Genomic DNA, 144179 nt, shown 5'->3' on the forward strand with positions numbered 1-144179 from the left:
GCCACAGTCTCACAAGTCTCTACAGTGGGTGGTCTGCCCACTGTGCCATCCTGGGGAGTGCAGAGACACAGGCCATCAGGTGGATTACAGACTCCACAGGTAATGGAGGAGGCAGGGTGCCCCGAGTGCAGCGTGAACACTAGCTCGACACAGAACCGGCACTGTCAATGGGCTTGACAGGAAGGGCCCAGCGGAGCGGTGCTTAAGACGGCGGGGCCCAGCGGAGCGGTGCTTGATACGGCGGGGCCCAGCGGAGCGGTGCTTGAGACGGCGGGGCCCAGCGGAGCGGTGCTTGACAGGAAGGGCCCAGCGGAGCGGTGCTTGAGACGGCGGGGCCCAGCGGAGCGGTGCTTCAGACGGCGGGGCCCAGCGGAGCGGTGCTTGACAGGAAGGGCCCAGCGGAGCGGTGCTTGAGACGGCGGGGCCCAGCGGAGCAGTGCTTGACAGGAAGGGCCCAGCGGAACGCTGCTTGAGACGGCGGGGCCCAGCGGAGCGGTGCTTGACAGGAAGGGCCCAGCGGAGCGGTGCTTGACAGGAAGGGCCCAGCGGAGCGGTGCTTGAGACGGCGGGGCCCAGCGGAGCCGTGCTTGGGACGGCGGGGCCCAGCGGAGCGGTGCTTGACAGGAAGGGCCCAGCAGAGCGGTGCTTGAGACGGCGGGGCCCAGCGGAGCGGTGCTTGACAGGAAGGGCCCAGCAGAGCGGTGCTTGAGACGGCGGGGCCCAACGGAGCGGTGCTTGAGACGGCGGGGCCCAGCGGAGCGGTGCCTTTCTGCACGGCGGGGCCCTCTTCAGCGGTGTCTTTCTGCACGGCGGGGCCCTCTTCAGCGGTGCCTTTCTGCACGGTGGGGCCCTCTTCAGCGGTGCCTTTCTGCACGGCGGGGCCCTCTTCAGCGGTGCCTTACTGAACGGCGGGGCCCTCTTCAGCGGTGCCTTTCTGCACGGCGGGGCCCTATTCAGCGGTGCCTTTCTGCATGGCGGGCCCTATTCAGCGGTGCCTTTCTGCACGGCGGGGCCCTATTCAGCGGTGCCTTTCTTCACGGTGGGGCCCTCTTCAGCGGTGCCTTTCTGCACGGCGGGGCCCTCTTCAGCGGTGCTTGTCCAGTCATTCAAGGGAGCCAGACCTGGCCAGGACTCCCTGCTTAGTCGCCCTCCGACCGTGCAGTTGCTGGACCCTTCTGTGACGGAGTCCTGGGCCCGTGGGTGTCCTCCCTCACACCCGGGATGGGGCTTGTGGGGCCCTCCTGGTCCGCGCCCCTGCTGGCTGACTTCTCCGCCCTGCTGCCCTTGCCCTCCTTCGATGAGGCTCTCTGGCCTTTGCCTCCCCTGGATGTTGTGGCAGGTGACGGCCCAGGACTTTGCTCCTTGGGGGCAGCCGTGTCAGTCTTCTCGCGGCGGCCCTTGATTTTACGGGTCCTCTTTCCAGGGGGGGGGGGCTGGCTGTCCCCTTGCTGCTGGCCGATATATCAGTGCTGGGAAAGGGTGGGACTCTTAGCAGATGGAGGGGGTGGGTCAGGTGGGGCAAAGAGGTTAAGTTTGGAGAGGTAAAGTTTTTTAGGACCAATGTAAAGGGTAGGTGTAGTGGGTATGGGAGTGGAGGAAGAGGATGTGGTTGTAGGAGAGTCAGGTGTGCTGTCTTTGGGTGCAGGTGCTTGTGACGTAGGCTGTCGTGAGGTGGTTGGCTGTTGGGTGGGTGGCTGCCTGCGTTTGTGTGTCTTGGAAGAGGGGGTGACAGACACAGTGGGAGAGGACACAGGGGACGTGTAAATGGCAGTGGGGGTGGTGACTGCACGTGTGCGGACTGTACTGGAGGGTGTGCTGGTGATGGAAGTACTGGCTGATGGTGGTGTGCATGCAGGTGTGAGTGGAGACGTCACAGGGAGGGAGGAGGGAGACGAGGAGGAGGGGGACACAGAGGTGGTAGTGACTGTTGGCATGTCTGCATCTGGGTGTTGCTTGGGTGAATGCTTGTGTGATCTGTGGTGCTTATGTCTGGATGAGCTGCCCTTGGGTGTTGAGGTGTGTGCAGGCTGGTCTGATGGTGTGGATGGGATAGGCTGAGGAACAGGAGACAGGGACAGGGTGGAGGCAGTTAGAAGAGGGAGGCTGGAAACAGGGACAATGGCTGCCGTCAGTGCTGAGGCCAGAGCATTGAACGATCGTTGATGGGCAGCCTGACCCGAATGAATGCCCTCCAGGTATGCATTGCTCCGATGCACCTCCCTCTCTACACCCTGGATGGCATTCAAAAGGGTAGACTGCCCAACAATGATGGTCTGTAGGAGGTCAATGACCTCCTCACTGAGGGCAGCAGGGGTAACAGGGGCAGGGCCTGAGGTGCCTGGGGCGAAGGAGATGCCCGCCTTCTTGGGCGAGCGGGAACGGAGCGAAGGCTGAGGGGCTGCTGGGAGGGCGGAGCTGGTGCGCTGGGTGGCGGCTGTACCTGTAGAGGCGGGGGGCCCGGATGTTGCCGCCACCGCTAGGGAGCTCCCTTCCGAGGACGTGTCGGTGTCGCTGGTGTCACCACGGGTCCCCGTTGTGGTGCTCCCCTCGCCCTCCGTATCACTGGTGACCTCGGTGTCTGTACCATGGCCCACCGGGGCCTTGTGAGTTGCAGCTCCCTCGTGCTCCGATGCCAATTCTCCTCTGCCTGATGATGCTAATGCATACATGCACAAGAAGATAAAGAAAAAGGGTGGGGGGAGAAATAAAAACAGGTTGAGTGCATGCATTGTCAACACCGTTGGCGGAGAGGACAGACACAGGAGCCTCATGCACTACGCCGCGCAATCGGGGTACACTACTCAGTACTTGTGACTAGGCCAACAGGTCTATGGACAACAAATGCGCACATGGGTGATGCTGGACCATCGATTGCTGTACTTGGCACCCTACAGAGGTGGGGGCGGGGGCACAGGGCCATGCCTAAAGGAGGGGACTACACTACAGAAATCGCCCTGGCCTAATGTCACCCACAGCCCTCCTCCCCCACCCAGACGCCTCCACTGCGTGTAAAGATAGCAGAATGTGCTGGTACTCACCCCCTTGTGTCTGCTGTGATGTCCTCACGCGCCCATCCAAATCGGGGTAGGCCACCGCCAGGATTCGGGACATCAGGGGGGTCAAGGTACGACTGGCACCCCTCCTACGTTGGGAGGCCATCCCCAGCAGTGACTCGGCGGTCTTCCTGGTCCTGCGGCGGATGTCCTCCCACCTCTTTCGGCAGTGGGTGCCCCATCTGTTGTGGACCCCCAGGGCCCGGACTTCCTTGGCGATGGCACGCCAAATGTCGACTTTCTGATGGGCGCTGACCTATTTGAGATGTACAGGGTGGGAAAGGAATTTTCATCATTTTTCTGCATGTTAGATGTGATTGCCCCCCCCTCCCCATCCCTGCCATGTGGCACATGCTCTCATCTGTCGTGCCTTGAACTCCTCATTCGCTCCCCACCCCACCATCTTACATCCACCATACACAACCCAGGCATAGCCCATTCAACGTGCACCCAGTGTACTTACCTGTTGGTCTGGAGGACCGTAGAGTAGCGCATACTGGGGCAGGACCCCATCCACAAGTTTCTCCAACTCTTCTGAAGTGAAGGCAGGGGCCCTTTCCCCAGTCGCAGCAGCTATTGTCTCTTCCAGACCGAGGTCACAGCAGCACTTGCAGTATAGGTCCTCTCCTGTGGATGGTCAGGTCTCGAGTGGTTAAGCAGATAGAAAATGGCGGTCACGCCCGCGGCGGTGCGTACCACCGCGGTCCGTACCGCGACCGCCGGCGCACATCGTCATTGGCTCCTGAGACCCATAGGGTTCAATGTTAACCAATGTGCCTTCGCACTGCGGTCTTTGACCGCCTACCGCCACGGTGTGCCACGCCAGCACGTTGACCTCATATCCCACTGTCACACTTCTCAGGTCAGGCAGCCGCCATTACAAGGGCCCACATGGCTTAATTGCTACTGCGTCACACAGGCCTATGCCTTGCATTGCCACTCATACATGCCTTTCAATGCATAGCGATTCGTGTACTGTGCAAGCTGGGTGAACGTACCTGTGGGTTGCTTGACTCTGTGCTCCATGTTGTCCTTCCTAGGCACCGTCCGCTGGGACTTGCGAGGAGAAGGATGAATCCTCCCGTGTACCGACCGCTGGTGGACCTGTCGACAATGGAAGAACTACATATTATACTTCGATACCGACTTGACCGAGCCACTATACATGAACTGTGTGCCCAGCTGGAGCCTGACCTGATGTCCCCCATCCACCAACCCACAGGGATTCCCCCTCTGGTGCAGGTTCTGTCAGTACTCCATTTTTTGGCAAGTGGGTCTTTTCAGACAACAGTGGCCATGTCATCAGGGATGTCTCAGCCTATGTTTTCTAAGGTTTTGTCCAGAGTGTTGTCTGCCCTGATGAAATACATGCGGAGATACATTGATTTCCCTGAGGAGGGTGATTTGGCCACTGTGAAGGGTGATTTCTATGCCCTTGGACATATCCCCAACATCATTGGTGCCATTGATGGGACCCATGTGGCTTTAGTACCCCCAAAAGACAATGAGCAGGTGTACAGAAATAGAAAAAATTACCATTCGATGAATGTCCAGGTGGTCTGTTTGGCTGACCAGTACATCTCCCATCTAAATGCCAAGTTCCCTGGGTCAGTGCATGACGCGTATGTCATGCGAAATAGCAGCATCCCTTATGTGATGGAACAGCTACAGAGACACCGTGTGTGGCTAATAGGTGACTCTGGTTACCCCAACCTGCCTTGGCTATTGACCCCAGTGAGGAATCCCCGGACCAGGGCAGAGGAACGCTACAATGAGGCACATGGGCGAACTAGGAGGATTATAGAACGGACCTTCGGGGTCCTGAAGGCCAGGTTTAGGTGCCTGCATATGACAGGTGGATCCCTAATGTACTCACCAAAGAAGGTGTGTCATATCATCGTGGCCTGCTGTATGCTTCACAATCTTGCATTGCGACGCCAGGTGCCTTTCCTGCAGGAGGATGGTCCAGATGGTGGTGTTGTAGCAGCTGTGGAGCCTGTGGAGAGTGAAGAGGAGGAAGACGACGGAGACGACACGGACAACAGGGACACAGTTATACAACAGTATTTTCAGTAGACACAGGTAGGAATCACCCACGCCATTTTACATTTACTTCTGCCCTCCTGCATCTCTACTTTCTGTGTTTCCCCCCAGTTCCTTTTAACTGATTTTTGACTTTCCCTTCCCTTTTCAGAGCTGTATGACCCACAGCGTGACTGCTGCTTTGTTTGCCCATGGACTAATGCTTATAGACATTGGTATGTTGTCATCACAATGTGACTGAACATTATTGCACCGTTATGTGTAATACATTTGTAAAGAATACAAGCAGACTCCTGATTTTTGAAGTGCAATTGGTGATTTATTTTAAGTGCTGCATATGGGTCCATGATAGTAAAACGGTGATGGGTGAGGGTGGAGTAATGTCCATGGCAGAGTCCAGTTCTCAGTCGCACAGGTGCATTGTCCATATGCCTGTGGAAGGATGGAGCAGGGGCAGTTCAAGGTTGGACAGGGTGACAATGTGGGACAGTGGGATGACATCAGGGGGTATCTTATGCTGGCGGGGGTCTTGGCATTCTACTCTGTCTTCTTGTGTGATCTCAGGTTCCGCTTGCGGGGTGGTTGATCTTCAGCAGGAGGTGGGGTTCTGGTGGCCTGTCGTTGTGTGGGGGCCTCCTGTCCACTAGCGCCGGCGGAGGTGGTAGGCTGTTCGTGGTCCGGGCTAGTGACAGGGGCCCTTTGGGGTGCCACATGGTCCCGCAATGTGGTGACTATCTGGTTGAGGGCCAGGACGATGGTCCCCATTGCGGAACCTATGTTCCTGAGTTCGTCTCTGAACCCCATGTACCGTTCCTCCTGCTGTGCCTGGATCTCCTGGAACCTGGCCAGTACCGTCGCCATCGTCTCCTGGGAGTGGTGGTATGCTCCCATGATGGTGGTGAGGGCCTCTTGGAGAGTGGGTTCCCTGGGCCGGTCCACCCCCTCTCGCACGGCAGCCCTCCCAGTTCCCCTGTTTCCCCGGGCCTCTGTCCCCTGGACGGTGTGCCCACTACCACTGCCCCCAGGTCCCTGTTGTTGTTGGGGTGGTGGGTCAGCCTGGGTGCCCTGTAGTGGCGGACACACCGCTGATTGACGCGTCCTGGAGACAGAGGCATGGGCCCGCTGGGTGGGAGCTGTGCTGGTATTCCCAGAGGGAGTTGGGTCTGCTGTGGCCTGTGTCTGTGTGTGGGGAACCGACTGTCCAGAGGTCCCCGATGGTCCGGGCTGGTCATCAGGTTCTAGGTCGACAGAGCTGCTGTCATCACTGGGGGCCTGTTCTGGGGGCAGGATGGACAAATCTGGACCCTCCTGGCCGGTGTGTTGGCGTTCGGGCCCTGCAGGGGTAAAAGAGTATGGTTATTGCTTCTGTGTGTGCCATGGCGTGCGATTTGGGGGTGCCCTTGTCCCCCAGTGCTGGCATTCCCTTGTGGGAGGAGTTGTGAGGGTGGTTTGTGGGGGGGGATGGGTATGTCCAGTGGTCATGCTTAGGTGATGGGTGTCCATGGTTGGTGTTGGCATTCAGGGATTGGTGTTGTGTTGGGTGGGTTGTGCTGGTGAGACATTGGCAGGGAGGATGTGTGCTGGGGGATTGGGGGTGAGGGTGGGGGTGTGGGTTGGCATGCTGGTGGTTGGGGGGGGGTAAGGTAGTTGAGATTAGACTTACCAGAGTCCATTCCTCCGCCTTCTCCAGTGAGGCCCTCAGGATGCAGGATGTTCAAGACCTCTTGCTCCCATGCTGTGAATTCGGGTGGAGTGGGTGGGGGTCCGCCGCCAGTCTTCTGCACAGCGATGTTGTGTCTTGACACCATCGACCGCACCTTCCCCCGTAGGTCGTTCCAGCGCTTTCGGATGTCTTCCCGGTTTCTGGGTTGCTGTCCCACAGCGTTGACCCTGTTGACGATCCTTTGCCATAGCTCCGCCTTCCTGGCTATTGTGGTGTGCTGCACCTGTGTGCCGAATAGCTGGGGCTCTACCCTAATTATTTCCTTCACCATGACCCTGAGTTCTTGGTCCGAGAACCTGGGGTGTCTTTGGGGTGCCATGGGGTGGTGTGGGGTGGTGTTTGTGGTGATGAGTGTGGTGTGTGTGGTGGTGTGTGGTGTTTTGTGCGTGGATGTAGTGTGGGTGATGATGTTGTGTTCCTGTGTGTGTTGGGGTTTTCGATAGCTGTGCTCTCTCTCTCTCTCTCGCCTTCTCTCTGAATTTCTAGTAGTGGGGGTTTGTGGGTGATGTGGGTGTGTGTTTTATACTTGATTGGATATGTGGGAGTGGTGTTTGTATGTGTATCAGGTGTGTGTATTTCAAATTGTCCAATGTGGCTGTGTTTTGGAGCTGGGTGTGTATTTTGACCGCGGCGGTGTGTACCGCCAATGGAATACCGCGGTTAAAAGACCGCCGCGTGGATTCGTGGGTCGTAATGGCATGGGCGTGTTTGTGTTGGCGTGATGGTGGAGGTTTGGTCATCTCCAGTTTATCGCTGACCGCTGATGAGGCGGCCTTCCGTGGATGTCGGGTTTTTGGCGGCTTGGCAGTTGTGGGTCAGAATGACCGTGGCGGTTTACCGCGGCCGCGGCGGTAGAATGGCGGTCTTCTGACCGGCAGTAAGAGCCTTTTACCGCCGAGGTCAGAATGACCGCCTTTGTGATTAATGGAGGTGTATAATGATACTACTTCTATTGTTATCAGGATATATCCTTCTTTCCAATTGGTATCAGTTAGTATCCTTAAGCAACCTCCAGTGTCTTTTATATATGAGCTTAATGTCGATAGCAATGGGGCCAAGTAATGATCAACTTATTTAGATACCTTTTCCTAAAGTGAGCCACACCTAGATATGATCGGTCTTCGTGAGCATCTTATGAATCTTTGAAAGGAAATATTTTGTTAGAATGACTGGATCTTCCACTTTAAGATATTGCAACTCATCATCATTCAACAGAGAATCACGATACCATTTTCTGAGGCAATCATTCAATTGCGTAATTCAATAATTCATTGAGTTGCTACATCATTTCTTATAGTTGGTTTCATCATTTAGTTGGAGGTAAGCTTCCTTCATATATTCCTCTTTATTTAGAATTACTGTATTACCGGTTTAACTCACTGGTTTAATCTTCACATCGTCATTTTGCATTACACGCTTCAATGCCATTCTTTCCTCTTTTGTTAAGTTTTCCGTAATTCCCTTATTTTTCCTCTCATTCACCTTCTCTATATCAGCACTTACTAACTCAAAGAAGGTGTCAATTTTGTTGCCAGGGCTCAAGGACAGACAAAACTTAGACTTAGGCCTAAAGTTGCTATGTTTATGGCCATCGGTACGTATATCTAGTTCCTCCAATACATGCTTTGTTGTCATTGTCTCATCATCCAAATTGCACATTACATCAAATGCCTTTTTATATCTTTCGATTGTGCAATAGTAAGAGTGGTATCCTCACTTTCTACATATATTTGATATGTTTTTTAGCTGGCATTTTAGCAAAGTACTTGGCTAGCTTCACATTGTGTACAAAGTTATAGGTCTCTTTTTTTGTTTGTGCAAAATGAAAGTGTTGTTCCGGACAAAAGGTTAAGCCCTTGTTCAATATTTTCATCCCTTCCATGTCCAGTTAATAGTTTGTGAGGTTTACCACTAAATTCCATCTGTTTCCTCCACCTGTTGGTTCTTTAATTCATCTTTTGACTTTGTACTGAGTATTTTCTTCTTCCTCCCTCATCTTGTTTTTCTCCTTTGTTTGGACTGTTTTTTGGATTCTCTCTTCCATATTCTCAGCCTCTTCCTCTTGGCATTCTCTGATCTATTTACATGAGTCTCATTTCTTTTAAAAAAGGTGTCCTGCTGGATGTGGTTGACAAGCCCTCCCCTTCACTCAGTTCTGCATCTGATTCACTCATAGTGCCATCCAATATATATATATGAATTGAAAACAACATACTCATTGTACATCGTATAGTCTTTCTTCGCATGATTTCTCTCCCATGCTTATTAATATATTGAAAACATAAATATAATGCTTCAAATTGAAAACCCTCCATGAGGATCGCCATTAAATAAAGACACATTGAAAAAGGCTTTAAACAAATGATGCTATTTCTTCTACCTTTGTGTAGCATGCTTGTTTCATCAAATGCCAATAAGGCCATAGTGGTTTTATACTTCATACTGATACAATAAAATTGGTGATTGTACAAAAGATATATAACATACCCATTCCTCAATCTTAGAGCATTGCATGTTGTTTACAATAAAGAAACAAACTGCTTAAATACAGCCACCAACACCCTCACCCTGTTGTAGATCATTGCAGCTCAAAAGAGCTGTCATCTCATATTCTTGCTTCATGAGCCCTGTCTAGGTATTCTACAAATAAACATCATCTTCTGGATGTATTATGTTTCCTATTGACATGTGATACTCCAAATAATTTCTCACATCTCACCCGCATCCCATCAAGCCCAAGTGGGCTATGCCTCTTTACCGTATGTTGGTTTGATGAACTCTCCACATTGTTTGTGTGGGAAAATTCTTAAGTATTATGTCAATGATGCTATCTAGTAGACGATTGTTAGCAAAGAAAGAACTAGGGTTGAAATAAACTGATTTTTGTGCAGTAACAAATAATGAGAATAAAAAATAAATGGGTGAGGAAATAAACAAAAAATGCAAATGAAACAATTAAAATTGCAAGACTGGAGACTTCAAATAGCGTTCAAATCTAAAGCATTAGAGAGGAGGAAGGACAGAGCAGAAATTAGTATTTCTATTACAAACTGATATGTATAAGCGTACAGCTACATTCTTGCTCATATTAAGCCCATTCGGTTCTATTGTTTCTAGGTTGATGATATCTATGGACTCCAACCTACATTGTTCCAAACAGCGGTCTCCTCCTCTTTGTTGTTTCCTGATTCTATCCAGCCCAAAGGAAGACATCAGTTTCCAGTCACTCCCATGAAAAGTCTGGAAGTGGCGGGGAAAATAGTGCTCCCCACGTATCTGAGGGGGCATTGACATTTAATACAATACACTACAAATTCTGCCTTACAGTTGATGTAGTGTTGTATTTCATAAGTCTTTTCTTGGAAGGGAACCTTATTTGTTGTTCGTGGAGTACTGTATCTGCAGGCATTGAAGGTCTTTCAAGTGAGGAAACGAGTACATAGTCATTATCAAAGAGCAAGCACAGAAATATGGCTGGGTACAGAGCCCCTGGGTTTCTTCCCTTGTAAGACCTGCAAGGCCTTTACTTCAAGCACTATTTTCCCCCATAACAAAGATGTGTCTTGGAATATGCGAGGGCAATTACCAACTACCACTCAAAATACGCAGAGGCATGCTGTTAGACCTGACACTAAAGGCCCTCAAAAACTTCTTCAGGGAGTAGTGGTAACCTGTCCCAGCCTGATCCAAAAAAGAAAGTGTTCTTTGACCATAGGACCGAGAGGTTTGTACCCCAATCTACAGAGCGCTCCAAGTATAGTCGCTCTATGGGCGACTCCAAATGTCCCAAGAGAGCACAGCCCCTACTGGTGGGCAGGCAACCGGGTTGGCCAGTGTAGCGCTCAGGGAGGAGATAGTCCCAGTTAGTTTTTGGGAACAGACAGAGGTAACCCTAGTGTCCGTGGGGGATAAAGCTATGGTGCCAAAAGCCCACATGCCAGCCAATACTTCCAAGCATAGGCAATGGGTCACCATTAATGGGCAACAGGTGGAGGCTCTGAGTGACACAGTAACCAGTATGCCAACTGTCAAGTGTCAGCTGGTGTCAGCAGAGCACGTCCTACCAAACACAGTCCACCAAGCCATAGTCGCCGACAATCATGAGAGCCAGTGGCTCTGCTTCGCTTTGAGTCGTGAGCAGTTTCTGGTACTCTGAAAGTTGCTGTGAGCCCTGCCATGCCTGTAGATTGTCTGTTAGGCAATGACCTGGAGCACACTACCTGGAGGGAGGTAAAGCTCAGGTCTCACTTGGAGATGATGGGATTGCCTGAATTGATCTTTATGACCACATGGTCCATGGCTGCCCAGGAAGGGAGTCAAGGGCATCTGCAGCCTGGAACAATGGCAAAGATAGCTGCCAAGGAGAAGGGCATGAAGCGCAGGAAACTGGTTGCTGAAGCTCCTGATGTGAAGGTTGACGAGGTACCTGAGGGAGAGGCTCCTGAGCCAACCGAGGAGGAGATTGCCGCCCTACCTGAGCATGCTGGCTGGCAAGTTGAGGGTGGGCCCACCACGGAGGAATTCTGCAAAGAGAGTATCCCGCTCTTAAGCGCTTGAGGGGACAGGCCTCAGCCCGTGCAACAGGTGGAGCCTCTGGGGATCATCTCATTTTCTGGGGGAGTGATCTCCTCTACAGCGAGCCTAAGGCTTTGGGTACTAGGGCAGCATGTGTGCTGGTGGTCCCCCAGTGTTACCAGGCCTTTCTACTGGGTTTGGATCATGACATATCCCTGGCAGGACATTTTGGGCAAGACAAGACCTTCGCCAGGCTTGCAGCCCACTTTTCTTGGCCCAGAATGAAGACAACCTCAGATACATTCTGCAGGTCCTGTCTCACCTGCAAGGCAAGTGGGAAGACAGGGAAAAAGCTGAAATCTCCCCTGATCCCACTTCCCATCATTGGAAACCCATTTGAAAGGGTGGGCATCAATGTAATTGGTCCATTAGACCCCTAGACAGCCCTAGGCAACAGGTTCATCGTGGTCTTGGAGGACCATGCAATACGCTTACCAAAGGCAGTCCCTCTGAGGACGGTGACTGCACCTGTGGATATCGAGGACTCTGATGGGGATCTTTACCCGAATGGGTTCTCCAAAGTGATAATGTCTGATCTAGACTCTAACTTCATGTCTGCATACATGAAGTCCATGTGGGATGCGTGTAGTGTAACTTATAAGTTCACCACACACTATCACCCCCAAACCTACAGTCTAGTTGAGAGGTTCAACAAGACTTTGAAGGGCATGATTGCAGGCCTACCTGAAGCCATAAGGCAGAAGTGGAACACCCTCTTGCCATGCCTTTTCTTTGCCTACAGGGAGGTGCCACAGAAAGAGTAGGGTTCAGTCCCTGCAAACTTCTCTATGGCCATCCTGTACATTGTCAAGGAGGGGTGGGAGAAAACTCCCAGGAAACCCTCCCCCCAGGATGTGGTCAGTTACATGTGGGCTCTCCGGAAACAGATGCACTGCTTGTGGAGAAAGGCCAAGGGCAACCGTGAGGCCAGCCAGGAGGTAAGGAAATACTGGTATGACCAGAAGACCACTCGGTAGAGTATCAGCCTGGCCAGAAAGTATGGGTCATGGAGCCAGTAGAGCCCAGAGTTCTCCATCCAGGACCGCTGTACTGGCCCATACGAAACCAAGGAGCATAAAGGGGAGGCCACTTACTCAACACCTCAACAGCCTCAAGCCTCACGTTGAGAGGTCTGAAGTGAGCATGCTTCTTGGGACACGGAAAGGAGTGGAGGAGGAAAGTGAACCTCTCCCTGAACGCCTCTCTGCACAGGAACATGATGGGTCAGTGGAGGGAGTCAACGTCTCTGCCACCCTGACCCCAGAGCAGCAAGGTGACTATTACTAGTGGCTGGGACAGTTTGGCTCACTGTTCTCCCTGACCCCGGGAGTCACACGTCTGTATATCCATGACATTGACACAGAAGACAATCCCCCTGTAAAGAACAACATTTACAGGTTGTCAGACAGGGTGAGAGCTAGCATCTAGGAAGAAGTCTCCAAGATGCTAGCTTTGTGGGTGATTGAACCCTCTAGCAGTCCATGGTCCAGCCTCATGGTGTTGGTACCAAAGGCCGCCCCATCTGGCACCAGACCAGAACTTCGGCTCTGCGTAGGCTAAAGAGGCCTCAATTGCATCACCAAGACTGATGCCCACCAGATTCCCAGAGCCGATGAGCTCATTGACAGGCTAGGTGCTGCCAATTCCTCAGTACTTTTGATTTAACATCCTGGACCTGGCAGATCACCTTGACTGAGGGAGCAAAAGAAAGGTCAGCATTCTCAACCCCCGAGGGCCATTACCAATTCTGGGTGATGCCCTTTGGCTTGAAGAATGCCACTGCTGCATTTCAATGGTTGGTTCACAATGTCCTGGCTGGCAAGGAAGCATTATGTGCTACCTAATTAGATGGCATTTCAGTCTACAGTGCTAGCTGGGAGAAACACCTGCATCACCTCCAAGAGGTGCTTCAGGACCTGCATCAGGCAGGCCTGACAATCAAGGCCAGCAAGTTCCAGATTGGGCAGGGTTCTGTGGTGCACTTAGGGTATGTGGTAGGTGGGTGTAAGGTACAGCCCCTCCAAGCCAAGATTGAAACCATCATGGCCTGGCAACCACCTAAACCCCAAACCGAAATGAGAGCCTTCCAAGGTCTCATGGGCTACTACAGAAGATTCATTAAGGACTATGGCACCACTGTTGCCCCCTTAACCGAGCTGACTCATAAGAAGCAGCCCAGGTTGGGGATCTGGACAGAGTTTGTCAGAAAGCCTTTGATTTCTCAAGGAAACCATATGCACAGCTCCTGTGCTTAGGGCCCCTGATTACTCCGAAGAATTAATCGTGCAGGTGGACGCTTCAGAGCATGGCATAAGGGCAGTCTTAGTAAAGCTTAATGATGAAGGCCTAGACCAGCTTGTAGCCTTCATTAGCAGGAAGTTACTTCCACATGAACAGAGGTGGAGTGCCATTGAAAGAGAACATTTGATGTGGTCTGGGCACTGAAGAAGCTGAGACCATACCTATTGGAGACTCACTTCTGGGTTCAGACAGACCACAGGCCCCTCAGATGACTCATGCAAATCCTAAACTCTTGAGGTGATCAATCTCCCTACAGGGCATGGACTTTGTGGTAGAGCCCCCAGAGAGTGACCAGGTCAATGCTGATGGTGTCTCCAGATTCTTTCGCCTTAGTGAAGAGAGCTCCCAAGGGGTTGGGTAGATCTCCCCACTTTCAGCTGGAGGTGTGGGGGGGGGGGTGATAACACATGTTAGATCTGACAGCCTAAGGGTGGTCTTCCCCCAACTTTTTTCCTGCCTCCCTCCATTTTTCTGATCTTGTTTCTTCTGTTTTTAGGACAACTGTTTTTTGCAAAGTGCCTTGCTGTGGATTTTGGGATATAGCTCAGCCGGCACCTAGGGAAACCTAGCAAACCTATATATGCACACAATACCACTGCTGACCAGTGCTAAAATGCTTGTGCTCTCTCCTCTAAACATGGTAACATTGGCTCCTACCCAATTGGCATATTTAATTTACCTATAAGTCCCTAGTAAATTGTACTATATGTGCCCAGGGCCTGTAAATTAAATGCTATTAGTAGGAACGCAGCACTGATTGTGCCACCCACATAAGTAGCCCCTTAACCATGCTGCAGACCAGCCTTTGCAAGGCCTGTGTATGCAGTTTCACTGCCACTTCGACTTGGCATTTGAAACTACTTTCCAAGCCTTAAACTCCCCTTTGATTACATATCCACCACTCCTAAGGTAGGCCCTAGGTAGCCCACAGGGCAGGCTGCTATGTATGTGAAAGGCAGAACATGTACTTGTAAGTTTTATTTGTCCTGGTAGGGGAAAACTCCCCAAATCATTTTTCACTATTTTGAAGCCTGCTGCTCTGTTAGGCCAGTATCGGAAATTCCCTCATATACTTTTAAGTGTTAATTTCTGATCCGAAAGGGGTGGCATTGTCATGTTTGGTATGGTTGGACTAGTAGTGAGAAATCCTGCTACCTGATGAAGTTTGATTTAGCATTACTATTTTGAAATTTCACTTTTAGAAAGTAGGAATTTATCTGCACTTACTGCTCTCTGTGCTTACAGCCTATCTCAAATCCATCTCTGTTATGTGCTGGTTGACATACCCTCTTGTCCATTCCACCCAGATAGCCATAAACACAGGACACTCCGCTGCATCTGCATCCATCTGCATACTGAAGGGTCTTCCTGAGCAGGAAGGGTAAAGGGGCTCTCACTTACACTTCAAAGGCTAGTGTCCCAACCCCACACAAAGGACTGATAACCCCCGACAGATCTCCTGGCAGACAGGGCTGGGATGAAAGGGGAACAGGTGCACTTCAAAAGCACTCTTTGAAGTCTCCTCCACTTCAAAGGCACATTTGGGGGTATATATTCTGGGTCTGTGACCCCCTACAATCAGGCACTTCTGGACTTACAACTGAACTCTGTAAGGAGGACTCGTCTGTACTGTTGTTCTGAAAGGACTGCTCTACTGCTTGTTGTGCTCCTGCCTGCTGCTCCCTGACTCTGCTGGAAGGACTCTGCCTTCCCACTACAAGTGATCGCCTAGGGCTTGTCAACTTGCCTCCTGTTAAGAAGTCTTGGGGCCATCAAAGACTTCACTTAAAGGAGAAAATCCTTGCTTCAAAGTGTTGCTGCTGAAAAATCAACGCAATGCCAATCCTGTGGCTGAAAAAATGACGCAGCACCTGCAGAATCGATGCAGCACCTGTTTCACTTTGGTTCCATCATTACAGCGAGTCTTAATTTTCCACACATTGTCCCTGGGCATCAATTTGTCATCAAACCCTGCACTGCAGTAAGGAACTACGGCTACATGTCTGTAAATCAACGCATTGGCCTTTCTGCAATAAAAGAATCGGCTCATCACCTCTACCACGCTGGAAAATCCATGATCCACAAACCACATAAACTGTGTGGCGATAAAGCTGTGCTGGGGCTCACCTGAGAAGCCAGATACTGAGAGGCCTCTTCCCTTTCAACACCCAACATTCAGGTCAAAGTATCCTATACTACTGCACTCTGGTTGAGGCCCAAACGACAACGCTGATGTGCAGTGTAACTTGCTACAAGTAGGGAGGAGGTGAAGTGTCGGTCTGTCACAAGTGCCCTAGGAACTGTTTGGCGGGACTACCTTTGCTTAACCTCTTTGGATAGTGGAAGGTGCCATGCTGCTGCTGGGGAAGTTGGGGTGCTGCCACAGGAGACATGGGACACCAGCAAAGACCCAGAGATACTCCAAAGAAGGAAATAACCATGGCCTCTAGTCCACTAGCCCTGTGAATGTCTGGCCCTGAAAGGTGCAAGCTGCCTACAAAGAAAGGGCTGGAATGTAGTGACTGTGCCAGGGACCTCCTGCCCTTGCTTGCCTGCAGGGAAGGAGGGGGAACTCCCGCTCCCTTGGCTACTCTAGGAGGAGGCTTAGATGATTGGATTGAAGTCACGGGGACATCCATTGGTCTCAGTCTCCATCACCTCCTAGGTGCCTCTCCTCCTAGTTACCAATTGGTGACACCAACTTGATAACAGAGAGCTGGTCACCTCTGCAACATGGGTAAAGACAAGGGCCCTAAGATGACACAGACTAATGAAATTGACCATAACATGATGCCTATCCATGGTCTGCTGGACTCCATCCAAGAGGTGAATTCCAGCCCAAATTATATGGTGCAGTCACTTCACAGGCGACCTCTGAAATACTCACGGGTATACAGAGCACACAAGAGGCCTTGGTATATAAAATGGACATTATAGCCATGGATGTAAATCATCTCATGGTGGATCTCTGCAAAGAAGCTTACAGAGTGAGCGAGGTCAAGGACAATATCTCTACTATTCAATGCAAGATCAAAACACTCCAGGCCACAGTGACTGGTCTTAAGTACAGTGCTTCCCATATTGAGGATGCTGAGGAACGTTTATGTCACAATAATATCTGTCTTGTAGGATTTCCAGAATGAGCCGAAGGCCCTTCCGCTGAATTATTTTTGGAAGGCTGGATTGTAAATACCTTGAAACCAAAGCACCTTTCCAATTTCTTCTCAATTGAAAGTGCACACCAATGCGCTGCTAGCAGAGCCATGCCCTGGTGCTCCTCCTAGGCTCTTATAGCTCAGCTATTTAATTACAGGGACCGAGATGTGATAATTCAGCATGTGTGCTCTTAGAGTCCCCAATGATTATAAGACAAACCAATCCTCATTTTTCCAGACTACACTAGGCGTGTTCAAACTCTGCAAACTAACTTCCTTCCAATTAAACAACATCTACGGTCAATCCCAGAGTGGCAGGAACAAAAGTGATGGGCTTTGCGTTGTTCTGCATGGAACAAGACAAACCTTTGGAACTTCTCAGACTTCTTGAGTGGGGGGCATAAAGGACCCCCATCCTGGTCTGGCCTGATGGAACACTACAAACTGAAGAGGTCACAGTGCAGACCCAAACTCCTTTTCTCAATTTCGAGAAGTACCGGACACACTGAGTGACAGCACAAGGGTGAGTGACTGCCTTCGTGGAGCACATGGCCACAGAATCTGTAAGTGGTATCCAGTAAAGGGCGACCTGATGAAAGTCTGGGCCTAAGTGAGACTGCCACACTCCTAATTTGCATGGAACTGCAGGTTTTGTGGGGAGCTACTAATACCATTATTGCTGTTTACTGTTGACAGTTTTTTCCTTTTCTATTTTGACTCAACTACTAGATGAGTGCATTTGCCTGTTCTTGAATGCTAGTTCACAGTGTGGAATGCCTGAGGCCCTACTCCCTGAGGACTACTGCGTCCCCTTTGTGGGCTGTGTGACTTGAGGAGACCCGGGTGACTAGGCCAGAACTATCACTTAATGAGTACTGGTTTTGAAGTTTTGTTTCAAGGGAATACTCTGTGGGAGGGTGTTTGAGTCTGGAGGCGTGGCCCTAAGGGATGAGGGTTGTGGCGTGGGACTTCATCTGATCTGCTTGAGGGAGGGTTTAGGGGAGGGACTGTGGTGGGCAAAGTTTGTTTATGGTTTGTTATTGAATGGGAAGGCTTCTGTGTTAATTTGGCATTATGAGGAGGACTTTGGCGACACAATAGTTATGTGGTACTCACAATACAATACTCACATATAAGATGAACACTAAGATCACTTCCATCAAATTCCTAACTTGGAACATTAGGGGCTTGAATAAGTCCATGAAGAGGAATAGGGTTTATGCTTATATCAAGCAGTATGGGGTGCAAGAGGCGTTCCTACAGGAAATGCATATTTGGGGTGATTACATTCCAGCATCATGCCGCAAATGGCACAGACAGCTTTAAGCTACATCATATTCGGGATATGCCAGAGAGATGCTTATTTGGGTGGCTCCAGGTACCCCATTCCAGATGGTCAGGATACAGGTTGACACAGAAGGACGGTTTGTTGTTGTAGAGGCAACTCTAGATGGGCATGCCTTCTGTCTTATTAATCTTTATGCTCCCAATGTTGATGACGAGGCCTTTTTGGTAGGGTGTTGACTGCCGCTGGGTTATCTGTTGGGATCAAAATGCTGCTGTCAGGGGACTCCAGTTGCCCCCCAGACAGGGAACTCGACAGAACCCCCGTGACCTTTAACTAAGTAAAATATGTCAGCAGCACTGGCCCAATTAAAACATGGGGATGGACCTTCTATACACAGGCATCTACTACACACAGCAGATTGGATCTCTTTTTGGTCCAATCCTCGGTCACACAACGCCAACATGACACATCTTTTTAGGGCATTACATCTCAGACTATTCCCCACTCTTGATGCAGTACTCCACCAGGCGAACCTGGCCTAGACTGCCACAATGGCACCTTCGGGTGGAGGCAGTGACTGATCCAGTGTTCCTTACCAATTTAAGGGATGCTCTGACCAATATATTGCAACTAACTAGAAACACCCCAAGTAGTAGAGCAATTGAGTGGGAGGCGCTCAAGGTGGTCCAGAGGAAGGTCTGTATGCTTACTTACCTAGGCCTTAGACAGACTTTGAAAAAGGATGTCATGAGAGAGGAAACAGAGCTTACTCAACTGGAAAAAATACTGTGACTCACATGAGAACAAGGTGCAGTGGGACAGAAAACGGCATGATGTCTGCAAACTGTGGGACAAGCTCGAGAAACAGATACAGACTGTTAGTTGCCAAAGCCTATATGTAAAGGGAGACAAGGCTGTGTGCCTACTGGTGAGCCTACTATGCTCCAAGACTTTGACACAACTGCTCATGGTATTAACCACTAGAGAAGGGTGGGTCATCACCACTCAACAAGAGATCAATAGTGCCTTTGAAGACTGCTGGAAGACTTGCAGCAGATTTACAACATGCCCCTATCCACGGAAACCTGGGTACACTCTGAATACTTAGCCGGGTTGTCAATGCCGACCCTGTTGGATGCAGCAATGGAGACGTTCAAGATCCCCATCATCTGGCAGGAGATTAAAGGAGTGATTGACTCCATGAAGACGGCTAAGGCACCGGGCAGAGATGGACTCCCGGTGCAGTTCTATATGGCCTTCCCAGACATCTTGGTTGATAGGTTTTTGTCAATGTATCAGGGGGACTTTGCTAGAGGAATACTCCCAGACACGATGCGAGAGGCCATGATAGTTCTAATTAAGAAGGCAGACAAAGATTAAATGTCGATAAGTTCATATCACCACATATCCCTGCCAAATGATGACCAGAAAATATTAAGTCAAGTGTTGGCAGCACAACCCCTCCTATTTCTCTCACGCCTGGTCCATCCTGAATAGCTGGGCTTCATTTCCTGTTCAAATAGACTGTGTGACATATGCTACACTCCCCATTACTGATGGATGATCAGGCCTTTGACTGAGTCAGTTGAGACTATATATGGCAGGTATTAGAGGTGGTAGACTAAGTCAGATGTACATAAAATGGGTGAGGTTGCTATCTGAACAGCCGACTGCACAAGTCCGTGCCGGACGATACGTGTCCGCGGCAATCTCCCTCCAGAATGGTACGCGGTAAGGCTGCCCATTGTCCCCCATCCTATTTGCTTTGGTGAAGGAGCCCCTGGCCTGTCATCTTCGTCAGGTCTTAGTTGGTTGGGGGTCGCCAGTGGTGCGATCGGTGCGTGTAGTCTTGCTATATGCAGATGATGCACTGGTATTCCTGAGACATCCTGACCTATCTGTCCCACTCTTCCTCAACTTGACACAGGAGTTTGGGGTATTCTCCAGCCTGCGAGTTAGCACATCTAAATCTACATTGTCCCCCATAGGATTATTGAGTGCGGTAACATTGGAACAACTTCCGGGGGCGGGTATCTCTTGTGAATGTGATAGGGTACGTTATCCTGGTATCTACCGCACGCACTCAAGATGAACAACTTGGGCCGTGTGATGAATGCACTACATCCCTTCATAGAATTTTGGAATACATTACGCCTGTCCTTAATGGGGAAGATCAGTCTACCGAAGATTGTTGTCTTGTCAAATGTCTATATGCACTTCAGGGAGCCATGTACAAAATCCCCCAGCAGGTGTTTAAGGATCTGGAAAGCTCATACTACAGTTCTTATGGGCTGGCAAGTGCTCTAAGATCACACTTGCCATGTTCAATAAGGGAGTGGACAAGGGGAGGCCTAGAGGTCCAGACCTCAACTATTTGGCTGCTCATCTCCAGCATGCTGTTCATTGGCTGGATGGAGAGGATAACTGATAGAGATCACACTTAGCTGGCTCCTGTGATGGTTACCAACTGGGGGAACTCCCCATTAGGGGTAGGGATGTCATGGACACATTGCCCCATGTGATTAATCTAACCTGTCATCTATGGGGACCGTGTGGTCTGACAGGTGATACAATGAATTTCACCCTGAATTGGAGATATGGATTGTTCATCCATTTGCCCTAATAGTTCAAATGATGTCCACTGAAAAATGTTAGGAAAGTGGCTGCATTATGTTTTCCGATCTGTATCCTGACAACCGCTTTATAACTTATGCAGAATGCCTTTGACATGTTCGGACTAGGCTGAGGGCAATTTTTACAGTATGCAAAACTAGCTACCACCGCCTGTGGGTTTGGCCCTCATTTCCCAAGGCTCCCAAACCTTTACAGGCACTGGTCATGTTTCTGTTGTTTGCTAGAGACCAGAGACTGATCACACATCTCTATCAGGTGCTTTGTGTCAACAGCATCTCTATCGGACCATTCGCACAGACAGATGTCTAGGACAACTCCGGGTGGAGGAACACTGGCAGAAGACGAGTGAGGAGGCCATCACCCCAAAGGAATAAGGGAAAATACACACTTAGTTAGTTCAATACAACTATCTTCATATGGTATACCTTTCACTGAAAAAACTCTATATGATATACCTACAAAGAAGCTCCTGTTGTGTCCGTTGTGACATGGATGACACAGATTTTCTACATGCAGTCTGGCGCTGCCCAGTGGGAATGACTTTCTGGGATGAGGTGGTAATGCTCCTTAGAACGGTTACCGGCTGGGCGGTTGCTAGACAAATCAAAACATGTTTACTGGGCCTGCTCCCGGACTGTAGTGGTTCCTGTTTAGTTGTAATAGGACTCAGAAGTTTAGCTTAGCCTTCTGGCTTGCAGGGCTGTACCCCCGTCACCTTGTGACTTTTAACCTACTTAGCTTGCTGTGTCTTAGCCTATTTATTTAATTATTTCTTTCAAAATGGCTGGCATGTTTATAGTTAGTGACATGTTCTGATTTTACTTTATCAGTGCCACTCTGTGAAGGCGTCACTATCAGCGTCAAAGTTAAGTGAGATACATAGGTATTCACATCATGTCCCTTTTCCACTTACATGTGACAGGAACATAATGTACTTTTGGAGGGAATTATTTATATAATTACCACCTCAAGCATGCCTCCTTCTCTATTTTTTGGGAGCATACATGCATCAGGGGTCCTACAAGATCTGTATAAATACCTTTTACGCAGACAAGGTTATCAGAGGGATTCCTACCAGATGCCATCAACGCTATCTATGCAACACATCGCCTTGATGCAGATCCAGCCTTCGGGTCCCCACGGAGTCTGATCCAGAGACCTCATTCCAAGATAAGGAGGGATGGAAGGCTCTTCACATGGACATGGTACTGGCAGATTAGGGTTAACACACCTAGCTCTCGTTAGGTTAGAGATTAGGTTCTCCATGCTGGGGTTTTAGGGATCTTTTACATTTCATGTCTATTGCAAGTGGGGGGCTTTGTATTCTCCTCTTACGCTCATCTTTACAATCCTGCTTCTTGCATTGTTCATTATCCTAATCATTGCATCTCATGCATTTTGCAGTAGATTGCAGTCTTGTTAGTAAAACCTATTGAAAACTTCACTACATCTCCTTCCTTACCTGTGTGTGACTAAGACTTATTGCTCATATGAGAAAAGGGTAATCTCTGTTTAACCACGACTCCCCCAAGATGTCGCACTCTAGAGTCCATCCGTAAAGACTGCCAGAAATCACCTTTTACTGTTTGGGTTTTGGTGAGGTCCTGATTGTGAGCTGGGAAGATTGGCCGACAGTTGCGACTTGTTGTAGCATTGGCTTAGCCGCCTACAAACGTAAAGTGTTGTCATTCCTAAACCAGCAGTCTTGCCTGAAGCAAGAGTCCAACTACAACAGAACAACCCCAAAAACAACCTAGCAGGAGATACACACTTCTGGGACTCATAGTTGCCACACAGCATATTGCAATTCACTGGATAAGTGCTCACCCACACTGCTGAGCAGATGGCGAGATGACCTTGTGGAATGAGCAGGCTATGAGGAGTCCCACTTACAGGGACAAATTGCTGGATGCTCTGCTCACCTCGGAAGGGATGCCCCACACTCTAACAACAGTATTAGATGACCCAGTGAGCCCTCTGAGCAGTGGCCCGCCACATGGACTGTCCCTCCGATTGATCACTTAGTTGTCCCACATGTTGTTAGATGCATCCCGATACACACAGTCTAGTATTGTACCCCTAGGGTCCTAATGCTGTGTCCTTTCTGTGAAGTTTTGGGGTGGTGGGGTGGGACGGGTGGAAGGAGTTGCAGCACGTTGGAGGACTGCATTGCACTCACCTAAGGATCCTTTGTTTATATGTAGTCTGGCTCTCCTTATGCAGCACTATTATTGCAGATGGGACAGCCTGATATTATGTGGGTTGGGACAGCGTTCGATGAATATATAACAGAGCTATAATAATTGTTACTTTTTGACTGTACTCCTGGTTATGCATATGGCTCATGTCCATTTGGGTGAGGTATTGCTGAAATGCTAATAAAAACAAATGTAAAAAAAATCAGACACTCATTTTTTTGGAGCTCAGATTTCACTAGCAGGACAAGGATGCAAGCTGTAGCTGGACCGGACTCCACGAGGCGGATAGAATCTTTGCAATATCCTACTGAAATAAATTTGCTGCTGTGGAAATGCTCCATCCTAACTCGTTGGCTCTTTATTGGATTGATTTAGTAGGTTTGCACCAGTCTTCATGAGGTCTTTGCAGCCAAAACATTATTAAGTCCCGGGAATTTTAGGATGTTAGGCGGAGTACACTTTGTCACAGTCAAGGGTCCCAGGACCTCAGGAACAACACTTGGGGGTCAAAAACTCACTCCATTGGAAGCCTCCAGCAGGGCCCGGGGCAGGTCAAGTTGGAAGTGATCAGATGGGCTGGAAAATGGGCATCTTGCAGCTTGTTGTGTCAGATTAATAGGAGCTCAGTCAACTGACTCTTGGAGTCAACTTCTTTGTCCTGGATACAGGCAGAGTGGATCAAGCCTTTCAGATCTCCTCACAGGTCTCAACAGCAGATGCAGTCTGTTGAACCTGGCTCTCTCAGCAGGATCACCCTCAAACTTTTTGCCTTCACCCCTCCTACTTTTTAGGCCCGGGCAGAGCACATGGAGTTCTACTCTGTGAATTCATCCAAGTTGGTTAAAAACTCCTTGGAATTCCGTGGAGTTCCACGTGCGTCGGAGTGCCGCCTGGTAGGGGCTAGCTACCACCCTGGCATATGTGCCCGATCTCAGAATCGCTAAGCAGGTGTGGGCAGCCCGATCCTGCTTAGCGTTTCTGAGATCGGGTGCAAGTCACCACATTTCCTTTGACCAACTGTCCTCCTTCACAAACTTGCTACAGAGGACCAAACACATCTCCTGTCTTGCACCAGCCTGGCAATCACTTACTCTGCGCTTGAACACAGACTCAAACCGCCCTTTCTTGAGGGCCCAGCACTAGTCAGCAGCAAACCAGCTCACCACCAGCTGCCAAGTATTTTCACAAAGTGCCTAGCCTTGCCTGCCACTGGGCTCTAAGGCACTATCTCAAGCCACACACATCTCTATTTGACAGGGGCTGCCGGACTACCACTTATCAGCTGTTGCTCCCCCTGCTGGCCTCAGCACAGTACCCCATAACACCACTTCCTTTCCCAGGGACGCTGAGGAGAGAGGTTCTCTTCAAGTGGAACTCTAACTGCAGGTTTCTTTTTTTACAAGCACAGACGCCTTATATGCAAATCCTGTCACACCCAGTGCCGGACCCCGTGTGCACATAGAAAGTGAAACAAGGGTCTTACCTGCTGGGTCCAGGGTTTTCGTTACCATCGGCCTGGCTCTCTGCCCTACTCTGTGCCCAGGCTGGGGAGAAAGGAGGGAGGGCATGGATCTGGAGCTGGCACCGGTGCAGCCCATCAGCAGCAGTTCCACACCGACTGACAGAATACCCCCTGCCCGTGGGCTGCTGAGGACAGTGAAAGGAGGAAGGCCCAGAGACAGAGCTTCTCAGCAACAGCTCCATGCCGACCAGCAGAATAAGTCATGTAGCCCAGTTATGGGGCCACACAATGCACATGCTTAACAACTAGTGCGGTGATCTCTGCTCCGGTGCTAGTGGAAGTTTTGGTCAACCTCCATGATCCAAACAGAGCATGGAGTGCCAAAAACTCAGTTAGCTCTGTCAGCTGAGCGGAGCTCACCAACCACCATTACCATTTTTCTGAATTTGTTTTGGTTTGCCTTTGGACTTTACCACTGGCTACCAGTGGTAAAATGCACAAAGCGCTTTTACTCACTCCCTAAAGCATGGTAAAATTAGCTTACACCTGATTGGCAAATTTAATTTACCCAATAGTCCCTAGTAAAGTGGCATACCGTAGACCCAGTGCTGGTAAGTGAAATGCTACTAGTGGCCCTGCAGGACTTGTAGTGCCATCTACTTAAGGAGCCATTTCAACCATGTCAGGCCTGCTATTAAAGCCAGTTGGCAGTTTTAAACTGCCAATTCAACTTTGCAAAAAAACACCCTTGCAAAGCCTTAAACCCCCTTTTTATCACAAATAAGTCACCACTAAGGTAGGCCATGAACAGCCTAAATGCAGGATACATTGTATATAAAACGTTGGGTACATACTTTCAAGTTTTACATGTCCTGGGAGTGGAAAACTCACACATTCTTTTTCACTATTGTAAAGCCTACCTCTACAATTGGATAACATTGGATTACCTTACTACATGCAATAAGTGATAACTTTTTATAGGGAGTAGGTAGGAGTGTAGGTAAGAGTGTCATAGTAGTCTCAAAATAATTGTAATTTTAAACCCTCTTTAATGATAAAGTTGGATTTTAAATCGCAATTTTGAAAATGCCACTTTTAGAGAGTTGGCATTTTCTTGTCCTAACCATTTGGTGTTTGCAGTCAGTCTCCCGGGTCACATGACTAGGTATAGTTGGTAGTTGGCCTTTTGTATTCCTCCCAGACAGTATCTTAAAGGGGGACTAGTTGTGGGTAGAATGGGCCATCTCTAGCAGGGTGAGGAGCGGAGCTGTCTCCAACTGCAGTTAAGCATCAAAGGGACTGCTTCAGCACACTTACAAAGGATTTCACACTAGTCTATTCTGACCCTGGACAATCTGGGGACAGGGCAGGGAAGAAGGACATTCCAGATTCATCTGTAGGGGGGTTCAGCTTCAAAATGAGCACCAGGTAAAAATATTGGACCCTCAGACTCAACTCTTCAGAATACTTCTGGATCTGTGGGAGACTCAAAAGAAGGACTGCTCTGCTGCCCTTCTGCTCTGCTGTAAGGACTGTTCTACAGCAAGAAAGGGCTGCTCTGTTGCCCTGCTGCCTAAGAAAGAAGGAGTGGACTTGCACCTCGAACCCAGGACCACCAGAGTGAATCCAAGGGGTAGCTGGCTGGCCTCCCGTTCTGAGCAAAAGAGACATAACAAGCTCCTGCACCATTGAATCCTGCACCTGGACTCCCTGCTGTGAATCCTGTCCTTCCTAAGTGGTCAGTCTTGGACCCTTGAAAGTGGGGCTAAAGGTGCTCTGCCAACCCAGCTGTCGTCCCCATCTGAACTAATGTAGTACCACAGAACTCGTTGGAGGACCCTGCATTGTTCTTCTGAACCGATAATGCATGATGCATCACGATGCAAGACCCTGTATCGCTCCTCAAAACCGCTGCTAAATGTTAGCTGACACAGCATAGGTTTTTCAAGTTTATCAAGTTTCTATCCAGAGCTCAGATGGCCATTCTGCCAATGGAACAGAAATGCCTCCCCACAAACCAACGTCTTTATCCTGCTCTGGGAGTAGAGCCTTATCAAAAGGGCTATTTAGCTGCCAGGTGACAGGTAGAATTCATGACAAACTGCCTCCAGAGGCTTTAGGCAGAAAAAGGCAACTTTCCAAAAGTATATTGTCCTCAGAAATTATCACAAGTTCAATTTTAGCATTAAATTGGATTTGAAATAACTATTAAAATAGCCTTTGAATTACTTTCCAGCTGTTTCCTAAGCAAAATTAGCATTATCTGTAATATTGTAATTCAGTATACTTCCTGTTGATCAGTCAGCCTTGCTATGTAAGAATATTGTAATACTGTAAGACATTTGTAACAATACATTTTAACATGGCCTACTTTCAAATACTACACAGTCTGCTTTAGGGCTTACAGGGTCTATGTAGGGTTGACATTCATATTTAAATGGAAGGTTTTAGTGAGTCAAAGGGTTTTAAATTGACAGGCTGAAATGTAGTCTAAAAACTGCCACAGCCAGGCCTCAATGGTAGGCCTGTAGTTATGTCTACATTGTCACTGTAGTTCAGAGGTTTTGAAACTTTCTAATGCCGAGCCCCACCCTCAGTGGAAAAAAAAATCATGTGGCCCGTCAGAGTATTTCACAATTATTTTATTAAGCTGTCAATGTTTAAACACATCTAGACTTATTTAAACATTGTAGTTAGTTTTGTTGCCTTTTTACAAATGCAATCAATTGTTTTCTGCTTAAAACAAAGCACTGTTATCTGTACGATGCTTCTTTTGGCCAGAGCCTGGATCCCCCCCCCCCCCAGGATCACTTGAGGCCCCCCAATAGGGGAGTCCACCCCCAGTTTGAAGACCCTGCTGTAGTGGATAGTACAGTGGATGCAGCAGTCCACTGGAGACATTTAAATTATAGCCCCCTTGTCACACTTTGTACCACAGTCTAGAGAGGAATAGGTAAGTAACTATGCCACTTAGGAGTATATGTTTTAGGGGTCAGAGCATATGCACTACACATGGTTAGTTTGATTTGGGTTTAAAAAACCCAATTTGGGTTTGTAAACCACTAAAGACTCATGGAGCTATTGAGCCTCTAGAGTCTTCGAAGGATATGCAAACCGGAGAGGAGGGCTAACACAAGTCCTCCCTTGGGACCCGCAAACCTTGCAGCCTCACTCAAAGCTTCTTGAACTGCACACCAAACTTTCGTTTTTCAAGTTTTGCTTTATACAAATAGAGGCTCCTTTGCCCACTATGAACTAATGGATCAATAGGTGCTTTCCAACTCCCATTTTGGCACTTCTGATTTTTTTTTTTCAGGTTGTGTGGACTGAGCAGTAACAATAGTTGCTACATACATTTTCATTCTGTGGGTGCATTTGTGTTCCCCAGACCCACTCTGGGACCCCAGACTTAAACTGGATGAGGAGAGCAAAAAGCTCCCATGTCCAATGGGAGGGCTTCTATTTTTTTTATTTTTTATTGGGTCTACCGGCAGTCCATAAACCCGGGACCCAGGACGATTTGTGGACTAACTGTGAACATATCTAATGTTTAGTTCTTTCAAACCCAGCAACACATTATTGTAATGCTAATTCCTCAAAAGTTACAGAACAATTTACACAAAACTAAGCAAAGGCACTTCCCTGAGGAAAGTTCAAGACTCATGCCAAGGTTGATGTAATTCCATTCAGTGTTCCTTTTGATTGAATGTAAATTGGAAAAAAATTCAACTCCTCCCCTTTAACTGTGCCCCTTGTCAGAGTTCCATGAACCTCAAAATATCAAAAATAAACTGTCTGCCAAGTTTTGTACAGATCCATGAAGCTGCTCTACAGTGTAAACTTAAGCATCTTGGAGGCGTACCTTCTCATTCCTTCAGTATCTAAGGTAGTGTCAGCCTCCTTTCGCAGTTCATTCTCAGTGCTAGAGAACTCCAGCAGTCTAACCTCCCTGTAACTCCAGCACTGTTTTCTCAATGCTAGAGGTCATTAGTAGTAAGAGCTTCATCTAACAGTGCTCTGTGTGTATAACAGATCATCCACTTATCTCTTCTCGGTCCTTAGACCCAGGCAGAGGCTTACCGCCCTCCAACACTGCTTTCACAGACCTTTATCACACCTCAAACTGTTCTTTCCATATGGTAGGGGGCTGTAGCATTGCGTCCCATAAGCTAAAGAACTACAGCAGGGTGGCCATCTTCCATGAGGGATATCTCATTGCTAAGTGACACCTGATGTATGAGCAACATCCAGCAATGATGCCTCAGTGCGTTGACATCAGTGATAATGTTTGCTGTGAACATCAATGCTTTCTTTTCACAGTGCCTTCTCAGTGGGAAGAGGTGCCAGTTATGTGCTATTATTTCTAATACTTTCCCCTCAAGATGCCAACAGTGTCATCTTCACTTGCAAACATCACAAATTATTTTCCTTTCCATCCTGTTTTATTTGAAAGCATTTCTGTTTTTTATGTTAATATGTTTACAATGATTAGGTGGCTCTAGTAACACTATTAGCTATAACTTGAGTCGGTACTATTGCCTCAATACTGTCCCTGATGCCCACCCCCAAATTCCCAAATATACACATTTTAAGGCACAGGCAAATAAGCAATTGCCCCGGGACCTCACATACAAAGGGGCCCCTGGAAAAGTTAATTTATTCTCTATTTGAACTCTGTCTATCCTATTTCTCTAAACCTCTCTCGCTCTACGTCTATCTCTATCTCTGACTCTGTCTTTCTACCCTGTATCAATTCAAAGATTTATTTTTGAGATCAGGAGCAAGACATATTTCTAGTTTGACCATGTTCAAGTTTAACATGTACTTTAACACTGTCTGGCGTCAGCCTGTCTTGAATTTGCAGGAAATGGGTAATTGTTAGACCTGACAGCCTTAGGGTGGTCATCCCTAACTTTTTGCCTGCCTCCCTCCACTTTTTGGATACTGTTTTTGCTGGTTTTAGTACTCTGCGCACTTTACCACTGCTAACGAGTGCTAAAGTACATATGCTCTGTCCCTTAAAACATGATGACATTGGAATCATGCCCCATTGGCTTATTTAATTTACTTAAGTCCCTAGTATAGTGCACTACATGTGCATAGGGCCTGTAGATTAAATGCTAGTAGTGGGCCTGCAGCACTAATTGTGCCACCCACTTAAGTAGCCCCTTAACCATGTCTCAGGCCTGGGATTCCAATACCTGTGTGTGCAGTTTCACTGCCAATTCGACTTGGCATTTAAAAGTACTTGCCAAGCCTAAAACTCCCCTTTTTCTACATATAAGTCACCCTTAAGTTAGGCCCTAGGTAACCCATATATCAGGGTGCTGTGTAGACAAAAGGCAGGACATGTAGCTGTGTAGTTTACATGTCCTGGTAGTGTAAAACTCCTAAATTCATTTTGCACTGTGGTGAGGCCTGCTCCTTGCATAGCCTAACATTAGGGCTACCCTCATTTACAGGAGGGAACTGAAAGGGACCTTGTGCACGTCTAAGCCACTCTTTGAAGTCTCCCCCACTTCAAAGGCACATTTGGGTATTGAAGCAGGGTCTCTGAACCTACCAACATAGACACTTCTGAACAAGGCACTTCCTGGAGAAGAACCTGAACCGGAACCTGCAATTTGCCAAGAAGAACTGCCTGGCTGCCCAAAGGACTCACCTGACTGCTTTTCTAAGAAGAACTGCTGCCTTGCTGTTGCCCTACTGCCTTGCTGCTCTCTGGCTGTGCTGAGAAGTGCTCTCCAAGGGCTTGGATAGAGATTGCCTCCTGTTCCTGGACCAAAAAGACTTTATTCTTGCAAGAAGAACTCCCTGTGCGGCGGAAATCGATGCACAGCCTGCAGAAAATAATGCACAGCCTGCATCGCTGTGAAAAATTCAACGCACGCCAAACCGGAACGACACAGCCCGACTTCACAATGAAAAGATCGATGCAGCGCCAGTGTAGGGACCGGAAATGAGAAGCGCGACCCACTGGATTGACGCAAAGCCGAGCCAGAACAATGAAGCCCAACTTCCTGAGAGGAATCGACTCAGTGACTGCCGAGTGGTAGAAATTTCCACACAACACCCACAGGATCGATGCAGCCCCTGTGACTTCATCCTGCCAGTGCTGGATTTCAATGCATCGTCCCCGGGACGTCCAAAAACCCTGCAACCCGAAGAGGATCCAAGACCGAGCACCGGAAATCGACGCAAAGCCTTCCCTACGTGAAAATTAAATGACGCATCGCTGTGTGTGGCCCAAGAAATCGACACACACCTCCCTCTTTTCCATGCATCTCCTCCTGTGCGGTTCCTTGCTAAGACTTTGTACGCAAACCAGGGACTTTGTGCTTGAAAGAGATATTTGTTTCTTTAAAGAGATTAAAGACACTTTATATCATTTTTACAGTGATATTTCAACATATACTTATTGCATCTTAATCGTTCTGACCTGCATCTTACCAGATAAATATTATATATTTTTCTAAACACTATGTGGTGTAACTTTGTGGTGCTATACTGTGTAATTATATGATTTATTGCACAAATACTTTACACATTGACTTCTAAGTTAAGCCTGACTGCTCAGTGCCTAGCTACCAGAGGGTGGGCACAGGATAATTTGGATTGTGTGTGACTTACCCTGACTAGAGTGAGGGTCCTTGCTTGGACCTGACTGCTAACCAAAGACCTCAGTTCTAACAGTATTAAAATTACATTTGTTCCTGACAGGGGACCCAGAGATGTCTTGCTCCAGGCCCTGAAAATTCTTAATGACACTGCCTCCAAATACTCTCCCCTACTCCCATTCAAAGATGCATCTAGCTATCGCTGGCGTTCTACTGACCATTGGTCCTTGCAGTACCACCGAGCCCCATGGTGATATGTCTTGCTGCAGTTTGGGTGACTGCTACAAAGAGCTCCTGGAGCTGAGCTTAGTTTCAGACACTCAGAAATACGTACTGGTCTCGCTTGCATGGCAATTAACTACTTGTACTTGGAAAGGTACCAGTAGCCCCAGAGGTACTGCTACAGGCCATTCTAAAAACAAATTCTTCTTGCGACTGAAATAAACACAAAACCATGCAAGTGTGTTCTTCGTGTCTTCAAAAATCTATTTCTTGCGTGTTAAACAAGCGCTAAATATTATTTCACGAATTAAAACAAACATTCCTAGTCAGTGAAGTGTACAACGTTTTCACCGTGACCTTTAGAATTAATACAACTGACTCTAACAGAGGATAACAGAATAAGCGAGGGCTGGCTGTGTGAGCACCAAATATATTTGTGTATGCTACGTTTGCTAGCAGCTTTTATATTTCACCCTAGTGGGAAAGATTTCTTGCTGTGACATGATGTCACGAACTTCATGAAATTATAACGGAAAGCGGCTAGTTTATGATAAATATTGACATAATGCTGTACGTATTCTGTTAGAATGTTGAACTTTATCTTGAAATGAACACATTTTCTTAGTACTAGTTCCAACTCATTAGAGAAACTACCGTGCTCCGTTTCTAGGAAAAGCTTCACAGTGGGAAAAGTCATGATGTGTGTGTTCCTAGACAGATGGCCTGGAAATAATAAATGCTCAAATAAAACCCAATGAAACATAAAAAATAATACTTAGGTTTTAATGTTCTTCTTACCATTTCAAATATTTAAAAGAACTGTAATCATTATAAAAAATGTAGTGAACAGGATGTGGTCAGTCAGTTTTGCAGTTTTACAGCTTATAGTACAATAATGGCAGAGTTATGTTAATAAATTAACGGGCTACCCTAGGTACCATCAGGAAGTTAAACTACTATCATGGTGATAGGGATAATGCTAATGGATTCATTAACTTTATTTTAAAGCCTTCATTGGTTTTGGAAGTTCAAAGATAGCCGCTAATGTTCCAGCTATGTCTTTGGATGATTTACATGTGACCCTAGCATGAAGTAACAAATTGTCCTAGATTACACATGCAAAAGCTAATCATCGTAAGCCTAGAAGTATTTTGACTTAAACGTGAGAACCTGGATATTGGTAAACCTTGAAAGATCAAAATCGGATATTTATCCTTAGGAGAAGATGATCAGTACATGTTCTGCAAATATGCTATATATTTCAGCAATATCGTGACATCATGCCTAACCCAAAAATTGTTGTGTCTGCACATAAGGGTGTACCAAGTTGCAAAGTTAGCGCTCTTGAAACTTTGCACATTTTTAATACCCTCAAATTCTGAAGTTCTCCTCTCCAGTGCCAGGTCCTTTTTTAGATCTGGTCTAAAGCCAGCTTTAGCTGTCTTGGTAGTCTCCTGTTTTCCCCAAAAGACGCACAGAAACACATACATATATAGGGGCTTCCAATCAACACTCCTTCAACATGGTCTGTTGACAGTCATTCAAATGATACTGTCTCCTACCCCAGTAGAAGGTATAGCTCAACAGACAAGCCTACTCCAGTCATTCAATGCTTTCACTTTGAGGGACTGCATTATGCCCTTGTACATGTACACATACACTAAAATGAGTTCATGAAGAACAGAACTTGTTAGACACTTGCACTTTCCAATGACTGATAACTCCCATGTATAATAGGATTTCATGAACTATTTCGATAACTCTCAAGAAACTTATTGTAAATTAGTGTTGATTCCTCACTATAAACCAGCTTTGATATATTTATTTATAATACAAAGCATGAGCTCAAGCCATTAGAGTAGCTATAGCCATATTCAGCTTGGTTTAGGTCTTTTGAAGCAGTTGCATCTGAATTGAGAGGGACTTCTATTAATTGTAAGTGAAACTGCTGCTTTATGTAAGAATATCAATGCTTTTGTATTTGACTTGTGAGGGACCTAGTAATGGCTTCTGGAACTGCAGCTTCATGTACGAGTTTCAATCCTTTTGCATTTGACTTGTGAGGGCCACCTAGTAACATCGAGTGGAACTGCAGCTTCATGTAAGAATGTCTTTTGCATCTGACTTCAGAGAGGCACTAGTAATACCAACTGGAACTGCAACTTCAGGAAGGAATTTCAAAACGTATGCATTTGACTTGTATGGGACACCTTGTAACGACTAGTGGAACTGGGGCTTCATGTTAGATTTTCAGTTCTTTTGCATTCAACATGAGAGGAACACCTAGTAACGACTAGTGGAGCCACAGCTTCATGTAAGGTTTTAATTGCTTTCGCATCTGACTCCATAGTAAGTAATTAAGTAATATTTATTATCATGGTGAATTAAAATCATTGCATAACAAAATGTGACAAAACATTTAATAGCTGTAAAATCAGATAATCAATCAGCCGCAAGTAATCAATAAAACCCATGCTACATACAATATGCAATGATGCCAAATTATCTCGCCTTACAATACCCTCAGGTATAAAGTTTGATCAATTCAGCAAGGTTGAAAGAACAGATTTAATTCAGGACCAACCCTATGGCAACCCCTCAAATGCAGAGTAATGGATGAATAAACAACCTTTCGGCAAGCAAATCACGGGTCGAAAATGAACCAGTTCCCAGAGAAGTTAAATCAAGGTCCCACAAAGTTCCTTTTCGCTATCTTTTTAGCTGCTAATCTGAGGAAATATACTAGACAGCAGTTGAGTTGAGGATGTTCATGGGCAAAACAAGCCAACACAGCCTGTCACCGATTGTGGATCCCTCTTTCATTAAAATAATCTTTTAGCAACAGCCTCCATTCCACTTAATGTTCTTTGAAAGTGCAGAGGAAGTGCAACAGCTCTTCCTTGGCTGTGCCACATAAGCGGCAGGTCATCTTTGTTGGATCCCTCTGCCAGTACAGAAGATGTAGAGAGTATGGCAACAACCCCAAACAATACTTCAGAAATTGTTCCTTGATGATTTGTTAATAAACTAAACTAAGGTATCTTTGGAGGGGCAATGCGCCATAAGTGTTAAGTGTCATCCAGCCGTGGGCCCTCTTTGTCAGTGCCACTTTATCTTCCACAAACGAAAGAGTCTTTATTGATTTCACACCAACTTTTTACACAAAACATGGCTGGTTGATGACTCCCAATGCTGAAGCAGAATGGTGTTGTGCAGAATATCCTTTGATAGGTCCTGGCCAGTGACGAGTCTCTCTGTTAGAGTTCCTTCCATTAGTAGTGGTTAAGGGTGTCTGTAGGGGCCTTCCAAATTTCTACATGAACCAGAGGAGTTAGTGTTGGCCCCTTCAGTTTTATATTTTTTAGCGCGATGGCCATTGCAAGGCCTTTTCTTTCTAATTGTCTCCCTCTGGCGAGAAAATTGACCCTCCTTATCTATGATCACCCCTAGGTATTTATATTCCGAAGTCAATTGAAGATGAGTCTTGCCACAGAACCATGTCTGTGGTTTGCAGTGAATTTTGCCAATCGTCATGGTTCATGTCTTCTCAAAATTGAGGTTTAAACCATTTGCCTCCGAATATTCTTGTGTTGCCATGATAAGGAGCTGGTGGCCAAACTGAGTATGGCTGACTAGAACCACATTGTAAGCGTAAAGGAAACTTGCAACAATAGTCCTTCTTACGTTGGGGGGTGGGCATTACATGCATTGAGTGCCTGAGTCAAATTGGCAAAAAAGGAATTAGATACAGTGGTCACCAAGACACACCCCTGCTTGAGCTCCTTACTTGTCTGTATGTGCCCTGATAAAAACGAGCAGTCATCTAACTTTACCTGTACCCATGTGTCAGTATGGATGGAAGTTATCAAACCCAGCAGGGTCTGGGGGGGCTCCCCAGTTTGCCAGTTTCCTCCAGAGGCTACCGTGGTTCACATGGTCAAAGGCTGCTTTAAAGTCAATGAAACAGAGGTGTAGCAGAAGCAGAAGTGCTTTTACCTTGTCAATAAGGAGGGACATAGCCAAAATATTTCTTGTTGTACCACATGATTTTGAGAACCCAGTTTGGTTAAGTGGGATTATCGCTGTCTCTGTAGCCCATATGATATCTCCCTCTAAGAGTGTTTCTGCAAAGTACTTCGCTTCGTTGTCTATAAAAGGGAAGATAACAGATAATTTTTGGTGAGGACCTATTGTCACTTATAAATATAGGAGAGATTATTTAGCGCCTTCAATATTGCGAGTTTGCCCCAAATTCCCTTATTTCAGAGAAACATAGTTCTAGTGCATAACCCCAAAACTCTGGATCATGTTTGAATATTGCAGGCAGAATTCAGTTAGGTCCAGGAGCCCCCTCTTTTCTGCGTTTGCAGATTTGCCACCTAATTGCTGTAGTACCGTCCGTTTGTGACAAGCAGCGTCTCTTCCCAAAAAATCCTGGAGGAATTATGGAGTTGCCTTCGTCTAATGAGCTGGTTAGGACACATTCTAGTGATGGTTTCCTGAATTCTGTACCTCCTGTTTGTGGAATGCCATCCTGTTGAAAGTGCTCCCCAAGATACCTTACCCACACCGCTTCGGGGATGTAAGAGGTCACTCCCCCGTATGAAGCACAGGTCAACTTATTAGTCGTCCCGCAAAACCGGGCACCATCCTCCTGCTTCATGTTGGCAAAAGGCTTTGCCCCGACCTCTTTGTCTCTTGATCTATTAGCAGTCCACTTCAGCTTTTTTAGTTGGGCTTTTTTTTCCGTAGATGTAACTTCAGAGCAGTTTTCTCCAAATTATGGAAGAGGGCCCTTAGAATTCAGGTTATCTCTCTTTTGGTGTACTTAATCTGGATCCATTGTGCCTTCTGGATACTTCCCACCTCATTAGTGGATTGAAATGCTTTGGGTTTGAATGCTGCTGCAAAGGGATCTGTCAGGCTGCTAGCAAACGTCTCCCATCTCTCTGTTTCACTGATTGTAAATCCTCTCTGTGCTTGAAAAAGGGACATTGCTGATTGTGAGATTTCCCCGATAGTTGACTGAATGAATCTGATCCTCTTATAATTTATCGTAGAGATTTGCCTGGGCTAGGCCTGGGAATGTTAAATAATAGGCATGGCTGTTTTTAGAACAATCTCTTGAGGACAATGATCGCAATTGCCTTTGGCTCCTAGCCGAAAAGAAGCTACCTGATTGAACAATGAAACAGAGACAAAGGTGTAATCTGTTGTCATACATGTTGCTGCAGAATAATAGGTGGCCAACGAAGGGTTGTCTTCTGGGAACCTGCCACTGGCAGTCCCTAAAATAGGATGCTCCAGGTCTTCCAGTAGGCGCCTGCCAGTTTTGGTTGTCTGGCCATGTGTGTTTCTCCCTTGCGTTAGCACCTACCAGAAAAAGATTAAGGTTCCCAGTGAGGATAGTATCTATAATTTCCCCTTCACTTATCCATGTTGCAAGGTGATCCATCAATTTCCGCACTGCCTTGGATTTGTGCTTTAGATAAATGTAAGCATTGATTATGGTTAATGCGGGTGTCCTGTGCTGCCGAGCAGTTGCTATCCTTATTGAGTTAAAGGCTGGTGAAGCAGAGCGGAAGGAGTATGCTGAGGTTGTACATACAATTGAAACATACGTTACTAATCCACCTTGAAGATGGCCACACTTTGCTCCCCTGACTTGCTGGTGAAAAAAGCATGAGTAACCCTGCAGATGTATTGGTTCTGCCAGCCTGATTTCCTGCAGTGCAATTATATCAAAAGTACTTAAATAGTGAAGAAGGTCCTGATCAGGCAGCTTACTGGCAAAGCCATTAATATTCCAAGAACATAGGCGGAGTTGATTATTTTTTTTTTTTGGTGGCTGCTGCTTTTTCCTGGTCCTGGCCATTAGTATTTCAAGGGCACATACGAGGTTGATTGTTGCTTAATTTGATAACTGCTGCCTATTTCCTGGTCCTGTCATTGGCTGTCTAATTGACAAGTGATTGTTCTGGAGATCCGTCTTAATTCGTTGTAAGTATTGAGTGAGTCATTTGTCACCAGACAATGACTGTGATTGCCTTGAGTGACCTCCATCATGTTTGGTGAGTAACCCCTAGCTCCTATGAGCAGCGAGTTCTTCATCTTCTTTAATGAGTAACCCATTGCTCCTCTAAGCACAGAGGTAGTGGTATTAGTCAAACCTGCAGGAAGTATACCTCTGCCTTGTATTAGCAGAGGTGCCGGATAACTAGGATCATGGAAGGGAGTAATGCTTAACCCCTAGTTTCAAACAACAGGCCTTTACGCAAAGACTTTATGGGCAATATTAGATGTTCTGCAGGTTGTCTTAGTAGCTTCCCCCCTTGTCGGGATTTCAGAGCTGATGAATTCAATTGGCACCAGGTCTTTTGAGAATAAGCCTGCCAGAGATGGAATATTTGCCACCAGCACTTAGAATTCAGACATGGTTTCCTCTAGACTGGTATTCTGGTCTAAAGATGAGTGTATTAGTACCAAGCTTTTGGATCTGGTATATCATGGTTCTGGTGTTACAGACTAATGTCAGGCAATGTCTGGGCCCCTGCTCTGCACTGTATTCCTTCGTCTATTTAAGCCGACGCATTCGTTATCATGACAGGTGAGTGGGTTATGACTCCAGGAGGGCAAAATCATGGGCTTCAGATGACATTTGGGCCGTTGCACCTGTCCCAAGCCTGTGTAATGGTGGTTCGGTGAAATTCTAGATGCTTATAACCTGATTACCCCACCCATCCAAAGGGGCCATGGCGGCCTACCTGCTGCTCCTGGCTGGTTCTACCCATGGGCCGGTATTGTTTCCTTCTGATGTTGAACTTGAAGTATACATATTATTATCGCCCAGTCTTCCCCTCTTCTGCCCCTTGTTTCCAAGGTCACCTTTACTGTTGGGATGCCTTCAGTATCTAGCCTTGATGGAACATTTGCCAGGGGCCTGGACCCCTCATGCAAGGTACTATGAATGACTTGCATGGAAGCTCCGTTTAAGGTTCCTTGAACAGCTGGCTGAGACGGAATGTAAGCCATGGGCCTAGACCCCCTCACCCTCAATACCGTGTCTTAGTGGGAAACCACATTGGTTGCCTCGGTGGACTCTGGTATTTGACTGGCTTTCTCAGGGATTGCCACTGTTATTTGACCTGTTACAGGCCTGAAGGGGGGGTAAATGTCTGCTTGATTAAGAGCAGGCTTTCTGTTCCTGCCTTTCCTCCTCTGGGAACGTCTTTGCTCTGCGTTTGTTTGTAAGTTTGTTTTTCCTACCAGGGCTTCCTCTGATGGTAGAACAATTTCCCCCTAGACCTTGAAGAAGCTTCACCATCTGGTTTGGCCATATCAGTTAGCTGGCCTGAGTTTATTTTGGGGAAGAGTTCTGCCAAGGCTCTTCAGGCTCTTGATCTGTGGGGGAGGTTACTCCCTATTGAATGAAGTGCGGATAACCAAAGCTTCTTTTTTGAATTCCTTGCATAGATTGCTCAGCATTAAGGGGAGGGAGGATCATTTGTCCACTATTGGACCACACCCACACCAAAATTGTAGTTCATGTGACCCTGTATCGGCTTGTTTAAGGAGTGAGTTTAAGTGCCCTAGTTTATGCCCTTGATAAAGACTGTCAAGGAGTTGAGGAGATTTAGTTGCACGTCCATTTATCTGCCTGGTATTGAAGCACCTTCACCAAAAGTTGCATCGTATTTAAGCCCAAGCACTGTCTGTGTTTTACGAGGCACCTACTCCTGCATTGGATTTGCCTTTGCTCAGTGAATCTGATACCTCTGCACTATCCTGTTTGACAGCTTCCGGATTGGAACTTGAGGATATATCCTGTGTATACTGTGTGTCTTTTGTGTCTTGTGTCTAGGTAGCTAGCATATCCTCCCATTTTTGTGTACCAAGGTACAAAAGTACCCCATACGCTTCTGACTGGTGCCCTTGGACTCCCTCCTGGGGAAGGAGGGAGACAGGCAACAAGTGACTTGGTTAGTCGAAATTTAAAGGAGGAGACAGCAATGTGGTTTGACAAGCTTGGGGCAGAGTCCTTACTAACAGTGAGGCCAGTGATCCTGGACATTGAGCTGTCTAACTGGAGTATACTTAAAGAATCATTTTTGTTGCAGTTCTTCTTCCTCCTGCTGGCACACTTGCCAGCCTGCTTGTTGAGTGGTTGAATGACATTTGAAGCAATTGCATTCATTGCCAAATACTGGCACTGGCACTGGCATGCTGGAGGTAATTATTGGCATAATGGGCAACAATGGCAAAATACTAGTACTGGCATACTAGAAGTGATTCTTGGCATATCAGGCACCCACAGATATATGGTGCTGCCACATTGAAAGTAATTCATGCCATAAGAGACAGGGAACATGACATGTGGGAGAGAGACAACCATGATAAAATGCGGCCCCTCAAATACTAGAGGTAAGTTTTGCCATAAGGGTCGCCCTTGGCATATAGATGGCATTAATGGCAAACTTCTTGCACAGACATATTGCTTGTAAATTTTGGTATCAGGGGCATCCATGTCATGTGAGGGACCCAATGACAAAACGCTGCTCTGGCACAGTGGAGCTTATTTGAGTGCCTGGAGATCCTTACGGGTGAGTAGTTGCGCTTCATAAACCCTGATTTGATTTGATTTGATTATTTGTGACATAAAGAAAATGTTGAAAAAATGGGGTCAACCGCTGAGGAGCATCAGGTTTAATTGGCTTGGCACTCCATGAAAACGGCTTGAATATTTGATGAGAGCTCTTTCAGTCCCTGTGGCTTTTGAGCAAATTTAAGTGAAATTTGTACTTTAAATGCTCCGTTCACCCCACTTTATTTTAAATGTTCTTGGGGAAGAACTCTATTAGGACTTCCTAAAAGAGGTCTGGCTCATTTGTTTCACTCATTAAGTACAAATCAGAGCAAGTACTACTCTCCGCCACTTTTAAAGATCATGTCAGAACCCTACAATATGTGGTATTTGAAACAGACATTATTATTATTAAGGGACTTCAGCAATGCGGTATTGTGGTATCATGAGGTTTAGGGTCATGTGAAATTAGTTTCTGTGAAGAGTTTGAAGTCATAGGTCATATGATGTCACTTCTGTGATGTTATTAAGGTCAAACAATGTGTGATGCCACTTCCGCTACCCCTGGAATTGTGGTGAAATGAGAACCATGACCATGTTCCATAGTATCTGGCTCTCCACTTCATTTCTGTTGTTTAAGTACACATACATTGACCCCTGATGTCCAGGGGTGTAGGAAATTGGGTTACTGGATGAAGGGGGTGAAACCCTAATCAAGCAGCAACCACAATTATTGTCAGGGTGAAACACATGCAATCCTCAAATTAACCTCTGCGTAACCCTCTGGCATCTTTGAACAAAAGCACTCAGGCTTAACTTACAGGCAATGTGTGAGGTATTTATGCAGCACAGTAATAAAGTGAAAATATACACAATAAAAATCCAATACCAACTTAGAAAAATAAAGTAAAATTTAACCAAAAAAAAGTCCAATCAGTAGAACCAGAGATATGCAATTTTAAATGTTTTGTGAAAATCAAAACGTAAGAGCCAAAAAGTGCCAACTGCAGTTATCTGATGGTGGTAGACTGGGTCCAAGTCTCTAGTTCAAGCCAACCGCGATGGAGCTTGGGCCAGATACAGGACTGAGTTCACTCTTCTGAGGAAATACTTTGTGGGCTTGGAAGCGAGATGAGAAGTCCCTGCGTCGAGATGCATGGGCCAGCATCCAGGAGCCGTTGACGATGAGCTGCGATGCTGGGTCCTTCCTCATCATCAAGGAAGTGGGTGGGGCTTGAAGAGACTTTCGATGCAATGCATTGGCATAGGGGACAAGATGAGCTGTGCTGATTCAATGTCGGTATCGGGCTGTGTCGGCATCGGGCTGTGTCGGCATCAAAGAAGTCACCAATGCTTGTAAGGACTTTTGCTGAGATGCGTCTGTGTCGAGGATGAGCCACTCTTATGAACCCTTTATGCTGAGCTCGATTTTAAGGCAACCTATAGGAAAGAAAGACAGTGTATGAATCATACCCCTGAATAAGACGACACATAGGAATTATTCAGCTAAGGTTTTCATGGTGTTTGAAAGCAAAGACTTAGAAAGAGCTTTTAAACAAAAAGTCTCTGAACCATTTGCACTGCTGGACTAGAATCATTACGAATTTTGAATTTGTTTGCAGTATTAGGGAAGAACAACAACTGTAATCCGCTGAATCTAATTCATCATCTATTGCCTGTATGTGCTAATAGAAACACTGAGACGAGGTACCTCGAACAAGAGTAGCCCTGCTTTGTCTCACCCATCTCAGCCCAACCTCCTTTCCCCCTGGAACTAATCGCTGACACCCATTTTCAACTTCCTGTTGTGGGTTAGTTTCAGAGGGCTTGGGGGAAATCTCTTTGTTCCTGCAGATCCCTGGTTCTTCAAGTGAGTGGAGTCTTGTTACCGACCTTTTATTGAAAATAGCAGCGGTCTCCAACATTTTCTATGATGGAAGCTACTTCTAATCAGTGAATATCATTATGAGCTACTAATGAATATTATCACTGTTAAAATATGACCACAGACAAAAAGATTACAATTCTGACCTCCCAATATTGGATTATTGATAATGACCATGACCTACAGCCCTGCACTCAAGCCTCTCTACTCTTGCTCCTTCTATAATGCTTTCATGGACGAGTATTCATTTACACAGTTACGCAGGGCTTGCAAGCTTTGCTAAGCTGCGAGTGGAGATATGTGGTCATGTAACAGGCAGTTCCACTGCCACAGGCTGTCACAGGGTGCATTTGTTAGAAATTGGGTCTGTAGTTGGCATAGGTATGCACACTGTTCAAGTAGGGACCACAATCCTAGTCAAAGTAAGTCAGATATGCACCCTAAATTAACCTGTGCTCACCCTCTGGTAGCTTGGCACAAAGCAGGGAGCTTAACAGGCAACGTGTAAAGTATTTGTGCAACACTTAAATTACAGTAACACAGTGAAAAACACCACAAAAGACTCCACACCGATTTAGAAAAACAAAAAATATTTATCTGAGTAAAACAACCAAAATGGCAAAAATCCAAAAAAGTAGAAGTCGAGATATTCATTTTTAAAGATGAAATGTGGAAACATTGCTCAGAAGTTACTAGTGGTCAAAAGGTTACTTGAAGTCACAAAGCCAAAAGTTCAGGCTGACCCCGATAGGAGGTCGGATACAGAACCCAATCAGGGTCCGCTGAACAAAGTACCTGGTATAGAGCTTTTGTCAATGTCGAGAGTCCACTGAATTGGTGTTGAACCACACAAAGGGGGGCCTGCATCATCATTGAGCTCTGTTGAAGTGAATGCAATGCGTCGTCATCAAGCCATGCAGGCTAGGGACCCAGTGTCATGGAGCAGCCTCTGCATCAGTGTGAAGGATGATGCAGCAGAATTTCTCACTCACTTGAAGTGATGTATCAGTTTTCAAAGAAATCAGCTGCAGAACCCACTTCTGTTGTCGAGATTGGAGGGGGCGCCTCAGGCAAGGGTAGGACTCAAAGATTGCAGAGTTCAGCAGCACCAAGAGAGTTGCAGGCAGTCTTTGATGTCCTTGAGCCTGCAGGAGGACAGGGGGCAAGCCAACAAGCCCTTGGAGGATCATGGGTTCAAGGATACAGAACAGGTACAACTCTTCTCACTCCAGGTCAGAAGCAGCAGGCAGCAGGCCAACACAGCAAAGTAAGCAGCAAAGTGGCAGTCCCTCCTACAGCATAGCACACAGCAATCAGTAGGCCAGCACAGCAGTGCAGCTGCATAGTGACAGCCCAGCCCAGCAGTCCTTCTTTCTTTCAGAATGTCCTCTGTTCCAAATATGTCTTTGAAGTGGGGGGAGACTTCAAAGAGGCCTTTGAAGATCACAAGGTCCCTGCCCTTCCTTCCCTGGCTCCAGACACTCTACAGGGGGGTATGCAGCCCTCTGTCTGAAAAGAGGCACAGCCTTATTCAGGGGTGTCGGCTCCTCCACTCCATGTAGCCCAGGAAGACCCATCAGCCTGGTAATGGGCCATCAGGATGCAGATGTCACACCCCAGCTCCTTTGTGTGTGACTGTCTAGTGGGAATGCACAAAGCCCAGATGTCATACACCCAGACGTGTATGCAAAGACAGGCTGTGGCACAGAATGGTTAAAGTAAGAAAATGCCAACTTTCTAAAAGTGGCATTTTCAGACTTATAGTCCAGAGACATCAAACTCCAAATTTCTATATTTTCCTAATTAGAAGTCACACTTAAAGGTTGCTTCAAGGTAACCCTATTATTAACGTATAGGAGAGATATCCCTTACAGAACTGAAAAATGAAGTTACTAGTTTTTCACTACCTGGACATGTTAAACTTAATAGTACGTCCTACTTTTTAATTACACTGCACCTTGCCCTTGGGGCCAATTAGGGCCTACTTTTGGGGTGTCTTTTATGTAATAAAAAGGAAGGTTTGAGTCTGGCAAGAGGGTACACCTACCAGGTTGAAATGGCAGTTTAAATCGGCCCTTACAGGCTATGCAGTAGCAGGTCTGAGCCATGTTTGCAGGGCTACTGTACTGGATGGCACAATCAGTGCTACAGGCCAACTAGTAGCATTTAAGTTACAGGCACTGGGCACCTATAGCGCACTTTACTAGAGACTTATAAGTAAATTAAACATGCCAATTGAGGAGAAATCAATACCATGTTTAGAGTACAAAGCACCTGACTTTAGCACTGGTCAGCAGTGGTAAAGTGCCCAGAATCCTAAAGCCAGCAACAATGAGGTCAGAAAAACAGGCGCGCACAAGGCACAAAGTGTGGGCAAACCATGCCAAGAATGCCAGGTGTAACAGTGTTTCTCTGTTACGGCGGTAAAACGAGCTTCACTACCTCATTTTACATACTCAGACCCTCTTTATGACTTGCTGGGCTGGCTACCATTTTATAACCCACTTTCACGTAGCTGGTGAGCTATCAGTAGCTCCCGAGCTACTGTTTGGAGATCTCTGGACCATGGAGAACTCAACACCATTACCCTCGAGACCAGATTCCCTGCACCCTCATTTGTGTGTTGCTGCCCCAACTGAAGACCACAAAACTATTTACCAGGTTTCCCTTGAGAGGAGCTTACAATCTGGAGACAATCAGAGTATGGGGATGAGTGGAAAAAGACATTTAATACACAATATGAAATATTCGAATATGCAATCATGCTATTTGTCTTACGTAATTCATCTCTTTGTGTTTCAGCTGCTGGTGAATGACCTCTTCCGGGACTTGCTGGATGTTTTTATGGTGGTCTATCTATATGACATTCTCATCTATTTGAACAGCTTAACATTTCATCAAGAACATGTGAGAGACATTATTTATCTACCACACAAGCATGTGTTGCATACTAAGACTGAAAAGTGTCTGTTTAAAGTACCTAAAATCTATTTTTTAAGTATTAAGATTTCTGGAGAAGAATTCAGTAAGAACACCTGTAAAGTTAAAGCAATGTTGGATATCATACCCAAAGTCAATTAAAGAGGTCTGCTTGCCTTACCATTTTCTATCAGCAATTAATTCAAAGTTTCTCAACCATTACAGTGCCCATTATCCAACTAACAAAAAATGACAATTAAGTGGACCGAAGCATAGGAACAAGCGTCCCAACAGCTCAAAGCAAAGCATTCACTTTTGCACCTACTCTGAGACACCCTGATGCACGTTCTCCATATATTGTGGAAACATACACCTCTTCATTCACCATTGGGGCTGTGCTATCTTCAGAGAGATGAGAAGACTGAGAAAATACATCCTGTTGCACATTATTCAGGAAGTTTGATGGAAACCGAGAAGAGGCTTAAAATGTGTGTTTTGCTGCTGCTCACTGTGTTTAATGGCCCTGCTGGGTGGGACTACATCCTCCAGCATACCCTGCACGCCCTGGGACTGAGTAGGGGCCGGCTGGACAAAACTTGCTATAAAAGTGCTTGCTAATCCCTGAGGCACGTGGCGCTTTAATCTTGTGTTTTACTGCTGATTACTGTGTTTAACGGTTCTGCAGGGGTGGGACTACGTCCCCCAGCATACACTGCACGTTTTGGGACTGAGGAGGGTCAAGCAATATGAAACGTGCTATAAATGTGCTTGCTAATCCCCAAGGCACAGGACTATTTAATCTTGTGTTATGCTACTGCTGACTGTGTATAATGGCCCTGCTGTGGTGGGACTACATCCCCCAGCATGCCCTGCATGCCCTGAGACTGAGGAGAGGCCTGCTGAACAACACACGCTATAAAAGCGCTTGCTAATCCCCACAGCGCAGGGTGTGCGCAGGACATATCTGGGTGCCTACTAGGGCAAGAGCGGGCCTGTTTTAGCCTGTCATTGCCTGACAGAAGCCAGGCCGGGCCCACTTTCTTGGCTTTGGTCCTTGACCCCTTTGCTATTCACTCTGCTCCAATAGTTTTTATGAATCTGTGAATGACAAGTGGGTAATGTTTGCATTTTTATATACTTGTTGGGACGTTTGTGTGACTATATTTTACACTGTAACCTTTGTTTAGTGGTTTCCTTTTTTTATTGGTTTGTTCTGTTTTCTTTTTTGGGCGAGGTCATGGGGAAAAGGAGGGCAAATCTGACAAATAACTCATATCTCCAACAAAAACACCTGTATACGACCAATTACAGCATTTTGGTTAGATCAGTCAATTTTGTGGTCAACGAGAGAAAGTTAGCGGAGCGCCCCCTCTCCTTATCAGCTAATTTACAGAATGAACTCCAGATAACAGATCAACCTGTAAGAAGTGAAGGATTAGTTGTAGAAGCCCAGGTCATGTATCGAATTCTTCTCATGTTGTAGTAGGGCCATGTATAAGGAGTAAATAGAACAAAATTGTCAATATCACTTTCTCCAGAAAGGTTGGGTCTTACCACAGATCTTTAATCAAAGTCCCCCCCCCAAGCCCTATGGAATGTAGGGCAGCTGTTAAAACATAGGAAAAAAGTTCCAACAACCAAGCAGAATAAATCGAAGTCAGTAGGCATACCTGATACAATATTAGCCTCTGACTCTTGGGCCAATGTGAAGTCCCTTTTAGGCGAGCTTCTAGACACACACTTAATTGCACCCTGTCTTTGATCGCCTTTCTGTCATAGAGTTTGCTCTAAGTAATATTGTTAAAGCACGGGTAACTAATAATAGAGTGGAGGGGCCAGTTCAGACTTTGGTTAATCATGCTCTGCCTTTATTACAGATTTCCACCCCTTCTGCCCCAAATATAGGTTTATTATTGAGCAGAGCCCCTGTGAGTAGAACAGATGTGACTAGGCGCGGAGGTGTAGGAAACCCAGATTTAGCACCCTTGGCGAAGTCCAACCTTGCCTGATACAAATTGCAAACGAAGACGCTGCACCATCAATCCCTGCAGCTTCTGTTACTGGGGCAGGGAGGGAGGAGATTCCTGTCAAATCAATTGAGTTACCTGTTATTGATCTCACTACAGCCTGAGGAACACAGTGCCATGTCGTTGGAACCTGACCAAAGAGATTGTTTTAGTTTGGCGAGTGAGTGTAATTATGTCATTACAAGGGGATACCCAGGTTATACAGTTATTGTACATTTTTGTAGACCTAAATTAAGTGATGATTTCCTCGCCATAGCAAGTGCTGGTAGGACCAAACCGAGTTCTGTGAAAATACTTCCTCTTAGATACTTTTACAGACATTTAGATCAGGCGTTTAGACAGTATTACTGGTTCAGGTCTTCTCGTAATAATCTTTCACACAGTCCCACTGTTCCCCTGAGGAACAGGTACCTGGCCCTGTCAGGATCGGATGAAATGGACTGACTTCACGCAAGGAATGGAAATGGGATTTTTCAGAGGGCAATACTGTTAAACTTGACACTGGACTCAGTCAAAGCCAAAGCCACAGGAGCACTCTTGAGTCCAAAAATATTGAACATTTTCATTTCCTTTACTGGAATATATCAGGAATCAAGACATACATTATGAAATGAGGACTGGCTATCTGTGATCACAAATTTCAATATAGTTTGTTGCAGGAGACTTGGGCTTCTTAAGAAAATGCCATCAATGGTTTTAAATCCTTTTGTACAAATGCCACGCTGTCTGTTGCTGGTAGAGGGAAGAGGGAACTGGCCACATTTGCAGCACGTGCTGTTAACAACTAGGAGATGCATTGCATTGCATGAAGACCCTGTTACCAGCTCTTAATTGTTCATTTTCCCAACCAGGGTAAAATATTATTATTATTATTTTTTTTTTTCACTGTACAACCTATACATATAATTGACGAGTTGCGCAGTGAATTTTTTTGTGTATCTAGAGAAAAGTAATGTACGTACTTTTGTAATATGGCCAGGTGACTTTAAAATCACTAAATGCTCTCTTGATGGGGACCGGGTATGTGGTTGTTCTAATATACAAGATATTAACTTGGAACACTTTGCACAAACACTGTATGGTGATACCTTATTTTAAATTTTGATCTAACTTTTAAATCTGATCATCATGGGAGCGGAAACGATAATCCACCCACTTTCACAGGAAAAGGCAGCACAATTGATTTTGTGCTGCTATCAATGGATTTGGTCCAGTTGCTAGAGGACTATGAAGTACTTTCACATCCTTTTAGTGATCATAATCACCTATGCCTGAAATTTCAACAAATATGGCCCGCTAAAAGATCCAACAAGAACTCCTGTCCTATTAGCTACACGGTAAATAGGGTGGTGCGTCTAAAGTGGGGCACTATTAACCAAAATACATTTTCCACCACTTTTTAAGGCTTCTCTCCTGTGTTGATAATCCCATCAAAATCCTCGGAGATTTACAAACAATCTCAAATGCCATATCGAATGGACTCATTTTAAACAAACCTTTTAGAGAGAGGCAGGGTTGCCCATGTTTTAGTCAGCAACGCACTGTAGCTTTAAAAGTCCTAAAAGCAGGAACAAATTCTACCCCATGTAAATTTAGCAATGTTGAGGCCACCAGGTTAAACTACAAACATGCCCTCCAGCAGAGAAAGGGTGACATTAGGAGGATAGCCAGGGAGGACCTTTCAAAAGCAGCCTTATTGAAGGACGCCATATTATTTTGGGAAATAGTCAATCAACTGTTTTTTTCAGACAACCAATTATCACAGGTGGTCTGCAACATCCTGGCTCAAGAATGGGAGGACGATTTTAATTTGATTTTTAACCCCAATGTTCAGGAGGAAAGTGAAGGTATAAGAAAAGAGCTAGTTTTACCTTTTTAGGCTGAAGCCTGGTTAAAGGAGCTTACAGATCTACCATCAATTACTGAAGCTATAGTGAGTGCCAAAAATGAGAAGGCCCCTGGGCCTGATGGGGTTCAGAGTGATCTGTTCAAATTGAACATAGTATTTTGCCGCCGTTTCTCACTAATGTTTTGAGGGCGGCAGCAAAGTGTAACCTGATGGCCTCATGTAGAGAATCCGTTACCGTTCCCATTTTTAAAAAGGGAGATCAAAATTCTCCAAAGTGCTTCTGACTGATCTAGCTGATAGATTCAACAGGAAAGAACTTAGCCCATATTATTCTGGAAAGATTAGAATCCTGGGCAGAAGCAAATACTTTTTTTAGTCCTGTACAATATGGTTTTCACCCTGGTTTAGGCACAGTCGAGCAAGCCCTAAATCTTACTTTAATTAAAAGTAAATATGTCAATGCCAGGAGAGGCGTTTTGCACATGGCCTTTATGGACCTCTTGTGTGCTTTTGACCTTGTGGACAAGGAAATGCTATGGGATCTGATGAGTCGGGCCAGTGTTGCGCCCCCTTTATTAAATTAGATTTGGAGTCTACATCGTGACTGTATAATGGGGGTGCGTTACTCTCGATCAGGCAATTGCACTGAGCCAATAAGAGTGACTACTAGGGGAGTTAGGCTGGGCTGCAATTACATATCTTTTTTATTATCTATTTATTCAGTTTTCAGCAAAACAGATACAATTTAAACAAACTTAATCAGACAGCATGTCACAATAAGCAGTGCACATTAACAATTCACTTAGACAGCATTACCTTACTTTCAGCTCTCACATCATCAATACAGCCATGTTAGGGTCAACAGACAAACGGCTACAGGAGTGCAGATGACTTCATTTTGACTAACAGCCATCAATCCCTGTGGGGTGCGCCCCTACTGGCAGTGCCCCACACCTCACCCCTCTGCTACCTACACAGACCCCAAGGCATCCACGCCATTCTCCTGCGTAACCACCCCCCCAGGAGATAAGCCTGGAATGGACCCCAGATATTGCGGGGACGACAACTGCTGGGGAGGAGTTTGCCAAAAGTGCTGGATTGTACGTTGCAGTAAGTCATATCTCTAACCCAGTCTTTAAGTGTTGGCATAAGGGTGCTTTTAATTGTGTGGTCTTTTTTTTCAATACTGTCCTTTCCAGAAAAATTATACATAAGAATTGGTTTAAGGGCTTCTCTTTTTAAACAGACTTGTCTTTTTCTCTTTGTAGCTGTCAGGAAGGAGATCTGCTTGAACTGTCCTGGCTTGATCCTGTGTCATCAGTCTTCATGCGGATGTCCCTCAAATAAAATACAGAAAGGACAGAATTAGGTAAGTGGCCTCGTTGAGATCCAATAGGGATAATTCTCCAGAGTACCATGGATGTATGAGTGGGAGGTAAGTGAGGGTGGAATATTAATACTTTTAAGTGTACACAGTGATTTACACCCCTTAAGTAGTAAAGTAGGCCGTTGTACTGCATGCAAGGGAAACTGAAAGTCTCCTATTGGAAAAGTACTTCTCTTCTTAACAGTCTTAAGCAGAAGTATCCCACTAGTTTCCCTGATTATTGGGGTTTCCCTCCTGACTCTCCCTACCCCTGGTTCTCCTGGGTGTCTTTTAACTGCTGCCCGGCCCTCTTTCAAATAAACCCGTAACGTGTGGAGCCACGTTCCTTCTGGAACGTGGCTGGGCTGCTCCGCAGTGTTCTTTGTCTGGGACTGAGAAAAATGCTTCCTCTGCTCCTGACGCTACTCCTCTGGCTCTCTCTGCTTCCTTGTTCTTTCTCCCTGTGCCTCTTGGGTCCTGCGACGTTTCTTCATCCTGGAGTTTCTCTCGCATCAATCCTGTTTCGGAGAGAGAAGTCTGCTTCTCTCTTCCTCTCCTTTTCTTTCTCCATGGTGCTCGCCTTGAGATCGCGACCCCGGTAGTGCTCCATGGTTATCGCGGAGCTGACCTCTTCAGTGCCCCCGGGGTACTTCCTGGGGAATTCTCCGCTTGCATCGTGGCCCGACGTGGAGGTCGGCCCGTTACATAGCCCCCATCCAAGCATGGGCAATCGGGCTATGTAGGACTCGGAGTTCTTGACAGGAGGTCCGCCTGAACCATTTCCTTACCTGGCATATGCTGAATCTGGAAGGAGAAAGGTTGAAGTGATAGAAACCAATGAAGGATCCTGGCATTAGTATCTTTGTGACGGGCCAACCATGTTAAGAGAGCGTGATCTGTCATAAGGTTAAATGAACACCCCAATAAATAGCATTGTTATGCTTCCATGGCCCACTTAATGCACAAGCATTCCTTTTCAATAGCAAAATATCTTTGTTCCCTAGGTAAAACCTTTTGGCTAGAATAGACTATCGGAAGTAACTCTCCAAGGTCATCAGGTTGTAGTAGAACAGCTCCTAATCCCAGGTTAGAGGCATCCGCCTGAAGGAAAAAAGGTCTGTTAAAATCCGGACAAAATTGGACAGGGGAATGCAAAGGATTTTTTTCAGTGTCTCAAAGTTTTCCTCTTGTGGGTGTGTTAACGAAATGTGGTGGGTCGAATGTTTAGCCTGGAGGAGGTCAGTCAAAACTGCTGCTTTATCTGAAAAGTGAGGAATGAACCTGCGGTAGTATCCAACCATGCCTAAAAAGGAACTTAGTTGTTTCTTAGTTGTGGGATATGGAATATACTTAATTGCCTGTACTTTATGAAGCTCAGGTTTGATGGTGCCCTGTTCTATGTGATACTCTGAATACGGAATGGACTCCTGTGCTAGGTGACATTTTTTTGGATTGACTGTTAATTCTGCTTCTTTAAGTGTTAGGATTACCAATTCTAAATGTTTCAGATGAATCTCCCAAGACGGACTGAAAACCACAATGTCGTCTAGATATGCAGCTGCATACATGTTATGCTTATGAAGAATCTGGTCCATAAATCGCTGAAAAGTGGCAGGAGCTACGTGGAGGCCAAAGGGCATTACTTTAAAATGATAAAGTCCTGAATGAGTGGAAAAAGCTGTCTTGCATCTTTCTTCAGGTGCTGAAGGGATCTGCAGTGCCCTTTTGTTAAATATAGAGTGGTCAGAACAGAGCTGCTCCCAACTGTTCTAACATTTCATCTACTCTGGGCATAGGGTAGGTATCAAAGGTAGATATTGAATTTAATTGACAGAAATCGATACAGAATCGGATAGAGTTATACGGTTTCGGCACTAGTACAATCGGAGAGCACCATAGACTTGAAGAAGGTTCTATTATATCACTCTCTAAGATGGTTTTTGTCTCGTCTTCTACCACCTGTCTTCTAGCCTCCGAATCTGGTAGGGCCTTAGACGTATGTTTTTAGCCCTTTCTGTATATATGTGGTGTTGAACCATAGAGGTTCGGCCTAGTTTTCCTGAAAAAACTTCTTGGTACTTCTTTATTAGAGTGAGTGCTTGTTCTTTCTGTTTGGGGCTTAAATGTTCATTTATACTTGGGAGGGCTTTGTCCTCCTCCACCTTTGAGGGTTGAAATTGAATACTTAATCCTTGGGTAGGTGTGACTAAAGCTACTTGTTCAGAGGTAGGGCTCACAGGTTCGTCTTCTATTCACTCCTTTTATAAGTTAATATGATATATCTGTTCGCTTTTGTGGGCATGAGTCACTGCGATGTTATAGGTGATGGGAGAGACTTTTCCTATTACTTGATAGGGTCCCTGCCATTTGGCTAACATTTTATTTTCATAGGAGGGTAGTAGAATAAGGACCTTCATTCTGACTTTCAATTCCCTGAGCTTACTTCCTCAATCATAATACTGCTTCTGTTTTCTTTGGGTATCCTCCATTTCTTTATGAACATCCGTCCATAAAGAATGCAATTTGTCCTTTAGTTCCTTAGCGTATTCTAGTATCTCATTTCACTCATCTTCTTCCTCTTCCCATCTTTCTGCAGCCATGTCTATCAAACCTCTGGGGTTTCTTCCGAATACTAGTTCAAAAGGGCTATGTCTGGTAGATGATTGTACATGCGTCCTAATAGCGTAAAGTACTTGGGGTAATTTCCTAACCAAATCTCCCCCATTATCAGAGATGGTTTTTCTCAGTAGGGATTTTATAGTATGGTTATATCTCTCTAAAAGACCATCTGTTTGTGGATGGTATAATGAGGTTCTTATTTGGGTGATACTTAACAAAGTACATATCTGTTTCATCAAATGGGATACAAATGGGGTACCCTGATCATTTAATAATTCATTAGGAAAACCTACTCGAGTAAAGAATTTGATCATGGGCTGAGCTACTGTTTCGGTGTTCATATTCCTCAATGTGATCACTTCGGGGTAGTGGGTAGCATTATCAATGAGTACTAATATGTACTTGTCGCCTCTGCTTAAGGTAACAATATGTCCCACTAGGTCCATTCCTACTCGGGTGAAGGGGATATTGATAATGGAGCTTTTGGTTTGTTGAGGGGGATTGAATAACTGACATATCTGACATGAGGCACATAACTTTCTGACATATGAATACACTCCCGGCCAATAGAATCTTTGGAGTAGGTAGGACTCAGTCTTCTTGCAGCCCTAATGTCCTCCTCCTATCTCATTATGCTCCAAATGTAATACCTGGAACTGGAATGTTCTTAAGGGTGGGGTCCTCCTTCTTATTCACCCTGAAGCTCCCCATCGGAGAATCATCTGGGGATTCTGTGAAAGAGAAGGAACACATGCGAGGTAGTTCTGCGTGGGTACAGTTTTTTTTTTTCTTTTCTCTCTCGTACTCATTTTGTACTTTTCCTTACCTCCCCTGACTGTTTCATCATGAAAGGGAGCTTTTAGTCACCATTCCTGTTTTTTTTTTTTTCATTGGATAACCTTATCCATTAAGGCTGAAAATTCTGAATAGTCAGTGCCCACAATAAGGTCTTCAGTCAAGCCGGGTATGACCCCCACCTTCAGGTCTTTACACATTTTCCTCCAAGAAACGTCTATGTGAGCTATGGGATAGGCCCTAGTTTCCCCAATGTACACAGGTTATAACTGTTTTGTTTTCTTCATCCCATTGGCCCAGTTTTACCAGCTCAGCTCTAATTACGGACTGACAACACCCAGAGTCAATTAATACCGGGGTGGCGGTGCCATTTACTTCCATTTCTATCATATATTTGGTATTCTTTTCCCCTGTACATAGGACCCTCCCCTTAGATACTCCTTTTTTCCATAGATTCGAGGTTGTAGATTTGCTGAGGGCAATTATGGGCTAGGTGGCCCCACTCAGCGCAGTGATAGCATTATGGTTGTGATATTATTTCTCTGCCTAAACTACGGGGTGACCTGCGAGTATCTGGGCTGGCTCTTGGGGTAGGTCTTTCAAAATTCCTGTCGGGAGGGGGTAGGGCTCTGTAACTTCGAGATGGGTTGACTTTTACATCAATAGTGCAATAATAGGCATTAGCTAGCTCAATAGCCTCAGGTACTGATACTTTTGGATGTTGTCTAATCCATTGCCGGGTTTGTAGGGGTAGTGATTGTAAATATTGTTCGAGCAGTATTTTCTGTACTCCCTATTCTTTGGTGCACTCCTCAGGTTTAAGCCACTTCAACCCTACATCTTGTATTCTGTAGTATAAAGCCCTGGGCATATCGTTGTGATTCCATTTCTCTCTACGAAATCTTACTCGTTAATGTTCGCAGTCAAAATCTAATCTCTCCAATATGGCTTTCTTTATCTCTTCATACGGGGTCATGCCTCCTGGGCTAGTGGCTTGGTAAGCTGTTTGTAGTTCTCTCGTCAATAAAGGGGTGATGTACTGGCCCCACCTTTATTTGGGCCAGGAGCCACACAGGGCCACTCACTCAAATCAAATCAAATCATAAATATTTATAAAGCGCGCTACTCACCCGTGCGGGTCTCAAGGCGCTAGGGGGAAGGGGTTACTGCTGCTCGAAGAGCCAGGTCTTGAGTAGTCTCCGGAAAGCGGAGTGGTCCTGGGTGGTCCTGAGGATGGTGGGGAGGGAGTTCCATGTCTTGGCCACCAGGTAGGAGAACGACCTCCCACCCGCCGTGGTGCGGCGGATGCAAGGGACGGCGGTGAGAGCGAGGTTGGCGGAGCGAAGAGGACGGGTGGGTGTGTAGAAGCTGAGGCGGCGGTTGAGGTATTCGGGTCCCTTGTTGCGGAGGGCTTTGTGTGCGTGGGTGAGGAGTCGGAAGGTGATCCTTTTGTTGACGGGAAGCCAGTGCAGGTGTCTCAGGTGGGCGGGGATGTGGCTGTTGCGGGGTATGTTGAGGATGAGGCGGGCGGAGGCGTTTTGAATTTGTTGCAGACGTTTCTGGAGTTTAGCGGTGGTTCCTGCGTATAGGGTGTTGCCGTAGTCCAGGCGGCTTGTGACGAGGGCATGGGTCACGGTCTTTCTGGTGTTGGCGGGGATCCAACGGAAGATCTTTCAGAGCATGCGGAGGGTGAGGAAGCAGGAGGATGATACGGCGTTGACTTGTTTGGTCATGGTATGAAGTGAGTCCAAGATGAAACCGAGGTTGCGTGCGTGGTCTGAGGGGGTCGGTGCGGTGCCAAGGGCCACCGGCCACCAGGAGTCGTCCCAGGTGGTCGGGGTGTTTCCGAGGATGAGGACTTCTGTTTTGTCTGAGTTCAGTTTCAGATGGCTGAGTTTCATCCAATCTGCGACGTCTTTCATTCCATCTTGCAGGTTGGTCTTGGCACATAATTAGTAAACAAATATTCTGGGTCCTCACCCGCCATATACTTTTGCAGCACTGAACTGGGCACATTAGGGTGTACCTTAGTGTCAGCAACTGTTTTGGTTAATTTCTGAATAGCTGTTTTATGGATTGAGAGATTTTGTGTATTTAGGGAGGGCTGGTTTTTCACGGCTTCTTATAACTGTTCTCAATCTCTGTGAGCATTCCTTGTTTGCTCCTCAAATATTGATTGTAAATGTCTCTGCCCTTCTGCTAATTGTCTAATCATCTCCTCCATCGATGTCTCTGTCTCTGGTTACCTTTTATCTTCTAACAACTCTGTCAGGTGGGGTAGGAGGAAAGGAGAGAAAAAGGTATGACTTGAGATCCCACTTCTAACAGCACTCTAAGGGTGGGGAATAATTGGGAAGAGGTCTATAAGGGTGCTTTTAATTGTATGGTCTTTATTTTTTTCAATACTGTCCTTTCCAGAAAAATTAAACATAATAATTAGTTCAAGGGCTTCTCTTTTTAAACAGTCTTCTCTTTTTCTCTTTGTAGCTGTCAGAAAGGAGATCCGCATGAACTGTCCAGGCTTGATCCTGTGTAATCAGTTTACATGCGGATGTCCCTCAAATTAAATACAGAAAGGGCAGAATCACGTAAGTGGCCTCGTTGAGATCAAATAGGGATAATTCTCCAGGGTACCAGGGATGTGTGAGTGGGAGGTAAGTGAGGGTAAAATTATTATCATTTTTAAGTGCACACAGTGATTTATACCCCTAAAGTAGTGAAGTAGGCCATTGTTGTACTGCATTCAAGGGAGACTGAATGTCTCCTATTGGAAAAGTACTTCTCCTCTTCTTTTAAACAATCTCATGCAAAAGTATCCAACTAGTTCCCCTGATTTTGGGGGTTTCCCTCCTGACTCTTCCTCCCCTGGTTCTCCTGAGTGTCTTTTAACTGCTGCCCGACCCTCCTTCCAATAAGACCGTACCTTGTGCAGCCACATTCCTCATGGAACATGGCTGGGCTGCTACGCGGTGTTCTTTGTCTGAGACTGAGAAGAATGCTTCCTCTGATCCTGCCATGACTCCTCCGGGCTCTCTCTGCTTCCTTGTTCTTTCTCCCAGTGCCTCTCAGGTCCCGTGTAGTTTCTTCCTCTTGGAGTTTCTCCTGCATCTATCCTGTTTCAGAGAGAGACATCTGCGTCTCTCTTGCACTCCTTTTTTTCTCCATGGTGCGCGCCATGAGGTCACGACCCCGGAAGTGCTCCGTGATTATTGCAGAGTTGACCTCTTCAGTGCCCCCGGGGCACTTCCTGGGGAATTTTCCACTTGCGTCGTGGTCCGACGTTGGGGGTCCGCCCGTGACAGGCCCCTACCCCATCCCAATGCTACTCTTCGCTTTGCTAGCAGGAATCCAATGGTAGTCAGTACTGGTTCAGTTGCCAGTATATCTCTATCATGGCTTAGCAGCACTATCCGAGGATCAGGTACTAACGGTTCACCTACGATAGTGCTTAGTTCCTTGAATATTATTTGCCAAAAGCGTCATATACCAGGACAGTCCCAGGCCAAATGCAAGAAGTCCGCCCCTCCGCCCAGCATCTGAGGCATTTCACGCTCTCCCTCAGTTCAAACTTGTACACACGAGCTGATGTACTGAAAATGCATTAACATGTGCCTGCTATTTAGAGGAATCATTCTGGTCACTGAGCAGCAAAACATCCAATTCTTATCATCTATTAGCACCCCCAGATCGCTCTGCCAGGCCAGTCTAGCTCATGTCACCCTCAGCCCACCAGGCCTCTGCGCATATCCGTAATGTTGTGAGGTGAGATGGCAAGGCATAGTCATTTGCAGAAGTGAAGTCAAGGCAGGAATAGCAGGAGGCTCTAACAAGTCTTCACCCAATAGAGCGTGCATCCCAGCCTGTACCCTGAAGTAGTAGAATCACATCAGCTGAGTAGCACGCAGCACATTCATCTGTATTTCCTCCCAACTACACATTCGCTTATCTACAAATAAGTCCCCTAACACAATAATTCCCAGTTCTCACAGTGCCATTATGGCGCTCCTCTCTCATGACAGTGGGAGCCACGCACACCAGGCCAAAGGCACCGCTAGGGAATATAGCAATGAATCCGTCTGCCTCTCCCAAAGTCTATGCCATGCGCACAGTGTCTCATTCAGGGAGTCCAGCACCCCATTCTTTCAGACCGGTCACTCAAGGAGGAGTTGTGGCAGTCCACACAGCACTACCATCCCATCATCCAACCTGAGATGCAAAGCTGTCATGGGCCGTGCACCCAATAGTGTACAAACTGAGATTGTGCCACCAAATGTATAACTCCAGGTCTGGGGCATTAAAGCCCCTCATGTCATATGGGAGAGACAAGGTCGCCTTCCCACTCTAGGTTGTCCACCCACCCACCCACGCCAACAAACACATAAGAGTTTGTAGTCTGTCAAATACTGCCTGAGTGAGAATTATCTGGATGTTCTGAAATAAAAATAAGAAACGGGCAACAGCACCATCTTCATGATAGCTACTCGCCCTGCGAGCGAAAAAGGCAACTTAATCCAATGCTCTACAAATTCAGTAAGGCGTTGTATCGCTTTCCAATAATTGTCCCATCATACTATTTCTGGGTTTGTGTAAATTAGTATGCCTAGATAGTGAACAGAGTCATTGGACCACTGTAATGTATATTTCATATGCATTGGTTTAGTAGCAGGAGTGAGGGGGAACATCATGGATTTACTCCAATTATCTTGAAGCCCAGCTTGGCTCCCAAGCAGCATCACCAAAGGACAGGAGCCACATTGTGCCCCGATCCTTAACGTACAGCAGAGTATCATCCGCATAGGGTGACACTATGAGTGTATATAAAGAAAAGCGTAGGCCACGATGCAAGTGATATCCTCACAATGCACAGGCCAAGGGCTCGGCAATAAGGGCATACAGGAGGGGGAAGAAGGTACAGCCCTGCCTGGTCCCCTTTTCTATAGGGATGTAAATGGTCACCCGGCCATTCAGGTGGAGGCACGCAGCAGGCAGTGTGTAAAGTACCATAATCAATTGAAGGAAAGGGTCTCCAACTCTGACCTGCCACAGAACCGCTGTCAGAAAGTCCCACTCCACAGAGTCAAAGGCCTTTTTTATATTGAGGAAGACTGTAATCGCTTGAATCTCTGGGTCTAGGTCCTGCATAGCACAAAAGAGTGTTCAGAGATTGAAGGACAAACTCCGCCCAGGCGCCACGCCAACCAGTCCAGGCAGCAAACGAGCCAACCGGTTTGCCAGTATTTTTGCAAACAATTTGGTGTCCACATTCTTCAAAGATAGTGGTCTGTATGATGAACATTGGTCTACTGTCTTGCCCGGCTTCAGCAGGGCAACCAATAGTGCCTCATGCCTGGTGTGCAGCAAACACCCGTCAGCAGTGATCTCAAACAGTGCTTCTAGATGGGGAATTAGTATCTCCTGATAAGCTTTGTAGAAGGTAACGGTCAATCCGTCAGAGCCTGGCGCCTTGCCAGATGGCATATCTTTAAGCACGTTCTTGATCTCAAGGGGGTCAAGTGGGGCCATTAAGTGCTCTCTGTGTTCATTAGAGAACAAGGGCATAGCTATATGAGTGAGGTAATCTGTGACCTTGGCTTCATCAAACTGTATTTGTGACCTATATTCATATGCATAATAGCAGTGGAATCACTCTACCACCTCCTCTGTGCCACTTAAGACCTGACCAGTGTTATCTTGCACATGAAAAATTATGTAATTTTCCTGTTTGGGATACTTGGGATACAACAGGGATGCAAGTGTAGCTCCCGGCCCCTTCCCCTCTCCATAAACCTGTGTCACTGCATATTTCCCCACTTGTCACTTCAGTCTGAGGTGTCTCCTGGAATTCTACTAGCTTGCTTTCAAGGGAGCTTAAAATGGTATCATCCCTCCCTCCCTCCAGTCTGGACTCCAAGTCTGCTATGTTGGCTTCCAATTGGCTACTCTGGGTCCGCAACGCCTGTCACACTCCAGCATGTTTTGCCATTGTCACACCCCATTTAAATACTTTAAAGGCTTCCCAAATTGTGGCTGCGGTACCCACATAAGTGTCAAGAATTGCTCAATCTCTGCCCACCTCAGTTCGGAAAGCCTCATCTAGAAGTGAATTCGGAGGGAACTGCCAAGAAAAGGTGGGAGGAGGGGAACAGAGCAATCCAATCCCATAAGAATAGGGGAGTGATCTGAATATGTATGGGGGACCACCTCAAAGTCCCTAATGTGCAGGAACAGCCCTCTAGATATCAACCAGTAGTAAATGCAGGTGTGTATGTCATATGGTTGAATAGTGAGTATAGTTTGAGATCTCCAGAAACTTGTGGGGCCAAACGTCCATCATTCCCTTGTGCTGAATAATTTCAGTAAAGGCACGAGCCGCCACTGAGGGCCACCTCGGGGAGCCTTTTCATCAATACCATTCTGGATTAAGAACATAATTAAGATCCCCACCCCCATATCTGGGGTAAGTTATCCCACTGTCTAAGTTTAGCATTAGGTGCATTGTAAAAGCTTGGGTCATCATAATTAGGGTCATATATTCCCACCAGTAGTATTGCATGATCGTCAATGAAGCACTCAGCAATGACATAGGCCCTCATTATGACTTTGGCATTTTTTTCAGCAGACCGCTGAAACCACGGGTGCCGAAAGACCACCCTCCATATTACAAGTACTGAAGGATTTCTGCCACAATTTGGTCGGAAATCCTCCAGTAATCGTGTTGGCGGTCAGAAGGCACCTGGGCGGTTCCACCACCGGCCCACATTGCCAAAAGTACTCCACCAGCCGTATTATGACCTGTAATGTGGCTGGGCAGTGTCTTGATGGCAGGGCGCTGCCGGCGGTGGAAGCGCCTGTTCCCTGCCAGACAACCTCCTCGCCCGACAAGGTAAGTCGATCGTCCCATAGGGGAGGGGGGAGGTAGAGTGGGAGGTGTTGTGTGTGCGTGTGTGAGTGGGTGTTGTCTGCGTGTGCAAATGTAAGTGTGTATGCGTGTGTGTATGGGAGTTTGAATGCATGTTTGAATGCGTGTGTGCATGCTTGTGTATGGGTGTTTGAATGCATGTATGATTGTTGAAGTGAATGTGTGTTGGAATGTTTATGTGAATGTGTGTTGGAATGTCTTTGTGAATACGTGTATGGATGCGTGTGAATGAATGCATGCATGTCAGTGTTTGTCGATGAGTGTGTGCGTGTATGCGGGGGAGGTGGGTTCTGGCATGGAAGGGGCAGGGTGGGGGGAGGTGGGGTTCTGGTATGGAGGAGGGGATGGCGGGAGGGGGGTTATGGTATGGAAGGGGGGTTCTGGTTTGGAAGAGGGTGTTGGGGGTGTTGAGATTGCAGGGGGTTTAGGGGAGTCATCTGCAGATGACAGGAAAGAAATTTGCTCTCACCAGTAGCCATTCTGCCAGGGTTTTCATGGCGGTGCTACTGCCACGGAAATCCTAGTGGAAAGCAGACACTTGATACCGCCGGCAGTCTTCATTGAACCACCGGGTCAGAGATGCTAATCTCTGGCCTGGATTTCCAACTGCCCTGGCGGTCATACTCATAATGTGGTGGTCTTCAAGACCGCCAGGGTCATAATGAGGGCCATTTTGTCCATCGGGATACATGCTCCTGCGAACAGAGCCCCACTCCTTTCCTGGTTCAGATGAGCACTCTCCTTGCATGAGAGGTGAACCCTGCTGTGCATAGCTGCCCCTGCACTCTACCCGCAACTATTCTTTTCCGCCGGTAGCAAGATGGGTCTCCTGGAGTATGGCCACGTCTACCATATGCGTATGTAAATGGTCCATCACTCCTCGGAGCTTCTGACTATCATTGAGCCCCCTAGCATTCAACGTGATTAGTATTAACATCTTAGTCGTACCCAGACCACTCATGTGCACCTTTCCTGGGCTACCTTGCGGTTCATATGATGTGTGCTGCATATCAGTTAGTGTACAGCATGCTGTGAACAAATACTGCAGTTGTACATGCTGCTGAAATCCCTTAACCCAAACAGCCTCCCACACCATGCTACCATTTACTTGCGCAGATTGTAAAGCACCCCCACTAGCCCATCCTGAACCTCCCACAATAATCTCATATGCAAAACAAGTAGTTCACACGTGGGGACTGAGATGTCAAGCGTTCCGTACCTTTTTGAAGGTGTTACAATGGCCTGATACCATCCTTAACAGTATCAATAACAGTTTGATACTGTGCAGGGGCTTCCGGGCAAATACAATCCCCCCAGTACCACCCCATGATGTACAATGAGGGGGATCCACTGAGAATTCCAGAGGCACCTCATGCCACTGTCTTTTAATGGGCCATGAGGACCCCCTGACAATCAGAGTCCAAACATAACCAAGCCATGGATTGGAGAGCTTGCTTTTTTCACCAGAATCCAAAAACAATGGAATGTGTCGGCACCTTCCCTGATGTGCCACAGCAGCCTTATTCCATGCAATCCATGGCTGCATCCAGTTCTTCTCTACCCCCTGGCAGCCGCTGCCACCCCTGCACCTCTCTTTTTGCAAGGAACTGCTGCAACTTCTTCGGATCAACAAAAATCAAAGCTTTTCCGTCTATCAGTACCCCGAGGTGAGCCAGGTACAGCAAGTTATATTCTATCTGCAGCTCCCAGAGTCAATTTTTACCTTGCAAGTATTGGGGCCTCGAACACTGTATCTGCTGGTTAAAATTTGGGAATATCAAGATCTCCACTCCCTAATGTCTTAGAGTACCCAACTATTGTGCCTTCAGAAGGGCTGCGTCTCTGTAATTAAGCAGACTTGCAACTATGGGAGGCGGCGGGGCCCTGTGGACTGGGCGCTGAACCATGGAGCAATGTACGCGCTCCACCACAAATATTATTGAAAAAGTGTCTCTTCCCAATATGCCAGTCAGCAATTGTTCCACAAATCGCTCCATGTTTTCGATGTGAGTGGACTCCACCAACCCTACGATTCTTGCATTGTTCTAATGGGAGCGCACTTCCAAGGCCTCTGTTTTAGACTGCAGCACAAGGAGTAACTTGTCTGCCTTTTTCTGCACTGCTGTCAGTGTATTCTGCTCGTCTTTGGCCTCTGACAACCTCAGTTCCACCAGATCGAGCCTCTCCGCTTGCTTGTCCATCCTCTCAGACATGCAATCCATCTTGTACGTTAGAGAGTCTATCTTCCCATCAATTTTCTGATTGCACTGCCACTAATATTTGCTTTAAGTCTGTATCTGATCCCTCTGCAGCTCCCACCTGCGTCAGCTTGGGTGCCAGCGATCCTTTGGGATCTTCCACCGGTTGAACTTCAGCTTTGTCTGGACTCTATCAGCTTTCTCCATATTTGTGCCGATTCCCCGAACTCACAGTCTCTAGTGTCCTCATGGCCACGTGACGCACAAAGGATCTATACTGGCATTCCCCAATGGTGGGTCAGAGTCCTCTGTTTCGGCTCACAGCAGCGGGGGCATGTGGCTTTTCCATTTCTGCAGCAGCATGTTTGTCACTTTCCACAGGTCCCGTGGGCCCAGTATGGGGGGTCTCCTGCTGACCCATCCCCAGAACGCTGTGAAGCCTGAAGGAAGGCCCACTATCTCCCCCACACAGAAGAAGAAGGCAATGAGTGAGCAGGCCACAACACGCACTCACCAGCCATCCGGTGTCCAAGCTGTTATACCCCGCTTCTCTGATACTTGCGTCCGGCATGCCCAATAGGCCTTCTGCAGCCCTTCAGATGCTCTCCAAGTTCAGCCAAGCTTCGCCTGGGGGTCTTAATCCTCGGACGGGCACTCCAAATCCAATAGGGAGTGGGCACCCCCCCACACACTTGGGTGCCAGCCCGGTCACCCACCCTAGCAGCCACTGGTCTGCGACCAGCGTCAAGTGTCCATCCAGTGGCAACACCTCTAGCAGCTCTGGCCCAAGTCTTCCACTGCAGCCAGGCCCCCATTGTACCTCCAAGGGCCGATGTCACTCAGCCGGCCCACCTGTCGTTGCTGCAGCTGTGCCTCCCTTAGGACCTTGCCATTCATCCCAGGCCTCGGGTTGCATGCTCCATCAGTGGGGTCATGTGCTGTCAGGAGAGATTCCGGGAGCTGTCACGTGTGTTCATTGTGTCTAGGACTCCAGGATCATGGAGGATTGATTCCTCGGCCGGAGGAGCACTCGGCCTATGCGGCCCTTTTCTTCGCTTTGCAAACTCCATCCTCCTAGGCTGAGATGCATATTAGCCCCCTTTCTTTTTCTAGTTTATATAAACTCACTGGAAACAGCTCTAAAGATCTGTGGTGAAGATGCTCCTAGGATAGGTACTCTGGCAGTTCCTGTACTGCTTTATGCATATGACATGGTTCTTTTAGCATGCACGCTATTGGGCTACAAAAATTGTTAAATGCTTTTAATGATTTTATGTATGGTTTGAGACTAAAAATAAATCAAGAGAAGTCTTTTTTCATGTCATGTGGCCCAAGAAACACCAAACTAAAAACATTTTTTATGGAAGGGAAACCCATTATAAAAGTAATTACTTTTAATTATTTAGGTATTTTATTAGATGTAAATAGGCGTTGGGACAGACTACTAGCTAACAAAGCGTAGAAAATTGAGGTGATGTCTAATGTCATCTTTAAGTTTGCATTAAGGCTGGGACAAAAGATGGCTCGGGACATGATTCAAGTGTCCAACAGCAAATGTCTTGCTGTGGGCATGTACTGACCTGGAGTTCGGTATCATGTAGCTGCGAGGAAAATCCAGGCAGCTGAAAAGAGATTTCTGTGCATGCTCCTGGCTGTTCCTAGAACCCCAAGAAGTTTTATAACACATACAGAAGCGGGCCTGAAATTTATAGAGGATCCGCTTAATCTTGCACCTCTTTTACTATGGGTAAAATTATGGAATACACCGAATGACATCTTTTCCAACAGGTGCTCGCCGACTGTGTGACACTAAAAAATATGGTAGCTGATCCATGGTTGTCTTATGTAAAAAAAACTCTTTTTCACATTTAGGGTATGGAAACATTTTCAATAGTCCTGAAACTAAAGGCCCCAAGACCCAAATGATCCTCAAAAGCTGTTGCATCCCATAGAGAGGAGAAGAGGCTTGTGAGCATCTTGGACATGTGCTCCGTAACCGTCTATATGTTAATTCCGCAAACAGCAGGACTGGAACTGTATTTAACTTGGATACACAAGCCCCAATATAGATTTTATCTTTCACTGTTCAGACTCAATTTGGTGCACTTTCTGGTGGCGTTTCCCACTGTAGACTCTTGGCACTCTTTTCTTCCATGTTACCCTTGTGATGTCAAGACCGCTCAATCAACTATGAACTTTATACTTTTTTGCACTTTATATTTAATCCTTTTGGCAGCGGTTCTTGAAGCTGATTTTATTACCCAAACAGTTTACTTCTCACAAAGAAAGGCTTAGATTTTTGCAGTCTCTTTCTTCCACTGAAATTTGCGCAGCTATTTTAAGTTTTATTATTGCTGCTATTAATCAGAGAAAAATGTATGCTTAAGGGTCTTTGAATGTTATGTGGCTTGTTTTTTAATAAAGATTTCTTTGACCTTGACTGAAACCGAGAAGAGCTATGCCATATATGAATGAGAACTCCTTGAATAAAAAAGTCCTTCACACATTGGATTCCGTGATATGGCAGGTGCACATAACAAGATCATAGTGTGGACTGACCACAAGAATTTGTTAAATCTGGCTTCTACAAAATGTACTAATGCAAGTCACGGATAGAATTCGTCTTACCATTTGATTATTTGATTACGTACCGTCCAGACAATAGTATTTACGTCATTTAGGTGTCGCATCTGTTCCATCTGACATCCCTCTTAAACCACTTAGCCCACCCATGGCACCCCTGGCCTAAGAAGTCGCCGAAGAAGTGCTAAGAACAGAAGATAAACAATGCTTCAGAAAACTTTAAAAAGTATTTTTTTTTCCAGCTGCAAATGGGGACGTTTGGCTGCAATAAATAAACTCTGCAGTGAAACTGTAAACACTGTGTGAGAAAGGTGATAAAGAGTCAGCCAATAAAGTGAAAAAGAGACATCAGAGAGAAAGGAGAGACGTGAGAAAGAGACAGTTCAAAGGTACAGGAAGGCAGAGTAGGAGACATGTGTAAGATAACTGGTAAAGAGAGACTGGTGTGAGAGATCTGAGAGAGAGACGGAGAGAGAGAGGGATACGTGTGAGAGAGCAAGAGAGAGGGGCAGTGAGACAAACACTATGGAGAGAATAGCTGAGAGATGGGGCAATGGACAAATGAACATCGTTTAGGGTTTACCACGGATTGCAGGGACGACTACTGGACTGCCCTTTGCAAACCCTGACACTGCTTTTGCTATCTGCTGGCCTCTGAAGTAGGAACATCAATGGCAAGAATACGGGGACGATGTGGAATCCTCCTATCTTGCTTTTGACTATTTATTCTTATGCCAATAAAGAAGACTAGTCTATTACTCACTGTTAGTGTAATAAAATTAGATTCCAGACCTCTAACACATTTGCTGACAGCTTAGGCAAGTTAAATATAATGCCTTTAAATGCATGCTGAAACCATGTGTGCAGGTGAGAGTGTGTGTTTGTTTGTGAGGTTGAGAGAGAGAGAGAGAGAGAGAGAGAGAGAGTAAGCATGAACACGTGTCTGTATGCGTGAGTATATGTGTGAAAATGAGTGTGAGTGGGAGAGAGTGAGAATGAATAAGAATCAGTGTAAAGCGTGCTAGAGAGAGAAAGGGAGTGTGAATGAGCATTAATGTGAGTAGGAATTAGTGAGTGAATGGCAGTGAGTGAATATAACTGGGTGATAATTAGTGTGTCAGAATGATTGAGAATAAGTGAAAATGAGTGAATGAGTACAAGTACAAATACAAGTGAGTGTGAGCGAGAAAGTATGACTGAGCGAAAGAAAGAATGTGAGAGTGAGTGCACATGAATGAGTGAGTCAGAGTGAGTGAGAATAATTGAGACTGCGTGAGAAATAATGTGTTAGTAAGAGTTAGGGTGAGTGGAAGAGTGTGAGTGAGAATTTTAGAGTAAGCCTGAGAGACCGTGTGTGTGAATGAGTGAGAATAAGTGAGTGAAAGTAAGAGTGAGTGTTGATGAAGGAGTGCAAGTAAGTGAGGATGAATGAGTTTGAGTGAAAAAGAGTGTAAGTCAGTGAATGTTAGTGTGAGTGAGAATGTGATGTTAAGTTGGCAAGTCTGCAATTGGCCATGAAATACTGAAGGTAATTCTACACTTAGAAGCATTCATGCCTAAAGGCTAGCACTCGCATACTACAGACAATTCATAGCATGACACGCACTGACAAAATTATAGCACTGCCATGCTAGCGGTAATACTTGCCATTTTGGCCACTCAAGGAAAACGTCTGGCACTGATATACTGGAGCAAATTTTTGGCACAGAAGTACCCATGGGAAACTCCGGGCACTGGCACATTGTCTGTAATACTTGACATAAAGGAGGACTTTGACATTTAAGAATAAGGCAACCAGACATACTTGATGTCTATGTTGATACAAGATTTACAGATAGTGCTTTCACAGCACTGATATCAACATTCTGGCATTGGTATACTGTACGTAATTATTGGCATAAAGGGGCATCCATGGCATATGGTGGGTAAGCACCCACGACAAAACGCATTCTTTAAAAAAGACGTTGTTATGCTTCAATATTGTGAATACATGAAAAAATTGTGTTTTCTAATAAAACCTTAAAATAATTTACACTTCCGGTACAGTTCGGTATTTTATGGTGCTATATATTCTGATTAACACATATTCAACACATAGAGGGTCATTAAGAACATGGCGGTCTGGACCGCCACGCCAGCGGTGGCGGTCATTACTGACAACGGATTGGCAGTCCAGACTGTCATATTCTGAACGTGGCTGAACCGCCACGGTGGAAACACACCGCCTCGATCAGGTTTCCACCACCAAGCAGCCTGGCGGTGACAGCGTTTCAGTTCTGCCAGGGCAGCGAAAAAGCAACCCATCAAGAATGGATACAATTAAAGTTTCAATGAAAACAATTTGCAGACCATCACTGAAAAGCAGCACTAAACTTTTGCAGTAGAGAAAAAGTGTGGAGTTCAAAAATGTAAAACATTGTACCATTCCATTATCAAATCCACTTTCAAGTTTTCAAGCTCTTTAATATTAAAGGGCAGATTGCGTCTTCAGCATCTCAGCAGGCACTACATGCTCACTGACACTTCTTCCCACATACTCCCTCAAAATCATGTCTCGCAGCTTAAAAAGCCATCAGTAGGAAATCATGTTCTCTTCCTCCCTGGCTGGTAAATGGTTCCCTAGAATCTGAATTTGGGGCAATCAGTGATTCCAGGTTACATCAGGGACAGCTACAGTAACTAGTAGCATGAAAGGGTTAAGATGTATCTGATAAGTCCTAGGAACCCACAGATTATGCCCATGCTCCTACAGTACTAAACATTTTTAAGAACGCCTTCTGAAAAAGCCTTGTTCTGCCACATATTCCCAGGGAGAGGGGCTTTAGGGGGCAAAAGGTGTACTGTCAAAAGTAGGGAAACCTACAAATAGCAAGTGCACTATAGGATGGGAAAATGGTAGAAAGGTAGGAGGATGGGGGGTTGAAAGCTGCATACCTGTAACAACTAGACTACATACTTTAAGTTTAGCTTCCCACTTCCTTGTTACTGTAATCACTTTCAGAATATGAGCAGTAGTGCCAATATTCAAGACCCATTTTACAGAAAGCAGGTAACTGGCAATGTGTTGCATTATTCCTGAGGTTCTCCTGCTACTGCATCAGTTTCCACCTGTATCTGCTTCCTCACCTCTGTTGTTTTCCTCCCCTCCTGGCTTCTTAGAGCAACAGTCCAGGCAGACACTGCACCCTGTAAGAAGGAGGGTGGTCCTCATATGGGAATTGCATCAATGGGAGAGCAACTTTTGGCAGCAATATGCAGATCCTCTAACCCGAGGCCCACAGTTTTGGCTAACTCAGCAGACACAGTGGAGCAGCCACCTTCAAGTGGCTTTAACTTGAAAGAACAAGGTTGTGCTAAAGAGTTTTTCATGCTGATGGGTGTTCACAGGCTCAGGGTACCTGTATTTGAGTTAACATAGCTGCATAGGAGCCTAAAATTTATCAGCTGATCCCTGGTGTACAGATTTGATACCTCAGACCCCAGACCAGAAACAAAGAAGGATCACCAATGTTAGGGCACTTGCTGCATACTCCTCACAACTCCACACCTCTGGAGGGCATCTTCAGGCCTTTATAGTTACTGTGCTACTACTTTCTCCTCATGGCAACAGAAACTTCTATGTAAGAGGTCTGGTTCCACTCAAACCTGGTAGTTCTCTGACCTGTAGCAATTCCAGCCCCAAAGCTGTACCCTATAGGTCAAGAGTAGCACACAATATTCAGTGCCAGAACTCCTCAACTGTAGCCTCTTCTTACATTGCTAAGTGCAGTAAAAGGAGCCCACAGTACCCCCTGCTCGAAGGGCCAGTCCATCTGGGTTATCCCCAAGCAGGTCACAATTGGTTTACTCCTTACTAGACCCAGGAGAGAATCAAGGAGCTGGCCCTACCAGCCCTGGAGAAACCCAAATGTAGTGCAGAAATACAGGTGAGGGTCACTCCAAGAACCCCTGACAACAGTCAAGTAGCACATCCAGTCCTTCTTTCAAGTTTCCTTCTCAGGCAATCTGGCCTCGAAGGGAGGTGAAGAATTCTTCCAAAGGTCCACCAATCAAACTTGTATTGCCATATCATCCCTTTACTGCTAATTTATATTAACAGGTGAATCCCCTGTCTGTTTTCTCCTGGATGGCAGGCTTGAAAAGAGAAGTAGCTTCAGCAGGATGTTTGAGATGGGACACCTCCCCCAATAATTACTTAGTCTGTCTTTTCTGGCAGACTGTGACAACAGTTACATCTAGTAACTGTTGCTGAAAACTTGATCATGGTTGGCGATCCAATACAGCCGCTAAAAGCCCATACACAAGGAGAGCCATTACAATATATAGCTTGCAAAGCTAACAAACATGTAAAAATATGGTAAAGTCCCTTTAAAGATGTGTATTTTTTAATACATGGATGCATTTCACCTTAAGACTTCACTGCATTGAGAGGTATTTATTAAAAGTAATAGCATTAAAACAAACTTAGAAATATACATGCCTCCCCCTGCCCCTACAACAATGCCACAACTAAAATCAGAGGCAAGTCAGTTGTCATGTGTACCCCACGTGTGGCCTAGATTACTATAGATGGAGCAATATTATAATCTGTTAAACATAAGACATTTTTGTAATGCAGGCTTCCTGAACTCACACATTTAGGATGAAGGAAAACATGAGGCTCAGTGAAATAAAGTATTTGCCTAGGGTGACACAATTTGTTCATGCACAGAAGCTAGGATAGACACCAGATTTTCTGGTTTCACACTATGCAGTGTGACTACTAGATGAGTACCTGTTTCTCCAACTCATTTTACATGAAAGATTACTGCTTTGTCGGTAATTCATGGTGCATGAGGTTAGAAATTGGGGGCAGGCAGACACCACATTAAAGCTAAGCTGATATTGAGCTTGAGGTTCCAAGGGACCTCAAGATGAGCCAGGGCCAGGAAACTGGTTTCACATTTGAATAGCTTGCCCACTTCTAAGACTGAGTATGGCATTGCAGAGTGGCCTGTGAGTGATGCGCAGGCAAGGTCTAGGGCATGAATCTGATTGGACCCCTCCCTGTCACTCCCTTCACATTACTGTGCCATCTGCAGGCCTTGAAGTCAGTCAGTGCCACCAGGTATCAGATGTGACAGTAATTATAAACTGTGAAATGGGTCCTAAATGTAATGTCTACAGGACAAACAATGCTCGAATTCCCTACGTGGACTGTAGAAAGTCTTGAGATAATCCACAACAGTAATGCAGTCATTGTTTACATTACATTTTACCTTTATCTTGCATCCTCTAAGAGGGTTTGTTTGTTTCGACATGTTCTGTTTCTGTAGTTTTTTCATGCACCATGTGACTCTTTAATGTGAACAGTCTGGCTTCTAGATGTCAGGGTCAGTTCCGAATGTAGGTGGGTTTTCATGAAATGAAGGGACATGAGAGACAGCTCTGGAGATGAGTCTGAAGGCAGTGTGAATTTCTCACAATGCCTGTCAGTGTGTCATAAAGTTGTTCAGGCAACTGCCTGCACTAACAAAAGGCATGATATCTTGAACCTGTGCCAACCTTTCTGGAACTGCTCAACTGCAGCCCAACATGGACCAAAGCCTGTATTCTGCCAGCAAGAGGGAATCCTTGGTGAGCCAAAGGCAAGAATAGACTCCCTTTCACTAGTGGGTCTAGTGCCTTGTCCACCACAGGTAAAAAGCATCTTCTGGATCCGAAGAAGCATTGGCCATCGAGCCACCTCTGAGGGATTGCCCAAAGACAGGGGGTCCAGTGCATTGTGGAAAGTGTAGTCCAGCTCTCCTCCAAGTTTCAGCTGGCTACTATTTTCCACTGGACCTCCGGAAGGTGAGATGTCTTCTCTTAGACCTTGCCACTGCTGTTAGAAATAGGATCTCTAATTGGAGGTCTGTTTACACCCTGTCCAAGTAGGGACCCTCACTCTAGTCAAGGTAAGGGAGATGCACTTTTCAGATAACCCCTGCTCACCCCCTTGGTAGCTTTACACAGGCAGTTCAGCTTGTCTCAGAGGTAATGTGAAAAGTATTTGTGTACGCACACACACACAGTGACACAGTGAAAACACCACAGAAGTACTCAACATCAGTTTAGAAAAATAGCCAATGTTTATCTGAGTAAATAAAGATCAAAATGACAAAATCCAACATACACCTATAAAGATATCACTTTTTAGAGGTTTAAAAGAGTCTTAATCCTGAAAAATCAGTGCTTGTATTCTTATAACACACAGTACCTTCAGTTCGTCAAAAACAAAGATGATGCAGGCCGCAAAGGAGGTGATGCATCAGAAAAGCAAACAATGCATTGATTATCTCCCCACTGGATAGGTGATGTGTGGATTCTTCTACCGCTGTGTTTACAATGCGTTGATTCATTTCCTGCCTGATGGTCAATGTGTGGATTCTTTTCCCGCCGGGCTGGCGATGCGTCAGTCCCATACTGCGATACCGCATTGATGAAGAAAATTATTCCTTGGGATGTTGCATTGAAAAACGCATAGCAATGATGGATCCACGCTAAAGTAGGTGATGCATCGATTTCACTGATGCAAGACAGACACTGTGTCGATTTTTCAGCTACAGTGCCAGCGCTGCATGGATTTTTTCTGCTACAATGGCCTTGGTGCATGAATTTTACTTCAGGTCACCAGCTTTCCCTTTCAAGGGCCCAGGGACTGGATTTGGCACCAATTGGAAAGTCAGGACTCTCAGCAGAACATCCCAGGTCCTGGCAGATGAAGTCTCTGATGTCCCCAAGACTTCACAACAAGAGGCAAGCTCAGTTCAAGCCCTTGGAGAACCCTGGAAAGCAGGATGTAGAAAGCCTAGTTCAGTCCTTTCACTCCCAGGACAGAAGCAGCAAGCAGCAGGCCAGCACAGCACAGCACAGCAAAGCAACAGGCAGAATGGCAGTTCCTCCTACAGCATCCAGCTTTTCTTCCTGGCAGGATCTCCTTAGTACAGAAGTGTTCTGAGGTTGTGCGGTCAGCAGTCCAACACATATACTCATTTCTGTAGGCAAACTTCAAAGGAAAGCCTTTGTAGTGCACAAGACCCTGACTCTCCCTGTCCTGGCCCTTGACACACTCTAGGGGGTTGGAAACTGCTTTGTGTCAGGGCAGGCACAGTGCTATTTAGGTGCAAGTGTCAGCTCCTCCTTCCACTCTAGCACAGGAAGACCCATCAGGATATGCAGGACACAGGTCAGCTCCCTTTGTGTGACTGTGTAGAGTGAATTCCCAACTTCCAGTCTGACCCAGACGTGTATTTAGCAACCAGGCAGAGGCACAGAATGGTTAAGCAAGAAAATGCCCACTTTCTATAAGTGGCATTTTTAAATTTAGAATCTAAAAAACAACTTTGCCAAAAGATGTATTTTTAAACTTTGATTTCAGAGACCACAAACACCATAACTCTATCTGCTCCCAATGGGAAACTGCACCAAAAAGATATTTCAAGCCAATCCCCATGTTAACCTTTGGGAGAGATATGCATTGCAATAGTGAAAATGGAATTTAGCAGTATTTCACTATGTAAAATACAGAAGTACATGTCCTACCTTTGACGTACACTGCACTCTGCCCATGGAGCTGCCTGGGGCAGACACCACAGCTAGGTGCAGGTGCTCACAAAAGCTTAATCCCCAGTGAGCTCCCACAAACTCAACCTAAGTGACGAGGACCTGATTCCGAACTTGGCGGATGGGATAATCCGTCACAAACGTAACAGAAATCCCGCCCGCCGTTTTACAAGTTCCATAGGATATAATGGAACTTACAATAGGGCATATTGGATATCTGCCATGTTTGTGACAGAGTATCCCATCTGCCAAGGTCATTAATCAGGCCTGAGTGTCACAAGTACCATTTATCGCACAAGCGGCTCCCGTGTTTAGCACCAAGGACAGCCAGGAAACCTCTGCACCCGGGCTCCAGGAGCCTGGTAAAATAGGACTGACTGTCACAGCTTAGTCCTGGGACTGGCACAACCTTATCTACTACTGGGTTCATTTAAACTCACCCTACAATTGACCAAGTGTCACTGGTGAATTTCCCCATTGACCACATTGGCAAAGTTTGTCAACTTGCAAATGAACAGATTTTATTTTTACTCTAAAATCCATAACTCTGGTTATATATATCTGATTTACTTTGTTTTTGTGTCTAAAATTATATGAAAATCGGCTTTATTTTTATAAGTTGGTGTCAAATTTCTTTGGAGTCCTGTCAAGTACTTATCGTCTATGTTGGTACTCTGAAATGCTTAACACTTGTTCCTCTAGTAAAGCCTGACCGCTCTTTGCCACACTAGAGCAGGACTGAGCTAAGAATTTATTATTGTGAATACAAAGGACCATCTTTTGAGTATTTTAAGAGTATCACATAGTGAAGTCAAACCAGCATCACTGCATAACACTCCACTTTCCTACATTGCTGTTACAGCGGTGGGATCCTGAACTTTATTTTGCAGCACCACTTGGTATTTTTTACTGCACTAGAAATCCTAAATTGTCATTAGACTCAAGATAATTTTTCACATTTTATTTTTTAAAGCATGCTATTTATTGGAATCAATTGAGCTCTTTGTAGACCCCAATTCCCATAGTGTTTTAAAAGTGCCAAAACATTTTTCAAAAAGTTGGGCAAAGGTTTAAAAAAGTTCTAGTAACATTTTGTATGGTCCCAGCTTTCAAAGTTAGTACACAATGGAGGCCATCAAGAACTTCCACTTGCCGGTCTTCCCAGCTCTGAAGATGAGTGATCTAAGGGTTTTGTGTAAAGTTAGGGACTTTGACATTTAGGACAACAGCCAAAAAGGAGGACCATGAGAAGCTCCATAGCTCCTATGAAGAAAAGAGACTAGAGAGGGAGGGCCATACCTCAGAAGATGACCTTGGAGAAGGGGAGGATGATGACCAAGTCCAAACTAGAAATGATAGTGAAGAAGGTGAAGACCAACACTCTACAAACTTACCTAGACCCCCTTCATCAGTGGGAAGTGACAGAAGTCACTCTAGCGGACCCTTCATTAGTAAGGAGGTAGGAAACCTCGATGATGAGCTTGACCTAATCTCCTTGGAGGAGATAAAGCTTGATCTGGAGGAGGGGAGACTATCCCTTGAGGAAAAAAGGGTCAAGTTGGGCATGTTGCCCAAAGATGGTGGCAGCAATATCAAGAGGTAAAAAGAGGAATCTTTTGACTCTAAGGTCCCCAAAAGGATTGTCCCTAAATATAGGGATGATGACATTGACAAATGGTTTGCAAGGGCCTGCAAAATGTGGGCGGAATTCATAGACTCCTCAGTCAAAGCACTAGGGAGCTGAATTAAAGGCAATGAGGTAAGCACATTAGAAGGGCTTTATAATTTAATTATGAACAATAACATTCTAATCAATTGTACCACAGAGAAACTGCAGCAGCATCTAGGAGATTCTAAGTTGTCTTCTCCCAGAGAGTTGGAGATAGCTGACAAGTGGGTCAGAACCAAGGTGTCCAGGAAGACCCAAGGTGGGGGTACCCAAGAAGGGTGCTCAGACTTCTCAGAAGGGGAAAAAGGTGAGCACTACCAAGGATAAAAAGTAATTGTTCTCTAAACATTCCCAAAAGACTTTTCAGGATGGTGCCCCGCAAGACTTTTCCCAGTCCAAAGGAAAGGATATCAGGGTAAGAACTGGGACCCTACAAAGGCTTAGATATACTATAACTATCAGCAGTCAGGGCATGAGAAAGGGGATGCAGCGTGCCCCAATAAGTCCCCCAGTGGTAGACAGGCCAAGGGATTGGCTAGAAACGGAGTGGTGGGGGATTGTACTCTGGACAGACCAGAGGATACACTGAGGCTACTTTAGTTTCCCTGTGTCGGGTGGATATTGAAGCCCTGGCAGTCTTACTCCCTAGCTTGGAGAAGTATGGACAAAGGCAAAAATCAGTGGGACTCAGGTAGAGGCTCATAGGTATACAGGTGCCAGTGTCACTATGGTGTCTGCAAGACAGGTTTCCCCAGACCAAATGATTCCTGGTATCACTCACCAGGTAACTAATGCTGACAACACTAAGGCCCATCCAGTGTGCTTTGTAAGCTTAGAGTGGGGAGGGGTTAATGTCCCCTGCAATCCCAGTAGACTGTTCAGAAATGATCTTGAAACGACTGCATGGGCAGAAGTAGAAAGGAAGGCTCATGCATAAATGCGGAGTCTTCCTGAGTGTATGTATGTGACAACAAGAACACAGGCAGCAGAACAGGGAAGTCTAGAAAGCTTGGAGCCTGAAATAATGATCCAAGTCTCTAAGTCCCCGGGAAAGGGCAAGAAGGCTGCTATGGCAGCTTCAAAGAGGTCGCAGAATAATGGGGAGAATTCTCCTAAAGGAGATGTCCTGACACCTGAGGAGAGAACTGCAGCTGAGGGAGATTGGCCAGACCTCGTAGAGCTCTTACTTGTAGGGGGACCCTCCAGAAAATACATATGCAAAGGGCAATGGACATGCCCTACTTGGAAGACCTTAGACAGCTCGCTGTAAGGAAAGAACAGGGTGATGACAGTGGAACTCACAGTGTCCATTGGGAAACGGGCTGTACACTGAGGTTGAGAACCCTAAACCAAGGCCAGCCAGGAGGGTTTTGGTCCCCCAGGTGTATAGAAAGTTCATCCTGACCTTAGCCCATAACATTCCCCTTGCTAGACATCTGAGAGAAACCAAAACTTGGAGAGGTTGGTTGCACATTTTATTGGCCACAGATGCCTGAGAAGGTGAAAGAGTGTTGTCGCTCCTGCACCCCCTGTTTAGCCAGTGGCAAGACTGGAGGGCAACCAAAGGTTCCCTTAATTCCACTTCTGGTGGCTGGGAAATCTTTTGAGAAGGTAGTGATTGACATTATTTGTCCTCTTGACCCTCCAACTGCATCTGGGAACAGACTTATTGCAGTGGTAAAGGACCATGTCACCATGTACCGAGAAGAAATTCCCCTCAGGACTGCCACTTCCCCTGCAGTGCCAAGGGCTCTCCATGAAATCTTCACCAGGGTAGCATTCCCTAAGGGGGTGTTTTGGACAAGACACATTTCATGTCTGCATACTTGAAAGCTGTGTGGAATGAATGTGGTGTAAGTTACAAGTCCACTACCCCCTCTCATTCCCAGACAAATGATTTACATAAGAAATTCAACAAAACCATGAAAGGCCTCCCTGAAAAACTCAGTAGGAGATGGGATGTCCTATTATACCATGCCTTGTCTGCCTACAAAGAGGTACCTCAGAATGGAGTTGGCTTCAGCCTCTTTCAACTTCTTCTTGGCCATCCTGTAAGACATTCTTTAAGTCTAGTGAGGGAAGGTTAGGAGAACCTTTTCCAACAACTTAAGCAGGGCCTGGTGGGCTATGCTCTGCGCCTGCATTAATGCATAGCAGAGTACATGAAAATAAAAACATAAACCTAGAGATCAGCCAAGAACTTCTGAAGCTTTGATATGATCAAACATCAGCACTGGTTGAGTACCAACCAGGTCAGTTGGTGTGGGTGTTGGAGCCTGTAGCTCCCATGGCTCTTCAGGACAGGTGGACTGGGTCCTACCCCATTTTGGAAAAGAAAGGGGAGATCACCTATTTGGTAGCCTTAGACACCCTTACAAACCCTCACAGGGTGCTCCATGTGAACAGACTGAATCCACACCAAGACAGGGCTGACATGACCATGCTGATGGCCACTAATGGAAGACAATAGGAGGAAAGTAAACCCCTCCCTAACCTGCTTTCAACAAATCCATAAGATGGGTCAGTGGAAGATATTATTTTGTCTGACACCCTCATTGCACATCAGCAAGCTGACTGCCGGCAAGTCCTCAGCCAGTTTGCAGAGCGCTTTTTTTCAGCCCTGGTGAGACAACCTGGTGTGTCCATGATGTGGACATTGGTGACAGCCTCCCTTTCAAGAACAAGATATATCAACTGCCTGATCAAGTCAAAGCCTGCATCAAAGCTGAAGTAAGCAATATGCAAGCACTGGGGGTGATTGAACCCTCTGACAGTTCCAGGGCTAGCCCAGTGAAACTGGTCCCCAAGCCTCACTTAAAGGGTGGAAACCAGAGATGAGGTTTTGTGTGGAGTACAGCAGTTTAATTGCAGTCACTAAAACTGATGCACACCCCAAACCAAGAGGAGATGAGCTTCTTGATAAGCTGAGTGCAACAAATTTCCTTAGTACCTTTGATTTAACATCAGGGCATTGGAAATTTGAACTCACCCCAGAAGCAAAGGAGAGATCTGCATTTTCTACCTCTGAAGGACACTTTCAATTTAAAGTGATGCCTTTTGGGCTAAAGGATGCACCTGCCACTTTTCAAAGGTTAGTGAATCAAGTTTTTTCAGGTCTGGATTCCTTTAGTGCAGCATTTCTTAATAATATTTCCGTCTTTAGCTGCACCTGGGAGGATCACCTGGTCCACCTGGGAGATGTTTTACAGGCCCTGTAACAGTCAGGCCTAACTATCAAGGCCAGTAAGTGCCAGATAGGGCAGAGTTCTGTTGTCTGCTTGGTCCACCTCGTAGGTGGGGGACAAGTGAGACCTCTCCAATAAAATATCCAAACCATTCTGGATTGGTAGGCTCCAAAGACCCAAGTCGGGCATTCCTTGGCTTGACTGGGTACTACAGGAAGTTTATGAAGGGGTATGGTACCATTGCGGCTTCTCCCACCTGGGCACACCTCCAAAAAGCAGCCTAAGAAGGTCATTTGGACAACTGAATGTCAAATGGCCTTTGATACCCTGAAAGCAGCCATTTGCTGAGCACTTGTCCTAAAAGCACCGGACTATGGGAAAGAGTTAATTGTTCTAACAGATGCTTCTGAAAATGGCATTGGGGCAGTATTGTCACAAACAAATGATGAGGGCCAGGATTAACCAATTTCCTTTATCAGCAAGTGACTCTTCCCTAGAGAACAATGTTAGAGTGGCATTGAGAGGGAAGCCTTTGCTGTGGCTGGGTCCCTGAAGAAGCTAAGACCTTATCTGTTTGGGACTCACTTCAAAGTTCAAACTGGCCACAGGCCTTTCAGGTTGCTGATGCAGATATAAGGAGAAAACCCCTAAACTGTTAAAGTGGTCCATTTCCCACATTAGAGGATTGGAGACAGGCCTCTTTATTATAATTGTTAAGCTATTTCCATCACTTATTGATCGTTCCAAAGCTTTAGTAGGGAATTTAGGATGTCGAGGATATGCTTAATCATCATGACCTGTGTATACACATATGAATCACACGAACATATATACATAAAATCTGTGGCTCAATAGCCTTGTACATTAGTACTTTGAAATATATTGCCGTTGATTATTTTGTGTTTGGTCACAGTGTTAGAATTATGTTTTGACTAGCTCCTTTTGGTAATGACCCATGTTGTACATCGTATACTATAGCGGTTGTTGGGTGGTTTGATTTGGCTTGATATGTCTTGATATACATGAGGGTGTTTAGATATTAATTATTTGTAACAAATGGAGGGTTAATGGGTCCCCTCCTAGCCCGTAGCTGTTGAGTACTACCCCAATTTGGAGTGTCCCATGTAAATTCTAGAGCCCTGGCGTTTGTTTTCAGGTCTCCCAGTGCAGAGATCGCAATTTGGTGTGCAATGGTTTCAGGTGATTATTTGACAATTACTGTGCAAGACATGGGACGTTGATATAATCGAGGAGAGCCCTTGCTGATTATGACGTCAGTGGATTTGTTTACGGAGTTGAGGTTGTTTTTTATGTTCTACATATCAGTTATTTAAGAACGCCATGAATGACTAGAAAGAGCTCCTGTTGTTGGAGCATGTAGGAGTTTTATGTAAACATGCCCCTGCAGACCAGAAAGAGGACTGGTTGTTGCTCATAAGTGTTTTTTTCTGATCCGATGATGTTCCGCCCATAGGCGGACCAGAAAGGAAACACCCTACCTGACCAGGCACACATGTGCCGGCTCTATTTAAATTCTCCCGATACACGCAGACAGGAGGTTGCAATACGACTTCCTCCGCTGAGCGGGATGATATGCTGAAAGTAAGTTGGTGATAAGACTAATATGAAGGATTCAAACTTGAGTATTGGTATTTTTGACATTCTAAATTCTATATATTTCTATTATATTTTTTAGAAGCTATGAATTAATAATCCACTGCCAGTATTACAAGTACCTTCTCAAGTGAGGATTTAAAGGATTTAAGGGAGAGATCACAATCCTGGCGAAGAGCCTATTAAGAGGCTTTGCTTAATAAGATTACTGTGCAGAATCATTAACATTGTAAGTAATTCTACAAAGTGTATAACTCTTTACAATATTACATTAAGGATCAATGATTTATTATAGAATTTGTATTCCTATTATGAAGACGACTTTATTACGAGATGATAACACTATATCTGAATTTTTAGGTGAGTGATAACCCCTATTCAAATAGTTGATGTATTTGTTTTATGAATAGAGTCCTCTTATTAAAATAGATGTTTAATTATTTTCTAGGTGCTAACATATAGAATGATTCCCAGTCCTGATGAAGACCCCTTGTTGATTCATATCTATATACAGGGTCGAAACTTCGACATAAATTGAATGTGGATTAATATTATATCCTTCCAAGTGACTTCAGGACTTCTGGATTGACGGAGCCTCTGGAAGTTGACACTGATTTTAACCACATATTTTGTATATATTGTACATAACACCATCACTCTTGTTCACAATATTCACTTTCACTGTGTTTGTAAGTATAGGAGCACCTAGAATTATACATCATATAGTTATATTTTCTCTTAAATAAGAAGTAATTCATGTTTAGTCTTTTAGATTATATTAATTGAATTGATAAAAGAAATAAAATTGAAATTAACCCAAGGAGATTGGATGAACTGAATAGAATAACAAATATTCTACCGTGGAAGTCTAGGTTTACTTCCCCTTTGTAGTGACCACATATTATTACTATTGTTTATATACCCAGGTCAAAGGGTTAGTGGGTTTTGCCTCATTTTTTTGAAATCACATTTGTATTCGGGCAGGTGGGAAAATTAATTAGTCAGGAGGAGTACACCCCTAGAAGGCTAGCTACACCTTTAGGTTGGGCAGCCTGGTCTGTACAGCCGATGAGGATTTCTGCCATCTTGAAAAGTGACTAAATAGAGGGTTCTGGGTAGAAACGGGGATGTGGCCGCCTCAGGGGCGGAATAGCTGTTGGGGCTAGTAGCCCGTTGGCTACTTGCACCCACACCCCTAAATCTAGGATTTAAGGGGCTCTCCATGCACCAGAACCTCAAATCTGCAACAACTTGCAAAGAAAGGACAAGAAGAAACCAACATCAACAACAACAGTAACTAATAAAAGGCATGATGCCTGGAACCAATGGCAACCTTCCTGGAAGTGCTCAATTGCGGCTCATCCTGTACCAAGGCCTGCTTCCACCATCAAGAGGGAACCCTTTGTGAACCAAAGGAAATTCCACTCTCCCTTGGACTAGTGGCGCTAGCCCCCTGCAGGTAAAAAGTGCCTACTGGATTCGAAGAAGTACTGGCCACCGGGCCCTCTGAGGGCTTGCCCAAAGCCAAGTGGTTCAGTGCATTGTTTAAGCTGCCTACTATTTTCCACTGGACCTCCAGAAAGGGAGATGGCTTCTCTTCCACCTTACCACTACCAAGGCTTGTTAGGAGCCAGTCTGGTCACAAAACCTTAATCCAACATCACCTGTGGCTCTGTTGTTGAGTTTGGCATCAGCTTCCTCATCAGCACCATCTCAGTGGTAAAACTAGGGACTGTAGCTACCATTCAGCACCAGGGACAGCCAGGACACCTCTGTATCCGAGAAGCCCAAGCTAGGTGGAGTTGTTCTCCTGGGCAAATCCTGGTCCAGAGGCCCACACAAGCTTAACCACAAGGGAGCTCCCACAAGCTCGATCTACAAGTGACCAAGTGTCATAAGTACCATTTTCAACTCCTACATCTCCTGCGCTCAGCACCAAGGACAGTCATGACATGTCTGCCCCTGGGCTCCATGAGTCAGGTAAATTGGTCTGACTGATGCAGCTTGGTACTGGGACCCTCACAACTGTAACTACCAGTGGGTTCCTCTGAACTCACCCTCAAGCAACCGAGTGTCACAAGCGATTTTACTCTTTGACCGAAATGGGAACGTTTGACATCTTGAAAGTGTACTGATTTTATTTTCACTCTAAAATAAATAAGTCCTGTTTTACGTATCTGACTTACTTTGTTTTGGTGTCTAAAATTATATAAAAATCGGCTTTATTTTTATAAATTGGTGTCAGGTTTTACTCTTTGACCGAAATGGGAACGTTTGACATCTTGAAAGTGTACTGATTTTATTTTCACTCTAAAATAAATAAGTCCTGTTTTACGTATCTGACTTACTTTGTTTTGGTGTCTAAAATTATATAAAAATCGGCTTTATTTTTATAAATTGGTGTCAGATTTCTTTTGAGTTGTGTCAGTTACTTATCGTCCATGTTGGTACTCTGAAATGCTTAACACATGTTTCTGCAGTAAAGCCTGACTGTTCTTTGCCACACTACCAGGAATGAGCTAAGGATTTATTATTGTGTATCAAAAGGACTATCTTTGGGGTATTGTGAAAGTATTACGTAGTGAAGCCTAACCTGAATCACTGCATAATACTCCAGTTTCCTACACCATGCAACCACACATGATTTTTGTTCAAAACCCTATCTACTAAAAAAAAAGTAGACAGGGCTTTGCATCAAAAAACAAATGCTCATTTAAAATAGGCTCTTCAAAGGAGAAATGCAATTGTTCTCCTTTCTTTTCCAACTTTGCGTCCATTGTATAGCACATGTACAAATTAGGAAATGTTATAAAGTTACTGTAAGCATAGGATTTTATACTGGAAAGGATGCTTCCAGAACAAAATCCACACTAGACTCACGCAAACACCTTTGCACCATAGTGCAAAGTTATGTGAGTGGTGTCCGGCAGCCTGATAGTGTATCACTGCTATGTGGGAGAGTGCATATTTCTGTAGATATGGTACTTTCCTGCTCTTGCCTTCTCATGCTGTGCAGCATCTTTGGCTTTTGCACTGTGTTGCGTGAGATTTTAGTAAACACACCCCTGGATATCAAAACAAGACTAGAGATTTGGACTCCTTAGTTAGTGGCTGACAGGACAGAGCAGGAAAAGTTCCTGCAAATAGCAGTTGGTGCAGTAGCCGCTCCACTGCAGCAAATGCACTGGGGAAAGTCGCATAGCAGACAGAGCAGTTTTTAATTGAAAAGGAAGAAGTAAGGAAGCAGATGGAGAGTCACAGGTAGATGGACAGAGAGAATGGGTAAAACTATAGAAGGTGCTGCACATACAGAAGAACAGCTATGTGTGCACCAGGAGTGGGTAATACCAGAAAAGGAGAGATGTGAGGGTTGGTACAGAACTCTGTGGTGCCCTTTGAGGTCAGAGAACCAACAGTGAGGTATTGTTTGTTATTACATACAACATTTACCAAGCACGTCCAGCAGGAAGTGCATATACAGTGATCTACTGCAGTAGCAGGTATTGTCTAGGTTTCTTGACACTTCCCTCATTTTTCTCTCCACTTCCCACTCCCTTCCTAGCCACATAAACACAACAGAGCAATCATACAATCCATGTTGCTCTTCCTCCTGTGATGGATATTCCGTCTGCCATGTTACAATTCTATTTTCCTCTAGGGACATCATAATTCTGCGGACGGGATATCACGTTTGTGAGGGAGTAACACGTCCATCAAACTCCAAATCAGGCCCTTTCTTTCGAGTTTCATAGAGTCATGTCAACACCTCTTCAAAAGTACACTTTGGCTGTGTACTTCATCACTTTAGTAGTATGTGTCTTAAGTACCTTTTGGTCATATTGCAATGAGGTCATACAGCAGCAAATCTAATTGTTCTAAGAGCTCATGGATGGGATTTTATGAGTAAATAAATGTACCTTTATTTTCTGAAAAATATTTAGCCAAGGAAGCATCACACTTATGCTAGATGTGTCCCTTTCCTTTCTTTCTGCTGTTTTCATCTCCATGGTCACTACATTACATTGGACCAATAGAAGCATCTCCATGTCCCTCTTTTGCCTCCTGAGTCCTGATTAGCCCTGGTAGATCTCCCTTGCTAGCTAGGCCTCTATTACAAGTGTTGGAATTATGTGTTTGTTTGATTTATAGCACATGTGATAAAACACAACAGACAGATTTCTCCTCCCACTAATTACTTTCAGCACGTCAAACCTGCAAAATGTACCAGGTGAGAAAAAGTCCTGATAAATACCAGGACATGAGGAATTTTGTGCAGAAAGTTTTTTAATCTGCATGTGATGACCCCAATATATAGGTATGTATCGGGTGCTATAAAAATTATACCAGTCCTGGAGCACTTGCAATCAATAGTAAATGGTGGGTGTGGGGGTCCTCCTGTAGTTCATTTTTTAAAGGAAACTCTTTCTTTCTTGTCCTTACCATGGCTTTACTGCCTGAGCAAAATCATTCCCAATATAAATGCTCAAGGTTAACAGTGCAAGAAAATATATGACTACTGTTGAACCTGGCCCTTTTTTCAGGGTTATCCCTAAATGTTTTCCCTTCTTCCTCCTATTTTTTCTGACCTATTTTTGTTGGCTTTAGGACTATGGGCACTTTACCATTGCTAACCAGTGCTAACGTGCATATGCTATCTGTCTAAAATGTATTGGTGATTGGTTTATTCATGATTGACTTATTTGATTTACTAGTAAGTCCTTAGTATAATGTACCAGTTGTGGCCAGAGCTTGTAAATCTAATGCTACTAGTGGGCCTGCAGCACCGGCTGTGTCACCCACATGGGTAGCCCTGCAAACATGTCTCATGACTTTCATTGCAGTGCCTGTGGGTGCAATTTTAAACTGCCATGTCAACCTGGCAAGTGCACCCACTTGCCAGGCCCAAAACATACCTTTTATTAACTGTAAGTGCCCCATAAGGTAGGCCCGGGGCAGCCCCATTGGCCGGATGCATTGTATTTAAAAGGTAGGACATGTACTGGTGTGTTCTACATGTCCTGATGGTGAAACACTACTAATTGTGTTCTTCACTATTGCAAGACCTATCTCTTCCATAGGGTTTCAAGGGGATTGCCTTGAAATATGTAATTTCCCACTGGAAGTAGATAGTGATGTGAAGTTTGCTGTCTCTGAACTCACAAGTTATAAATACATCAGTTGGTAAAGTTGGTTTTTGAATTGTAAGTCTGAAAATGCCAGTTTTAGAAAGTGGGCATTTTCTTGCTTAGCCGTTCTGTGCCTCTGCCGGGCTGTTGAATACACGTCTGGGTCAGTTTGGCTGTTTGTTCATTCAGTGTAGACAGTCCTACAAAGGGAGCTGAAGCGTGTCCTGCATATCCTGATGGCTCATCACCAGGCTGATGATTCTGATCCTGAGCTAGATTGGTGAGAGAAGCTGACACTTGCACCTGACTAGGGCTGTGCCTGTCCTCACACAAAGCAGTCTCCAACCCTCTGGCATGTGGTTAGTGACAGGACAGGGAAAGGCAGGGTCTTGTGCACTGCAAAGTCTCCTCTCTGAAATTTCAAAGACAGAATGGGTATAAATACTGGACCTCTGACACCACATAGTTAGAACACTTCTGAACTGAGGAAATTCTACTAGGAAGAATAGTTCGATGCTGTAGGAAGGACTGTCATTTTGTATATTGCTTTGTTGTACTGTTTTGCTGTTTGCTGCTTGTGTCCTGGGCATGAAGGACTGGACCTTGCTTTCTACATCCTGCTTTCCAAGGTTCTCCAGAGCTTGCCTCTTTTTTTAGAAGTCTTAGGGACATCAAAGGCTTCCCCCTGCCAGCTCCTGTGCTCTCTTGCTGAGAGTCCTGACTTTCCAAGTGGTGCCAAATCCAGTCCTGGGCCCTTGGAAGTGAGCTCTGGTGATCTTGAGGAGAAATTCTATGCATCAACTCACAGCGCCGCTGTAAATCGACACATCACTGGAAGGATCCAACGCAGCGCTTGCACCGATAGTGCAGAATTGATGCAGTTCCCGCTTCGCTGCTGTAAACCAAAACAGCATGTCTGGATTTTCGAGTCATCGTCACTGGGCGCAAATTTCTTTATCAACACTGCAGTAAGGAGCACGAGGCTGTGAGTCCAAAAACTGAAGCATCACCTCCTTGTGACAGTAACAAACTGATGCAACATCTCCCCTGGCAGTAAGGAAGCAATGCATTGCTTGCTTTTCCAGTGCCTTAACTTCCCTGCGCCGGTTCTTGTCTTTGATTTTTGATGCATCTAAGGTACTTTGCCCTAAAACAAATGCATCCATTATTTTCTATGGACTAAACTTGCTTAAACTAAGGGACATATTTAAGAGCCCCTTCACCTCCTTGCGCCACATAAGCATCATTTTTTTTATGCAAATGTGGCCCAACGAGGCCAAAATCCCTGCGCCATATATACAAAGTGGCACAATGCATGCACCCCACTTTGTAACACTTGCGATACATTATGCCTGTGCCAGGTATAATGTATGCAGAGGGGCATTCCCCCATTAGGGGGGTGAAAAAAAAGAGATTTCTTAGCGTCATTTTCTTCAGCACTTTTAACGCCTGATCAGAGCAGGCATTAAAAGGAGGCCCCCATTAGTTTCAAAGGGCCTCTGGGTTAATTTTTTACGCTAATCCTGCAAAGCACGGAACCACCATCTGACCCTTGTTCCCTAACTACCGCCATGATGCACCATATTTTAAATGCCGTGCACACATGGTGGAGTTAATGGGCAGTAAGGGGTGCAAGAAAATTGGCACTGCATAAGTCTGCCCCCAGATCTAATCCCTCAGAAAGCTAAATTCAGGGATTGCTGATTATGATACACTGTACACCTACAAGGAATAAGCATGACTTGACTTGGACTATTGCAAAACACTGTACATGTCTGAATGTGTATAGTGTGTTAATAACGTACTTTTGAGCATTGTGCTGCATTCACTCACACAAATATTGCTCATATCAAGGAAAATGTATTCAAATTGATTTTAAAAATCCTTTGTTCATTACAGAAACGGCCTCTTAATTCTTTTTACGGCATTTTACTTTGTGCATAAAGTTACAATAGGTCTGCATATGGTGGAAAGATTTATATCAAATGAAGCCCACAGACCCTCTGTGTTAGTTCTTATGGAGTTTTTCATATGACAGTTAGGACGCACTTCAAAGAGACCTCCCCTGTCGCCAGAAAATGTTAGCTCACACTTGGGCGGGGCCTTCTTTTGCCCCTTAGACAGACAGATCCCAATCAGACTGGGCCTCTTTTTGACAGTGAAGTTTACATCCTGTTTGAATGCCATATCCTGTTTGACAGGTCTTCCAGGGTTCTTCACATAACACTTGGAGCATACTTCAAAGGCAGATGTGTATTCCCTGTTTGGGTGCTGAAAACTCAGCTTTGTTCTACCAGACTTATTGTTGAGGGTACAGGATCTGCCCCAAGCTGAATTTTAGTATTAGATGTGGGAGGGCACTAGAATTAATATAGTACACTCCCACACACACACACACACACAACCCTCAGATCCCAAGTTGAGTGTGGCAGAAGAATTTGGTCATCTTGAAAATGCCCAAACTAGTTAGGGTTAGCCACGGAAACCTTTACTCCATTGGTTAGGGCGTCCCCAGAGATCATTCCCACCCAGTAGCTCATGACAGGCATAAATGTGACATCATTTTATTAGATCTAAGTGCCGCTTTTGACACAGTAGATCATAAAGTTCTTCTTCGCAGAGCCTCTCAAATGGGAATTGAAAGTACCTGCTTCAATTTGCTTTCCTCATATCTGAGTCAAAGAACTTTTCAAGTCCTGGATCAATCATATTATTCTGATACCTTCCCGCTGACATGTGGGGTTCCACAGGGTTCTTCATTAAGCCCTACGCTCTTCAATATTTATATGGAACCCCTGGCAAAGATCATGGAACCCCATGGATTGCCTCTTGTGTCTTACGCCGATGACACTTAATTATTTTTTTGTCCAGCTCAGATTTTGCCACTCTCTCTTCATGCCTATCCGATGTCGCTAAATGGATGGCGAACAGCAAACTGAAGTTAAATGAGGAAAAAACGGAGGTTATGTTGGTAGAAACTTTTTCACGTTTGAAGCCCCCTGCCTTAGTCTCAGAAGGACTAAATGACCTTCCCTTGCCCAAAGATAATTGAAAGAGTCTAGGTTTTTGGCTGGACTCTCACCTCACAATGGAATGCCACTTGAAGAAATTGGCGGCTACTTGCTTTTACTTACTGAGGACTTGTAGGAAGATTTTCACATTTCTTCCCTTTGTAGCTAAAATGCTCATTGTCGAGGCCCTGACACTGTTTCGCCTAGACTATGGGAATGTTTTGTTCTTCAGTTCTCCTTCCTATGTGCTAAAGAGACTACAGGTGGTGCAGAATGCTGCTGCCCGCTTCTAACGGGTACCCCGAGACACCACTCAGCTAAATCTGCTCTGTGTTCCCTTCACTGGCTCCCAATTGAACAGTGCATTAACTTTAAAGCTGCATGCTATGTGTATTGTGCACTCCACAATAGGGATCCAGCCTTTCTCAGGCATATTATAACTCCTTAGAACCCCCAGAGATCACTCAGATCTTCCTCCACTCCTTTGATCAATACACTTTTGTTTAATAAAGTACGATGGGGAGGCAGGTAATTTGCCTTCAAGGTGGGTCACCTATGGAATTCTTTACCACTGGAGCTTCGATCAGAAAACTCAGAACTTCAGTATTGTAAAAAGCTCAAGACCTTTATTTTTCCTTTATAGCATGTCAGCTTTATCTGTTCAATGGTCCTGCATTAACGCTGGGAGGCCTCCAGGTAGCCATGCGCTCTACAAATATGTAATAATAATAATATTAATACACTCCAGGCACCTACTTTAGAACACTCAGGGACCTGTGGAAGATTATAAGAACACTATACCTGCTGTCTGAGAACTGTGAAGAGCCTAGATGACTGAACCTGTTCTCCCTCTTGTCCCCAAGACAAAAAAGTGGACTCCAAGGGTCGAAAGGCTGACCTCCTGCTCAAGCTACAACAAGAAGCAAGAAGACTTTCCTGCAACTTCCCAACTAATCAGTGGCAACTGGACCGGGAATGGACTCTGTTTGCCACCTTGAGCGCCTTTAAGTGCCACCTCCGATGCCCTGTAGGGCATTGGAAGTGTACCCCTGTGGTATATTGGGATATCATGGGCAAAGTCAGAAGGAATAATCCATGATCAGGGCAAACCTGGTTAGTGTATCAGACCAACTGTCCATCGTGGTGAGTGTCAAGTAGGAAAAGGTCACATTAGACCAGGACTTAGCCTTAATCACTAGCATTTTGTGCTTCTTGGCACTATTCTCTACTGAAAACTTTCAAAAAGCATATCTCTGGGTCCCCTTATTGGAGTTTTTAGGGGCTCACGCAAAGCAGTGATCTCTCTTTGCACTTCTAACCACACCCATGTCACGTCAGTCACTTTCATTGGTTCCTGGGCTTGCCTTTTAAAATCTGCTTGCTTCGTGAAAGGCATGCATACGTCATGCCTTTTCCAGTGTTTAGCCCACCTACACAGCATCGGTAAACTACTGAAAACATACGAGGCTCATTGTTTTCAGCATGGTTTCCAGACTACTTTATCCTTTTATTTTCCACGCAGCCTGATCGCGCTGGGGTTTACATAGCGCAATCGATGTCTGTTTCTCCGTTTTCACTTCAGCGCGATTGCGCTGCATTTTACATAGCACGGTCGTGCTTTGTTTTTTTCTTTTAATTTGTGTGGCAAGAAATACCCGGTTAGGAGTTTACAAAGCTAATAGCTCTAACTCGAGCAAATGTGAGACCCGTTGCATTGCAAATGCTTGTTTCATTTTGGTGTCATTTTGTTATTAAATTTTACTCTATTTTTCTCATTCATTTGGGGATTTTCATTACGATTTTATTACTCTTTTATAAGAGTGCATAAGCTCTGGGTCATAGTGACCAGGGGGTTTAACTTAGAATAATTTAGTGACTTTAATGATTCACCTTAACAAGGCTTGTGAATATTATATGAAATGGGTACTTACAAAACCCCCAAACCTCCAAAACTAATAACCCAATTTCTTACAGTTATCCTCTGACTCTTCTGTACATTGAGCTTTGGGATTGCCATTCTCTTTGCCCCAACTCCAGCCTCCGCCTCTGTCTGAAAAAGGTTACCTACCTCGGAGGGGAAGGCATCCTCAATGGTCTCTGCTTTAATTGTATTAATAGTAATTTTATGACTGCAGAGATGCTGCACTTGTGGCGAAGACTCCGCACATAAAAAGATAGCCTACCTTATTTTTTTATTACTGCACAGTCTCGACGGTTGTAAAATTACTGTTAGTAAAATGAAACTTGTCATTTGTGCATACCAAAAAATAGTAAACTCCCACCAAATTTTAAGTTTACTTTTTTCAATCAGGCACCTAGAGCTTATATTCTTCTCTCTCCAACCAGCACAACTATCCTGTCTCCGCCTCATCCCCAGGCTACTGGCATCACTAGTTTCAACCATCTTAACATACGTAACTCTTGTCAATCAGGCTTCTATGCCCTACACACTAAATTACACTTTCTCAAATAGACAAACTAATTTCCTCATCTCAGCACAATTACCTCTCATCTGTCCTCATCACTCTTGATCTATAGGCAACATTCAATACTGTGGATCACTCCATATTACTTTTCTCTCTCCACGTCATTTATATCTCTGGCCTTGCCCTGCTATGGTTCTCATCAGGCTTTTCAGATTTGTCTTTTTCTACAGCAGAATATTTTAATCATCCTCACTGATTTCACTACCAGCTGGCATTTCCTAAGGCTCCGTCATAGCTCTGTTCTTTTTCTCTCTCTACATCACCTTCCATGATGGCATCACCTCATCTTTTGGGTCCTTCTATCTTCTCTGTCCTGGTGGCACAAAACGTTTATTTTCCTTCCCTACTTGCTCTCCACTCCCACAATCATATATCTCTGATTATTCTACTGCAATTTACGATAGGATTACAATTGTTTATTTTAATCTCTTCAAAACGGAGGTCTTACTTCCCTGCTTTACCTGCACCCATTCTTCTGCTGAGTTACAGCTTCTTTAAGTATTAGGAAAAGGTATACTCTATATTAAATTCTTATATATTTGTAAATTTTACTATTTTGAGATAATATCTGTACTTTTTTGATTTTGTGATTTTAATCATGTTTAGTATATTTATCTGCTATATGTCAAGGGGTCTTAGATTGGATGCTCATATGGTGTTCTCAGAAATTGTTTTATAGTTTTAATTGTGTTTTTATATTATTTATAGATCCGTAAAATGTGTTCTGGTTTGCACTTTTATGGCGATTGCCGAATAAAGTTATTTGACTGACTGCTGAGTTCTATCAATATCTGAACTAACACTTTAACTTTCCCCCTAAAGAGCAATGATTCGTTTATCACTGCCACTACAGCTCACTATCAGGTTCTCAAAATACCAAAAATGTTTGCTTATCTCTCCCATTTCATACTTCCAAATAATTAATCGTTTCACTTGTACTTAGTAAATTGGAATATTGCCACAAAATGCTTAAGGACCTCCCTCTGCGCTCCTTAAATAACGTTTTACCTTTGCCACTCAACATCTCTTGAATAGGTTTTTAGCTCTGCCATTCAACCCTTTTTCAACCTTCCCAAGCATATGCCTACCATTTCCTTTTGAAATTAAATTGGATGGCTGTCAGGAAAACATGGCGTTTCAAAAGCTACTGACACTTGTTTTCAAACTACTCCGCAGAATCCCTACTGTTTGCTTGGCTGATATTCTGACTCAGTACACCCTACACACCCACCAAGAATATTTGATCTGCCAATTTCAACCTCCTACATACACATAAACATCCATGTGCAGTATCCAGGTTCGAATCTACCCACTTCCTGCCTCCTGACTCAAAGCGCCTCTCATTCATTGAATTTAAAACTGTTGTGGTGAGTCATCCCAAGTGATCAAAAAAGAAAATCAACTTATCCCAATCTTGAATCAATGCGCAAATAATGTTTTTAACTATAAAATTCCAGTGTACAACGTGTCTATTGCTGTCACTAGTTTCACAAAATAACTCATTTGTATATTTCTGGAACTCAGTCCGGTATATATGACTCTATTCTGTAGCCTGAGAGAGGGGAGGGGTCAGAGAGGTGGTGAGGTGGTGGGGTAGAGTGAGAGTTCCTGCAGGAGAGAAATTAAACCATATACGTTTCAAATTATGTTATCCAAGAACCTAAGGACATGCTGTACGTGCCCCGAAAGCAAAATGCTATATTCCGGACATGTGTAAAACATTTCTAAATAAAACTCTCCATAATTAAGTATACAATAAAATAAATATGTAATCCACAGAAACAAAGAGCATCTGGGCCTCAGGATCATTAGCGAGTTCTGAACAGTGAACCTGCACACGATTAAGCCAAAAGGAAATAAACTATTTTTTTTCCTGCACTTACAAAAGTGGGTGTTATTTTTTTCAAATGGGAAAGCATTCCTCATTAGAAAATACTAATAAAATACAAATTTACGTTTGGCAAATTAAATGTCCTGACTTTCACGAGGTTGGAGCAGGAGCACTTTACCAGGGAACAGGGTCGAACAGTAGGCTTTGGAGTTTTTCATCATTATCATCAAAACTCTTTCTTTGGAATAAAAATCCATTAAAGAGCATAATACATAAAAATACACTACAGGTAATCAAGAGATTAAAACATAGCTAGTAAAAACCAATCAATTAACAAATTAAAAGTATTTAGCAGTCTGAGCAGTTCATGATTTGCAAAAATACATAAATCACCCTCCTAATAATATCAGACATGATCTTAAAAGATATGCACTACAAATAAAGTGAGAAATAAATAGGGTTAAGAACAATCCCTCCCTGAATCATATAAAACCCATAAAAGAAATATAGCAGCCCAGCACAAAACAATTCTGCACCCATTGACATAATCCTGTGATTTTGAGGTCTAGGTAGGATTAGGGCTCATCCATACTCAATGATATAGCTATTAGGAGGCTAGCCTTTTGTTCCTGAGCCTCGACATATTCAGTAAAAACGAAAGACCGCACAAACAGTATAGGGTGTTACATTGCTTCAAAGAACATGAACTGCCAAGCCACCACTTCTGAACCCCAAGTTGCGACAGGCTAGTAAAATTAATTTCTTTCTAAACCTGCCATAAAATGGACAAAAGAACATGGACAAAATGGACAACAGAACATGGACAAAATGGACAAAAGAACATGGACAATGGTTTCAAATACCTCAGGACAAAAGTGGCAGTTCCTCTCTGATAAAATAGAATCATGCAACCCATCTCACTCAATTGCTGTTGAATTTATCTTAACCAGGGAATTTTGGAAGCCCCAGACAGCCTCAAAACATCCCCCAGCTCTTGTAAATATGATGCCAATGCTGCGGAAGCCCTGATCCTACGCCAGTACAGTATTGGTCCAAGGCCCACTTTTCTGGAGGGCAGTCTGAGACCCACATCAAGCCGCAAGGGTTTAAGGGGGTGGTTACCGGAAGACTGGCAAGGAGACGCAAGAATCTGTTCTCTACCTATTCCAAGCTTCCAGTATCCTTATTACCCTACAGGAAGATTATAGATTTAGAGTGGAGGGATATTGGGCAAAAAAGAGAACCATGACTGGACCTTCTAATATCCCCTATGTTTTGCTCCTTCTTGAACCTACACTTGTGTATGTGTGGTGACCAGTCAAACTGTTCAGTGATCGTGATTCCTAGAAAATAAACTATTTGTACTCTCTCCGATGGGACACCATTAAGAGACAGAGGGGAGTGAGCAGATAAACAGAGGTGGAAGACCATATACTTGCTCTTGCCTAGATTAACCTCTAGGCCTCTCCGTTTGCAAAAAATCTTGTATTGATCCAACAGCCTCTGGATCCCCGTGGGAGATTTTGAAACTAGACGCTTGTTGTCTGCAAACAGGAGGCCCAGGACCTTCTTACCGGTGAATTGTGGGGCATCATTTTCACACAACCCAAGATAGGATACTAAATCATTGATGTTTAAAAGCAAGAGGGTGGGAACAAGCACACACCCTTGCCTCACACCCCTCATAACTGGTATAGCTGGTGATAGTGAACCCTGAGGGCCACATCTAACCTGGACAAAATTGTTGGAGTATAGTCTGATGATGCTATCAAGGAACTTTTTGATTTTTCAGGACACCCAAATCTGCCTATGTTTGGATGGAATACTTCTTGACCCATTTATTAAGCAAAATCCAGTCAATTGTTCTGTTGACTCTGTCCAAAGCATCAGATATGGTGACTAAGTAACCACTAGCAGTGCAGATGTGCCTTCTAGCCAAAGGTGAACCACTATTCTCACAAACTGGGAAATTCAAACTAGTGTCAGTAAAGTTTGGAAAAATGGTCTACCCATGCATATGCAGCTATATTGCTAACTGTGAGTGTATTAGTGTCAGGGTGACTGTTTGCTAATGATCTCCAAAAGGAACGTTGATCCTTCCTCTTAACAGCATTCATCATAGCCTCCTAATTTGAAAACACCCAGTTTCCCTTGGCCTGCTTTATACCAGCTTTATAGCAGGATTTAACTGTTTGCTCTGGCTTCTATTATCACCTTTAATAGCAATGGCGAGGGGTTGCCTCGCAGATTTGCAAGATTGTAAGTACCAGGGTTCTCTTTTCTCTCTCTTTGGCAAGGCCCGACACTCAACCGGGAACAGATTCCTGAGGGAGGAGATCATGGCATTATGGATCCCACTAATTTTCCAAGAGGAGTGTTTATATCATGGGTTCCGACCCTCTGCCTGAACCATTCCTAAGCTCAAGGCAACCACCTCTTCTTAAGATGGTTGGGGAGTTAGCCACAGAGCTCCATTTTAGTCTGCAGTGATTGATTGAAAATGTAAGTCTGCTATCTAGAAGATCTGTGGGGGAGCTAGGTCTGCTGGGTCCAAGTGGTCTTATGGTGAGGCTCAGGGCATTAATGTCACTATCATAGAGGTCTACCATAGTCATATCAATCATCTTAGGCCATAATCTAAGATTGATCAAGATGTAGTCCATATGACTAGTCCTATGCTGGTGATTGTATGTGTGCCTCCCCTCCTTGTCAGATATTGATCTCCCATTACAAGCAGTAAAACCATTTTTCAATGCAAAGGCGTTTAACTGGAGTGCTGCCACTGACCACTGGTTGCTAGGGTGAAGAGTGAACTCTGGGACTGACCAAACTGTATCCTCCTCCCCAGTCAGGTTCTAAGATTCAATACACAGCGGCTCAAAATTGCAGATGAAGTCACCAGGTGGGCATTCATTAGATCAATATTGGATAGTTCCTCTCTAATACCCGATACAAAAAACAATAAACATTATTTGTACACACGGAGTCTCCAGTTGGAAACAGGACATGATGCGAACTAAGACCAATAGCTTTAGAAGCACATTGAAGAGTAGTTTTGATCCAGGTTGCCAAACCCCCGAAAGGTCGACCTTTCCCCGAAGATAGTGCAGTTAAGTTAAAGTGAATGAACCCTGGGTCTGGACATGACTGCTCGTACCCAAAGCCAGCAAGGTTCCAAGAAAGTTAATTGGTGGTTGAGACAAGTGGATTCAGCGAACCAGTGGAAGATAGTGAGATCGGCCCCAGTTGCGGCTTGCGCTGCATGGAAGGGGCAGAGCAGCACGTAGGGTGGGTGAGGGGGGCTCCGGTATTGATAAAAAATTTAATTAAAAATAATAATAAAAAGACACTTACCTCGAACCTCGCTGCTCCTCTCTCTCTCGTTGCTCCAAGCAGGCACAGGCTCCCAGCCTGCCCTGCGCCAATTCTGACACTGCTCAGAGCAGCATCAGGACTGGCTGGGAGCTTCCAGCAAGGGCTCTTCCAGGCAGACTGTGAGCCTGTGCAGGCTCCGGAGAGAGCCTTGTGCACATGTGTGTTTGGTGGGCCCGAGACGGCTGGCCAAACACACATGGACTCTTAAGGGGAGTGCTGTGCACTCCCCCTCACTCCTCGTCACCCACGTGGCCCGCCCCTTTATAAGGAAATTATAATATACACAGTTTACTTTTGTTTCCCTGTAAAGGTTTGCAGCTGCTGCTGCTGGTGGGAGGGGTGACACTCCTCCGCCCAAATGGAGGAGCCACCCCTGATCGGCCTCCCAGGGAAGGCAGGTGCTTCTTCCAAACCCAAGAATAGTTAATCCAGCTTGTCAAGGCCTCCCAGTGGCAAAAATCTGTTAGTACAAGGAATGCCATGTTCTGACCTCTGGAGTACAAGTATTGGGTATGGTGTCAATGGAGGGACTAAATTAACATTCAAGTGCCTGTAAAAGAAACCCAAAGGCAGAATATTGACAACCCCATACCTTGGTGATCTCATCTGGTGACTCAATGTCTGTTTGGCTATGAACAGATATCTGAAAGGAATGAGGACACAATCCCTGTGACTAGTTTTCTTTGTAGAACCAATCCAGTCCACACACTTCACCATCATGATTTTACAATAATCTGCCACAGAAAAGTTAGTGTGGAGGGATAACCAATGAGATACTTTATTTTTAAGTTGGTCAAAGAATGCTTTATCGGGTCATCCAAGCCAGGGACATTCCCCAGAACAACAGTGAAAGGACAGCACTCAGGGGCTAAGTTGACACAGGGAAGACAGCTTGTTGTGCCATGATTTGTATTCAGGGAAGGTCAGTGATGATTGAGGACCTGGTTGCTCCTCGAACAGCTATGTCAGCACCCAAGTTAATGGCTGAAGGGCACCTTTCAATTGGTGCACCAGGGATTGGTTGCAGCATGTTAGCAAATGGGATCAGAACCGTTACAGTGTCTATTAGACATGGTAAAGAAGGTGCTGAAGTGGATATTGAGGACACAGCAGGTTCAGCAGGATGTGCAGCAGAAGGACCCTCACAGACAGAGTGACCACCCATGACTCCCATGATTTAGAGATTTTAAGAGTCTCAGATTCAATTTTCATCAAGCCTGGCAAATAGGGGGTCAAGATGGGCTTTAAGAGTGTCAGTGAGTAATATTTAACGATTAGCACATCTGTGGGAGCACATGAGTGATTGCCTTAGACAAAGGAAGTACCAGAATCCTGAACCTGAGAACTCTCACTACTATTAGGGGCAAATGTTTAGTTTTCCAATTGCATTTGGGAACAGAGCTGGAGCGAGTTACTGACTCAAGCAATGAAAGGCCCAAGGCTGGATCAGAGTATGGTAAAACTATTATATTGGTAACAAGAGGAGAAAGGCTGAATATACAGCAGCTGATGGATCTAGTGGTGTACTCCTAGTAGGAACGAGGGTGTCAGGTAAATCCAGAGACAATCGCCTCGTAACCAAGACTATTTCTTTGTTAATGACCCCCCACGGCCCTGACTGGAAAATTGTCAACGGAGGCACAGCACAGTTAGGTGCCACAGACAGTGAAGAGGTTGCCACCTTCTTTTTGCCCATTGTGTCAACCAAAAGCGGAGCCATATAACAATTGTGCAGTGATGAACAACGCAGAGGCTGAAAAAATGAGAGGACAATCCGACAAGGACCTTTCATGTAGGTAGATAACACAAACTTGAATCTCCCCACACACGTGACCAGCACAAAACAGCATCTTAACACTAGCCTCACCAGTAAGCTTATTAGACAGTAAGCTCCTCCCCAGGTACTTTGCTAAATGCCACTGCCTCCACCCACCTGCTAAGGCTCAAGGTGCAGAAACAGGAGCACTCAGTTTCAGATCTGCACCAGGCATGCCTCAAAGATGTGTCTCCAAGTGTATTTTTGGTGCTCTGCTGCCCTGCATCCATAGACCATAAGGCCAAATGAGATAATCAGCTACCCTTGAAAAGATGTGACCTACCAGGAGACCAAAAAGTGAAAAGGGGGAGGCCAGTGCCTCTCCTAGTGCCTCCCAATGCCTCTCAGTGCAACTCAGTGCTACTCCAACCCTCCTATGGCCAATGACCACCCATGCCACTAACCAGCACCAGCCTCACACCTGCCTTGCTGAACGCTTAAACTCACTTGTCTCCCCAAATGCACCACTCCACTCTACCCCACTGCACTCTACGCCACTTCATACAAAGCCTGTACCACTCTATTCTATCACAATGCACTCTTCACCACTCTACTCTACACCACTTCACTCTTCACCACTGCTCTCCACACCACTCCAGTCTAGACCACACCAATCTACTCTGCACAGCTCCACTCTATGCCAATGTATTCCACACCACTGTCAACACTGCACTCTATGCCAATACACTCTACATCAATGCACTTTACTCTGTAACACTCAAATCTTTGCCCCTGCAGTCTACTTCAGTTCACTGTACGCTACTCTAATCTACTCTGCACGAAAGTACCCTACACCACTTTACTCTATTTCATTACACTCTATGGCACTCTATGCAAAGATACTCTACTCTGCACCACTCCACTCTATGCCCCTTCATTCTACTCTGCAACAATCTACTCTATGCCATTGCACACTACTCCACTCTACGCCACTGCACTCTACACCACTCCACTATTAACCACTGCACTCTATGCCAATGCATTCTACACAACAGCACTCTGTCACTGCACTCTATGCCACTGCACTCTACTATACATCACTGTACTCTATGCAACTGCTATCTACATCCCTCTACTCCACTTTACACCACTGCACTCTGATACTCTACTCTGCAGCACTGCATTCTCTGCCACTGAACTCTACAACATTCTACTCTGCAATACTCTACTCTACCCTACTCCACTCTACATTTCTCTACTCTATGCTATTCCACTCTAGGCCACTGCACTTTAAGGCCCTATACTCTACTCTGGACCATTTTATCAATTCTACACCACTGCTCTCTATGCCACTCAACTCTACTCTGCACCACTACCCTCTGCATCACTCAACTCTACACCACTCCACTCTAAACCACTCTATACTCTTATTTGCTAAATGACACTGTACTCTGTGCCACTGCACTCTACTATGCACTACTCTAATCTATGCCACTGCATTCTACACAGTTGCATTGTATGCCATTGAATTCAATGCCACTGCCTTAATGCCACTGAACTCTATGCCACTGCACTCTGCAACACTCTACACCAATGCACTCTACTCCAGTCCATTCTATGCCACTCCAGTGTATACCACTCTACACGACTCCACGCTATGTCACTCCAACATACGACATTTTCTTCCACCCCACTCTGCCTTTCCACTCTATGACACTCCACACCACTCCTCTACGCCACTAACATTTAGCCGTTCCGAACAGCAGCCAGGCTAAATGGCAAAGCCACTCACTCTTGCATAGGTGAGACCTATTGGCTTTGCTAACGCTTGTTATAATTTCTACCGAAAAGTGCTAAGTAAGAATTCTTCGTTTGATAAACTCCAGCAAATAGTCACAGTTTTGTTTTAATAACTGATGCAACTAGGTCCAAGGCCTGACATTTTTATGTTAGCCTTTTTCCATTGTGATCAAATAATCATGTAATGCCGATTAGCGAAGGCAGAGAAAACGTGTTTTTCAATTAGGTGCTCAAATGCTCTTATTTATCAGTGATGCGTAATTAATTAGTACATACATCTCTTCAAGTTCATACTTGCCCTGGCTTAATTAAGACTCCCCTTATTGCCAAGAGTTGGAAGAAATCCTTGTTTTAAACACAGCGTCCGGAGAGCCAATAATTTTCCCTTTCGTATAGTGAAAATATGCTCTCAGTCTTTACTAACACACACACAGCAGGTACAGCCTGGCAGCAGAACGGCAAGCTTCTACAAAGAACAGGCGGAGCACACCATTGCCAGTAGGAGTTAGAACCTGAAAAATACCATGTTCAGTAGGAGCAGCATGAGTGTGTGGAGATCGCTCATTTAAATAATTACATCGAGGTGGTAGCATGAAAATAAACTCTGCTTTAATGAGTCAAATCCAAGAAGGGGGGAATCTAACTGTAACTGGCCCCAGAAGAGACCTCCCTTCAATCACTGTTCTAGATTGGAACCACACGAAGCCTCTATGTAATATACATTAGGATGTAACACTTTCCTCTTCTTAGAAGGAAACAAATATAGTTACAATAATATACATGAAGTGTCAATACACAAAATAATAATAACAACTAACTGGTATACTGAGCAAAAATTAAAACAAAAACATTTAATAAAATAAATAATCAGCAAATTTTTGTCGAGTTTTCAACCTTCTAAATTCTGGGGGCAATTTTGCTTCATTCTCACATTCCGCACCATTGTCCCAGTTTTTTCCATTTTCTTGCTTCAATCTTTCTCCTTAAATGAGACAATCAGGCACACTCACCACCATTTTTTGGATTCCAGATATTTTCATCACTAAGTGAAAACATGTATGGATCCTTCTCACTGCAAGTCGTCTCGAAAACTTGGATCCACACTTGTCCACACTCTGTGCCTTCAACACATGCACCCAGTCTCCAACTTTGCAATCCCCATCAACAACACCATGCACCACACCCATTCTCCTTCTCTCAACATCCTTGGATAATAACTCTCTTGATGTTTGCAATATTCCTAACATCCCAAAACTCTCTTTCACACTCATCACACCAAAAAAATATTTTATTGTTCAATATGAGCTATTGACGTAAACTTAGGCCCTTGTTTTGACTTTGGTGGTTTTTTACCAAGATTGCCAAAGCCACGGGCGCCAGAAGACCGCCCACCAGATCTCAAGTACTGAAGGATTTCCGCCACATTTTGGGCAGAAATCCTCCAGTAGTCGTGCTGGCAGTCGGAGGCGCATGGGTGGTTCCACCACCTGCCCCGACAAAAGGGACTCCACAAGCTGTATTATGGGCAGTAATACAGCCTGGCGGTGTCCTGATGGCGGGGCGCTGCTGGCGGGGAAGCACCCGTTTCCTGCTGGTTGACCTCCTCGCCGGACAAGGTAAGTCCATTGTCCGACAGGGGAGGAGGGCGAGAGGTTGGGGGTGTTGTGCGTGTGCGTGTGAGTGGGTGTTGTCTGCATGTGTGCATGTCAGTGTGTATGCATGTGCATATGCATATGTGTATGAGTGTATAGAATGCGTGTTTGAATGTGTGTAAATATGTGTGTGCGTCTGAGTGTATTGAATGCATGTGTGTATGCACGGTGGAATGCATGTATGAATATTGAGGTGAGTGTATGCATATTTTAATGTTTTTGAGTGTATGTATGAGTGTATGTGTGTATGCTTGTGAGTGAATGCGTGTATGTCAGTGTAGGTGTATGAGTGTATGTGGGTGCGTGAATGAGTGTATGCGGAGTGCGTGTGGGTGTCTGTGTGCGTACATGCAGGGGAGGTGGTGGGGCGGGGAGGGTGTCACTGTACTAGAAAGAGGGGTGGGGGCGTTGTTCTTGTAGGGGGTGGGGGGACATTGGGCTTGTGGGGGGTGGCGGAGTCATCTGCTGGTGACAGGAAAGTAATTTCCTGTCACCGGGAGCCTTTCCACCAGGGTTTTTGTGGTGGTGCTACCATCACGGAAACCCTGATAAAATCCGGCTCCAAATACCACCGTCGGTCTTCATTGGACTGCCGGGTCAGAGATCTCCGGCCCGGCAGGTTCGACCGCCCTGGCAGTACAAGCTGAGATGTGGCTGGTTGGCAAGGGCCAACCCACCAGACTCATTATGTGGCTGTCTTTTTCCACCAGCCGTCAGCTGTGAAACCGCCACCGTGGCCCTGGCGGTAAGTAGACTGCCAGAGTCATAATGAGGGCCTTAGGTTTGTCCGCAAACATGGAAATACAACGTGAATAACATTCAGCTAAACACAAGAATGATGTCAGCTGATCCTTGTACCCATGAGAAGGCATATTCTCTATAGCTGTCATCTTAGGAGATGTCCAAAATACTTCACACCTCTCACTCCAATCTTGCACTTTTCTCTCTTAAATTTAAGACCACTGTTTTGCAAGATCTCCAGGATGGACTTCAACGCTTGATCTAGTTCCTCCTAATTTTTACCAAATACCAGAATATCATCCTGAAATTATGTGACATGGGACATATCTTTAATTAAATGGTGTATGGCCTTTTGGAAAACAGCGGACACCAAAGCCATCCACTTGTACCTTGTCAATGCTGTACAACTTGGATGGAGCACAATTTAATAATACACAGATGACAAATTTAGGGTGGAAAACACCTTAGCCCCCTTAACGGTAGTCAGCATCTCACCAATATGTGGAATAGGGTGCCTGTCAACCCATTTGGCTGTGTTGAGACAATACAAATCCACACACATGGGAATAACTCCCCATTACCTTTCTTGGCCAAAACCACAGGAGCCAATGATTCAGACACATATATCTCCTCAATGATTCCTTCATCACACAACCTCTGTAACTCGTGGGCAAAGGGTTCCTTATAATTTCTGGAATACCCTGTGGCTTGTGAGTTGTTGTACAATTCCCTCTTTCAATATGATCTTGTAAATAAACCCCTTAACTAAGCCCAATTTATCAATGAACACAGAAGAATCTGCTATTACTCTCACATTTTCTCTATTGATTTTAACAGTGCAAAACAGATTATCACTTTCGACTTTTCCCTCGACTCACATACAAAATTACATCTTGATTTTCCCCCTCCTCAGTGTATTTCTCTACCACATTCACGTAATTTTTTTGCCTCTCATTGTTATCCACCTTATCATGGCACACCATGGTAATATGACTTTTCAGTTTATATTTCCTGCACACTTGATCAATGGCAGGACAAGTCTCAGCTTTCACCAGATGACCATCCAAACCTTATTTGTAGCAGTCCAAGCTTGTTCTGACCCCAAGCTTTGTGAATGCAATTGTAGAATCCCTATCATCAACCTTCAAGTTTTGGACAACCTTTTGAACTGCTTCCACACTCTTTCGGTCACAATTCTTTCAATCCTTCATCAGTGCGATTGCCGTTTGTAATGTTAAATACTCAGGGCCTCATTTACAAAGTCTGTGGCGCAGGCTGGTGCAGCAAGTGCCTTGCCGCACCACCCTGCACCACAGGGAAATGGCAAAAATGTACCATATCTTCAAGATACAGTGCATTTCTGCCCTCTCCCCCGGTGCCGGTGCACAAATTGCTGCCTGGCACCAACGAAGGTACCCTTGCACCATGGTTCAAGGATGCCTGCATTGAATTGTGTGCAGGAAGTTGTCCCTTCCTGCATAAAAACAATCACAAGATGCGTTTTCCTCTTACTATGTATGTTGCAGAAAGAGGAAAAAACAGGGAGAACTTAAGATATTTCTCACTGTTGCATCATTCTTACACCACCCCTGAGGTCGTGTACGTATCCGACACATTCCCAGACTTGTAAATATTCGGGCTCCTTGGGTGTTGAGTGGGAACACCCATGGAATGCACCTTCCAGGCAGTGTTATGGTGAAAGGAGTCCATGTTGACAAGGCCATGAAATGACACACAAAGTGGCTTTGTGTGGCCTTATAAATATAGGCTGGCACACTGCACCACCAGAGCATCAAACGAATGATGCTCAGGTGGTTCAGTGAGCAGCTAGGGCCTCGTAAATGAGGCCTTCAGTATTTAACAGCTTCTCTTGCAAACTTTTGTTGTTAAATGTAAGCACCAACTAGTCCATTAACATGCCATTAATAAAAGTCCTGTAATTACGCCTGGCTACCAATGATCTCAGTACCTTAATACAGCTCTCCAGGAACTCACCAAGCATTTGGCACCTTCTTAAATATTTAAATCTCTCCACTACTTCATGTTTATCGAAGTTCAAGTCTAATTGATTGAACGCAGTGTCATATTCATCCACCTTTTTATTCTGTCCATTCTCTTCTAAATAAGGCAGAAGATACTTCAATAACTATCTTTCTTCAGCTCCTAGAAGGTACATAAGCATGGCTAATTTTTTTGACACTGTAAAAATGTTCCCCTGCTGCCTGAACAAAGGCTTCAATCCTCCCCTCCAGCCATGCCAAGACACAATGGCTTTACCTGGAGCATTTAAAAAAACGTGGGTGTTGACAATCTTTACATAGTTGAAACTATAGTATAAGATGATAAAACAGTGAGAAGGAAAAATGGATAAGCTAAAGTAGTAAGCTTTGATCGTATTATGGTAATGGCATCACATTTAAAGGCTGTTCGTGGAGAAAGCATGCAGCAAAGCAAAAGTATCCCGTTGCTGGGCAACAATCCACAATAATGAGAGGTACGTACCAATATGTGATGCAAAAGTGCATCCCACAAAGAAAAAGAGCAACTTCACAGCAGTTTTCCAGCCAGTCTGATGATCACGCCAACCACGTGACATATGCTGGAAGCAAGTCCAACAACATGAAAGCGAATGTGTACATAAACGTATGCATTCCCTCTTGGGTCCATTATTCCAACGGTCACGAGGGAATGGCAATTTGGGGAAATCCTTCTTACCGTACCACGAAGGCAATAAACATGTTTTGCTAGGCTGTCTCTGGAACATTGAAGCCACACAACTGCCTGGATATGCAACAAGGTACAGCGCTGGAAACACGACGACTGGGTGCTGGTTTAAGCAGCTTTCTTACCAGATGATCATTGAGTAGAATTTCTGCTTGTCACCAATGCGGAGAGCGCTCCTTAAAAAGAGTACATACACTGAGGTGGTAATGTAAAAAGATACTCTGCTTTAATGAGTCACATCCAATTCCGAGGGAGTCTTCCTGCAATTGCCCCCAAAAGAGTCACCCTTCAATCACCATTCTAGAATGGAATCACACAAAAGGCCTCATTTACAAGAACCTGAGGCATCTGTCAGATTTCTTGCGCTGCCCTATGACTCACTAACGATGCCATGGATGTGCTGTATTTACAATACAGAGCTCCATGGTTCACATTTTCACTGATGTGTTCGAAATTTTGACGCACCTGTAGCACTAAACTGACACATTGCTGGACTAGCATAAAAAAATGCTCTCCAGGAATGTGAGGAAGGCTCCCATAGAGAAAAGTCCTGTGTCAGTTTAATGCTTGCTCTGAACAGGCGTTAACATTCTGATGCAGTGTAGTAGCAGAACGACCCAGTGAAATATAAACCTGGCACATGTATAATGTGAGGCAAGGCTTTACAAACTGACACATTTGGCCCAAATGCGTCAGTTTGTAAATGTGGAGCAGTGTAAAGCACTGTTTGTGCCACTGCTGCGGGAAAAAAGTGGTGCAACTGTGGCGCAAGGGTCTTGTAAATGAGGCCCAAAGCCGCTATGCATCATGATGTACCAGAGTGCAATATTCCCTTTCAAACACATCTGCCACAATACCGATCACAACTTTCAAGTCACCACACATGCATCACAAGCAGCAGTACTAACATCCTTAACATATAGACTAGGTGCAGCAGAGCAGCATCTGTGCATGTTTTCACACACAGTGCAGGTACAGGTCAGGCAGCATAGGTACATATTTCCTTACTTCAACGGTACGGATGCAAAACAGGCCACAGCAGTGCAAGCTTCCCCCAAAAAACCTGGGGTAAGGATATGCATCTGATAACATGCAATCGTATCAATGCATATTTCAGTAAAGGCACTAATTTGGCCATACTCTGACTGATGCTCCCTGACGTAGGTTCCTCATTCACAGATCCAAGACAGTGTAGTTTATTCAGCTGAAACAGAAGAAGGATTTGCTTGGACATTGCTGGTTACTACCAACTACTTAAGGAGTCTACTTACAAGTTTGGAGCAATATTTTTGTGCATTGCAAGGAGAACTTCAAGCAATCATCTGCAAAACAGAGGCTTCTTTCAAATATTATGGAAATGTAGATAGTTAGAAAACAAAGCAATTACATAATTTCATTACTTATTTTAAAACAATAGGTTTTTAAGAAGGTGTAAGTATATACCTTGGTACCTGTTACTGCAAGCTTCCCATCCCTCCATCCGAGGCATCCACCCTCTATTATTTTTAGAGGAAGACTTGCCATTGCAGCCCTCAAGAGGAGGTGCTGATTAACAAAATGGATTATTTGACCATGTTTCAGGCAGGAAGAATCCAAGGCCTGTTGTGTTGGACTGGTAATTTCTTATGAGGTCCACTCCTGAGTTGATCTTCTTTAGATGTTTCTTTTTCTTATAAGCAATGCTAAGTAATAATGATAGTGTAATCTGAGATATCCTTTGAGTTTTGGACCTTTCTTGTTATGGTTGTGTTGATTCAAGATGTGCAACTTTGTATGTTTTGACAACAGAAGTAGTGTTGCTTTATGTGAATTTATACGAACTGCCATTATCACCTCTCACTATGACAGATATTACTTTTCTAAACAGATCACATATAGCTTCATGTTGTTTGCATTTGTGAGTGACCTACAGCTCACAGGATGGGGGGTTCAGTCGGGATGAATCAGTATTTTGACCTTCTGGTGTTGGTTAATATACTGTATTGTGTTGGATGGACTTGAGTTTTTGTAGTACCGTTGGAACAGTGTTAGAGAAGAGCACTGGTTGAGTTCCACATAAACACCATACCTGCTAAAGGTTTCATGTAATTGTTAGCTTGTTACAAGGCACAATCGAAGCAAGATTATAATTGTGGTAGGAAGTGCTATACAAAAATAAGAGAACATTTATGTTGTTTGCCTTAGTAGGAGTTTAGTGGATGGAGTGTTCCCCACGAATGGTGTGGAGTGCTCTGTCTGCCAAATTTATAACTACTCGCTGCATTTAAAGTAGGGAACTACTATGTTTCCACTGGAGGTGCTTCCTTTTGCTTCCCCAGCAGAAAGTTTTGACCAACAACTCAACTGACATTGGGTCATTGGTCAAAGTTCTTCAGGCTGTCTGTCGTATTTAGTACAAACTATTAAACATATTGTTTTCTCTTTGGGACTGCCATGATGTAACTGGAGGCCATTACCAGGAAAAACAAATAAATGACTCCCCACAGACTGAGAAAAGACTCCCAGTGTGCCAGAGACATTTCTTTTTTGTTTTTCAAAACCAGACATATGCTATGGGAATTTGCTTTTGAAAACAAAAACTTGGGGGCATAGTCTGGTAGTGTACAGGATAGCTGACACCCACTGAGGCTCCTGCATTACTCCAACAGCAAAGTTCAATTTTGGTGTTCCCAAATGAGCCCGCTCGTTTGCTGCAGGCAGCCATGACTTTATGTACCCAGGAGTAGGCTTTGGATCTGGGAGCAAAGAGTAGAGATGGAGGGATACGGGAGGTGCCAAGGCTACCTCAAGACATCAATGAAAGCCTGATGAGCTTCACCGCCCTCAAACTGTTCTGTGGTGGGTGCCTGCACACCACATAGACCTAATCCACCACCACCAGGAGTAGCGACTGTCCTTTGAAGGTCAGGCAGTCCTAAGGAGCTACAGAGGAATGACAAGATGGGCCCCAATAGTAGTGTTGTGCATGATTTAGAATGGAACCTTTCTGGCTCCCAGAGGTCTCCGTATCAGTGTGACTTAATCATTAGAATAGAATGTAATGAAAGCTGTGTTTAGAATGTTGGAGTTCACAGGGACACGCAGAGGAAAAAAGACGCGTGATTTACAGCTCTGTGTGTGGCCTAGTCATTCAGTGATTACCAAGATGGGCAAGACGCTACTACTGGAGATGAGATAGGGGATAAGTAACCTGAAGAAGAAAGTGCTGTCCTGCAGAGTTTGCCTTGGTCCCAGCAAACTGCTTGTGCAAGCCACACATGGCTCTATCGAAGTCTCGAGTCAACGGTTTGTATATGTGGAGTCAAAACGCAAATCAAGCCATTGTGAGGCATGTGATTAAAAAGAGAGCTTCACGGAATGGTCTACGCATCATTGGTAAAAAAAAAACCTACAACCAAGATTCCAAAAAATGTGCCGTGCTGCCATTCAAAATAAAGTTATATAGTATATCAAGTGTTAATGCTGAAGGCATATCCAACCAGGTTTACAAAGTGGAATTGAAAGTAATACAAACTGAAGTATAAAAAGATTAAAGTAGATGACTTACGGAGCTCGCTAAAGGGAGTTGTTGCATCATGACAGATGACGGCCCCAACAACAGTGCATGAGGTTGTGCTAAAGGAGCAGTCCATATCAATAGAAGCCAGAAATTCTGCAGTAGGCCGTTCTGCCAATGAATCCCATCAAGAATGATCCACAGGCTGGCCCCTCGCAAGGCCAGGGACGGGGCCTGAATGGAACTGATCCTGTAGAGAGGCCGGGGAAAATGCTAATCCTGATTTCAGTAAGTTTCACACTGGTCTACAATGCTGCTGCGTTTCTCAAACCACCACCACCATTCAACACTGCCAAAAAGCAACATAATGGTGCTAGATGGACTGCAGGGATAGAGACATTTGAGGGTGTCATAGATGCACTTTAAGAGACTAGTAACAGAAAGATTATCAAATATTTCAAGAAGTTAGCTGGTGATAGTGTGAAAGAAATCCTAAAGAAAACGCCAAGAACTGACGAAGAAGTCACATACCACCAGATTATGAATGCAATGAATTTCAAGTTTAATACAGTACCAAATGTTGACTATAAACAATATGTTTTCAGATAAAAGCATCAAAGAGTTAGCAAAAAAATAAATTTGTTTGTGGAAAGTCTTGACACGCTCATCAAACACTGTAAGTTCAATTAATTTGATGATGAAGAAGGCATGAGGCTTAAGGTGATCGATGGATACTTGTCTGATTCAGGTAATGAATGCTGGGATGAAAATCATTCTGGAGTGAGTGTTGATGACTGCCAGAGCTAAGAAATGTGCTAAGATACAAACTACCTGCATGGCAGTCAAAGTTGCCCAGAGTGAGTCAGTCATGAGTGTGAAAAGTAATTTGAAACAAAAGACTGAAGGATACAAAGTGATGTCTACACGCAAAAAAAAGTTGTGTTTCAGATGTGGAAAGTGTTCCGTCATTGGCCAGATATGCAAAGTCTGTGGTGAAGAGAACCATTTTGTGAGGATGTGAAGGAAAAACTAACTGCATCACAGCTCAAAGACAAAATGGCTGCCAGAACATTCCAGAAGCAAGATTCAATGCGGGACCACATGGTCAAGCGGCAACATCAGTTGAGAAGTCAATTATCATCTAAATCATGCACAACAGTTCTTCCGCCTCAATAATAAGTTAAAGTGAAGAAAGTGACTGCACAATGTGAATGCTTACTTCAGAAAAACATGCACGGCGGACTGGTTGCCTGTGAGGAGAAGTCAGTCAAAGAAAATTCAACATGTCAAAGCCTGTCACATATGCAATTGCCTCTCAACCAAAGCCCCTCAACATACTCTAAACATGTCTGAACTCCCTGTACATGCCTGGGAGAGAATTGCCATCAATTTATTAGGTCCACTTGACAATGGAGCTCATTTAATGGCGATTGTGGATGAATATTCACGTGGTTGAATATCTTTCATACATGACACATGAGCAAGTAACTGAAAAACTTGAAGGAATTTTTCCAACATGGGGCTTGCCAGTCATTGTGAAGTTTGACAATGGTCCATTCTTCAACAGTAAAGAATCTAATGAATTTCTGGAGCATCTGAACAACAGAGATTCACACCCTTATAGCCGAAGGCCAAGAGATTTGTTGAATGTTTTATAAGTATGCTAAAGAAAGTAGTGCATTGTGCAACTCTTGAGAAGCTTAATTGAAAAACAGTACTGAATTATTTTCTTTACTTCGGTGCTTGTTATACTTTTGGGGCATGCCAATTGCAAGTGGATAAGTACGGCCTAAACCGCACTCCTAAGTGACACCGGTTTTACATATCACACTGCCATTTACTAAGAGCTTGGCCCAGCTTGGCCTCTGCACTGGCCCCACCAACAGTACGTAAAGAGCAAACAGTGCCACTTGAACTGGTTGTTCTTAGAGTGTCCCCCATCCGATACCCGACTCACAACACTGCTGAGTTCCATTTCTTCTACCCTCTCACCTCTTATTATCACACTGCCACATCTTTATCACTACCTGCACTTGAGACTGTTGCGTGATGATGGGTCCAAATGCCTGCACTTAGTGTGGTTCAATGTGAACGGCCTTACCCATTTTATTAAAAGAAAGAAGGACCTTGTGTATATGGCTGCTAAATCCCCTGACATTGCCATATTGCAAGAAATGCACCTTTAACACTCAGAATCAGACAAACTGAGGAAGGACTGGGTGGGAGAGTTATCCTACCTAAAGAGCCTATAATGCCACTTGGACTGGTTGTTCATACTGCGTCCCCCCATCCGATACCCGACTCACAACACTGCTGGGTTCCATTTTCTCTCACCTCCTATTAACACCCGCCACATGTTTATCACTACTTGCACTTGAGACAGTTGCATGGCAATGGATCGTAACTGATCCAAATGCTTGCACTTGATGTCATTCAATGTGAACGGCCTTATCTATTTTATTAAAAGAAAGAAGGACCTTTTGTATATGGCTGCTAAATCACCTGACATTGCAGTACGGCAAGAAATGCACCTTTCACACTCAGAATCAGACAAAATAAGGAAGGATTGTGGTAACTCAAACACAGCTGCTAGGGCACAGCTTTCAGCCAAACACCCAAAGAAGCAGGGTTACTATCCTGTTTAGGAATGCGCTTCAATGTACGGTACATGAAACCTGAGTGGACGACAGGTACTGCTGTGTATTTGTGAAGCTCAGTACTATGGGACAAGGCTGGTGATAGGGTCCATGGATGCACCTCATGCCAACAGAATTGCTTTCTTCTCTTCCTGACACATCACATTGCTGAATTTGTACATAGTAAGCTAGTGTTGGGAGGAAACTGAAATCTGGCCACAGACTCTTATACAGACAGGGTGAGAAGCTATGACAAGATGGATGTGAGAAACCACACACTACTGATGGATGTCATGTCTGACTTTGGTTTGATAGACCTGTTAGCACATCTGACCTTAATAAGTAAACTTACAAGGGGACGCGAATAGGTCGATGAACCTTTGGACTCACAATTAAGATGATTTCACCATAACTCCAGTACATGCAGATCAATAATCACTAATCAATCAATAACATCAATAACCAATGATAATAATTTTAATAATCAATGGAGTCAGTAATTGTCTCACACCATGACCTTTCAGTCATGAATAACCACACCTTTTAGTAAAAGTTAGAATATTTATTTCCCTATATTAACAATGCTAAAGTCATGTAAATTAATCTCAAAATCAAATGATACGCATACAGAAACAACACTGGCTGTCCAAAGTGATGGAAGAAACGTAATCTAATCAAGCTTGAACTATTACACATTCTAAGGTTAAGGTGCAAATTAATAACAAGAACAATGTCGCAAACCAGATAGCATACAGTTAGCTTCAGCAAAGAAACATATCAAGCATTATTCCTTATTAGCAGATTTTTATTAGTGAGGATCCTTAACTAACACCAGATTAGCATCACCATGCTGGATTTCATGCAAAACAATTTAGTAACACGAATTTGGAAAAACATCTAACTATGGCTCTTGCAAAACAGTGCGGTTGGTACCTGAAAAGGAAAAGCAAATATGCATATCATATATGGGTACAATAATACCTTTCCTCAATCGGATCGGCAAGTTAAGACTTCGTCATCAGGACATCAGTCGATCAGCAAGGCATCAGGATTCAGCATCAAAGTTCAGAAAATGCAAAGTCTTTAAGCAATAAAGTTAAATATGTCTCTTGTCAAGACACACAGGAAGATAGTGGTAGTGTCAAAAGGCAAAAGCCCAATGGCTTGAATGCTGGTTTCTTCTCAGTGCAGTCCTGTTAAGTTAAATTCACTAAAACTACATCCTAAATCCATATTGGTCAAGGGATTGTATGTTCACACTTTGTCCAATAAAAATAAAACTCCAAATCTATGAATTCTACCACTACTCCGTTCACATGTCGCTGATTGTTTTTTTCCTGCAATGTTCTCATCATCCGGCTTGTCAGGTAACAATATTGTTGTAGCTTCTACTCTAGTCACTGTCTTCATTGTTCTCCTCCTTAGAAACTCAGTCTTACACAGATTTGCCCTCATTATGACATTGGCGATAAATCCCACTTACTGCCATGCCAATTTACTGCTGCGGTGGCGGATTTACATCCACCATATTATGACACACACACACCAATCTGACAGAATACAGCCACATTCACAAATCTACCAGACCAAAGGGCAGTGGTAAAGTGGCAGTACCAAAACCCATACTGTTATACCAACAAAAAAATGCCTATCACATTATGACCAACAAATCACCACGGCGGACATTTAACGGTGGTAAACCATTGGCGGTACATACGGCCGTGCTCAGAATGGACACCCACATACAAAAAAACACCACATTGGGCAATACAAGAAACACACACCTGACATTCATACACACACCACGCACACACCCACACCACTATCAAACACCCACCCACATTACCCACAACGCTTTACGAACAACAATTGCCACCAGGAGACTGAGAAGAACACAACTACACACACACACCACTTGCACCCATACACCCCTCACGCACTCCACATCACACACCCCACCACATTACCCAACACACCCTCACCAACAGACATCACACAATACCCATGGCACCTCAAAGACACCCCTGTTTCACTGAGGAGGAGTTGAGAGTCATGGTGGAGGAAATAGTCATGGTGGAGCCACAGCTGTTTGGAGCACAGGTACAGTAAATATCCATTGCAAGGAAGATGGAGCTATGACAGAGAATCGTGGACAGGGTCAATGCCATGGGACAGCACCCAGGAACAAGGGACGACATCAGGAAGAGGTGGAACGACCTACGGGGGAAGGTACGTTCCATAGCAGCAAGACAGCAGCTCACCATACAGAGGACCGGCGGTGGACCCCCGCCTCCCCTCCCACAGTTCACAGCATGGGAGGAGCAGGTACTGGCAATACCGCATCCTGAGGGACTCCCTGGAGTTGCCGGAGGACTGGACACTGGACTGGTAAGGCAATATTTACTACCTATCACCCCCTTCAATACCTGCATACCATCTCACACCCACACCCTCACTCCCATCACTCCACTCCATCCCACACACTGTACCCTCACATTTCATTAATCCCAATGCTACGCCCTGCATGCCATACCAATGCATGGGCACCCCTCCCAGCCCTGCATGGATACCCATGACTAAAGCATGCAAAGCATAGGGAAACTAACAATCCCAAAATACTTCACCATACACAACCAAAAGCTGGCAGGGTAACACCAACCATAGAGGGGAAGCTAGGGAAATACAAATGTCATACACATGAAGCATAACACATCATTTACATCCCCACAGGTATCCTAGCCAATGACAGTGGAGAGGAGGTGCCACCACTATCGAGTCCCCCAACAGAAGAGGCCCCCAGTGATGACACTGACTCTGGACTTCAGGATCTGGAGGAACTACCTGGCCCATCAGGGACCACTGGACAGTCAGTCACCCAAGCCCACTCACAAACCACCACAGAGCCTTCCCCATCAGGAACCAACAGCACAGCACCCACCCAGCGTACCCACACCTTTGTCCCCAGGACACGTCAATCAGCAGTGTGCCCACCTGTACAGGTACCCCAGACCACACCCTGCCCACAAGACAATCAGGGACCTGGGGTCTGTGGCAGTGGGCACATCGCTCAGGGGACACAGGCACAGGTCAACAGGGACACTGGGAGGACTGCTTTGCACCAGGGGGAGGACAGGACCAGGGAACCGACGCTCCAGGAGGCACTCCCAAAGATCAAGGGAGCCTACCAACATTCCCAGGACACAATGGGCCAGATCCTTGACAATGTGCAGGAGAACAGGTGGCTGCATGAGGGACAGTATCAAGGGATCAGGGAGGACTTGCAGGACAGAGGGTAGTTATCAGAGGGTAGTGTTAAGCATGTATTGTACACACACAGGCAATAAATGAGGAACACACACTGAAAGACTAACTCTAGGCCAATAGGTTTTTATATAGAAAAATATATTTTCTTAGTTTATTTTAAGAACCACAAGTTCAAGATTTGAAGTAAATACATAAAATGCAAGGTACTCCACACAGGTAAGTTAGGAACTTTGAATTAAAGCAATATCAAATACAGTCTTTGTTGCAAAAATCAACAGTTCCTGCAGGAGGTAAGTAATGGTTAGTTTGTGAGGTAAGTAAAACACTTACAAGTCTCAGTTCTTAGGCATAGGCAGCCCACTATTGGGGGTTCGGGGCAACCCCAAAGTTACCACACCAGCAGCTCAGGGCCAGCCAGGTGCAGAGGTCTAAGAGGTGCCCAAAACACATAGGCACCTATGGAGAACAGGGGTGCTCCGGTTCCAGTCTGCCAGCAGGTAAGTACCTGTGTCCTCGGAGGGCAGACCAGGGGGGTTTTGTAGAGCACTGGGGGGGACATAAGTAGGCACACAAAACACACCCTCAGTGGCACAGGGGCAACTGAGTACAGTGTGCAAAGCAGGCATCAGGTTTTAGATAGGAAACAATGGAGGGACCCGGGGGTCACTCAAGCGGTGCAGGCAGGCACGGGGGGTGCTTATCGGGACAGCTACCACCTGGGCTAGGCAGAGGGTCACCTGGGGGTCACTCCTGCACTGAGGTTCGGTTCCTTCAGGTCCTGGGGTCTGCGGGTGCAGTGCTTGTTCCAGGCGTCGGGTCCCTTGTTACAGGCAGTCACGGTCAGGGGGAGCCTCTGGATTCTCTCTGCAGGTGTCGCTGTGGGGGTCCAGGGGGGTCGTCTCTGGCTGGTCACTGGGTCGCAGTTACTGGGGAGTCCTCCCTGTGGTGTTTGTTCTCTGGATCTCGAACCGGGGGCGTCGAGTGCAGAGTGTGAAGTCTCACGCTTCCGGCGGGAAGGGTAAATTCTTTGAAAGTTGCTTCTTTGTTGCAAAGTTGCAGCTGGTGTTGATCAGAGCCGCTGCTCACGCGAGTTTCTTGGTCCTGGGGGTCAGGGCAGTCCTCTGAGGCTTACGAAGTCGCTGGTCCCTGTTGGATGCTTCGCTGGTTGCAGGTTTTCGACTCTGGAGACAGGCCATTAAGGCTGGGGCCAAAGCAGTTGTCGTCATCTGTCGTCTCTGCAGGCTTGTAGATCAGCAGTCCTTCTTCGTAGTTCAGGTTGCAGGAATCTGATTTCCTGGGTTCTGGGGTGCCCCTAAATACTAAATGTAGGGGTGTGTTTAGGTCTGGGAGGGCAGTCGCCAATGCCTACTGTCATGGAGGGTAGCTACATCCTCTTTGTGCCTCCTCCCTGGGGGGGGATACACCCCTAATCCTATTGGGAGAATCCTCCAAAACTAAGATGGAGGATTTCCAAAGGCAGGGGTCACCTAAGCTCAGGGCACCTTAGGGGCTGTCCTGACTGGGGGTGACTCCTTGTTTTTCTAATTATCTCCTCCAGCCTTGCCACCAAAAGTGGGGGCAGTGGCCGGAGTGGTGGGCATCTCCACTAGCTGGGATGCCCTGGGGCGCTGTAACAAATGGGGTGAGCCTTTGAGGCTCACCGCCAGGTGTTACAGTTCCTGCAGGGGGGAGGTGTGAAGCACCTCCACCCAGTGCATGCTTTGTTCCTGGCCACAGAGTGACAAAGGCACTCTCCCCATGTGGTCAGCAACTTGTCTGGTTGTGGCAGGCTGGCAGAAACTGGTTAGCCCCACACTAGAAGTCGGGTTGGTATTCAGGGGGGCATCTCTAAGATACCCTCTGGGTGCATGTTACAATGAATTGCACACTGGAATCAGTGTACATTTATTGTGCTGAGAAGTTTGATACCAAACTTCCCAGATTTCAGTGTAGCCATTATGGAACTGTGGAGTTCGTGTTTGACAAACTCCCAGACCATATACTCTTGTGGCTACCCTACACTTACAATGTCTAAGGTTTTGCTTAGACACTGTAGTGGCATAGTGCTCATGTACATATGCCCTCACCTGTGGTATAGTGCACCCTGCCTTAGGGCTGTAAGGCCTGCTAGAGGCGTGACTAACCTATACCACAGGCAGTGTGAGGTTGGCATGGCACTCTGAGGGGAGTGCCATGTCGAATAAGTCATTTTCTCCCCACCAGTACACACAAGCTGTGAGGCAGTGTGCATGTGCTGAGTGAGGGGTCCCCAGGGTGGCATACGACATGCTGCAGCCCTTAGGGACCTTCCCTGGCATCAGGGCCTTTGGTACCAGGGGACCAGTTACAAGGGACTTATCTGAGTGCCGGGCTGTGCCAATTGTGGAAGCAAAGGTACAGTTTACGGAAAGAACACTGGTTCTGGGGCCTGGTTAGCAGGGTCTCAGCACACTTTCAATCAAAACTTAGCATCCGCAAAGGCAAAAAGTCAGGGGGTAACCAGGCCAGAAGGCATTTCCTTACAATGGATAGCTGAGATCAGGTCAGGCTTCAACAGGGCACACAGCTCTGTGATTGTGCCCCTGTCCAGTCTATAGATGAGTATTTTGAGCCTGTCCTCCAGTGTAGCTAAGTCCACCACAGGTCTGTAAACTGTGGTATGCATCCATCTCCTATTCATCCGCAGCAGTAGGTATCTAAGGGACACAAGATTGAGTAGGCTGTCACAATTTGAACAACTATACCACAACTGCAGTCCACATCGTGCAAACATATTTTGGGACAGTGGAATTTAAAAGTATGTGCTTTTTATCCTGTGACGCAGCAATTATCGATAGGCCTGTTCCCCCCACCCCCTGAAATGGCTACCGCCTGTCCTGTGTGGAGGGACAGGTGGAAGTGAGGTAATTCCGCCGACGTTGTACGCCGTGGCGGTAGGCGGTCGTGAACCCCCATGCAATTCTTCATTGGATAATATTGGGCCCTAGGGGTTACAGTGGCCAATGGGGATGTACGCCAGCAGTGACGGTATGCACCACCGTGGACGTGACCGCCATTTTCTAACTGATTCCTCACTTGTTTTCTGAACCTCTACAGGAGAAGACCTTCACTGCATGTGCTGCTGTGACCTGTGTCTGGAACCTACCATGGCCCGTGTGACAGGGGAAAGGGCCCCAGACTTCACTTCTGAGGAGTTAGAGCGACAGGTGGATGGGGTCCTACCCCAGTATGGACTGCTGTATGGGCCTCCAGACCAACAAATGAGTACACTGTGGGCACGATGCAAGTGGCCTGAACGCCTGGAGATGTGTGTGAAGGCATCGCGTAAGGGTGGGTGGGGAGTGGACTGATTTACTCTTGGCGGTGTACATGTTGTGAGCTGGCCTATGTGTTTTGCAATGTTGATGGGGTCGGGTATGGTGGGCTATGTGTGTGACAGCCTGGACTGTTTGTTTAATGGAGTTCTCCTGTGTGTATTACCTCTGCAGGTCAGTGTCTATCAAAAGAAGGGATTATGGCATGCCATTGCCAAGGATGTGCGGACCCTGGGGGTCTATGGCAGGCGGAGCACCCACTGTCGCAAACAGTGGGAGGACCTGAGATGCTGGGCATGGAAAACCACAGAGGCCCAGCTGGGGATGGCCTCCCAATGAGGAAGGGGTGCCCGTCAGACCCTGACCCCCCTGATGGCCTGTACACTGGCTGTGGCCTACCCAGAGCTGGATGGGAGCTTGAGGGCATCACAGCAGCCACAAGGGGGTGAGTACAGTCGGTATCGTTAAACGTTATGGCTGGTGGGGTGGTATACAGGTGGTGGTTGTGTGTTAGTGGGTGTCGCAAAGGCCAGGCCAGACATAGCAGCGTAGGTCCTCTGAAGGGTAAGGGTTGCATGGCAAATACAGGTAACCTGGCTTGTTAGTATTTACTTCTAGGCAGGGCTGCGTGGGTCCCAAGTGTGCTGCAGTTGGCAGTGTGTGCTCCTCCTCATGCCTTGGTGACTAGCCATATCACTGGTAGTGCAATGCATAATGCGTAGGCGTGTTCCCTGTGTGTGAGGGTGCTGTGTACGCCAACGGTGGTGTTGTTGCAGTCATTGACCCAGTGTATCCTTTGTCTCTCCCCCCCTTCTTGTTTCGTCATCCTGTCCTTGTGTGCATTAGCATCATCTGGCGGAGGAGCAGGGACACCGGTGACAAAGGGAGCTGCATCCCACGGGACCCTGGCGGCAGAGTCCACCAACGCCAAGGGATCCAGTGGGACGGAGGCGAGCACCACGGCGGAGACTGGAGGGGACAACACAGACTCTGATACCTCCTCTGAAGGGAGATCCCTGGTGGGGGCAGACACCTCTGTGACCACCCCAGCTGCAGGTACAGCCGCCACCCCTTGTACCAGCACTGCCCTTCCAGTAGCCCTTTAGCGAGTTGCCCATGCCCACTCACCCAGGAGGGTGGGCATCTCCTTCGCCCCAGGCACCTCAGGCCCTGCACCAGTAAACCCTGCTGCCCAGAGTGAGGAGGCTATTGACCTCCTGAGATCCATCTCCATAGGGCAAACAACCATTGTGAATGCCATCCAGAGTCTGGCATCCCAGATGCAGCAATGCAATGCATTTCTGGAGGGCATTCACTGTGGATTGGCGGCCCTACAGATATCAATTCAGGCTCTGGCCTCCTCTCTGATGGCAGCCATTGTCCCTGTTTCTATCGTCCCCGCTCCAACTCCCACTTCCCAGTCCCATTGTCCTCAACCAAAACCCGTCCCAAACACATAAACAGACGAGCATGCACACAAGGCAAAACCCAAGAGTAGCACAGGCAAACACAAGCACCACCCTTCATCCCACAGGCACTCACACAAACACCATACCATTGCAGACATGACAACATCCACAGCCTCCACTATCTCCCCCTCCTCCTCCACCTCCCTCCCAGTTACGTCCACACTCACACCTGCATGCACTACATCATTATCCACTACCAGCATCACCACACCAAGCAGAACACACACCTCACTGGCAGACACCTCCACAACATCCATGCACACGCCCCCTGTGTCCTCTCCCACTGTGTCTTTTCCCCTCCTAAAGGACACAAACTCAAGCATTCAGACACCCAACAGCCATCCACCTCACATCAGCATACAGCCCATGCACCTTCACCCAATTCCAGCAGACAGACCTCCCTCATCCTCCACTCCCATTACTCCTCCCTTCTCCCACCACAATGTCCCTAAAAGGATTTTCCTTGCCCAAGTTAACCTCTTCCCTACCCCTCCCCCACGTCCTGCACGTATGGGCAGGGTACCAAGGACACAGCCCAGCAGCCCAGCCAAACAGCCAAAGGGGACGGTGGTAGCACCACCTGCTTGTAGTGGTAAGGATACAAGACCTACAAAACTGAAGGGGAAGGAGCCAGGGATGAAAGGGAAAGGGAAGAGTCCTGGACCAGATGTGAGGAAGGGGAAGGGGACTGCAACAGCTGTGAGGAAGGAGAAGGAGCCTGCACCATCAGACAATGAGGGGAAGAATACACCCACCGCTGCTAGGAAGGGTAAGGGATCCCGACCCATGAACAAGATGAGAAGAGGCACTCTACGCCAGCGGAATCTGTCAGGCTAACCCCACCACCACCACCAGCTGTCACGGGCCCCCATCGCCAGCTGTGGATGTGTAGCCATCAGTGAGTGCCGGGGCTACCCAGGAGCCTCCCCCAACCACTACCACCATGCAGCCATCACCAGCGGTGGACCCCATGTAGTCCACCCTCCAGAGGCTCCAGTGCGGGCTGCCCCCTCCAGAACCAGTGGGCAAGTCACCCACCTGTGGAACTGTGGCCTTGCACTCCCCAGGACAAGGTACTGGGCATGTTGCCCCCACCAGAACCAGTGGGCAAGACACCCACTTGAGAGACTGTGCCTTGCACTTCCCAGGACAGAGCAATGGGCATGTTGCCCCCTCCAGAACCACTGGGCTTGTTCCCGCATCCGGGTGAGGTTCCCCCCGAGGTGCCTGCCTATTTGCAAACTGATGAACTGATGCACCTGCAGTGTTCCATCCAGGTGTGCTCAGGATTCGAGTTGGGCCTTAGACTGTGCCCTGTGGCCATGTGGGCCCTTTGAACTTTGGACTGGACAGTGTCCCTTTTTTGTACGTGTGTACATATATGTTTCATTGCCAAATCGATTTATTAATTTTGATGTTGATCTGATTGCAATCACTTTAGTCAATTCTTGTTGTCCTTGCATTATTCTGCCAATTTTCGGGGACAAATTGTTTTTCGTGTGCAGCTGAATGTGTGTATGGTGTGTGTGTGTCGGGTGTGTGTGGTGCGTGTGTGTGTCACTTTCGTTTTCCTCCCTCCCTCCCTTGTGTGCTAGGTGGCTGTACTCACCGTCATGGTCTTCATCGTCGTTGGTGTTCCAGATGGAGCATGACGTGGAAGATCATTGGGAAAACTTGCAGTTCGGGTTCCATGGCTGCGTGGTTCTTCCCTGTGTCTCCAATGGTGAGTCCTTTCACTGATGAACTCTGTTTCTGCCAGGGTTTTGTTGAAGTTGGTACCGCCCCGGAAAAGGCAGGGGTTTGCTGTGTCTTAATATGGTGGGCGGTACTTTGTCTTCCTCCTGGCTGTTGGTGGCTACCACCATGGTGGCTGTTGTTAATGCCCTGGTGGTTGGTCTGGTACATTGGCTGTCTATGGGAGTTATCACCGCCCTGGTCATAATTTGGCAGTACTTAACACCAGCCTGTTGGCGGTATTACCACCACTTCATCACCCACCGCCAGGGTCGTAATGAGGGCCATAATGTTACATTTAGCAAGAACAACATCTTCTAGCTGTCGGTTCTCATAAGAAAACTTCTCAGCTGCAAGCACATTCACACAATACAATGGAAAATCACAGTTTAACTCTCTAGGACAGCCATTTATTAAACATTAAGAAACACAGCTTGACATGAGGCCTGGCAACTAGGCCAAGACCTTCGCTAAGTTAAGGCCTACAATTAGTAAAGCTAATACATAATGCATAACCTTTAATATGACATATTACTACATTAGTCAAACATATGCTCAACATTTCATAGTATTAGACTATTATTAAGTACACTTCATGAACATTGGCGGCCACTCATGGTAATCACATTTTCAAATGCGTGCATTATTTTTCTATGTTATTATATTTTCTCCACAAATCCATTACTCAGAATACATGAACACTCATTAATAATTTTTATTAAAACATCTGTGCTAGCAGACCCAGGGCACCTCACTCACCTTAGAGTGAGAGCCTATACCTATATATCAAGAGTACTTGGTATTTGTTCCACCCCGCACTGCCAGCATTGAGAGACTGTAAGGTACTGAAAGGAGAGTAGGTGATCATGCCACAGTGCTATCAGAGTTAGATCTAGGGCATGTCACCCCGGCGATGAATCAATGGCATGTCAGTGTGCCCCATTACAAGCAGCTCCTGGACAAACAGAGGCTGACTGCCCATATACATCAATACCTAGCCGAAAATGAAGTATCAATGTTCTCTGCTCATGCCCTCTGGGCAGCTAGGAAGACTGTCAGTTAGGCCAAACTGATGAGAGATGCCACTATTTGCAAAATGCAACGAACTGAGAAGCAGCAAATATTTGAATGGGTAGTGCTAGTTCAGACACAACAATACATAGTTCTTCTGTCCTCCCACGCCTACACCAGCTCAAAAGAGCAAAAATGGATCTCAATATGCTCCTTACTACCCCCTTCTGTGCTGCGGTCGTAATGGTTACGTCCTGCGGCACAGTGCTGCTGTGCCCAGGACGTAACCATTACGTCCTGGGCACACAGCCCAGAGGGAGCGCTAGCGCTCCCTCTGTGGGGTTCCCCCCCACTCCCCCAAGTCAGGGATGGAAGAGGAAGGCCTTTCTCTTCCACCCCCAACCCCCCGTGACGTCAGCGCGCAAGCGCGCGCTGATTGTCACAGAGCCTCCTCCCATCCCAGCGCGATCGGAAGATAAATGCTTTGCATTTCTCTTCCGATCATGTGGGGGAGGCCGAGAGAGGCTTCAAAGGGAAGGAAAGTTATTTCCTTCCCTTTGAAGTCTCTATCTGCGATTTGGCAGCCGGATTGAAAGCAATCCGGCTGTCAAAACGCCCGCTAGACACCATGGATGTTTTAAAAAAAATGAAACTGACATAAGGGAGCGACCTCTTGGGCAAGGGTCGCTCCCAGGGGGACCTTTTTTTTTTAAGGCCTTTTCTGCCCCCCCCTGCGGGCAGATCGGCCTATTATTAGGCCGATCTGTTCCCAGGGGGGAAGAAACCTCTAGGCAACAGGGATAAAAAATAAAATAGTTTTGTTTTTGTTTTGTTTTTTTGTTTTAGAGGTGGGGAGCGACCCCTTAGGCAAGGGTCGCTCCCATAGGGGGCAAATTATATTTAGGCCATTTCTGCCCCCCCTGGGGGGCAGATTGGCCTATTTTTATGAGGCTAATCTGCCCCCAAGGGGGACAGAAACCACTAGACACCAGAGAGTTTTTTGTTTTTGTATGTACAATTTCACGTAAGGGGAGCGACCCCTTAGGCAAGGGTTGTTCCCCTGGGGGGCAAATTTATTTTAGGCCATTTCTGCCCCCCAGGGGGGCAGATCATCCTATTTTAATTAGGCCGATCTGCCCCCAAGGTGGGCAGAAACCACTAGGCAGCTGGGATTTTTGTTGTTGTTGTTGTTTTACAGATGGGGAGCGTCCGCTTAGGCAAGGGTCCCTCCCCTGGAGGGGCAAATTGTATTTAGGCTATTTCTGCCCGCTTTGGGGCAGATGGGCCTATTGTTATTATGCCGATCTGCCCCCGGGGGGGCAGAAACCTCTAGGCGCTAGGGCTAATTTTTTTTTTGTGTGTGTTTTTTTTTTGTTTGTTTTTTTTTTTAGAGATGGGGAGCGATCTCTTAGGCAAGGGTCGCTCCCCTGGAGGGGCAAATTGTATTTAGGCCATTTCTGCCCACTTTGAAAGCAGATCGGCCGATTTCTGGTCAATCTGCCTCCAAGGGGGGCAGAAACCACTAGGCACCAGGGAATCTTTTTTTTTGCGCCGTCACACAAGGGGAGCGGCCCCGTAGGCAAGGGTCGCTCCCCGGGGGGGTCAAATTTATTTTCGGCCATTTCTGCCCCCCCTGGGGGCAGATCGGCCTATTGTTATTAGGCGATCTGCCCCCGGGGGCAGAAGCCTCTAGGCGCCAGGGCAAATTTTTTTTTTTTAAATTTTTTTTGTTTGTTTGTTGTTTTAGAGCTGGGGAGCGACCCCTTAGGCAAGGGTCGCTCCCCTGGAGGGGCAAATTGTATTTAGACCATTTCTGCCCCCCCCTTGGGGGCAAATGGGCTGATTTTAGATGAATCTGCCCCCAAGGGGGGCAGAAACCACTAGGCACTGGGGTTTGGTTTTTTTGCGCCGTCACGCAAGGGGAGCGATCCCGTAGGCAAGGGTCACACCCCGGGGAGGGCAAATTTATTTTAGGCCATTTCTGCCCCCCTTGGGGCCGGCTGAGCTAGAGGCCAAAATCCACAGGTAGGCACTTTGCAAAAAACACCTCTGTTTTCTGTGAAAAAATGTGATGTGTCCACGTTGTGTTTTGGGCCATTTCCTTTCGTGGGCGCTAGGCCTACCCACACAAGTGAGGTACCATTTTTATCGGGAGACTTGGGGGAACGCTGGGTGGAAGGAAATTTGTGGCTCCTATCAGATTCCAGCACTTTCTGTCACCAAAATGAGAGGAAAAATAGTTTTTTTGGCCAAATTTTGAGGTTTGCAAAGGATTCTGGGTAACAGAACCTGGTCAGAGCCCCACAAGTCACCCCATCTTAGATTTCCCTAGGTCTCTAGTTTTCAAAAATGCACAGGTATGATAGGTTTCCCTAGGTGCCGGCTGAGCTAGGGGCCAAAATCTACAGGTAGGCACTTTGCAAAAAACACCTCTGTTTTCTGTAAAAAAAATGGGATGTGCCCACGTTGTGTTTTGGTCCATTTCTTTTTGTGGGCGCTAGGCCTACCCACACAAGTGAGGTACCATTTTTATCAGGAGACTTGGGGTAACGCTGGGTGGAAGGAAACTTGCGGCTCCTCTTAGATTCCAGAACTTTCTGTCACCGAAATGTGAGGAAAATGTGTTTTTTTAGCCACATTTTGAGGTTTGCAAAGGATTCTGGGTAACAGAACCTGGTCAGAGCCCCACAAGTCACCCCATCTTGGATTCCCCTAGGTCTCTAGTTTTCAAAAATGCACAGGTTTGGTAGGTTTCCCTAGGCGCCCGCTGAGCTAGGGGCCAAAATCTACAGGTAGGCACTTTGCAAAAAAACACTTCTGTTTTCTGTAAAAAAAAATGGGATGTGTCCACGTTGTGTTTTGGGCCATTTCCTTTCGTGGGCGCTAGGCCTACCCACACAAGTGAGGTACCATTTTTATCGGGAGACTTGGGGGAATGCTGGGTGGAAGGAAATTTGTTTCTCCTCTCAGATTCCAGAACTTTCTGTCACCGAAATGTGAGGAAAATGCGTTTTTTTACCCAAAGTTTGAGGTTTGCAAAGGATTCTGGGCAACAGAACCTGGTCAGAGCCCCACAAGTCACCCCATCTTGGATTCCCCTAGGTCTCTAATTTTCAAAAACGTGCTGGTTTGGTAGGTTTCCCTAGGTGCCAGCTGAGCTAGGGGCCAAAATCTACAGGGAGGCACTTTGCAAAAAACACCTCTGTTTTCTGTAAAAAAAATGGGATGTGTCCACGTTGTGTTTTGGGCCATTTCCTTTCGTGGGCGCTAGGCCTACCCACACAAGTGAGGTACCATTTTATCGGGAGACTTGGGGGAATGCTCCAACTCCAGAAATTTGAAGAAGTATGGGGACCATTCATACACCTCATGGACCCATAAGTCATGACTTCAAAGGTGCGTCTCAAGCTTCCACTTTTGTTTACCCCTCCTCTATGCCCCAGCCGCTGAGTAGAACTTCATACTTCAGTCTGATCCGGGGTGAGGTTTGGGACCTGAAGGATGAGTAATGTAGGATCATGATGAAACAGGGAGAGAACCTTATAGATGGGGGGTGGATAGAATAAAGTGGTTTCTTCCCCAGGAGATTGACCATCATGTTATATTCCGGCGGTGCTCCAAAATCATCAGGCATGTCAGGGAATCTCCAGTACTGACCCTCATGAAGACTGATTACTCTGCTTCTGTCTCCATTGCACACTTGAGAGTATTGGAACTAGGATCCCATCCAGTGCTTAATTTGTAAATAAAAAGGTGCTGGTGCCCAAGCCCTCATCTTAAACACGTGGCTCCTGCAATTAAATGTGTGAACATGGAATACTGAGGCGGCGTAATCGTGAAGCCATCTCGGGCCTCTTCAATTCATATAAAGCCACTCTCTGCCCCTTCTGATTATTCTTGCAGCTTTCTACTTTCTCCCTTTGTGACGCTTTTTAGCTTTCCCCTTCATCCGTCTTTCCCATTTGTGTTTTTTGCTCGCAGCAAATGCTTGAGGCCGAAGAATAAGCCCCGGCCCTCAAAAATAAGTGCTGATGCTCAGCACCGGAAACAACAAGCACAAATTAAGCACTGATCCCATCCCTTTTTATCTCCTGCTGAGGGCAGACAAGGAACCAAGAGGTGGGTTGGTCAAGCTTGAGAGGCAGGGACGTAACCAGAGGTATTTGTTTAGGGGGACATAGTCCTCCCAGATAACAAAAATAAGGAAGGGTCGAAGAAGGGAAGTGCTATCTCCATATCATTTTCGATATAATGCTGAAGCATGAGGGAAGTTTTAAAGCATGTAGTGCTAATTCTTTTGTTATATTTGTACTACTGTCCTGTTCTCCACCAATGACTTTTGGGAAATGTTTGTGAAAAAGTACACTTCAAAGCATGCAAATCAAAACAACATAGTCGAAAATAATTAACCAGACGATCTGTCTCTCCAAGCAATTGCTAGAAAAATGCTTGTCATTTCTTGGGCATAAAGCATATAATCATCTTCTTGACAAGTGGAAGAAGGTTATGGAAAACTTCACGTGTGGGTTACGTGTTCTCACTCAGACAAGTTTATTTAAAAAAAAATTGGAAAATGTTGCAACAAAACCACATTGGACAAATAACATTTGTGAACATTGAATTGAAAGTTAATAGAAGTGTACATATACTTGGGGATTATCCACAAGGAATATTTCAGAGAATTAGTGGGAAATGGTAATTAGCAATCATCCACAGGTGAGGTACACATTTGATAAACAGCCCGGAGCATCACAGGTTCAGCTGGGCATTAGCCAGATAATCACTGCACTAAGTGGGTGCCCCAAAGACATCACCAGTAGGATGAAGGTCTGAGATGTACGTTAGACACATGGCCAAAAATATGGTAGGGTGAGGAATGCACTTGAAAATAAGAAAAATAGTGTACTGGATTTAAGTGTTTGCTAAAGACATGAACAAAAACATCTGGTATCTGTGTTCACTGACACTAGGGGTCTTGTTGTTAAAGTGAGCACAGGATCTGGCTAATAATGCCAAAAGTATAAGTGTGGATCACCCTTCAACATTGCTGGAGTTCACTACAGCCTCAACCAACATATTTCTGAGTGTAGATGTGCAAATGAGGCACAGCCAAAAGGAGCACAGGATTGTGTATACATTACAGACTTCTCCAATGAATGTGTATTTTGAAGAAATGGGCAATCACATCAAGAATTGAGGGGCACACCAAAAAAACACTCACATTTATATATATACATTTTTATGTTGCACCTTGAAAATCTGGTGGGGTAACCTGAGAGGAACAGCTATAATATTGATGCAATATTTAATTTGCTTTCCAAACACCTTAAGGGCCATATTTATACTTTAAAAAAAATTACGCCGGCTAACACCATTTCTTTGCGCCGCTCGGGCGTCAAATTTATACTTTGATGCACGGCGGCGCAAACCACTGGTGTGAGTCATTTTTTTTACTCAAACCAATGCGTCACGTCGTAAAGAAAAACTACCTTAACTTGGCGAAAATGACTGTGAGCCGGTTTACGACACCGCAAACTGGATTGGCGCAGTTGTTTGATGCAATAGCGTCAAAAAGCGGAGCAAACACTGCAAAATGTGTTAAGGAGAGCCAAAATGGATCCCAGATGCTTGGACAGACCCCAGGAAGATGACAACAGACTAGGAACCAGCCAGGAGAACCCACACATGACCCAGGAGAGGGAGAAGAAGAAAAGAAAACATTGTTTCAGTGCAGAGGAGCAGGAAATTCTGGTGAAAGAGGTGAAGGAACACCAGCACCAACTGTTTGTCACCTCAAAGTTGCCAATTAGTAGGAGAGAGGCAATATGGCAACAAATTGTTGACAAGATAAACAGTGTGGCAGAAGTCTGGAAAACAGTAATCGAGTGCAAGAAACGCTGGCATGACTGCAAGACCAGGACAAAGGAAAAGATGGCCAGGAACAGGAAGGCAGCACTGCAGACTGGAGGTCGGAGTCCAGCACCGCAGGAGCCCCTGGACCACATGGAGGGGATAGTGGCAGCCGTCATCCCTGTGGAGATCATCACAGGGATCCAAGGACAGGACAGCGCAGGCTACCAGGACACAACACAGATGCAGGGTAAGTCGCATGAGGAATTAAAATGCACAAATGTTAACTGCAAGCAGGGGTGGGGGACATACCTACTACACAATGCATGTAAGTCATGATATTCAGGGAGTGGAATGGGTAAAGGGGCACAGCACTGGGGCATGGCCCGTTCAGAGGAAACCTGGGGCACAGTACTACACTACACCAACGACTTTTGCATGGGGGTAAGCTGCCATGCCAAGGATGTTGGAGAGGTAAATCCAGTCCAGGAGGGTAGGGTACAACATAAAACTGGCCTGCTGTCACACGTCAGCTGGTATTCTCCATACATGAACTAGGGATCAATTAACAGTCTCAGGCCATATTTGCAAGTGGAATTTTACAGTTGCCACTTGTAGGAAAGTACCATCTTGCCTGGCATGTTACTCCCATTTTTACTTGTGTGTCACTTTGTTTTTGCCTTTGTCACTGGGATCCTGCTAGCCAGGACCCCAGTGCTCATAGTTTGTGGCCTATATGTGCTCTCTGAGTGGTGCCTAACTGTATCACTGAGGCTCTGCTAACCAGAATCTCAGTGTTTATACTCTCTCTGCTTTTAAAATTGTCACTGCATGCTAGTGACCATTTTCGCCAATTCCGGTTGGCACACTGGAACACCTTTATAATTCCCTAGTATATGGTACCTAGGTACCCAGGATATTAGGGTTCCAGGAGATCCCTATGGGCTGCAGCATTTCTTTTGCCCCCAGACAATTCTTACACAGGCCTGCCACTGCAGCTGAGTGAAATAACATCCACGTTATTTCACAGCCATTTTACACTGCACTTAAGTAACTTATAAGTCACTTATATGTCTAACCCTCACTTGGTGAAGGTTAGGTGCAAAGTTACTAAGTGTGAGGGCACCCTGGCACTAGCCAAGATGCCCCCACATTGTTCAGGGTGATTTCCCCGGACTTTGTGAGTGCGGGGACACCATTATATGCATGAACTACATATAGGTCAATACCTGTATGTAGCTTCACAATGGTATTTCCGAACATGGCCATGTAACATGTGTAAGATCATGGAATTGTCCCCCAAGCCAAATCTGGTATTGGGGTGCCAATCTCATGAATCCCCGGGGCTCCAGCATGGACCCCGGGTGCTGCCAAACTAGCTCTCTGGGGTTTTACCTGCAGCTACTGCTGCTGCCAACCCTCAGACAGGTTTCTGCCCTCCTGGGGTCTGGGCAGCCCAGTCCCAAGAAGGCATAACAAAGGATTTCCTCTGAGAGAGTGTGTTACACCTTCTCCCTTTGGAAATAGGTGTTAAGGGCCTGAGAGGAGTAGCCTCTCCTGGCCTCTGGAAATGCTTTGAAGGGCACAGATGGTGCCCTCCTTGCATAAGTCAGTCTACACCGGTTCAGGGATCCCCCAGTCCCTGCTATGGTGCGAAACTGGACAAAGGAAAGGGGAGTGACCACTCTCCTGTCCATCACCACCCCAGGGGTGGTGCCCAGAGCTCCTCCAATGTGTCCAAGTCCTCTGCCATCTTGAATGCAAAGGTGTGAGGGCACAATTGAGACCAAGTGGCCAGTGCCAGCAGGTAAAGTCAGAGACCCCTCTTGATAGGCTCTTACCTGGTTAGGTAGCCAATCCTCCTCTGAGGGCTATTTAGGGTCTCTCCTGTGGGTTTCTCTGCATCTCCCTCTTTGACTTTTGCCAAGGATCGATCGCTGACTGCTCCAGGATGCCTGCAAAACCACAACAAAGTAGCAAGACGACTACCAGCAACATTGTAGCGCCTAATCCTGCAGGCTTTCTCAACTGTTTCCTGGTGGTGCATGCTCTGAGGGCTGTCTGCCTTCACCCTGCACTGGAAGCCAAGAAGAAATCTCCAGTGGGTCAACGGAATCTTACCCCTGCTAACGCAGACACCAAACTTCTGCATCACTGGTTCTCTGGGTCCCCTCTCATCTTCACGAGCGTGGTCCCTGGAACAAAGGAGCTGGATCCAAGTGACCCCGACAGTCCAGTGGTCCTTCTGTCCAAATTTGGTGCAGGTAAGTCCTTGCCTCCCCACGGCAGACAGTAATCCTGTGTACTGTGTGATCTGCAGCTGCTAGGGCTTCCGTTCACTTTTGCAAGGATTCCTTCGTGCACAGCACAGCCCATGTCCCCAGCACTCCATCCTGCATTGCTCAACTCGCTGAGTTGACCACCGACTTCGTGGGACCCTCTTTTGCTGTGTTGAGACAACCACCATGCTCAGATTTCTTGAATGCCTGTTCAAGTGCCTCTGTGGGTGCTGCCTTCTTTTGCGTGGACTCTCTCTACTGCAGAGTGCCCCCTCTGTCTCCTCCACCAAGGGGCGACCTCCTGGTCCTTCCTGGGCCCCGGCAGCCCCCATTATCTTCTACCATGACTCTTGCAGCTAGCAACGCTTTTTTGCAGTATTTCTGCATGGAAACAACCCTGCATCCTCCAGCACGCCATGGGACATCTTCAGACCAAAGGAGATGTTCCTAGCACCTTCCGTTGTTGCAGAATCTTTGGCTTCTTCCACCCAGAGGCAGCCCTTTTGCACCTTCATCCGGGGTTTAGTGGTCTCCTGCCCCCCCTGGACACTTTTGTGACTCTTGGACTTGGTCCCCTTACATTACAGGTCCTCAGGTCCAGGAATCCGTCTTCAGTGCTTTGCAGTCAGTTGTTGCCTTTGCAGAATCCCCTATCTCAACTTTACTGTATTTTGGGGGCAGTAGGGTAACTTTACTCCTACTTTTCAGGGTCTTGGGGTGGGGTATCTTGGACACCCTTAATGTTTTCTTACACTCCCAGCAACCCTCTACACACTACACTAGGCCTGGGGTCCCTTCGTGGTTCGCATTCCACTTTTGGAGTATATGGTTTGTGTTGCCTCTAGGCCTATTGTCTCCTATTGTGTTCTACAGTGTTTGCACTACTTTTCTAACTGTTTACTTACCTGATTTTGGTTTGTGTGTATATTTTGTGTATTTTACTTATCTCCTAAGGGAGTATATCCTCTGACATACTTTTGGCATATTGTCACTAAAATAAAGTACCTTTATTTTTAGTAACTCTGAGTTTCTTATGATATAGTGCTATATGATATAAGTGGTATAGTGGGAGCTTTGCATGTCTCCTAGCTCAGCCTAAGCTGCTCTGCTATAGCTATCTCTATCAGCCTAAGCTGCTAGAACACTACTAATGTATTACTAAGGGATAACTGGACCTGGCACAAGGTGTAAGTACCACAAGGTACCCACTATAAGCCAGGCCAGCCTCCTACACCACTACCACCTCAGCTGTGTGTGCAGGTCAAGTAGCTAATGGCAGTAACGTCCCCATGGATCAAACACACCCAAATTAGAGGGTTCAGGATGACAACTTCATCAATCCCCTGTAATCAATAAAACTGTTCTAATCCTGTCAAATGTGATTGTCCATAGTTGCAACAAACATCAGCCATTGCCATAAACATTATGAGGTACACACCACTAATGTCATACCCATGCTGCATATGTCAGGGTCCACCCTGTGCCTGGGTCACAATAGCTCCAATGACACCATGCAACATCCCAAATGTCATACTGTTCAGACAACAGCATTGAGGGGGAGGACATATGTCACCAGCTAGTGAAATTCACCCTCACAGTCAGAAGAGGAAATGGAACACTGCCAGGACCATCAGTGCAATCCAATGTAGCACACATTCCCCAACATCAGCATTACACACTACCAATGCTGGCTTCTGTAGTGTGCCATGCCAATGCTATACATAGTATATGATAGGTCTCAGCAACATATAGCTGGATGTGAAATATCTGAGACTGGCTCAGTTCCAGATTGTGAAGTGTAGTGCAAGTGCCATCAGAACAACCACAGCCAGTGCAAGGCCTCACCATGAGATTGTAAGAAGACGGAGGGTCGAGTAGGACAAGAAGTTGGCAATTCACAATTTGGCCAGAATCAACACCTAGAGGATGTGATGTTGACAAGTCCCCAAACTGACCACAATACATGTCACATGCAGGTGGGGCATAGACCATGGGAGAATGCTAATATTAAAGACAGGAGTAATGAACAGGAACCAAGTTCACAATGTGCAACAAATAGGAAGGCAGGCATGTCACATTACAAATCTCACAACACAGACACACTAATTGTACCATATCTCATTGCAGAGGACGATGGCTCTCCTGGGGATATGCCTGTCCTGGACTACCCTGATGACATGGAAGAAGAGCTGACAAACATCAGCCAGCAGATCCTCCAAGATTTCCTTGGGACCCTCCAGACCCCACCTTCAGTCGCAAGGAGGAGCACAGATACAGCAGCCATCAAAGAGGACACACCCACCACCCCAATTGTATGACCTGCCAGTTCCAACCCAGCTGAGGACTCTGACGACACTGGCACCAGCTTTGAGAGAACTGTAGTTGGAGAACAGCGGGAGCTGGCCAAGGTGGTGCAGGTGGGGATGGAAAATATGGCAGCCAGCCTCAAGGAGGTGCGTTCGTGCATGGTGTCAACTGCAGAACAGGCAGCAGCCATGCAAGGGCGAACATCAATCTGGCATGAACTTGAAAAAAGTGTGAATGAAATCAGCACAGCTGTAAGAGAGTTGACACAACACCTCCTACAACAAACCTTTCAACGCGTGCACAAATGCAATATTTCCCCCTCAGGGCTGACCTGGCTGCCTACCACAGTGATTTGGCTACTATTCTTAAGAACCAGCAGCTCCTCCTTGCTGCAGTACTGCCCTTAATAGCCCCACAGTTGGCAGCTACTGGGATGTCTGACTCCACATCTTCAAACACTGATGTGTGTGTTGCCCCTTCACAACCACCACCACAAAGGGCAGAGGTAACACAGTGTCCTCAATACCAAATCTGGTCCCAAAGTAGGTGAGATTGAAAACATACATCAATAATTAACAACACTTTGGGATCCATAGTAACCTTGACTGGTGGGTGCAATGGATGGCAGAATCTTAGCAAAGTACCTTTGGTGTAGCTGCCAATGTAACAACTCAATTGGGATTTGGTTGCAGGATGGGACACAAATGCAAATACTAAAGAGACACTGTTCAGCCATAGCAAGGCCCTGATCCCCAAGCATGTGACACATACTGTAAAGGATTACCTAAATATTTATTTAACAGTAAAAAAAGACAGATAAAACCTGGGGAATAACCTCACCTAACATAACCTGTCCTAACTACACATTACCCACAACAGGCCCTAACTAACCTAAGCTAAACTTACTTATCACATTTAACTAAACAATCTAAACATCAACCACCCACCCCCCTTATAAGACGGGACACATGGAAGACAACATATACTAACCTAAACACATACTATCTTATACTAAACAAATATATATTTGTTTGTATTTTTATAGTTTATATATTTTTTTAAAACCCCAAAACCCCAACATCATCCCCCTCCCATACACACATAATAAAAAACAGATATTAAAAGTATTATACCCCCACACCCAACCCACTACTACTAGCTAAACTAACAGCCTATTCTAACCTAACACTAAGCCCCCTAAACCCACTAATTTAAAGAACCAGGAAAGAGGAGGGAGGGGAGTGAATCATGGCTGAAGGGTATATTGTTCACAAGTTTGCCCTCTGCAGGGTCTTCTTTATGGCCCGTACCCTCTTATAACTTGTGCCACCTCCTGCTGCAGCCTGTTAATTTTCCTCAACATAAGTTCAATGTCACGTTGCATCCGTTGGAAATCTGTAGGGTCAATGACTGCAGCAGGGGTGGTCTGGGTGCCAGTTGAAGATGTAGGTCCGGTTGTCGGTGCCATGCGTGTAGGAGGAGGTGCAGGTGGTGCTGTGATAGGTCCGGGAGCCATGGAGGTTGATGGTCCTGCAGTGGTGTCCGCTATGGGTGGTGCCACCTGGGTGGTATTGGTGGTGCTGGTGGTGGTGGCTGTGGTGGACACTGAAGGGCCCCCTTGGGCAAATGCGCTCCACGCTTTCATGGAGATAACGCCGTGCCATGTGGCGGAACCCAGACTCCAAAGCAAGAATGTGGCAGTAACCCATCGCCCGGCACTGAAACTCCCGAATCTGGATGGCATTCATATTGGCTGCTGTTAAAAAAAAAAAAGATAAAACCAAACATTAGGTACTTCATTGTGTGATATAGCTACTGAAGTAAATTAGACAATACATCTAATGTACCAGAAACAGGCCATATCATCATACAGATCACAGATTGTCCCTGAGGAAGTACATGCCAACGCAGCCTACACATGTCCTATCTAACAGCACAGCAATGCTCTAAAACATGTGTAACAACTTAAATGACCTATGCATCATAGTTCAGCCATTTGTCACGTAAAAAATGGTGCACGTCCTCCACATGTGACAGGCCAACTAATGACTATCTTCTGGATGACAATCAAGGGCCACAAGATCTGTGATTTATAAATGGAATTGCCAGGATAGAATGCAGTTGCTAATCATGAGTGGGTATCCTAGTTTTGGACAAGTGATTTACAGATTTACATGTCTGTGTGCTAAATTTGGATCATCAGTCTGAGGTACACATTTCATAACCCTAAGCCTGTGCCCGAGGTGGGTGGGATGGACAAGCAACAAGTACTTTCCAACATCTAGGACACCCAGGAAGCTTTGGACAGCTGTACATGGGTTTGTGCAGTCCACCACAGGTAAGGAGGATGTCCAACTAGGATACACCCAAACCATTGACAATCCCATCCACATTTATGTTTGGAAATGCAGACAATTGTCAACGTCATTTAATACCACTAACACACGTTTTGCAACAAGCAGATAGATGCAAGCACACATCTGGCCATGATCTGCATGCATACCTATGACATTGTACTCAAGTGCCACATACATGTAGCACAACATGTTGAGCTACATGCTGGTAGGAAGTCAAACATACAGTCAAACATGTTCATTAGTGAACAGGGAGGCTCAAGTCTGTGGGTAAGACTTTGGCATCCCTATTCTGTGAGATTCAGGGTCTGACTTGCTGACTAAATCATAAATATGGTCCTCTGCTAAATTTTCTTAGTAAACGTTTTATCAACAAATGTCACCCTATTCACATGGCCATGCCCACAGGGCTGCACTACAATCCCAAAATATGACTATACGCTAATGATTGTCCAACTCAAAGATGGAAAACAAATGATACTCCACTCAAGTAACATATCCGATCATTTACCAGCACATCATACCTTGCTATGTGTCCAACACACAGGAGTCAACCACACAACAGCTGCAAACACAACACAGAACAGAAATATCAAGACTTACTGGAGATGTCTGGGTCCACAAATCGAGCCACCTCTCCAATTGTGTAGGGGGCAGGTCCACCTGTAAAGCATGGAAGGGAGAAATGTGCTCAATGTCTGTGCACTGTACAACACTTCCAAATACAATTACTGTGTGTAACATTAAATCTGAAAGTCCAGCCCCTCAGGCATGATGATACTGCAACAGACATAACACTGCAAACATGTACAGACCCGGTCACTGCAGTGAGTGATACACACATATCTTCACACATGCAGTGGCCCCAATTATCATGTGGTTGCAAACATGCTCCATCATTTGTTTGCAGACTCATTTATGGAGTGTATCCTCTCATCATTTGTATTAATGAGAGACATGCAAAGCCACTTTCCTGGAGCACTGCAATACCAGTCACTCAGGTATTGTGGCTTGGGCATCAAAGGGCAATCATTTACTGTGTGACACACCTGTGGGTTGATTTAAGGTCATGATTTATCATGCTTTCTATGGTCCCTTACATGTAGGGCCTGTGTTGTGTCTAGGTTACATATGCTACATTAACAGGGTACCCTGAGCCACATATTCCCCTTATGACACCATAATGGCAGGGATCCTGTGCATTATTTGGTGACAGTTTGAGGCTAGCCATGGATTGACCAGTTTTAATATTTGGATACAACAAGGAGATATATGTTGACAGTGTATATTGTAGTCATCCATGACAGACTGCATGGGCACAGGTGTAGTCATTGCACCTGAAATGTGTCACTCATTGCCCTGTTTACCCAATATGGGTTTCCGAAATCACAGATGAGCCACATTCATCATCTTACATTTGCCAATTTGGTTGATCAGCAGTTATACAGCAAACTGACACTGTGATATTATTAATACATAGTTTAGCAGATGTACCACTGTGTCAATCATGATGATGTAGGTTGCAATTTGTATGTACCTTCGGAATGACAGCAGTCACAGGAATGCTGGTCTTCTGATCTTAGCATACACCCATGTCAGTGATAGCCTCCATACTGGGAGGTTAGTTATTAAACATATGCTGCACTAGATCAGCATAGGTGTGCCAAACTAATCTAGCAAACTATTAGTCAACTTTATATGTATGATGGAATTGGTCAGGGGTCCCTTGCATGACATCATGCACTTAATCCATTGTGATCATGCATTCCCCAATGTCAGGTATCCCATGATGATTGCATAACTTATGAGAAGTACATGGCAATAGAGTAACACAGATGGCAAATGCATTAGCTCGGGTCCAGCTATTGTGACTAAGACCAATGTAAAACACACAGGTACAATGAACAGAGGGCCATGGATAGTTGTTACCCCTCAATTTGTATCCTTTGCTTCATTTTATGTGCCACAGGTATGGTAGGTAATACAACAAAGGAGGAATCCAGAAGGAAAAAATATAGACACAACTATTTAAGCGAAAACCACCATTTCTCACTGGAACTTAATTTCTTTTAATGTAATCAAACTAATTAAATCATAGTGTCAACGAATTACCTGTGCAACTAAAAAAACTAACCCACCAGATAAAATCTAAATATATACAAATCTGATACATAAAGCACCGCACACAACGAATACATTCGGGCACCGTAATATATAAAGCAAAAGGCTGCTTAAACCATCCAGTGGCAAGCAGTAGCAGAAACAGATAGTGACCGTAGTCCAAGGGGAGTATCTGGCTTCAGTGAGGGAAACCAATCACTGGAAAAAAGTCAGATACAATCCTCAAGTTATAAATCCAATAATTCAGAAATTCCGTTGGTCACTCCTTTGAGATAACAGTCGACGCGTTTCGGCCTTACAACATCCGGCCTCTTCAGGACAATGGAAAAGGTGCCTGTGTGTACAACAGCAAATTACTAAAAACCATTGCAACATGTAACCACTAAATCCACTACCAGATGGAGCGAAAACCACATCTGTTCACCATAGAACACCCAAGTGTACAACATGAAAACAATTATTAGTTGGGCGATTCAGAGAGCTGAATAGTCCATAGAACCCTATAAACTAAGAGATAAGGTGAAAATAGACATAGAGACAGCCCGTGATGGGAAACTAAGAATGATGCAAACAATATGAATAAAAACTGGAAAACACCTTAAGAGGGCAATACTGCCAAGAAATTAGTAAACCATAATAATATATGTAACAAAAATATATGCGGGGAACGTAGAGAGAGGGAGACTGACCTTACGGCAGAAGATGCAAATATGCATCAAGTAAATGTTCGGTAAGAAACAACTGAGAACTCGAGCGCTGCTGGAAAAAGCACAAAATATAATAAATGAATAAGGAGCTAAGGATAGAACTAATGCAGGACTTGTAAGCGCCTCGCGCTGAAAAGCGAAGATGAAAACGGGCGCATTCCTTATCTAAATCCACGTACCTCTTAATAAGCGGCAAACCGGCATCATCAATTCCCGGAAACCTACTTATAAGTAAAACGAGCTAACCAAGAGCGCGTATAAATAGAACAGCCTGCCGAGGTCAGGTGCCTCTCGCTACGTATCCCCGTCATAAACATAGACGCGGTACCTCAAAATAGGTGGCTCTCTGCACAACACAAGTGCGGCGGCCATTTTGTAATGTTATAATAGGATGGCATATAATGGGACAAACAAGGTGCAACTTTTAAAATGAGGCATCCATAACAATATTAATCGCAATAATCCAAATACGAAACTTAACAAAAAAAACATAAAAAGGAAAAATTACATTAAGACACTGAAAGCAGTTACAAAAACTGAGCAGGCAGCACATATATAATTAAGAGATGAATCCAAGCTAGCCCACCCAATATTATTCAAACATAAAAAGAATTATATTTAAACTATATAAACAGCTGTTATGTATACTATTAATCTAGACAGACAGCTGTACATATAATAAGCTCACTGCTATACATATACCAAACGATGTACATCGTAAATATTACACATGCATTCGTACTAAAACTAATCAACAAAAAATCATGATAATGCAATAATGACACAATAAATACCATCTCTAGGGCTGGAAGGCGCACACACAGTTCATCCTAAGAAAAAAAGAAAGAAAGAGAAAAAGGGAGGAAGAAAAAAGGGCGGAAAGGAGAAGGAGCTATACAGAACGAATCAAGCTAGGCCAATAGCAATTCAATTAAATTAAGGCCCACATTTCTGAAAAATCATTTAAACCTCTACGGGCCGTCCCAAATCTTTCTATGAAGCGTGCTTCCATTCTATCAAGAGTGGGGGATGTCAGACTTCCCATTTTAGTTTTATCCACTACATACAGGATAGACCATCTGATGTCTTCAGGGCAATGGCCCTGTTCAATGTAGTGATCCACCATAGGGGCACCATGCACCGCGCATCTAATCCTGGACATATGTTGCAAAATCCGTGTTTTCACAGGTTGTGTCGTCTGACCAATATAGGTCAGTGAACAAGGGCAAGTGATACAATATATCAAGTAACGAGTGTTACAGTTGGAGAAACAACGTAAATGATGGATTTTTCCATTCAGTTGCACCTGTCTACTCTTCTCAGTATATTGACAAGCCAAGCAATTCATACATTGAAAGTGACCAACAACTGGCGGAAGTGATAACATGCTTCTTAAATCAGCCTTTTGTTTATCCTTAGAAATAAACGGAGCATGTACTAAAGAGTCATAGATGTTGCAACCTCTTTTAATGGCAAACAAGGGTTTATCTAGCCCTACGGGCAAGAGTAACTTCCAATTCTTTTCAATAATGGACCTAATGCGATTCGCTTTAGGATTATAAGTCCATACACATGTCAGAGGACAGGCGCTTTTTTTCGGCTTCGGAACTAACAAGTGTTCACGAGGGGTATACCATGCTCGTTTGCGGGCCCCTTTGACGATTTTCTTAGGATAACCCCTATTAATCAGTCTAGATGTCAAAGATTCCGCATTTTGGAAATAATCTTCTTTAGTAGTGCAATTGCGGCGAATCCGCAAAAATTGACCGTAGGGTAAATTCTCCTTCAGGGACCGAGGGTGGTTACTCGAAAAATGTAGAAGAGTATTTCGATCAGTAGTTTTTTTTATAAAGATTCACCGAAATATACCCTTCAGTCGATTGGATCCATAGATCTAAAAAATTGATCCGTTTAGAGTCAGAGAACAATGTAAACTTAAGGTCCGGAGTTAAATGATTGATCCACTGGTGGAAAGCAGTGAGCATCTCAGAGTCACCTTCCCAAATCATGAAAATGTCGTCAATATATCGTAACCACATTTTAATGTGGTTATGGAAGGGATTACTTGTGTCAACACAGCTATGGTAGGTAGCACCAAACATCATGATATGAACCTGTGTGCATTACTTTTGGCATCCATCCCTAATTTAATTGCGCACAACCAAGTCAAACTATCAGCCTAAGATGTTACCTGAGGTCAGAAATAACTTGTTTCGTATGTGTCAGAATCCAGTTCAGACATGTATCCGAAATAATTGGGGGACACATTAATTCTTGAAAATATCTGGATTAAAAACATGTCTTTCCTGGTACACTCACAGACCATGCATAAAACATATGTTAGAGCCACATTTGCATCATCGATTGACGTGAAGGCAGCACTAATTTACAGGCTCCAGTTGTGTTTGGTAAGTTAGTGCAGCTGTTGTATCAACAAATGACAGTAATGTGTAGGAATTATTGTATAACTCACGGCAACTGTATGTTTAACTTGCATTCCACATGTCCAAAAACATTGCCTGCAGCATATGAACAAATCTGCTACTGTCGCTACAGGGCATTTAAATGTGCACATTACTCTGAATTGTACTCACCAACAGGGCCACCAATCACAATCCCCAGGTGGTCGAGCAGGTCTTGCTCCCTGGCAACCAGGTCAGCCCAACGGTGTTTTAGCTGGTGGTCGTTGCACGGTTTTTTATATATTCTATTAGGATGGTACAGGACCTTTGCCCACCGGAGCCTCCTTGCCATTGTGTGATACCCCTGTATCACCCGCCCACCTGCTTCAATCATTAATGGGAGGAAGTGGCACACCAGCCAAAGAAATCCCCTCAGCTCCTCCTCTCGCTTTCTACCAAGACATGGCATACCCAACATGTTTGAAAAAAAAGAAGGAATTAAGGGGTACAGAGGATAATAAAGGGAAAGGAGGAGAGGGAAAGGAAAAGTAAAGAACACTACAACAGCCCAACTATCCCAAAACTAACACTACCCACAACAGACTCCCAACAGTACAAAGACAAAATTAGACACCAAAAATGATAAAAATACACTTACACAGGATACCACAGACACTTAGAAAACACAAAAAGACAATATAAAGAGCACACAGGAGACAAATTCACAATATTCACAGAGAGACAGGTCCAAACACAGCCACAAAGTCAAGGAAAATCACAGACTGCAAACTGAAAGTGAAAGTACACCCACTGTACCAATTCTGTAAACAGGATATCCTATTACATCACTTCCTGCCTCAAATGCGGTGCGTCTTTATTCTTATGCGTCAAAATATTATAACGCTTACAGTCATTTTTTTTTTTACGCACATGCTTAGAAATTACCCCGCATCCATATTTTCAATTTTTTTCATAGTTAACCAATTTCATGGGGTACAATGTGGGAATTACCGCTCAGAGCCAATGGATGTATCATGGCAGTGAGCGTCATTTTTCAACGCATATGCTGGATTTTTTGACGCATGTGCGTCTTTTTTTATGCATATGCATCAACATTTCTTTTTTTACTGGGTGTGGGTCATTTCTCAATTGTATTAGTACATGACAGGTATGACTATACAGAGATACGCTGTTTGCACCTACATTGTGCATTCAGGTATGTGGGCACATGTGGCAGATCTGACTACTGCGGACCATGATCCTCTAGTTGTTGTACCGGATTTGCACTCTTCACTGACCCAATAGATGCCCAAACGTGTGGAATACAAATTGGTATTATCCAGTTTGAGAAGGTTGTACGTCAATAGAGGATAGCAAGGCTACGCAACTCAATACAGTAACTCATTGCCTGTGTGTCAATGTGTGTGAATTGGCTCTTACAAATGTAGTGAACATCACAAGACGTGTTTTCTTAAATGTGCTTGTATGCATGTGTTGTCAATGTGGCCAACCATCAGATGCAATTCAGTGCGGAAATGAGAAAGGAAATGTATTTGTCATACACGTAGCAACAAATGCTGTGTGAACTTCTCAGATTTTTTAGGACATAAGTATTTTCAATGACAAACCATGCACAGGATAGCTAGAAGACGGTTGGCACAGGATAGCTAGAAGACGGTTGATGATGGCAAAGTTCCAAGACTAGGCCATCACATGTCCTGGAATGTTGGATACAAATTCCTGGGCACTTGTTTGTATACTACCCATGAGTCAGGCATTGGAAAATGCTATGTGGCTATGGTGTTTGTGACACGGATTCTCAAAACCAATCCACAAATGAAATGTCACACCACAGTTTGAGTCATATAAATGACCTATGTTTCTCCTGTGGCAGTGGAGGACCAGCAGACCAAGCAGCACGTGTTCACATATTTCCAGTGGTTAGATGCACAAAGGTGGCCAGTTTGTGTGGGGGCCAATGTTTAGCCTGTATCATTATAGGGGTCCATGTTGTCACAGTTACGTGCAGGTCTAGTCATGAGTCTGTGTAGCGATTCCCTGCATTAACAAAGAATCCTTCACAGCTGAATTGAATGAAAGACAAAGAGGAACAGAAAACACACATGGGGATAGTCCAGCTATGAGACTACAGAAGTTTTATGAGCCTGACAACAGGGCAACCTTGGTGTCCTCACAAAGTTAATGAATCAGTAATTTTAAACCTGCAGGTTTCCTCACAACATTTGTATACAGGGTGGCCTCTAAAATTCCCACTGCATCCGGGAACATCAGTGTCTCTGTGCTGATTAACCCCACAGCTATTTACCACGCGAGCCCCATCAGTATTTTGGGGGCAATGTGAATCAGTGTGTGGATCGTCAGGGTACAAACATGTGTTTACATTTCATGCACATTATCTAAAGCTGTTTGTTGTGCTGGAGGCACCATACCCAATCCAGGCATACAGCCATGGTACACTGTCACTATTTGTCACTCATGCATATATGAAACCCAGACAAGGGATGGGCCATGATTAGGCTATTTGAAGACAAGTTCCACTCCATGATACGATAAGTAAACTGATTACGCTATACAATGTATTTGAGTATTCATTGTAGACCTACCTGACACAATACCCCAGGAGGAGAGTGAGGGCATGGAAAGCAACTATGAGACAAATGTAGCCACAGGGAACTTTTATGGTAACACAAAGACAGGAACCAGTCAGGCTAACAGAATGCAGGGTCAATTAGGAACAAAAATTAACAAGGCAAATACACAGTGAGCAGACTGATACTGGTCAAAGGTGGAACAACACTTTGGAAAATGAAAACTGTATTTGTCCTGTGTGCTGCAACATTACACAATAACCCAAGCTCTGTGTTACCCAAGTGATTTATTCGGCAATGCATAACAGTGATATACATTTACTGGCAGTTTCTATGCCGTTCCAGGCAGCTGCAAGGGCAGTGCATGTTCAAATGGCTGGTCTGCATGGAGGTGTACACACGTGTGTGCAGCTTCAGTCTCTCACAAGTCCTGTAGGTGAGAATCAAGTTCAAAGGGCCAACAGTACCTTTCACATGGGAAGCAATGGACAGGTGATTACATGTCCTACAGACTACAAGGCAGTGCATTATCTGACCAGACGTCCATGCAGACAGAAGAACAATGACTATGGCATACCATACTAAAGAGGGAAGCACACTGGAGTCAGAATGTGAGTCTGGGTGTGTGTAGATGAGGGATTATCTGGGTACAAATAGTCCATTTCCAGGGCCCCCTCGAGAAGAGTGGGAAGAGACAGAGAACATGCAGTGACAGGACTTATGACCTGGGATGGCATGTGCAGGGGATGTCTTGTGAGCAATACTGGTCATACCTGGGGCACTTGTGCTATCCATTTGCTGCTTACATGGATTTCTTGTCACACACACTCCTTGCAAAGATAGCTGCTGTCACACTTACTGCTGTCAAGGGTCTGGTCATACCTTCTTGTTACCAATGCTATACCACATCCCCTGCCTCATGTTTGAGGCATTTTTTTCGTTAGTGAATGATGGTGTCTTAGTTGTGTGCCATATGCTGCAATGAACCATGTTGCCTACATGTATGTGCGAAATAGCTGTGGTCCTCTGCTATTGCCCTTCAAATGTGAAATGGACAGGATATATGTCATTTACAGTGTGTGTGAAGTTGGGTGTACATTCATACCCATCAAATGTGATGTGGATTTTTCAGTATCCTAATATGTAATCCTGCAATGCTCCATGAGGCTACACTCTGATTATGAATCTTAGGGATAATGTGATGCAAAAATGATTACCCAGACCATGATATAGTGATTAGTATAGGTATTTAATGACATATGGTAATCAGGTACCCCTGATCAGCTGAAAGAGAAAATGAGTGAGAAAATGTTGATGTTGCTTGCACCATGATTATCACTCTGCAAGGCAGTTGTTCTCTTGTGTTGTCTGTGACCCATCTGTGTTTGTGTTATTGTGTGGAATCCTAGGCTTCTACGATGTACCATCAGCATTGTGTTGTTTCATTATCTGAACTGGTGTTTGTCCGATTGACCGGATGTCGGCGGTATTTTTGTAGAGTTGCAGTACATTGTGTACTCCCTTGTATTATGTCAGGTGAAAGAGGTGTCCATGTGTCTTAACTGGGAGTGACATGATACTTCCATACACAGAATCAATTCCACAGTGGTGGTAACACGGTTGCATCTACATGGCCTGGATATCCCATTCAATATAACATATGCAAACAAATTTGTTAAACATCAGTGAGGCCCTTTGATTTGGCAAGGTGACAATGTACAACACATCTCCATAGGTTATCGGCACTGACGTGTTGACAATTGACAATGCACAAATATCCCATGTGTGACAAGTTCTCTGCAGACCTATTTCTCTGCCTTTGCTGAGTCGACTCATGTTCAAACGTGTACCTATACTACTGAACCTGTTCCAGTTTTTCTGGCTAACTTGGTTGTGAGGTTGTCGTTTACAGTGTCAGAAGGTCCATATGCCTGTACAACTGTTGTGTGTGTGTGGAATTGTCTCAAACCGTATGTGTAGGAATGTGCACTTTCAATAGTGTCATATCAATATGTGTTCTTAGCACAGTCCACTTGCTTATTGGTAGTGGGCAATGTCAGAGCAGGAGTGATGTGAGATATTGGTACAGCCTCATTGATTCCATGTCACCTTCATTGTAGTCATCATCATCATGCCATATGTCTCATGGTGTTTGACCTACAGCAAAACACATTGCACACATTTTACACAGTACGTATTGGTTGGAAGGGTGTTTGATTGAGTGTTATTGATGTGATATTGAAAGATTATTCTTCCAAGTTGTACTGCCAGTTAAGGCCATGTCATTGTGTTGTTTTTAAATTGTTCCCTTGTGTCTGTGGAGTGGCATCTGTTGTTATTTGGAACTGTCATTTGTCCATAGGTGTGTATCCCATTGGGTGAGGATATCAAAGATGCCTAGCGGTGTCACAACCTCAGTGTCTTCCTGGCTACGTGTCAACGTAGTGGTGTATGTGTTGTTTGTCCTAGAGGGTTGCTGTGCTGTGTGTATATACGTAGGTTGCTGTACTTACCAACAAGTAGGCCATTTCCATATTGTCCATCCCGGAAGTGTTGATTGATGGTGCAGTGACGGAAGATGAATGAATCATGTACACTCCCAGGATACTTTTCCACGATGTTGGTGATCAATCCCCGGTGATCGACAATGTCCTACACATTGATGGAGTGTGTGTGCTTCCTGTTGCGGTACAGATGCTCAGTTGCAGCAGGTGGCACAATGCATACATGTATGCAGTCAATGGCATCAAGCATGTGTGGGAAGCTGTTGGTTTGGTAGAAGCCCTGTTTGGTCTCCTGCTGCTTCTGCTGTGTGTTGGGAAAGCTGAGTGGCGGGTGTGAGGGAGATGATGGCATCAAATACCTTGGGTAGGAAGGCAGAGAATGAGGGCTGTGAGATCCCAGCAACCAGGGCACCAGTGGTTTGAAAGGAGCCAATTGCCAACATGTGGAGGACAGCTAGCAGCTTGGTTTCTGGTGGAATGGTATTCGGTGTCTGCAAGCTGGGTGCCAACTGTTGAATGCCTTGCCAGTTGAGTCTGTACCTCTCGATGATGTCTT

This window comes from Pleurodeles waltl, chromosome 4_1 (assembly GCF_031143425.1).
Source record: "Pleurodeles waltl isolate 20211129_DDA chromosome 4_1, aPleWal1.hap1.20221129, whole genome shotgun sequence".
Classification (NCBI taxonomy): Eukaryota; Metazoa; Chordata; class Amphibia; order Caudata; family Salamandridae; genus Pleurodeles; species Pleurodeles waltl.